Source organism: Cryptotermes secundus, unplaced genomic scaffold, assembly GCF_002891405.2.
Source record: "Cryptotermes secundus unplaced genomic scaffold, Csec_1.0 scaffold1379, whole genome shotgun sequence".
NCBI classification, from domain to species: domain Eukaryota; kingdom Metazoa; phylum Arthropoda; class Insecta; order Blattodea; family Kalotermitidae; genus Cryptotermes; species Cryptotermes secundus.
Genome location: NW_019718634.1, coordinates 1 through 144,179, shown reverse-complemented (window position 1 = coordinate 144,179; position 144,179 = coordinate 1). Strand labels below are relative to the sequence as shown.

At 45.2% G+C, this 144,179-nt stretch overlaps 1 protein-coding gene and 1 non-coding gene across 4 annotated transcripts; both read right to left on the bottom strand.

The window, feature by feature from the left end:
• Positions 1 to 78,290: 78,290 nt before the first annotated feature.
• LOC111863588 (zinc transporter ZIP11) lies at positions 78,291 to 143,337 on the bottom strand (the record flags this gene model as incomplete). Of its 3 annotated transcripts, XM_023850048.2 has the most annotated exon segments (7): positions 78,291 to 79,391; positions 88,059 to 88,217; positions 100,291 to 100,389; positions 137,996 to 138,065; positions 139,773 to 139,958; positions 142,394 to 142,495; positions 143,103 to 143,337. In XM_023850048.2, coding segments are annotated over 7 exon segments (930 nt in total), but the record flags the coding sequence as incomplete, so codon positions are not given.
• Positions 129,578 to 129,650, bottom strand: Trnaa-agc. Its single transcript has one exon. It is a non-coding gene; the product is annotated as a tRNA-Ala (tRNA).
• Positions 143,338 to 144,179: the final 842 nt, after the last annotated feature.

The following is a 144,179-nucleotide window of genomic DNA, read 5'->3' as shown; positions in this document are numbered from 1 at the left end:
AGTACAACGCACGCAGTAACAGGAGCAAGAGCAGTACAACGCACGCAGTAACAGGAGCAAAACACAACACAGAACACGATACACAAATATATGTAGGAAGGATGCTCACATAAAAGAGGATGGCGTAATTCGCGTGTTTGAGTGCGACGTAGGATGAATCCTGAAAAGTTTTATTATTTAGAATTCATCGTCCTATATGACGAGTACAGATTTTAGTCATTTTAGAATGAAGACATCATGGCATGCAGTACAATAGTTTAACGTGCATAAAGACACCTGAGGATGGCACATTAGTGCCGAAACATGTAGTGTGGAAGTGCAGAATAAGGTGAATAAGTGTATACACTGTAAGACGGTCAGCATAAACCATGGACATGATAAAGGATGTTGACAGATGTGGTCGTGGCTTATTAGAGGAACTATGACGGAACTCGACTAAAGGGACAAAGTAAAAGCGCAGGCCGTGTTCTGGCCGAGATTCGAAACAGGAGCCTCCATCATGACAGAACACTTATGACTGTGAGGCGGAACACGAACTGCGGGGTGGGTAAGCATTTTAATGTATTTAGAGCAAAATGGGAAGATGTAACAACAGATGTAAATACCTGCATAATGAGGAGCTTCAGAATTTGCACTTTTCGCCAGATATTATCAGTGTGAACAAACTGAGATGGGCTGGTATGTAGCAAGCATGGAAGCGAACAGAAATGCATTCAGCGCTCTGCGGCAATGAATGACAATATGGGAAGATAATATTAGAATGAATCTTAAAGAAATATGGTGTGTGTGTGGATTGGATTAATAGGGCTGTGAGTATCATTCAGTGGATGGCTGTTGTGAACAAGGTAATGAACGTTCGGCTTCTTGGCTAGCTCAGAGACTGCTTGAAGCGGAGTCTGGACAAGGGTGACCCGGAGTTCAAACCGAGACCTTTAAACAAGAGACCCAACACCTTGCCCATTCAAGGACGAGCACGCACCTTGATGCCATGTTCTCGGCTATTTCAAGCTGTATGATGATGTATCAGCTAATGAGGTTACGTACAGCAAACCCTCGTACAACGCGGGGGGTACGTCCATCGTCCGGTGAATCCCCGACAGACGAGCTCAATATGTACACTGCTGCACATGCAAAGTGAAACAAATCAAGCCATTTCATACAGACACAAATGCAGTAGCTAAAGTGTCCTTAGCTATGAAGCGTTTCAGGTAGTTATGATGAGTTCTGGGATATAACGACGTGTACTCCGTTCAAAGTCAACCGTCGTTTCGGTGGAACATGTCTCCTCCATCTTCAATGTCGAAGAATAAGCTGAGTAAGATACCAGAGTGAAAACATGCGATATTCTTGCCTGGCTTATTCTTCGATCCTGAAGTTGGAGGCGACATGTTCCTCCGAAACGTCGGTTGATTTTCAACAGAATACACAGTTAAATCGCAGAAGACAGAACTCTCTGTCCTTGCCTCTTCAGAGAGCAGTTGCATAAGATCGATATTAGAGAAATAGGATGGGATTCATCTGGCACAGGGACCAGTGGCGGGCTCAGGTGAACCTTCGGTTCCATAAAATATTCTGGGAAATTCTCGAGTTACTGAGCGACTGGCGGCTTCTCAAGAAAGACTCAAGATCCGTGGAGTTAAGTTATTTTTCTTATGCTAATACAGCGTGCATGGAAGACCGCGTATAATCGAATTTTCCGCGTTAGGCAAATTATTCGCATTTTTTTCTCAGGCGCATAATCGAACCGATGCTGAAGAAGGCTTCTCTGTATCTTACTTATTTACGGACTGGCAGTGGTGGGTCTGTCTGTACACACTCGAAATCCGGGAGGATCAATAAACCATGAAATGAAAGGGGAGTGGAAACCGGGCAGGTTGGTGTATCGGCAACCCTTCAGACACGTTCTCCAGAGGTACTCTGTTCGAATCCCTGCCTTGATATCCACTGACTCAAACATCTGATGAATCCTCTACGTCCTTCAAGCAAATTCTGGGAAAATAAGTTGGCCACGACCGCTTCCAAATCGTTTCCAGCTCATCAGCACGTTATCATTCGACGCAACAGTCTAAAAGCTGATAATAGAAGGTAAACAATACGCAATGGAGATGTATTGGGGAGTGGATGTATAGATCCATGTATTCTTCACCTCGGCATTAGTTGGTCAGCATCACGCTCCGGCCGCTTTACCTACGGGTAAAGGGCTCCCAGTACACATTGTATAGGTTGTCCCCAGAATCGGTCTGGTCGGGGTGGAGCAGAAAAATCTTACCCCGACCGGGACACGAACTCCGAGCGCTCGGCCTTCGATCACGTAGCCAGTCACTATACCGACTGAGCTATCGAGATCATGAAACACCGGGACAGAGGATGTAGACGGAAGCGGGCCGAGTGTGGCCCGCGTGTATGTTGCTGAACACCGCGTTTAAACCACAAGACAGCAGAAACGAAAGTAAATCCATTGCCTAAAGTCTGGACTTCACATTTAAGCAGCAAGGTCTCCTTTCAGGCGGCAGACACTCCGAGTTCTGACAGGTGAAAAATCTAAAGCCATTAAAATGAATTTATACATCGCAACGAACCATGATGTCACGATGGTTACGGAATCTGGTACGAGTTCCATCGGGTACGTCGGAGTTAAAGCGGCGGACGGGTACAACAAGTAAAGAAATTTAGCGTCTGCGCATAACGTAGCAGCTCTGGCGAATTCACTCCCTTTTATTCACGCCAAAAACCCCGAAGACTAAGGAGTGTCAGGGAGGTTGTGAGCGTCCTGCTTATTTGGAGAGCTATGTTACTGGCAGCGTACGCTCCTGGTAGGATCACACATGTTACATGGGTCTAATGGTTCGGGCCACACGAAAGACTGCCTCTGGTCCTAGAGGTTGGGGGTTGGGCTTTAGGATATTATCCTAAAACAGTTATGTTCTTTTTTTATTGCTAGTGGAGTGGACTAAGTCCCTTGTACTGCGGCCACTTCTGGCCTATTGTACCAGCCCCAGATGATAGGCGAGGGTGACTGTGGAGCAATTGGTGGAATGAAGATTGGCAGGGGAAACCGAAGTACTCGGAGAAAACGTGCCCCAGCGCCACTTTGTCCAACACAAATCCCACTTAACCAGACCCGGATCGAACCCGGGCCGCCGCGGTGGGAAGCCAGCGACTAACCGCTTGAGCTATGGCGCGACTTTAAACAGTTATGTTAGACCTGAAGATGGAAGGTGGATGGAAAATTTTGGGGCACTGGATAAGAAAAAGTTGTAAGATATTGTTGTTTTGCAAGTGGTCTCTTTAAGGCCCGGCCTGGGTCGATTAAAGGATGTGGAGAATGATTTAGGAGAACTGAAAGAGAATAGGTGGAGCCTATCTCTCTGTATCAAAAGTTTACCTGGGCACACTCAAGACAAGTGCAGAGATACGTGCAGATCTTCATGTAGTGTGTCCCGCTATTGTTGTCCGATTTTAATCAAACTTCTTACTTAAAACTCCGAAATATCAAATGTTTCTGAGTTATCAGCTGCTTACGATCCGACAAGGATGACGAAGCTAAACGCTTTTCTGCAAGTTTCCGCTGTAAAAGCGCTCTCGAACGCGCGCTGTAGGCATGTACGGAACATTCAGTTAGGCAGTGAACGTGTCGGTGCGGCCGTAATGCGCATGACTCGAATTCTGGAGGATCTTGGATCGAAGCTCGGCTGGAACGTTGTGTCTTCCGAATGGTAGCGTAGGAAGTTACCGCTAAATTAATCTGCCTGATGACCTGCTCACCAGGGGTGAGCAATTTGCTCACCCCTGGTCCAGTCTCCAAGTCCAACTGCGCAGTTGCAAGTTCGTTATAAATCAGAAGTGTGTGAGTGTGGAGTTACAATTAACAAGCACCAATCACCGGCTTCGTCGTTTGAAGTCAAATACAATGCAGAATATCTCACTTGAGCAAAGCCGAGTTACGTTCCCAATCCAGAACATGAAATCTGTGCATAATGCATCGTCAATTTTTATTTTCATTGTTTCAGAGCGTGGATCAACGAAATGTTCGTATTTGGCATTTTTCGTGAACTGCGTCATATAAAAATGCATAATAGTGAATTTATTTATTTATTTATTTACAGGGCGAGCACAAATTATCTTTGCAATTTCACAAATTTGTTACGAATCAATCAGTCAAGACTCAAGATCAGAACATTTAAACTACGAATGCCGAAGTCTACAGTTGTTCTACACATGAAATAACTGGTACCCATACACACCAAGTAGATCATAAAGGGCTCTTAAGTTGCTATATGGGCCTAAAACACTCGAAATTAGTGGGCTTCTGGACTTAGTCCATCAGTGATCCTTCCAACGGACCCAACAGAACAGTTGTCTTCCGCTTATTCACCTGAAGACGGAAATAGATCCAGTTTCCGAAACAAAGGGCTCTAGAGCCCTTTGTTGGGCATTGGCCGCTATTTCGGTTTCTTGATCTTTTACAAAATCGGTAGGACTCCTTGGGCGGGGGATCAGCCCTTCTCAAGGCCGCTACTTCCACACAGACATTCATACTTCAACTGGAATTCGAACCAACGATTCCAGTGTTTGAGCGGGCGAACACAGTTCTTGCCTTTGACCGCGCGGCCACTGTGTTCGGCGTGTTTATTAGAATATCAAAGTAAAAACACCCCCAGTAATTCTGAGTGCACACAACAAGCTTGTAGTCCAGTTCCATTCAGACATTTTTGCTTGAAAGGGAACTTTCCCTCTACACACACACACCCGCCTCACACAATGGGTGGTTTATAAGGCGGATCCAGTCCAAATTCCGTCAGATAGCGCTACTGTGCCCGGCTCACACATTTTAGTTTCATGAAACCACAGAAAACAAAGGCTTCGCTTTTCACAGAGGTGCCGCCATTTTACTGACTGCAGTGCCCCTGGCGGCAAATCACTGCAACAACTACATTTAAATCAAAACTTTCAGAACCGTAATGTCAATGTCTCAAAAAGTTCAGATGTACTGTACTGTATTGTCTGACTTGTTTCACAATAAATTTTGGGAAACTGTGAAGTTCGTTTGTGCTCATCCTGTAATGATTTACTTACGACTTACTTAATGGCGCTTACAGATAAGTGACGAGTTTAAGAAGGATTTGGCAGGGAGTGAAGGTCACCTAATTGAGGAAGGATCCCAGGGATAATCTGGAGGAAGTGAGGACAACCACGAAATACCTAACTCAGGATTTTCGGTGTCACAGCCGAGATTCAAACCGAGGACCTACGTCATACTGGTCTCGAGCGTTACAGCTCAGTAATATTATATTGTAGCATCCTGTTGCACTCTTCATTAGTGTCGGTTCGTTTTTTACAGTCTCATGTGCAACACTACGCACTATAAGATTAATTACAAATTATTCACTTTTAAAGGTTTAAAAGTCAATCACTGCATGTTCCGACCAATGTGGTCATCATCTTCCTTACTTACTTACTCTTGGAGCTGAGGCCTTCTGGAGGAGCCGCCAATTTTGCAGCTACTCAAGAATTTCCCAGCATTTTATGGAACCCGAAGGTTCATTACCGTGTTCACAAGAGCCTTCCACTGGTCCATATCCTGAGCCAGATCAATCCAATAAATACCATCCCATCATATCTCTCTAAGATTCATTTTATTATTGTCCACCCACCTACGCCTTGGTCTTTAGTGCTCTCCTTCCTTCTGGCTTTGCCACCAGTATCCTATACGCATTCCTAGTCTCCGTCATTCGTGCTACATGCCCTGCCCACCTCATCCTCCTTGACTTGATCATTCTAATTATAATTGGAGAAGAGTACAAGTTACGAAGAATGTGGTCATCATCAGGGGTTAGAATTATGAGGCGAGGAAACCGCTGTCTTCTGTTGTTGCGTAAGTCGTTAATACTCGTCCAAGTTGCTTCGATGCGCATGCGTAGGTTGTGCTGAGTCCTGTTCTCGAATGACGGACTTTTAAAGTGAATACATCTTACATAACACAGTGTTGAACGTGAGACCGCAAAAAGCTACCATCTACCGGACTACACGGCGGCAAGCATCACATTTAAAATCAATTCCAGGAAGGCTCATACTCTACACGAACGCACAGTGCGCGGTTCTGCTGGGACCAGACGGGGTTTCGAGAACCGTTCTAGCGAGTTACTCGGCTTCAAGATATTGCGAGGTCTCGTCCCTAAGAAAACGGAAGCGAGCACTACAGCAAGTGACACACACATGGCCCTGAAGTGCAGACCTCAGGTAGTAATGCTTTCAAGTCTGAAAGAAGAGAGAATATCAGGGGGACATGCCAGGCCGACGGCTCCGTACATCAGTTTCGAGCATGGAATATGTCCAGGACCTGAGCAATGCTCACTAGCCTGGGTGTAGCAGTAAGTTCTCTAATCACTGAATATTTCCTGATCAAATGTAAGTTACATAATCTGGGTACCTCAGGACCAACATGGGTTAACTCACACGAATTTAAATCGGGAGGGCTTCACGTTTGCAGACAGACGAAAGCCGAGAGAACGTTTCCCGATATGGCCGGTAGCAGGGCATTCCGGTTACGTATTGGCTCCCAGCTAGCAGTCAGGCAGACAGAGGATACAGAGGTATTTTAAGGCTTCCCTAACAAGCGTGTTGTTGTTTACTGGTGTCCAAAGCATACTCTTACACATGTTCGAGAGTAACTCCAAGGAGGGACGGAAACAGCAAGTGATTTTGTGCCCTGTTCACATGAAAACGGAAGCAGAAACAATTTCTGAAAAGTATAGACTTTAATGAATTCGGAAGATACGACTAAATTCGAAAAAAATGCCTTGAAACAACTTTACTCCGGGGAATAAGTAGAACACAGTGGGAGTGAAACAGTCACTATTTGTTGTGAGAACCATACGGATCACACAGATACACTGTATGGGCAGAATATATAGCAATTCAGTCCGTACCTCACAGGAAACACTCCCGTCTCCGCTACAAACCCCAGCCGGTTAATGCTGTTTAGGGAAACAGTCGCTGTTTATTGTGAGAACCATATGAAACACACAAATACACTATGTGGGTAGAAGGTACAGCATCTTAATACAAGATCATACGGTAAAGGTATCTCTGTAACAGGGCGTGGAGGCCCATATGGTTGTCAGAAGTCAAGCCTCCCACATTTTCTAGACAATCGGCTCACAGATAGTGGTGAACTCGTTAGCCTTGTGCACCGGACGGCCGTTTTTACCCCCAGAAGAATGCTGGTACTAATTTCTGTTAGAGGCTGCGTCGACCCCAGGGCCACAGTGCGGCTGGAAGGATTAGGTCAACTGAAAAACCCCATGACCTCACCGGGAGTCGAAACCGCGACCTTGCGGCTTATAGCATAATGCTTCAACCAACTACACTACAGCGTGCCCCATCCTTTGACAAGGGACAGGCCGTTGGCATAACAACAATACCTATGCGTAGAAGGAAGATAATGCCCACAATAAAACCCATTTCAGTGTACATACAGAGGCGCACAGTTTGGAGACTGTCCACAAGCAAGGATTTTAGTTCGTGTTTATTTCGTAACGAAGATAGTAACGTACGTTTCTACATTGGTTAGTACGTCAAGTCCTTCCGTAATTCAAGAGGGTTATTTGAGGGCGACAGCCTCTGTGGTCTAGCGGTCAGCCTTCCTGGCTACAGATCCAGAGGTCCGGGTTCGATTCCCGGAGCTACCAGATTTTTTTCTGAGTAGTAGTGGGTGATGATAATTGAGGAGCTGTTTCAAGGAAATAGTGGCTCCGGTCTAGAAAATCTAAATTAACGACCATGGGGTTTCGTTGCGCTGATCACACGACACCCCTCTATCCGCAAAAGTTGGCACTAAACTTCGCCGACAAGCGGCAGTCGCTCAGTCGGTATAGTTCGCTTGCGGACTACTGGCCACGGAGTTTGTGTTATTGTGACCGTAACGTAAAGATCAACGTCACTATTTGGTGATGACATACCCTCACGGAAGTTATGTACGGAGAGCACAACTTATCGGAACTTTTCCAACTTCTTGCAAAACGCGGCAACTGAAAAAGAAAAACCTCGCGGATTTCAAGGTCGTCTGTTAAATTTGGGGATATGTAAACGGCGGTCGCTATCAGTAATTAGAGATAATCGTAAGTTGTGAGTCTCCACCGTTACACACGAATTGTTGAAGCAATAGCAGAGGGCGGAATGACCCCCTTCGACATGGTGTTCTCTATTGAGTCCGAGTGCAATTTATAAGACTCCATCTTTAACAAGAGTAAACTTTTAAAATAAAGCAACCGCACAGACAGGGTCTACTGTTAGGGTTCGAGTACTTAAGGCCGGACTGCTGGCTAGAAGTCAGTTTGCATCCGGAAGGTCCTGAGACCGGCCAGCTCGACCAAGGTTTTCCGTGGTTTTCCTCGGTACTAGAGCAAATGCTGAGTTGGTACCCAAATTCCACGTTGCAGTGCATGCTTCACATGCAGCCCTCCCATTGGTAATATNGGTCGAATACCTCCACCGTGACCCTGCGAGTCGTAGGAGGCGACGAAAAGGGAAGTCTCAAATCTGAGACAGTAAAATATGGTCGCGAGTCCCAGGGGACTCAGACCCGGGAAAGACTGAACTGGCAAGGGCCAGCAGCATATGCAAAAGCCAGACCCGTCCTCTCGTCAGAGAGGGCGCCCCACAAAAACAAGACCGTAAATGTCAAACAGTAATAAATATCTGGTCATGAGCCCCAGATGGGCCTCGACACCAAGATTTACTGACTGACTGACTGTCAGTGGCAGTGTGACTTTGACTTGGAGACGAGTCAGTCGCAATGTGACTTGGACTTGGACGTGGAGACGAGTTTCAGTTTTGTGTTTGACCTTAGAAGAGCAGTCAGTCTTCAGTTTGGCTTCGACGACACCAGAAACAGTAACTGTGATACTGAAACTGTGCAGAGACGGGCCAGTAAACGTGTTCGCCAAATCCGAGAGCCGCGTGAATTTGTCGCGTTGCCTGGCAAACACCCGACAGTACTACCCGTGCTGCCGGCTACAGTAATCCGGATCGAAACATGAAAAATGCTGTTCGCAGTTGAGTACATACCTTAAAAAAATACGTGACATTTAGGAAGGCAGATGAGTCACTTGTCTGTTCAGACAAAACTTGAGACAGTCTCTTCAAACCTGCATTGTTACGTTCAGAAACAAGTGCAACTTCTGAGTCCTCTATCGATGAATACATGTATTGTCTTTATATAGATTTTAAATGAAGGCTCTACAGAGATATTTTGTTATTTATTTTCATCAGCACTGCTTACATAATTGGATTTTGTATTTACTTGTGTTCTAAATTTCTTGGTGTCTTTTTTCTTCATTAATCCGAATTACTTTTTACTCCGGATTAGCGAGGGTTTACTGTTACGACATACGTCAGAATGAGAGCTACGACTGTCTTTAAGTAATTTCGGTTCACTAGGTACCGACTGTCGGGCACGCATAATGAACCTAAGTTATGTACGAATGAGCAGAGCAATCTTTTGTTTAAATGTATCGTGTCTATCCTGTGAGAAGCGCTAATATGCGAAGTGTGGTGTAGTAAGGATATATAAAGGAGAATGTTTCTGTTTGTGTTTGTGGGTGATGGCGAAATCTGTCGGCCTCTGAGCATCACTCGATAACATTTAGGGCTGTAAAAGAATATGGGAAAGCTTAAGTAATAGTTGATGAGATTTCCCGTTGATTTTGTAACGGGTGTTATTCTAGCTTAGGAACAGATGATGCTCAGTGACAAATCAAATGCCCCAAAAGCATATTTATCGTGTTTCTTCCCAAGGGCTTAATAATTGAAAGCATAACGCTATAATGCTGAAACATAAGTACAAGCAGGTAAAAGAAAAAAGGTAAATTTCTCCCTGTGCCATGAATACGTATGGGGGAGTTGACGTATAGATCCACTTATTCTTCATCTCTGCACTAGCTGAATGTGAGCTGAAATGGATAGCTGTCTATTGGGATGTGACGCCGTGTAGCTTCCTAGATAAATACCAGCGTTTCGGAGCAACTAACGTAGAAAAGCAAAGCAAAAACTGCATTTGGAGGCCGAACAAGAGAGACGTAAGTTGGACCCGCAAACCTCCGCGTCTGTCTGTGCCGTTTTAATAGGAATTTACGATAAATGAGCTCCAGTCTCCGTGGACGCGCTACTGGCAGTGAGGTTTCCTGCTGAGGCCCTGAGCCTGGCTGCCTCAAGTGCATCGCGACGTCACGTGATGTACGGCCAGACTCAAAGAACCAAATACGTCATACAAAGTAAAGATACGGGTAAGGAGACCTCTTGAAGATGGGCCGCATCCCATAGGCTCCTCAAGTCTCAAGTTATATTTAATTTAATTTCGTAATGCGCACAGGGTAGAGGCACGCGGTAGCGTAGTTGGTTGAGGCACTATGCTACAAGCCGGAAGGTCGCAGGTTCAAGCTCCGATGAGGTCATTGGATTTTTTCAATTGACCTAATCCTTCCAGCCGCACTATGGCCGTGGGGTCGACTCAGCCTCTAACACAAATGAGTACCAGGAATTAATTAAATAATATTCTTGGGGAGTAAAGCGCGGCCGGCGCGTAAGGCTGACAACCTCACCGCCATCTGTGAGCCGACTGTCTAGAAAATGTGGGAGCCTCGACGTCTCACAGCCCTATGGGACTCCACGGCCTGGTACAGGAATAGCTTTACCTTACTTCACTTTTTATGCGCACAGGGTACAAAAACAGGGCAGACTATATTTCTTAAACACAGACCCTTAGAAAAACGTTATGTCTTTTGAGATATAACGCCGTGTGGTCCGATAAAAGAGGATGAGGTGGGCAAGGCATGTAGCACGAACTGGATGAAGACATATGCATATAGGATACTGGTGGGAAATCCAGAAGGAAAGAGACAACTGGGAAGGCAAACACGTTGGTGGGTGGATAAAATTAAAATGTATCTTAGATAAAATGGGATGGTATGGACTGGACTGAACTGGCTCAGGATAGGGATCAGTGAAGGCTAATGAATGGCAATGAACCTTCATGTTCCATAAAATGCTGGGAAGTTCTTGAGTAGCTGCACAACTGGCGGCTTCTCAAGAAGGAGCTGAGGCTCCATGAAGTCAGTCCGTTGAAAGTCAACCGACGTTTCAAAGGAACATGTCGCCCTGCTTGATATGTGCTTCATGCTGATTTCTTTTTTGGCTTAGTCTATGAACTTGAAGGATGCGGCATGTTCCTCCGAAACGTCGGTTGACTTTCAACGGACCATATGGCGTTATATCCCACAAGATATAAATCTTCATAACCACCGGCGTGAGAACCTCAAATCCTACAGAGGACCTAATATAGCGGAGAGAATTCTGTTAATCTCAAACAATACATCTCCGTGTTGACTTGCATAAAATAAATTAATTTTACAAAATTTGTGTTTCTCACATTGATTAGTACTGACAGTTGTGATCTAACTACTTGAATGTGACGCCGCCCAGTCCGGTACACGTCTACCGATTCCTTCGAAGGAACGTATTGCCTCCATTTTCAGGGTGGAAGAGCTGCTTGCTCGGGATGCCCTTAGGTCCCTCAAGATGTAGGCAACAGATGCGTTACTGCTATCCATCAGTACACATCTACCAGACTGCACGGCGCATCCCGGAAAGTAGCACGCCTAGTATTTATATATAAATTGCTTTAAGCGTTTATAATGGCTTGACACAGGTTCGTAGGAACGTCCCTGTACATTCTGCACCACGCTATGGGGATGTCGAGGCAATGTCACGCATTATTAACATCGGCATTAGATGGATGTCTGTGTTCAGCTTCACGCCCCGGATGCATTATCCAAGGGACAAAGGACCCCGGTACCCTCTGGATGGGACGCCGGGTATACGGTCTGGACGTTGCGGAGAACACAGATCTGTTACACACGCCGGAAAATCGAGACCTGATTATCTGGTCGAATTCGAAGCCTAACCGCTATACAGGCTGGGTGACCTCTCAGAAATGGTAGGAAAACGGGATTGAAATGTTGAATCCTTTATAGCAGAGTGGTAACTAAATGTACCATCTGCTTCACAATTCTGCCCCACAGTGTACAAGTATATGTGTGTTCCGTAGGGTTCTCACAGTAAACAGCGACTGTTTCCCTAAACAGCATTAACCGGTTGGGCTTTGTAGCGGAGACGTAATGTGTTTCCTGCGAGGTACGGACTGAATTGCTATACATTCTGCCCACACAGTGTATCTGTGTGTTCCGTATGGTTCTCACAATAAACAGCGACTGTTTCCCTAAACAGCATTAACCGGTTGGGCTTTGTAGCGGAGACGTAATGTGTTTCCTGCGAGGTACGGACTGAATTGCTATACATTCTGCCCACACAGTGTATCTGTGTGTTCCGTATGGTTCTCACAATAAACAGCGACTGTTTCCCTAAACAGCATTAACCGGTTGGGCTTTGTAGCGGAGACGTAATGTGTTTCCTGCGAGGTACGGACTGAATTGCTATACATTCTGCCCACACAGTGTATCTGTGTGTTCCGTATGGTTCTCACCATAAACAGCGACTGTTTCCCTAAACAGCATTAACCGGTTGGGCTTTGTAGTGGAGACGTGATGTGTTTCCTGTGAGGTATGAACCGACTTCTTATTTCAATGGATTCCGTGCTTCAAATGTTAATGGATGCTCTTTCACATGCAGACTTTCTCGCAGGTGGTAAGTTTACAGCCTGGTGTACATAGGCCAATTAACATGGTCCAGACTCCAGCCAGAATACCTTGAGCTAACGTAAATAATGTTTCAAAATTCCATGTTAGATGTGAGGTTCTCACAGCGGCGTGGGCATTATCTTGTGGGATATGACGCCGACGTTTCGAAGAATCATATTGTTTCCATCTTTAAGATCGCTCTGCTTGCACGGCTTACTTTTCGTGGTCGTAAATGGTGGCAATACGTTCCTCTAGAGCGTCCGTGAACTTCTGCCGGACTACACGGTGTCACATCCCAGAAGATATTACTCTGTTAACGAATCGGTTTCATTCCTCCTGAAAGAAACTCGGACTACACGTTACAAGTCAACGGCTTACCGTCCGTATTCCGCAACCCCTCAACCAACTAAACTAACTTCATGTGCTGAGCCCTTCTTGAGAAGCTGCCAGTTGGGCAGCTACTCAGTAATTTCCCAGCAGTTTATGGAACCCGAAGGTTCATTACCGTGTTCACAAGAGCCCTCCACCCGTCCCTATCCTGCGCCAAATCAAATCAGTCCATACCATCCAATCCTACGTCTCTAAGATCCATTTTAACATTATCCACCCACCTACGACTAAGCTTTCCTAGTGGTATCTTTCTTTCTGGCTTTCCCATCAATATCCTGTACGCATTCCTCTTCGCCCCATTCGTGTTACATGCCCTGCCCACCTCATCCTCCTTGACTTGATCATTCTAATTACACTTGGAGAAGAGTACAAGTTATGAAGGTCTTCAATATACCCAAGAACCAAACGGAGCCATGAAAACAGCCTATATTGTGAGTACATCCTGACCATCGGTTCAGTGGTCCCTGCCGTTGCCTAGTTATCACGACCGTATCAAGAATTAGGGTTAACACAAGAAGGCTTCTTATATAGAAAAGATTTATGAAGAACTTAAAGGGAAGATAAACTCACACAATGCCCGCTTTCAGTCCACTACGAACCTGAATTATCGCTCGAATTTTATGTTCTTGGTGTGCACTGTCAAGGCTGTTTCTCGTCACCAACTCGACATATCGGTCAACTTCTGTTGCCATTTGGTCGCAGTTTGCGAATCACTGCCACCTGAATGACTTGTAATACATGCTGTGGACCACCCTTATTGGTGTCTATCCCTTACATATCGCTTTGTGTCGGACCAGCACTACGTAAAGGACAAACGCCAATTGGAGATGCAACAGAGATCGTAAAAATGGCGGTGGTCACACAGGGGCACTCAAGATGGCCGACATCTCAAACTCCGTCTCCTAGCGCAGATTGCGAATAACACTAAGTAACCTGTAGGAAGGAGTTTACTTGTATCCATGCATTTCCATCTGAAATGAAGCGTACTGCCTTGTCGTACTTCTCTAGCACTATATGTTTCGGCCATATTCTAGTAAATACGTTAATGTAAGAGGATACTTAAATATAATATCAAGAAAATAAAAATATATACAGTGCTGTGGTTCTGTATGGGTGTGAAACTTGGTCTCTTGCACAAATGGAACTATATCGAGTGACTGTTTGGGAACAGGGTGCTGGGAAGAATATTTGGAAGCACGAGAGAGAGAAAGTAACAGGATGAGATTGTGTGCGCGTGTAGTACGCATGAGGAACAAGAGAAATATGTAGACTGTAGCCCTGAAACCTGAAGTTTGGAGGGGGGGACAAGGCCAGACACTAAAATGTATGGGTGGCGTGAAGAGTAGACTGATATGGCCACAAGAGGACCGGTGGCGGATTCCTGTGAATAGAGGAGCGTTATTTTGGATCTGCAAAATTTCTAGAGTAGCTGAGCAACTATCAGCTTCTCAAGACCAACTCTGATCCACGGAGCCCATTGTCGAGCTCTTCTGAATACGGTTACGTTCATATGGGTCAAATTAAAAGAGGGGGAATTTTTACAGCGGCTAAGCAACTGTGAGCTTATCAAGAATGAATCTATTCCGTGCAGTTAAGTCAGAAAAGAACTTAGTTTAAAAGCAACATATCACTGGACATGATCTCAGTGTCTTTATTTAAGCTGCGCTATAAAAATATGAACCAATCTCTGCTTTCACGAAATTTTTTAGCCTCAAATCTTACATATTTAAGTAGGTTCTGAACCTGCTGGTAAAGAACGTGCTTACCACACGAGGACCACACACGGCTGAGACCTTTAACACCGACTCCGGTAAGCAAACCCATGGTCACCCTTTCATGAGCGGTAAAACAACAGCATATAAACTAAACTAAATTACTTATGTAAAATTTGAGGTTTTCACGGCGGTGACTATGAAGACTGCCGTCTTATGGGATGTGACACCGTGTAGATATGTTATCCGACGTTTCGGAGGAGCGTACGCCTCCATCTTCAGGGTATAATAAATCCGCGAGCGATGAACTAGCGTGAGCAGGTGTCTGTACACTTATTATACCCTGAAGATGGAGGTAATACGTTCCTCCGAAACACCGGTTAACATAACTACACGGCGCCACATCCCATAAGACGGCGTTCTAAACTAAACTGAACACTTTAATACGCAACTGATGCTGAATATGGGCGCAAATGGACGACGTGAAAGGGCGTTGCACGTAATAATGAGTGCGTCTTACCTTAACTCTTCGCGATGGTTCCTGGAGGCAGGGGAGGCTGACACGGGGGTTGTTGGCGACAGAGAGGGAAAACAAGGGGCGATAAGAACACGGGTGAACGGTGGAGAATCTTGAAAATTTTTTGTAAAAATTGCAAATGTTGAGTCGCAGGTTAAGACCGACTGGCGTCGTGGAACGAACTGCATGGCAACTACAGTACGTCATTGGCAGACAGAGAGCGAGGCTTGGGCGGGGGGGCCGAAGGGGGGGCAGGCAGCGACCTTCACACACACGAAATAATAGTGAAAAATATATTTAGGAGCAATTATCATAACTCAAAATATCAAATAAACATAATTAATAGCATTTGAAATAATAACACATCATAAATATTTACTATTTTGACTTATAAATTAATGAAAAAATTAATTGAAAGTGAATAAGTCGGCGGGGGGTGGGGTGAGGCGGGCGGTATGGATGCTGCATGATCAACATGGCTGGCCTTGCAAAGTACCAGCGCTCCTGGTGGGCTCCGCCCGAAACACATTCAGCAAACGATGACGCGAAGATTAAAGTATAGGCGGAGGTGGTGAGGGGGGGAGTAGAAGGCCTGAGATACAAAATGGCCGACTACCGACTTCATGGCCAAGCGGCCCCGAATTCCGCGGATTTGGATAATTTTTACGCGGTTACACTAACAATATTTCGCATGTTAATGAATTAATTCCGCGTAACATGACAAAGCGAAACTACTGATGATGGGAACGGTCATGGCCGAACTCATTTTGGTACCGACGCCCTTCAGATGGGGATTTTGGGCACGACTCTGCACAATTATTACGAAAATATGAACATTCTTGTATCTGTTATACCTAAAAGAACCTAAAAATAACGAATATTATAAAATATACAACAATTTGTACAGAAAAGCGCCCCCAAAACCATTTTTTGCTTACCAAATTCTCAGCCCATATTTCTCAGCTCAGCTGAATCTCTCTCAGACATAGAAAACAGCTCAGCACGATCAAAACACCACCAGAGACACCGGCACGCCTTTACAAATCAGGCCTCCCATCCAGAACAGGCCTTCCTGATAAGCTAAAAGTAGCTTAGTTCAAGAAATTACTCGCATTTTATGGAACGAGAATGTTCATTACAGTCTTCAAAAGATCACACAAATAGTCCCAATCCTTAGCCATAACTGAAATTCATATCCTCAGGCCAAATTTCGGAGAGATATTTTGTTTCCATCTATGCCTAGGTCTTCAAAGTGGTTCCCCCCTTCAGGTTTCCTATCCATAATTTTTTAGCTGTTAATATGTTCTTCTGTCTCACCCAACTGTACTACACGCTCCGTCCATCTCATCATCCTTGATGTTATCGCTTATAAGGTGAATAATACAAATTATGAAGTATTTTCTCCAGCCTCTTGTCGCTTCCTCCCTCTCTTTTCCTCAGGACCCTATTCCAAAACAGCCTAAAGAGATCTGGCTTGTACGGATAGGGGAAATTGGATTAGATGTAGTTACTACAGGCCCAGAACATAATTTCAGGCCTACACAAAACTGCAGAACTAAATAACTATCCACAAAACAACCTGGATAAGGTGACCCCCCCTGTAAAAAAGTAAAAAAAGCTATCCCTGTACCAGGCCGTGAAGGCACATAGGTTTGTGAGACGTCGAGGGTCCCACACTATCTAGACAATCGGCTCACAGATGGCGGTGAGGTTGTCAGCCTTACGCGCCGGCCGCGCTTTACTCCCCAGGAAAATTGCTTAATTAATTCCTGGTACTCATTTCTGTTAAGAGGCTGAGTAAACCCCAGGGCCTAGTGCGGCTCGAAGGGTTAGGTAACAGAACCTAAATCTCGTTCACGCTTGCTTACTCACTCACTCACGGTCCTTTAAAAAGGTCGTCACCCCTTTAGGACAGATCCCCCTTCTCTGTTACGTTGCCTTTGGCCTCAAACTCTCGCAGCCGTACATTGCCTTAGTAGTTCCTCTATGCTTTCCATCCGACATACACAGTGACGCTCCTTCGGAGGGTAAGCTCACGCCCAGCCCTCAAACTGTGGCTACCTGGCATTGATGGCCATATCTAGACTGATTATCAGCTTTAATGATTGTTCAACACAGATATATAACTGTAGTAGCCGATACGACACTTAACAGTGTACAATCCTATCATTTAAAAACAGCAGCATTTCAAGTACCGTACAAGTAATGCACAAAAGGAATAAACGAAATTATATTAAACATAATCAGGTGTTGCTCTGTATTTATAACTTTAAAGCACGGCGGTAAGTATATGTACCACCTGATTTAACATATTAACACTCCGCATTCTGCCCACAGTGTATCTGTGTGTTCCGTATGGTTCTCACAATAAACAGGAACTGTTTCCCCAAACATCATTAACCGGGTGGTCGTTGTTATGGAGATGGGGTGTGTTTCCTGTGAGGTACGGACTTAAATTTTAACTGTATTACTGACATGAATAGCAGACTTCAGTAGAGTCAAAACGTCCGTTAACAGAAGGATCAGTAACGCTCTACTCCAAAAATTTACCCCCCCCCCGTGCCCGACTAATGCTGGGACAGAGATTAAGCCCCCAACTTAAACAGAGGGTGTGATACTGTGCTGCGTGGTCATGGCCATTACACACCTCAGGAGGCAGTGACAGATGAGTATGGGAGCGATGGTCGAATGATAATTTGCAAGGAAAAACCAAGGAAACTCAGAGAAAAGACTGGTCCAGTGCCACTTCGTCCTCCACGAATATCACCCGGGTCTGAACCCGAGACTGAGCGGTGATAAGCCTGCGCTTAACGGCGTAAGCCGCTACTGGGGGTAGCAATACGGAAAAGTACTGGAGGGCCACGCACGTCCCTATCAGGCTGTGGCGGTAAGGAATACTGTGACAAAATAGCCGATAAGCACACAAGCACGTTCAAGTAGGCCCTAACATAATCACGCGTCCAGTGGTACGGGCTTTTCATCCGCTACAGTCCTGTTCGCGAGACTCCAAGTGCACACTGTTCTACGTTTAACATAGGGTAAAGCGGCCGGGGCGTGAAGCTGGCCACTCACACGATCTACTACCGAGGTCAAGAATGGTTGAGCTATACCCTCACTCCGCCATATGTCTTAAAGGTGTAGTGTTTAATTACATAATTAAGTACAAAAATGACCTTACCTTATTTCAACATTTGAAAACTGACCTAATCCTTCCAGCCGCACTATGGCCCTTGGGTTGATTCACCCTCTAACAGAAATGAGTACCAGGAATATTCTTGGGGTAAAGGGTGGCCGATGCGTAAGGCTGACAAACTCACCGCTATCTCTGAGTCGATTGCCTAGAAAATATGGGAACCTCGACGTCTCACAACCCTATGGGCCTCCACGGCCTGTTGCAGGGATAGCTTTATCTTTTTAACTCTTTCGATGTTACGAACGACATATATAGATCTGCAGCCGGGCACCATGTGTTTGTGACACTTCCTGTCATCTGCTGACAACTGCAACTTCCGGTAAATTGGATTCATAATTAATATAAAAGTGCGAAATCATAATGACGTAAACGCTTTAAGAACAAACTCAGCGCATAAAGGGACCGATCAGCACTTCACAAGTCAACGGATTCATGAGCCAAGAATACGCATATAAGCACTGCATGCATTCAGTGCATGAACGCTTGCAGATGGCATGCACGCATTCAAACGCTCTGTCCGTCTTGTAGAAACTGCTAGGAGAATGTTAAGTTCTGTGGGGAAAACCAGAAGGAAAGAGATCAGTAGGAAAGCCAAGACGTAGGTGGGTGAACAATATTAAAATGGATCTCAGATCGGATGGTATGGATTGGATTGATCTGGCTCACGAGTGAGCCACGAGTGAGTAACCGAACATGCATACACTTATACCGATTTAAACACGACACGATGTACAGCAAATACAGTCTGAGGAGAACAGCTCTTTGTGAGAATCTGGTAACCACTTGGTTAATCAACTGCTCCCAGCATGCTACATAACTCCATGGAGCGTCACAGGGATCACAATATCTCAACACGTGACCCTTTCCTGGGGCAGATGATTTCAATCCGCAAACTCCTATTTTATTTATACAAGATTCACTTTAATATTATTCTCCAACATGCGCCACCCATCACAAATTCCCTGATCCATTTACCCTAATTACATTTGGTGAAAGTATACGTAAATTATGAAGTTCCTCATTAAGTAATTTTCGTCATACTCTTGTTTCTGTTCCCCCCCACCCCACCCCAGGCCCAAATATTCTCTTCGGCGGCCTCCAAAGAAAACGCGTGAAGTGCAAATCCCCCCCCCCCAATGTTCGTTTCCAGAACAGGTTCAGTTCTGATAATGAAGGCTCAATGCAAGGAAATGGTAAAGCTGTGTCGGGTTCACCATGCCATGAAGACTATGTGCGAGTGGAGGCATGGCTCCACCATTCTTGACCTCGACAGTAGATGGAAGTGGTCAGCTTCACGCCCCGTACTCACTGCACAGCCCGCCGGATGGGATCCAGCATCGGTCTTGAATTCATGGAGAGGAAAAAAATCTCTTTCCGCTGCCGGAAATCGAATCTCGACCCCCCTTGTCGTCCATCCCGTAGCCTACCTGCCATACCGATTGAGCGTTTTCGGCTTAAGCCGACTAAATTATCCGAAATAATCTCCACTGCACTAACTTCGCCGACAAGCGGCGGTTGGTATAGTTCACTTGCGGACTACAGGCCAAGGAGTTGTTTGAATCTCCAGCTCGGTTGAAACGTGTGTTAGGGGATCGCTGAAGGCCTACTCAGACCGGAGCCAGGCCAAAGACTACAACCTCAAGAGGAAGACTTAACCACAGTTGTGTAAAGTAAAAGTAAAGCTATCCCTGTAACAGGCTGTGGAGGCCCATAGGGTTGTGAGACGTCGAGGCTCCCACATTTTCTCTAGACAATCGGCTTACAGATGGCGGCAAGGTTGTCACCCCTACGCGCCGGCCGCCCTTTACTCCCAAGAATATTCCTGGTGCTCATTTCTGTTAGAGGCTGAGTCGACCCCAGGGCCATAGTGCGGCTGGAAGGGTTAAGTCAATTGAAACATATCCAATGACCTCACCGCGAATAGGAACCCGCGACCTTCTTGCTTGTAGCACAGTGCCTCAACCAACTATGCTACCGCGTGCCCCACCACAGCTGTGTAAGGAAAATAAATACCGTTAAATCTTCACAACGGTGAGGAGTCCCTGTGAGATAGGGTCCACTCGTTATCAGAATAACGACTTCGGCTGGCTCGGACTCGCGCGTTCTGGTTCCCATGATCAGAAGGAAAACTTGGGAAGTTCAGCCTCACACCCAAAACAGTTCATTCCCATTTGAATCGTGACAACACATTAAGTTACGTCAAAGTAGTCATTAAGCACCACACAACGGGGTACGGCGCAGTGAAGGTAAAGCTCCACGTATTCTTAACCTCGGCACAAAATGGAAGTGGTCAGCTTCATTCCTCGGTCGCCTTATACTCCGTGTCACTCACTCAAGTACAGGTAACTTGAGATTTGAGGTGGACAAAGTGGCATTGGAGTCGGTTTTCTTCGAGCACAGCCGTTTCCCCTGCCAATTATCATTCCACCAACTGCTCCACATTCATTAATCTTCCTCGAATCGACGCTAAGTAGTCTCAATATTGATAACGTGCTTGAACAACGAACAAACAACCGGTCTGGGTACTGTGAAGAAGATCGAACCCCGATCTCCTGATAGTGTATCCCCTAACCAAGACACTATACCGACCATTTTCCACTTTCACGCCCCAGCTGCTTTACCCCCGGCCAACGGCCCCCTGAACCGATTGGACAGGAAGCCGGGTGGGCCCCAGTGCGGGTCTAGGCCGCTTGGAGAAGCGGGAACATTTCTTGCCGGAAATCAAATGACATTTCCTCTCTTATCCATCCTGTGCCATCACTATAGTGGCTGAGCTACCCCGGTTTAAGAGTCCTAAACTGCATCACAGCCTTCCTAAGGGCCAACTAATTAACTCAATGCAGCAGGACCCTTCTTACGAAGCTGACAGTCGCTCATCTGCTGTAAAAATTCCAGGCCTTTTATGGTACCCAAAAAATACGAAAACTATAACACAAAATCCTAATTTCCGTTTTTGTTTCCTAAATTTTCTGAATTATCGTCGATTGTGAAATTTTAAAAAAATAATTAATAATTTTAGAGGCTCTGACAGCGATGGGGTCTTAGTTCTAGCCGATTTTAAATGCGAGAGAGCTACGTAAGAAGCTCACAGCAACAGGCTGCAACTTGGTAAGCATCTCAGCATTCGCTAAAATCGAGGTAACTGTTTCATACGCGATCTGAACCCTCAGACTGCAACGCCTAAACCCCACTCCACACTTCACTTCGAACTCGTATGTGGAGCGTACTGAACCTACATCAAGGACTACAATGTAGTGGGAGGGCTTTAAATTATGCCACTATATAATAAAGGCAAACACACGTTTATAGCTCACAAGGTGCACGTCCTGACACGTCAAAACATACTCTGGAAGGTTATCTGAGTTTATAAACGTGCACATCCTAACACCAAGTTAGTCACAGCAAGCTCAAATTACACCGAATTAATTTTTTGGGCGTTTACAACGTAAAATAAGGACGCCTTGTGTTCCTGAAAGAAACGAATAGACCTATCTACATTCAATTATCATGTTTCTGGACATTATCAATCGTCATATTTTTATTTAAAACACATAGTTTCGGAGATTGGATTCTGTCTCCGTCTTCAGAGGCAAAATACTTAGCTGGACCCAGTCGATAGAGCTAGTCCGTCTCCGGACCGCACGGAGACAGTGTCCTGTCTCCGAAACGTTGTGTGCTTTAAATTAAAACAGAACGATGGGTAATGTCCGGGAACACAGTAACTGTATTAATATATGATCGTCACAAACATTTCGATCTTGTCCATCTACATTACAGTAACATCTATCAATTTCAGATTAACCTCCTGGAGCACGAATTTCTTTTGAATACTTAAAAAATCCAGTCCCTACCTCACAGGAAACGCACTGCCTCTCCACTTTAAAGACCAACTTCATCCATGATATGTATAGAGTTGCCGTCTTGTAGTGCACTCAATTTCACCTGTTACTTCAGACATGTCTCGGCAACATAGTGCCATCATCAGGTGCCCTAATTACGCTAATCTATTTCATTGCTTGTCTTTATAAAATTATTTTAAAATTGTGTATTTGTCAACTATAATAAATTTACACACACTAAAACTTGTTAAGATTATTCATCTTATGTGTGTTACAACACTCGCAGCTAAGAAGGGAATACACATCACAAAACACGGTTTACACAGAATATAAGAAAAACGACCCCCATAGTGGAAGAACCACACGCAAGTCTTAATTATGACAAATAAGACGAATTATCTTAACAAGTTTTAATGTNCCGGTTAATGCTGTTTAGGGAAACAGTCGCTGTTTACTGTGAGAACCATACGGAACACACAAATACACTCTGTGGGCAGAATATATAGCAATTCAGTCCGTACCTCACAGAAAACACATTACGTCTCCGCTACAAAGTCCAACCGGTTAATATAGTTTAGGGAAACAGTCATTGTTTATTGAACCATACGGATCACACAGATACAGTAAAACTACCACGAGGCAGCAGTACTGGTTCCCACATGAATATCTTTGTCGGGTCTCTTCTGTATACAAAAGATGCGCTGTGTGGGCAAATATATAGCAATCCAGTCCGTACCTCACAGCAAACACATTACGTCTCCGCTACAAAGTCCAACCGGTTAATATAGTTTAGGGAAACAGTCATTGTTTATTGAACCATACGGATCACACAGATACAGTAAAACTACCACGAGGCAGCAGTACTGGTTCCCACATGAATATCTTTGTCGGGTCTCTTCTGTATACAAAAGATGCGCTGTGTGGGCAAATATATAGCAATCCAGTCCGTACCTCACAGCAAACACATTACGTCTCCGCTACGAAGCCCAACCGGTTGATGATGTTCAGGGAAACAGTCGCTGTTTACTGTGAGAACCATACGGAACACACAAATACAATTAACTCACTGTGAGAGAGAGAGAGAGAGAGAGAAGAAGTGGTGGTCGTAGTGAGAGACACTACATTGGGGGGGGGGGGGGAAGAGACTATATTTCAGATTTTGAAGGTTCCCAGGCAGTGCCCGCTTGTCCTTCTGGTAAAGATAGAGCATATAATCTGATTTTTGTTTGTTTGTTTTTGCTAACGTTGGGAGGGCTATATTGAGGCGAAATTTTGATGTTAACAATGGGAGGGCTGCATGTGAGGCATGCAGTGCAACGTGGAATTGGGTACCAACTCAGCATTTGCTCTAGTACCGAGGAAAACCACGGAAAACCTTGGTCGAGCTGGCCGGTGCACAAATACACTGTGTGGGCAGAATATATAGCAATTCAGTCCGTACCTCACAGGAAACACATTACGTCTCCGCTACAAAGCCCAACCGGTTAATGCTGTTTAGGAGAACAGTCGCTGTTTATTGTGAGAACCATACGGAACACACAGGTACAAGGAAACAAACAAGCAGAGAGGGGCAAGAAAACTCCTAATCTGCTTCTCGATTTCTGCTTGTTTGGCTAACTGATCGACCCTGAAGATGGAAGCAGTGTGCTCCTTCACAAGGTCGGTAAATTTCTACCACAATGCACGGCACCACATTCAAGGAGATGACACTTTCATAGTCAGTGTTGCGAGAAACTCGACGTCTAACAAAAATATTTGTGGACAATTTTTAATGTTGAAGTATTAGGTGCGTATAGTAATCATTTTGCTTTAAGTAAAGTTAGGCTATCCCTGTACCAGGCCGTGAAGGCCCATAGGGTTGTGAGACGTTGAGGGTCCCACATTATCTAGACAATCGGCTCAAAGATGGCGGTAAGCTTGTCAGCCTTACGCACCGGCCGCGCTTTACTCCCCAGGAAAATGATTTAATTAATTCCTGGTACTCATTTCTGTTAGAGGCTGAGTAAACCCCAGGGCCATAGTGCGGCTGGAAGGGGGTAAAATTCAGCACATACTGGAAGCTGAAGGATAAAGAGTGATGTATTTAGTGCTACAAAACGCCCTTTCTGTATATTTCGCGTTGAATGTAAAGCTTGCATGACGTCACATATGATATCGGAGAATACTAATTCCGGGACATGTTGCTGTGCAGTCCGGTTGAATAGTGTTGTTTCGGAGGGACGTCTTGCCTCTATCTTCTGGGTCGAGGAGGAAGCACAGTATTTTTGGTAAAGAGACTTAATACCTGACTGAAATAATAAACTTATTATTTTGAAGAAAAAAGGAAAAATAAAATCACTTGCTGAGCCCCAATCTCATTAACTCTGGAAGTTCCCAAGTCTAAATGTAGCGTAAGGTGAAGCATACTGTTTAAATTGGAAGAGGAATAGCTGTGCTGCTACACGAACATTGATTTTAACAAAACACATTTAAATATGAAAATACAGTAAACCCTCGCTAATCCGGAGTAACCACGGGGAAGGGAATATATCCGGATTAAGCGTTAATCCGGGTTAGTGGCGCAAAATATAGAAAGAAAGATTTGAGGCTTTATAGAAAGAAACTTAGAACACAAATAAATGGAAAATTTAATGATTTAAGCAGTGCTGATGAAAATAAATAACAAAATATCACTGTAGAGCCTTCATTTAAAAACTACAAAAAGACAGTACATTTATTCATCAATAGAAGACTCAGAAGTTGCACTTGTTTCTGAACGTAACAATGCAGGTTTGAAGAAACCGTCTCAAGTTTTGTCTCGACAGACAAGTGACTCATCTGCCTTCCTAAATGCCGCCCTGTGTATTTTTCTAAAGTATGTATTCAACTGTGAATAGCATTTTTCATATTTCGATCCGGATTATCCGACACCCGGATTAACTGTAACCGGATTAGCAAGGCTTTATTCTAGTTCCAAAATATGCACATGTAAAAACACTAATACTTAACACAGCAACCATAAAGACAACACCCACATTGCATACTTGATAGACAACTGGCATGCCAAAAAAGATAACACGCGTGGCATAGAAAGAGGAACTCCAATGACTTAATTTAGAAAAATTATATATATAAAAACACCGATCGCGGTAGCTCGGAGGGCAATGAAGTTCCCCCAAATTTCAACGCATCTGATGATGGCCGAGGTTAGCGTCGAATTTGATTAAAAGAATTTAATTTTTAAATATTAACATTATTGCACGGTCGACGGCAAACAAAATCAAATATAAATTTTAATACCAACTGCACAATAAGATGCTAAAACACAACATCATATATAACCAAATTTGTTATCTTTAGACTGGCGACCATTTAAATGCCTTTTTTCATGCCCGGAGTGACCATGTACACACTCCACGTGAGCAGAAAGACTCTGGAATTGTTGAACACATGTCCTACAACAATGGAAATTACTGTAATCATTTCCATGGACTTATGTATCACTGTTAGGAACTACAGTTCTGACCTTTATTGTTTGCATCCTATTGTCGTGTCATGATCTGTGACACTCAGACCGTCTACCCAGAAATATTTCAAAATAAGCCAATCTAATTGTTTACATTGGTTTTATTTAATAACTGTTACATGTTTCGGTCCGTATTTTTGGGCCATCCTCAGGCAGTTTCCATATTAGGATATTTCAGTAAGATGAGACATATTTAATGAAACTGCCTGAGGATGGTCCAAACATACGGACCGAAACATGTAGCAGTTATTAAATAAAACCAATGTACAACAACTATTGGTTTATTTTGAAATGTTTGTTGTTTTGAAGGCCAGAGCATGAGTTACGGTGTCCTAGGGCACTGGAAATAGCTTCCTTAAAATGAGAACTGCGTTACCCCCATGTCCAGCCCTCACTTACGTTAATTAACTTATCTAAACTACTAAGGACTTACTTATCACGAATACGTGATCCGGTCTTCTGGGAGTTAATTGGCTAGAACATAAGCACTAGTCCCAGCAGGTATTCCAAGCGCTCTAATTAGTAACTCCGTCCAAGTATGAAGACTACGAGATACTTAAAACCTTTGAAGCACTGTGGTAACTATATATACCACCTCCTGTAAGATTCAAACAATCTTCATTTTGCGCACTTAATTCTCAAAACAACGAATTTCTATCTAAATAACGTTAACCGAATGGTTGCATGTTTCCTGTGAGGTACGAACTGAACTTATATAAATATCATGTAACAGGTCCACTTCATACTTTAAATGGCTAAACGGAGGATAAAGCTGTGTTTAATGCCCACACGTCGCCCTGACTCGCGCAAGTGTTGCTTCACTACTGTACGCTGAAGCATCTTTACCACTCGCGCTCGCTAACGGGGGGCCACAGAATGGGGGAGCTCGGGGCCATAGCGCGGGGGTTTTCAAAAATGACAATTCAATTACCTATATTGATATACCTAGCAACTCTTCAATTTTTTTTATCGAGTATCTGTCTCCAACTCCTGGTCATATTACTCAACGCTTATCTTCCTTCAGTCCAGGAATCAGGCACTATACTGTTTCGGGCTTCATTTCTGACTCTATCTCTCCGTCATCCTATGTCTTCGAGCAGTTCTTCTGCCATACACTTTAGAAATCCAAGCTTGTTCAGGAACGGGACCCACTTATTCTTGCAAATGCTCCATTTCTTTGGGAGTTTCAGCTTGTTTAGGAGAGGGTCCAACTTGCTCTTTGCAAATGTTCCATTTCTTTGGAAGTTTCAGCTTGTTCAGGAAAGGGTCTCATTTATTCTTTGGAAATGTTCCTTCAATTTCTATCTCTTTTACTTTATTGGTTCAATGAGAAAATTCTCTACTCTGCCCTTACTTTTTCTCGCATCCTATTTCACTGCAGCCCTTCGCAGATCTCAACAATTCCACCTCGTCCAAGAGACAGCCCATTTCACTTCTATTCCTGAATGCGTCACTATTTAACTGCATTTATTCAGCTACATCAACAGGTAATGTTTCTGCCATGTATACATGGGAGGTGCCCGGTTCGGATATCGACCGGGACATCGATTATTCTAAGGTGGTTCATGGCTTTCCTCAGACGCTCTAGGGAAATGAAATAAATTTTAAATTTAGACCATGACCGCTTCCTCCAGTTGGTTGAGGCGATATGCTACAAGCCTCTCGATGTCATTGGATTTCCAATTGACCTAATCCTTCCAGCCGCACTATGGCCCTGGATTTGACTCAGCCTCAAACAGAAATGAGTACGAGGAATTTTCCTGGGAGTAAAGGGAGGCCGGAGCATAAGGCTGACATCACCGCCATCTGTGAGGCGACTGTCTAGAAAATGTGAGAGCCTCGACGTCTCACAACCCTATGGGCCTCCACGGCCTGGTACAGGGATAGCTTGGCGCGTAAGGCTGACACCAGCGCCATCTGTGAGCTGACTGTCTAGAAAATGTGGGAGCCTCAACGTCTCACAACCCTGTGGGTCTCCACGGCCTGTTAAAGGGACAGCTCTAACTTTTACCTATTTCTTCCAAGCCCTTCAGAATTCACTCTCCACGAATCGCCTTAACAGTACCAGCGACTGACACTCACTAAATAAACCGTTGACAGTTTATGGACTGAGACCGCTTAGGAAAACCGACGAGAGCCCAGGCAATGGGGCCCGAGATTTATAGCCAGACCCAGCGCGACGCGTCCAACACGAACAGGAAGATATGGAGCTATGATTAGGCAACAAAACTTTCACCGTGACTTGTGATAAGGCTTTTTTTTATAGAAAGTTTGCGTGGAAGTGACAAGCACCCGTTACAGCCATACCCACACTACTGACATCGCACGTGGCAAGGCTCTGGACTCGCCAGTCGGCAGACACTCAGTTCGAGTCCCACCCGCAACATTCCCTATCCTAATCGCTTCCTCCAGGTCTATACAGAGATGACACCTCGAATAGGCCACGACCACTTCTTGTCAAATACTTTCATCAATCATCTTATCCCTGCTACACAATGCAGACACCGAGAGCGCCGTAAAAGCAAAAGTCAAGAAAGACACTGTACTCAGTACTCCATAAGTCCTGGTACGTTCCCCGTGGTTAATTCATGATAACGGAAACGCTCACATAATCATTAAGTTCATCACCAGATGAATATCCATTCACTCTCATGTTCACCTGCTCGAACACTGGGGTCGTAGGTTCGAAACCGACTGGAGACTTGGATGTCTGTCCACGCTTATTCTGTGTTTGTGTCCTGTGTAGGTAGCGGCCCTGCGACAGGGCTGATCGAGTTCTATCAACTGTCTATTAGATCAATAGATCGAGGTTAACTGTGACGGGAAACCGTACAGAGGGCGTCATACGAAACATAGAATGAACACAGAGCTGTCAATTTGAACAATCTGAATTTTGGGTGAGAAAATGTGTTTCAATTTAAGCACCTGAAATGCGCTCTTTTTTATGACAGAAAAAAAAATCTGGGGTATATACCCCGTAAAGCAAATGGATTGCAAATGAACAGCCGCGTGATTTTCAAGTACAAGACCACAACAGACATGTAGACAAGTGCAGCAACCAGAAGTGAAAAGTGCGATTTGGGGTCTTAACAGTGGGGAATATGAATTTTGTTTTTAAATTATTGGGTTTTGGGGCTTCATCCATCGTCCGGCAGTCTAAAAAAAGCTAAGAACGCAACGTTTCGGAAAATTGATCTGTTTCTGTCTTCAGGTTAAGGAGAGGGAAACATCTACTCTGTCGAATCCATTAGAAAGAACGAACCTCGAGTAAAGAAGTCTCCGAAACGTCGCCTTATATATAATGTTTTAGAATACCGGACAATGTACGGAGTCCAAAAGCCCATATACCATCCGTGAGAACCCTTTAGAATCTACACGAAAGTTTATGTGGGGTGTGACGCAGTGTACAGAGGCGGCAGCATTCCAGAAGAATCTACCGCCTCCTTCCTTAGAGTAGTGGGTTCTTCTAGCCTGAAAATAAGCAGAGTAGGTACTTATCTACAGAACTACACAGAGCAAGTACTGATCCCAAGCTCGAGCATGTCGCCATTTTGTCGAAGAGCCGCCCTACAGGCGAAGTTAAAGACAGAGGCGCCTGATCTTCGCCTGCGATTTGATTGCATTCAGCGTACTCTCGAAGCAGGGGATGCAAGTGCGCATTTCACGATGTCTTCTGAGCAGTAGTTGGGTTGGGCTGGGGGAGGGGGAGCAGGGATTTTCGAAAGAAGGTCCGTAAAGGTATGACTCCCAAGAAGCGTCTCTTGCGGCTGGGCGATGCGGCGGTCTGCACATGCGCAAGAGACGCTTCTTGCGAATCACACCTTAACAAACATTAAATTTATAACCTCAAAAAAAAAAGGTAGTTAAATTATTTCAATTTTATTTTTATTAATTCAAACAGGATATATTCTTTATTGCTAGTGGGGTGGGATTAAGTCCCTTGTACTGCGGCCACTTCTGGCCTATTGTACCAGCCCCAGATGATAGGTGAGGGTGATTGTGGAGCAATTGGTGGAGTTAATATTGGCAGGGGAAACCGAAGTACTCGGAGAAAACCTGCTCCAGCGCCACTTTGTCCACCACAAATCCCATTTCACCGGACCCGGGATCGAACCCGGGTCGTCGGGGTGGGAAGCCAGCGAATTACCGCTTGAGCTACGGAGCGGCCTGACTGGATATACACTAAACCAAGTAAAGTGCGTGGGAGTGTGATAGCAGCTGCGCGCGCAGCTTACAGGGAACACACACATCACAATATGTAGCGGCGAAATAAGAAATAACAATCAACATAAAAAATATGCAATTTTAGGTTACTATAGCAACGAACTGCCCAGTGTTAACGCGCTGCATGAAGCTAACAACTTTTGTCGAGGTACGGGCGCCGCCATTTTGTTGAGCGGAGCACTTGCAGCTACAGGCGACACTGCGGTCGCTGGCCCATTTAATGACGCGCTGCAGGCAACGGAAATATACCTAAGTATTGTCGCCATAAATTAAATAATGCGTCTGATTCTCTGAGGCCGCCATTTTGAGGGTGGCGTGTATAAGAGCTCGTACCAATGGCAGAAAATTACGACAATACGACGGGACCCAACATAACATCCGAGAACAAGCCTACGTCACGAGTATTACAACGTTCCTCTCTGTAAGCAACGATGATCGAGATCAGTTACGCATTTTGTTTAACGGTGTACTGTTGCTTGAAAATGGCCTGTTACAAAAAGGTAGAGCTATCCCTGTAACAGGCCGTGGAGGCCCATAGGCTTGTGAGAGTTTGAGACTCTCACATTTTCTAGCCAATCGGCTCACAGATGGCGGTGAGGTTGTCAGCCTTACGTGCCGGCCGCTCTTTACCCCCAGGAAGATTCCTGGTATTCATTTCTGTTAGAGGCTGAGTCGACCACGGGGTCATAGTGTGGCTCGAAGGATTACGTCAATTGAAAAATCCAACGACCTTATCTGGAATCGAACCCGCGACCTTCCGACTTCTAGCATAATGCCATAACCGACTACGCTACAGCGTGCCAGAAAATAGAACAACACACTGTATCAGAAGTTTGTGAAACAGGAACGAGGTTCTGCAGAAGATAACATGTAGACCTGTGTTCGGGAGGTGTTAGGTTCGAATGTCGACCAGGAAACAAGCTATCCTGGGGTTCTTCGCGGCTCTCGTCAGTGCTTCCAGGCGAATTCCGGAATACCAGCTCCCTCAGGATACGGCATATTAGTGCGGTAGCATTATATGCGGGGATGCATTCCTGAAGAACTCACGGGAATAAATAGAAAGTAAGGGCGATTTTTGTAATTTTTGATTCCTATTATTTCAAACTTTGCGCATAAAGCGAGGCTTCATTATTTTTTTTATACCGCACTCTTTCGCATTCGTTATTCACTAGACATCCTACAAACACACGATATGTACACCCGATACTGAACAGCATCGTTAAATATCCACCAATGAAACAAAGGACAGAAGATTCACCTTTGTAAAACAACGGTCACACATTTACTTCGGCCGCCATCTTGTAAAACGACATAGTACTGGGAATACATTTATCGCAATTCCTAACAACGTTTAAAACTTCACTTCCTTTAACTACCGATACTTTGAACAAATTGCCGCTAATAAATTAATATTTATTAACTTTATCAAACCTGAAGTTCGCACAGATAGAAACAAAAGTTAATTTTAAAAATATACAAAATATTAATTCCTACCTCAGAAGAAACACAATGCGACTCTATTATAAAGAAAACCCAACCCTTATATATATATATATACACCCAGTTCTTACCTCACAGGAAACACATTACGTCTCCGCTACAAAGCCCAACCGGTTAATGCTGTTTAGGGAAAACAGTCGCTGTTTACTGTGAGAACCGTACGGAGCACATAAATACACTGTGTGGACAGAATATATGGCAAATCAGTCCGTACCTCACAGGAAACACACTGCGTCTCCGCTACAAAGCCCAACCGGTTAATGCTGTTTAGGGAAACAGTCACTGTTTATTGTGAGAACCATACGGAACACACAAACACACTGTGTGGGCAGAATACAGAGATTTTTAACGTCAAAGAGTTGGTGCATTTTTAACCATTCTGCTTTAGGAGGTTAACAGTCTGTTAAAACAGTCTACTTGTCTGATAAGTTACAAACGTTAAAAGTGTAGACTAGTACGATTTTGAAATCTTCAAGACGGATCAATGACCGACAAGTCAGGAAATGTATGCATTTCTAAACAGTTCGGAGTGTTCCCTCTGTTACTATTACTAATGTCGAAACCGTGAATGATAACCTTCCATGTTCTCTTACAAGCAGGGTAAAACAGGCAAACGATTCAAATATCTTATCAAATTTAATCAAAATTAGTCCAACACAGGATAAGAATTCGGGTGGAAAGGGTGGTACTTTTCGGAAAAAATGTAACTTGGAACCGACATATATTTTATGCAGACTTAAGCGCGTCTCTACGAATTCTCATCGTTCCGAAAACGTACATCGCAGCTTCGGCCGACTTGTGCTTCAAACTCAAAAACCAAACACATGTGAATTAAGCAGAACGCCATGAAGACTTGCGCGGGGACTGGATACACAGCTCTGCCGTTCTTAACCTCGGTACTAGATACAGGTGGGCAGTTAGGTTCATGCCCCGGCCGCTTAACACAGTATCCATGGTGTTGGTCGGACTGGACGCTGTAAAGGGATGAAAAATCACTTTCCTCTGCTGGAAATCGAAATCCGATTCCTCCCCCGTCTAGTTTGAGGTCTAGTCCCTATATCGCCTGAGCTATCCCGGCTGTTGGTCTTCATGTAGTGTCGGCCTTTGTTGCTAAATTTTCGCCAAAATTTGGAGATGTGAATAGAGTTGAGCGAAAGGTTTAGCACTATATTTTAAGGGTGATGGGAGAACCGAAAATGTTTCTGTTCTGAAGGCGCCCAGGCATTGCCCGTTCGTCCTGGTACGTTACAGAAACGATAAAAGCCCTGGGAAGTGAAGAAGACAAAGCGTTAGGGAGTGGACCCTGAGTGAGAAGTTGAGCACCATCTTTACTAATTACGACAGGAATTTCATATTCGGGAGGGCTGCATTTGAAGCATACAGTGCCGCGTGGGGTTTCGGAACCAACTAAGGAGCATTTGCTCTACGACTGAGGAAAACTATGGCCTGAAATTATCTGTCATTATTATTGTCATCCAATCACTCTATGTGCCGGTCACAGTAGCCGCGCGGTCTAAGGCATGAACTGTCTTCGCTTGCTCAAACACTGGGATCGTGGGTTCGAATCCCACTGAAGACATAGATGTCTGTATTGCGTACGTTTATTATGTGTTTGTGTTGTTGTGTGTGAACGCAGAGGCCTTGCGACGGGCTGATCCCCCGTCCAAGGAGACTTACCGACTGTGTATAGGATTAAGAAACTGAAAAAGGGGCCAAGGTCCAACAAAGGGTTGTACAGCCATAATAATCACTCTACGCTATATTACTGACGACGTAGTTAAATAAATAACAAATACTCAATAAACAATAGGTCTATGAGGTAAGGACGTGGTAAGTGGGGACTTAAGGTAGGAAGTAACCTTACAAATTTGCGTCCCGTAAGGAGCGCTATGACTGAATTCCTTCACGACTGCATTTCTGTGGGGACATATTTTTTATTGTGTGAAGCTGGGTACGCGGTGGGACGTAAGACAGGAAACATAATTCAGGAACAATACGGGGAGTTGTCAAACAAATCACGCGAGTTCACGCTGTAGGCCGAAGTAACGACCCCAGTAACACAGAAACGCTGATGCGGAGTTACAATCCTTCTACAGAACGAAACCAGAAACGTCAAGTTCTGGGAACCAATTACAACGCCTACACTTAAACATTTCTTCTAATGTAGGCTACATGACGAACAGCCCTTCACAGTGGGCAGCCGCGCGGTCTAGGGCACGAACAGTCTTCGCTGGCTCGAAAGCTAGAATCGTGGTTTCGAATCCCACTCAAGGCATGCATGTCTCTGTACATTCATTGTGTGTGTAGGTAGCGGCCTTTCAGCGGGCTGATCCCCCGTCCAAGGAGTCCTACCGACTGTGTATAGATTAAGAAACTGAAAAATGCGGCGAAGGTCCACAAGGGCTGTAGAGCCATAGGCAGAGAGACACATGAATAACAGGGAATTTCCAGAATTAGCGATTCCGATATAAAGCTCAGTTAGCTCCTGCTGAGCAGGTTCCTGACGGTGTCGAGTTCGAATGTCGGCCGAGACCCCAACTATCACCGACGATTTTTCGTGGTTCTTCTTCAGTTACTCTAGCGAAATGCTTGGATAGTAACAGCTACACACGACACAATAAAAACTAACCGTCACCAGAGGTCACATGGGCATACAGGCGAGGGCATAACCCCCCCCCCAAATTGAACTTACGGACAGAAACATATCGGAATGATCAGCAGATGTTAGCGATAGCTGAAGATGGTCAATGTTGGTCAAAACGCGTGCATACACCAGTGACGTAAAACAGATCTTAAAGAGTTTTAAAACTTCTGGCAAAAGAATGTTTTAAAAGCGAGTTGCATGAATAAATAGGTGACGTGAAACAGTCCGCTACGATACAGTAACTTAAAATTAGCCACGACCACTTCCTTACATATCGCTTTCAATTCATCGTTCACAAATCATTCGACGTCATGTAGTCTGAATTACTGACAGCATCGTTAAATAAACAAATCAGTATAGTGTTTAAGCTACGGGCTGGACCAAAGAAGAATCAGGGTTCGATTCCCGGCAGCGATAACACGTTTTTCATTTCCTCCATAGCGTCCAGATTGGCTCTGGGTCCCAGGACGTACACCGGAGGCAAAGCGGCTGGGGCGTGAAACTGACCGCTCTCCTGCCTCTAGTATCGAAGTCCAAAATGCTTGAAGCTATAACCCCCTCCCCCAATATGTCTTATTGTCGCGGTGCTTAATTAAGCAGGAATACAAGTTTGCCTCTCATATAACTTCGCCACGAAACTCATTCGTACGTGCTATTTCCAGGGAGATCTACTTAAATTCTGAAACATTCTCAAATCCATGGAGTCCTCATTTTGTTGATTCCGTAAACTGAAATCCTTTCTTTCCAAATTCAACATTGACTTTCACACTGCAATTCCATCTCTTAACTGATAAAGCATCGCGTAATTTTTGAAGTCTCAATTTCAAGTCGAACTCAGATTACGGCCGACAATCAGTCGGCCAGTCTATCTTGGTGTCAAGCTCCATCTGGGGCTTACGACCAGATATTTTTTACTGTCCGACATCTGCAGTTTCGTTGGTGTGAGGCCGCCCTCTCTGACGAGAGGACGGGTCTGTTATTTGTCGAGGTCACAGTCAGTAGCACTCGTACATCTCATCTACATCTACGAGTTAAATCCAAACTTACTTTACGACTAAGCACAATAGATCATTGAAGGTCGCAGTGCTAGGCCCAGTTTCGTGGCTCACCCCCTCATACTCATACTCATACTCATACTTTACGACTGGAGGTTCACCGCCAATCAGTTCGTCTTGGCGCCAAGCTCCTTGAGACTCACGGCCAGAGATTTTTTCAACTGAACCATTGCGGCCATAATCCTTATGTAACATTCTCTCTGACGAGAAGATGGGCTTACGTCTTATGAATACTCTTGGCCTTTCGTCAAGTGTATGTATCACACATACAGCATGTTATTGAGAATTATTCCTTGTGCAGTATATACAAGTCTTCTGTCGGCACGAGCTTTGCAAAGCAGATCATGTGTATCTTACGTATCTTATGCTACAACGGCAGCTTAGTCACTTGAATATATATTATACTATTTATAATCAGTTCAGTAACACCTATATAAAGATTCAGTTCGTACCTCACAGGAAACACACTGCGTCTCCGCTACAAAGCCCAACCGGTTAATGCAGTTTAGGGAAACAGTCGCCGTTTATTGTGAGAACCATACGGAACACACAGATATACTGTGGGCAGAATATATAGCAATTCAGTTCGTATCTCACAGGAAACACATTACGTCTCCACTACAAAGCCCAACCGGTTAATGCTGTTTAGGGAAACAGTCGAAAGATACACTGCGTGGGCAGAACGTAGCGATTTAGTTTATTGAAGCACGTGGTACATCTAGTTGCCACAGTGCTTTAAAGGGACAAACGGTTGAGAAACTGTGGTGTGTGATTTTCTAGAAGATACGAGGACGGTTACGTTATAACAAAGCAGTATTACGTTCATGTTCACTGACGTCAGAGATACGCTGTCTTGCAGGATAATTTACTTTAGTTTATGGATTAGATTGCCTTAACTCCACAGCATAGAATTTTCCTTTGTCAAGATATTCATCTGTCCCTCTACACGTCAGTATGTTGAGTAGATCTACATACCTTATTCAGCAGTACGTCAGTCCACATTCGTCAAGGAATTAGATCATGTATTCCTCACTTTGGTTCTTGCAAAATAACGGTTGCCCACGTAATTATTTCTAAAAATAGACCCATAGCCTACCCTGACCTTCCCTTCAGCAATAAATCCATAAGGCCGAGGTGTTAGTTTTGTTTCAGAAACAAATACTGTGACACATTTGCTCAAGGCAAGAACTGTGAAGACAGCAGAGAGTTGTTGCTTGGGAACGGCTTTTCAAAAATACCCGTTGCTAAGCACAGGATTCGCAACATGCAACAATGGAGTAACTGGGAAGCGGTGTTTTTAAGCGGTCCGTGAGATAGCTACGTGACGCAACATTACAACTGTTAGTAGGTGTTTACTATGCAGTCCGTGCCGAGGAGCGTCTTCGATTACGAGTGAGTCTTGAGATGACAGCGAGAAGAATAGGAGGTTGCTGTGAGGTTGTCGTCAGCCTGGGAGTTAGCTGGAGCAATGAGTGAGTTGTGAGGTAGTCGCTGGCCAGCAAGGACGCGAACACGAACCTGAAGTATCTACGGCGCTGGAAGTCGTTACCAGACGACAACCGGAGAAGACACAGCAGACTGAGAAGGTTTTGTACATGCTGCAGGGAACTTCAGACTGTGAATTAGCGATAGCGTTATAGTTACTTGTAGTTACGGTCTGTTAAGTCAACTGCCAATCCAAATCACGTCTACAGTTCGCTCATACAAGTGATAATATCTGGAAACCTTCTAGGGTTAGGTTTTGTCTTTTATTTGTTGAAATCACCTTGTAAGGTTGGCAGCGCTAACGTGACGGACAACATGGCGGTAAGACTGAAAGTTACGTGTCTCTCCCCCACCTATTAATACGCAAGTACTCACAACTTTAACTGTTACGCATTCTGACCAAAGATGAAGCCAAATTAATAAGTTCTTGCAATAAAATAAAGAAGTTCAGTAAACAAAACACTACCACAATCATGTGAGGAGCGCATTAACCATTAAACCCTAGTTGTAACTACATGTACCACCTGCTTTAACGTACTAAACTGCATTCTTTCCACAAGTTCCGTGTGGTTCTCACAGTAAACAGCGACTGTTTCCCTAAACAGCATTAACCGGTTGGGCTTTGTAGCGGAGACGTAATATGTTTCTTTTGAGGTACGGGCTGAATTGCTATATATTCTGCCCACAGAGTGTATCTGTGTGTTCCGTATGGTTCTCACAGTAAACAGTGACTGTTTCCCTAAACAGCATTAACCGGTTGGGCTTTGTAGCGGAGACGTAATATGTTTCTTTTGAGGTACGGGCTGAATTGCTATATATTCTGCCCACAGAGTGTATCTGTGTGTTCCGTATGGTTCTCACAGTAAACAGTGACTGTTTCCCTAAACAGCATTAACCGGTTGGGCTTTGTAGCGGAGACGTAATATGTTTCTTTTGAGGTACGGGCTGAATTGCTATATATTCTGCCCACAGAGTGTATCTGTGTGTTCCGTATGGTTCTCACAATAAACAGCGACTGGTTCCCTAAACATCATTAACCGGTTGGGCTTTGTAGCGGAAACGTAATGTGTTTCCTGTGAGGTACGAACTAATTTTTATATATAATAGAGATTCTGTAACCCGTGTACCGCGGTTAGTCTCAATCTCACGCGCAGAGACCCCCCCACCCAACAGGACGATCTGAGTGTATCACAGACCATATAAAGACAACGCGACATACGCGCAGTGTTTCAATATGAATCACATCGCTTCATGGAGATGTGCGGGAAACCGCTGATGTCACCTCACAGTGGGGCAGCAGTCACGCGATCCTGAGCTGGCTCTTTAAACATCACACGGCTCTTAGCATGAGGAAGCCTTCGGTCCTGGGTTCAGTCCATAACTCAGTAATTATACTTCGAGATATTTCATTTTCCCGATATACTGTCTGTATTAGCACGAGATGCAAATTACAACCCAAGTACATCTAGTTTATTTCCTTGTACTAATTACATGTTGCTAAAACCCCGACATGTTTAGGGGATACAAGACCATCTTCAGGTGGTGTACCATACTGAGGGGAAAAATGATAAGATATATGACTAGTATACTGTAACCCGGTACAGTGTGGCTACAGATGGGTTTTGGATTAATGACTCGATTTACTACACACTTTGATACAGTTCGTGACTGCACCTCACGCTTCACTATTTTACACATCTGAATGGGCTGGACACATAATACGTGCCAGCGAGAATAGAACCATCAAGAGAATGCTTAATGCTAAACCAGAAGGAAATAGGAGAGTGGGAAGACCAAGGTTAAGATGGGAAGAATGTGTGTGGCAGGACATAAGAATTTTGGGTGTAAAGAACTGGAGGAATGCAGCATTGAATAGAGAAGAATGGCGAGCAATCCTGAGGAAAGCCAGGGCTCACAAACGGCTGTCGTGCCAGTGATGATGATGATGATGATTTTACACATACTAGTGTCCAGTAATTGCTTCACTGCCGTTGCTTGGTAGCTGCTTCCAACAGCGGACGTTCCCCTTTCTCTGGATTCCTGAACTGTCCCCGGGCTGAGCTACCAGCTCCTCACAGCAACAGCTCACAACGGCTGAACCGCAGCGGTTCTCCGAGTGACTCCTAACTGGTCCTGCTTATAACATCTCGGCACTGACCGCGTAGAAAACGTCTCTTCTACTGTTGCTGTGTTCTATCGTCGCGGAAACATGCTTGTTTGCGGAACCGTTACTTAGTAATGGCTGTTGTATAGCTGCTTGTTTCGCGGTTGTTGCCTAACAACAAGTCTACATGCCACAGTTGTATATTAATTGTAAGGTTTCTCTTTAATGTGGTACACCCCATGGTGTGACGGAAGCAAGTCGCGGTTCTAACAGCACGTAATGAGCACGAGGAAATAAACCAGATATACTTACCTGTTAATTTGCATCTTGTTCTAACAGTAACCGTAATTTGCAGGGTATTACGAAACCATTGTTTTTCCACTTCATGATCACCTGTTTGGTTTCTCGCTCTCAGAGATGGAACCATGTTTAACCACCTGCCGCTGTCTGAAAGCGAAGGAGATATCTGCACTCCCCGTAATGAGCCTGTAATTGACGTCGCAGGTCTAACTAACATTCACCTCTTATGAACAAGAGTCGATATTTCACGCTACTACACACGTCATTAATAATAATAATAATAATAATAATAATAATAATAATAATAATAAAGGTAAAGCTGACCCTGTGCCTAACCAATTAAGCACTACGCCATAATGGAGTATGGGAGAGTGGATGTATAGATCCACATTTTCTTAACCTCAGCACTACCTGGAGGTGAGTGGTAAGCTTCACGCCCCGGCCGCTTTATCCCCGGGAAGGAGCCCCAGGTACCCATTGGATAGGAGCTTGGGTGGGCCCCGAGCCAGTCTGGATGATTTGGAGAAGAGAAAATTCTTGACACCACCGGGACTCGAACACCGAACCCTTGGTCGTCCAGCCCGTAGCCAGTCGCTATACCTACTACGCTAACCCGGCTCCGATGATGATGATGATGATGATGATGATGATAATCGGGATACGTCATTCGGTATAATGACGGGTCACGAGCTCGATTCCAGGCAGGGTGAAGAAAATGTTCTCTACTCCACACTGTCCAGACCGGCTCTGGGGCCCACCCAGCCTCCTATCCGATGGGTACCGGGGGTAAAGCGGTCGGGGTGTGAAGCTGACCACTCACCAACTAGTGCCGAGGTCAAGAAAATGTGGATCTATACATCCACTTACCTATACATCTTCATGGCGTAGTGCATAATTAGTTAAGCACAGGGACAAATTAAACTTTCTTTATTTTCCTATAAACTTTGATGTTTAAGGAATTTTAAGTTTTTTACCATTTTTTCTTCCGTTTTACGTTCCGAAAGGGGCACCCACATGAAACACATCGCTCTTCTATCATCAGCTCTCGCAAGTGTCTTACAGACTTGGCATTCAGTAGGGGTAAGAAGGTAAAGCTATCCCTGTAACAAGCAGAGGAGGCCCATACGGGTGTGAGACGTCGAGGCTCCCACATTTTCTAGACAATCGGCTCATAGATGGCGGTAAGGTTGTCAGCCTTAAGCGCCGGCCGCCCTTCACCCCCTGGAATATTCCTGGTACTCTTTTCTGTTAGAGGCCGAGTCAACCTCTGGGCCATAGTGCGGCTGGAAGTATTAGGTCAACTGAAAAATCCAATCACCTCATCGGGACTCGAACACGCGACCTTTCGGTCTTGTAGCATAGCGCATCAACGAACTACGCTGACTTGTATTTCGGTATACCAGGGAACAAGTAACGCTGTGAAGATCTCATCTACAGTTCGTAGCATTCTGACAAAATTTACAGTTTCTCCTTCAGAGAATATAACCCATGACCTCAAATCCGATACAGCAGTAAAATTAATTCACGTTCCTAATGGTCAATTACAAGAACCCTACATCAGACGCGGCAGTTCAGTGATTACAGTGACTGGATACGAGAGAGACAAGGATTCGATTCTGGGCAAGGGAGTATTCTGCTAGGGCCCATCCGGCATCATACCCCATGATTTTCTGGGGCTTATAACCACAACAGCAAGCAGTCCAAGCGTGCAGCTGACCACTGACCTCCATTTTGCACCGAGGTTAATAATATATGGAGGTTACTCGTAGATTCTCATGACGTTGCTTTCTAAAAGGGTAAAGCTGAGCGGTTACTATATGTACCGCTTAATATAACACACTGTATTCTGTGCTCAGGAGTGTATCTGTGTGTTCCGTATGGTTCTCACAATAAACAGCGACTGTTTCCCTAAACAGCATTAACCGGTTGGGCTTTGTAGCGGAGACGTAATGTGTTTCCTGTGAGGTGCGGACTGAATTGCTATATATTCTGCCCACAGAGTGTATCTGTGTGTTCCGTATGGTTCTCTCAGTAAACAGCGACTGTGTCCCTAAACGGCATCATGTAACGTGTTTCCTGTGAGGTACGGACTGAAATATTAAACAAGTATATTATTTCGAATAATGCTTCAAGTGGTTAGGTGTATTTTATCACCGAACAGCCCAGGTTTGGTGAATTTTCCTTCCGGCTGGCATCGAGACAAGAGAGAACTAACAAGGTATTATCGCGCCATCTGTCTGTCTGGTAAGTTAATTATATCAAAAATAATTAGACGAATGACATGCAACGCAGACCGAGAAACGTTAGGATGGCGACAAGCTAGAAACAAGGGAAGGACGTCATTCGGTGTGTTCTCGGGCCCCAGCACACAACATCGGGCGTTCAGATCTATAAAAGAAGCCCTACTTATAATACAGCAATGCTCTTCATTAATTATTAAAAAGAATATAATGTTGCTACAGAAATGGAATTCGAAATTTTCTTCAGGTGTCGCCTTCCTGCTCTGTTTAGTTCACCCGCTATTGTTCCTTGCTTCTTTCTCTTACATTCTCTTCTTGTAAGATTTGAGGCTTTCACGGCGGTGACTATGAAGAAAGCAGTCTTCTGGGATATACACGGTGCCAAATCCCAGAAGACTGCTTTCTTCATTACTCTTCTTGTTTTCGTGCTCTGCTGCTTTCTCGTCTGGTATTTGTTGCCCGTCCCAACCTTCGTCTGTCTTTCGTTCTCCTGTTACCACTCGCTTTCCTCCAATTGTCGTTTCCCTTGATCTAATATATCTATTTCTATTCTTTCATCTCATCTTCCTTACACGTTTACGGCCTCACAAAATGGCCGCCAGCTTGCTCTGCAGATTGCCTACGCAAAGGATGACCTTTCCAGGTTCGTAGAGTGGGTAGACTCTATTAGCTCTCTGAAGGGAAAAAAAATAGATAAAGGGACGGGAAATAGAGCGATAGTAGTTATGCAAACTACATTTTGAAACAGAAAAATTACAGGCTTTGAAGGTTCCCAGGCAGTGACAACTCGTCCTTCTGATAAAGTTAAGTTGACAGAAGGTAAATCGTTGGCAAGTGAATAAGGTAAAGTGTTGGGATGTGGATTTGATTGCAAAGAATGGCAGTAAGTTGAACAGGAACTTTATTGTATCGATCGTAATTTAGATATTAACGTTGAGAAGGCTACATCAGAATGAAATATTAATGTCAACACAAAGATGGCTGCAGACGAAGCAAGAAATGCAACGTGCAAGGAAGAAATACATATTGAATATCAAAAAATCCAGTCCCTACCTCACAGGAAACACATATTCCAACCAATACCCCATATGCATTCCTCTTCACCCTCATTTGTACTACATTCCCTGTCCATCTCATCCTCCTTGACTTGGTCATTCTAATTATGCTTGGCGAAAAGTACAAGTTATGAAGAAGCTAATACTGTGCTTTTAAAGCGTTAAAGGCAGAAAGGTTTAAGCAGCAAAGAGCCCTTCACGCGAGAGTGCTTATTTCCCGACTTCTCTTTGCTGTAAGAAACAAGAGACATCGTATCAAGTCCCCTCAGCTACTGACCAATGGAAACCCAGAATTTTATCGCTACTCAGCTGAAGATCACATTCACTCAAGAGAACATTATTTTCTATGATAAAGCAGAATTTGTGAGGGCTATTTCTCTTCCCCTACACTAACATACAGTAGTCCTAAAGCCAGTATAACCCCATGACGCAAGGCTTCGCTTTCTTTGCGTGTAACAAGTTGAACAAGGCACTGGCAAAAAAAAAAAGTCAATGATAATGTTGGTGGTGGACATTTTCCCAGGAAGAAGGGTGGGGTGGGTTGGGGAGCTTGGTGATCAGCAGACGACGACTGGTTTTTGTTTTGTGTGAGTGCGCGAGCAGGTAGATAATTATAATGAGATAATTATTATTATCATTATCATTCCCTTAATGGTTCACGCTCCTCGTGTTTCCATTGTTTCAACTCCCTTTAACCCTTTAAAGCCCAGTGGTTACTATATACACCGCCTGTTTAACATATCGAAACTTTGTATTCTGCCCACAGAGTGTATCAGTTTATTTCCGTATGGTTCTTACAGTAAACAGCGGCTGTTTCCCTAAACAGCATTAACCGGCTGGGCTTTGTTATGGAGACGGAGTGTGTTTCCTGTGACGTAAGGACTGAATTGCTATATATTCTGCCCTCACAGTGTATCTGTGTGTTCCGTATGGTTCTCACAACAAACAGCGACTGTTTCCCTAAACAGCATTAACAGGTTGGGCTTTGTACCGGAGACGTAATGTTTCCTGTGAGGTACGGACTGAACTGCTATATATTCTCCCCACAGTGTATCTGTGCGTTCCGTATGGTTCTCACAATAAACAGCGGCTGTTTCCTTAAACATCATTAACCGGTTGGATCTAAAAATTTGTGATGATGGTACATTAGTACAAATACGTTTTTCGACATTATCCATCGTCCTGTTTTTATCGAAAAACACCGCCCTGTTTATGTTTCAAAAGACAACGTTTCAGAGACTGGATTCTAGTCTCCGTAACGTTTTGAAAAATAAATAAAATAAAATAAAAACAGGACGATGGATAACGTCCAAAAACATAATATTTGTATTAAACAGTTGGTCTTTGTAATGGAGACACAATGTGTTACCTGTGAGGTACGGACTGAATTGCATCTCCCGAATACCAGTTAAGAGCGTTACCGCTACGTTAACCCGCCCGGCGAATGCTGTGGCTCCCAGTGGTTTACAAGATGCGCGGCTCGTAAACAAGGAGCCTTTACGGTGCAGTCTTGGATAACTTCAGCACTGGGTTCGTGGGTCGAATCCCGAATAGGGAATGCATTTTCGTGGTCTTTTTACGTTTATTTTATTTTATGTAGGTTCAGATGGGCCTATTTCCCTCCCCCCCTGTCCAAGTAATCGTACCAACTGTCTGGAAGATACGCAGTTTCAGGAAACAATTCTGAAACTGGAAGGGCGAAGGGTGTACGAAAGTACGCGAATGTGATCCAATTTTCACTGAACTTGGTATTAACATCATGCCACTAGAGATCACCCCATCTCTCTGAGGTGGGTGTAATACTAGCGTCACTGTAATCCAATTCTATAGATTCTGTTTCCATCTTACTATGAGAACCAAAATCAGACGCCGTTGGGCTTCTGTTCGGTGCGTAGCAACGGAGCGACAAAGCATACTTGTTTGTTTAGTCTACTAAATTACGAATTCAGTTTTGCAGCTGCGGCAGCTTTCCTGAACCCGCTATGTGATCTGTTTCCCAGGTATCCATCTGGTTCAGCCTGTCAGGTAGAAGCAGCCAAACACGTTTTCTTCAGAAAAGGGGACTCGAACTGGGGTTGAAAGCTGTTACAGAACCGTGTGAGAGTTCCATGCACAAAGGCCATAACATGAAAACTGGCGGGGCTCAGTCAACGCGCAGACTTCAACAGGTGTTCGATAACCGACAGGGCGCGAAACATTCTTCGCAACGTCCACAGAGGCTATCCAACGGGTACCTGGGGCTCTATCTCAGGAGGTAAGACGGCCAGGGCGTGAAGCTGACCATTCACCTCTGTCTAGTGCCGAAGTTAAGCCCTGGATACATGTAAATGGCACAGTACTGTAGGCAACACGCGTAACAATTTGCAGATCCCCCATACAAAGACTTCGATGAATTGCCTATAAGACTCGTTAACTATAAACTCGTACAAAATGGGCATAAGATGCAAAAGCTTAAAATTGGCTGTAAACAGGAGTAGGTAACAAATGAGCTTCTTCGAGCTCAGTTCTTGAGAAGCTAACAGTCGCTCAGCTATTCAAGATTTTATAGTATTCTACGGAAGATTCATTACTGTGTCCACTACAGCCCGTCACTGCTTCCTCCTGAGCCAGATAAATCCAGTCCACAACTTCATATTCTGTGTCTTTAAAATTCATTTTAATATTCTCCTCCCATCTATGCCTGGGGTTTCCTACTTGTCTATTTACTTCAAGTTTTTTTTCTGTCAAAATCATATATACATTTTTCTTCTCTGCCATGCGTGCTACATGCAATGCCGTATCATCCTCATAAAAGTATTCTAATAATATTTGGGGAGGAGAGCTATGAAGCTCCTGATTACGCGTTTTCCCTCAGCCTCTTCGTACCGACACCAATCAGATGTGTGTTTCACACTGGAATGGGGCTATACCGACGTTTCAAGGGCACACGATTACAAAGTCGCCGAGGGGGTTAGCGCAGCGGTAACACCTATTTGGAGAAGCTCCTAGATTCGAGTATTTTCCGCAACCCTGAGGTTTATCGTGGTTCTCCTCAGCCCTCTACGAGACCTCCTTTCGTATCCCTCCAGTTCACCCTTTCTGTATCATCTGATCACTCGAAGCTTGTATATCCCACAGTAAGGAAAAGAAGAGAACACATCCACGCAGGCGCACACCTGCCACCTGGCATCAGCTACGAAAGTTGACCCAACAATTGTTTTGCACGCAGTTACGCGTGTTAGCTGCCGGCCTAAGTGCAACTGCACGAGCACTCAGGCTTTACCTGAGCCACGGGCAGCGGCAATGTCTGCGTGCAGCAACGAAATAAGGCACAGCAAGATGTAAACATGTTTGTTGTTGGTGACGTAACGCACTGTTCAGGAAAGGACTGTGAATAACTGGTTACTCGTGTCATTTTGCGGAAGGGGGGGATGGAGGGAGGGTTATTTAACGATGCTATCATTAGCTAGACTATGTTACACCGAATGGCGGGATGGTACATGGATTTGGAAGGAAACGGTTATGGCGTAAAAAAGGCAAAGCTATCCCTGTAACAGGCAGTGGAGACCCATAGGGTTGTGAGACGTCGAGGCTCCCACATTTTCTAGACAATCGGTTCACATATGCCGGTGAGGTTGTCAGCCGTACACGCCGGTCGCCCTTTACCCCAGGAAGATTCATGGTACTCATTTCTGTTAAGGCTGAGTCGACCCCATGGCCATAGTGCGGCTGGAAGGAATAAGTAAATTTAAAAATCCAGTGACTTCATCGGGAATCGAACCAGTGACCTTCCGGCTTGTAGCGTTGTACCTCAGCCAACTACGCTACCGCGTGCCGTGGCGTAATAAGAGGTATTTTCCCGGAATGTCCCCAGAGGGACTGACAAAAACCACGAACACCATCACAGTCAGTGTCCTGGACGAGATTCGAACGGAAAACCTCCCCAGTACGAATCAAGAGCGTTACCGCTATGCTAATCAGCTGTGTGGCTGTGTGGAAACAGCTCCATCTAAACCCACAGCTCACTAAGAAGTACCACAAACGCCAGGGAAGCCGGATCTTGGACAATTCCAACACTGGGATCGTGGGTTCGAATCCTGTTAAGGGGACGTGAATATTTTTCGTTTTCTGTTTTGCTTTGTTTTGTGTAGGAAGAGACGGGCCGATCCCCATCCAGTAAGCCCTACCAGATGTAAGGTAGCCTTACATGAACATGTTTTCTGTGTTTCATTGCTCCCCTCACTAACTTCTGAATACACTGCCGGATTTTTACTGAACTTGGCATGAACGTCACGGAAACGAGCGAGAAAGAAGGAAACAAAAAAAGAGTATGGAAGAAAGGGTGTGGAAAACAGAAGAGAGAATCTAAGAATACAGAACCAAGAGAGGAAGGTGGAGCCTAGGGACCATCTATAAAAGGGGCTCAACGAATTAAGCACTACCGCAGTTGGATGAGGGGCTATGCTACAAGCGGGAAGGTCGCGGGTTCAAGTCCCGATGAGGTCATTGGATATTTTTCAATTGACCTAATCCTTCCAGCCGCACTATGGCCCTGGGTTCGACTCAGCCTCTAACAGAAATGAGTACCAGGAATTAATTAAATAATTTTCCTGGGGAGTAAAGCGCGGCCGGCGCGTAAGGCTTACCGCCATCTTTGAGCTGACTGTCTAGAAAATGTGGGACCCCATGGGCCTTCACGGCCAGGTACAGGGATAGCTTTACTTTTTTACTTTACGCCATTAAGGCGTATGGGGAAATGGATGTATAGATCCATATTTTCTTCACCTCGGCACTAGCTGGAGGTGAGTGGTCAGGTTCATGCCCCGGCCGCTTTACCCCAGGGAAAGAGCCTCCGGTATCCATTGGATAGGAGGTTGTGTGGACACCAGAGCCGGTCTGGACGGTTTGAAAAAGAGAACCTTCTTTACCCTACTGCGACTCGAACTCCGACCCCTCGGTAGTCCAGCCCGTAGCCAGTCACTATACCGACTGAGCTACCCCACTCGCAAAGAGAGAGAAAAAAGACGTGGGATTTGAGGTTTTCACAGCGGTAGTTTATGAACCATAACGCCGTTCGGTGAGTCAAACGTTTCGCAAGAAGATGTGGCCTCCATCTTCATGGTTGAAGCGTACGCCAAGCGAGGAACCAACATGAAGCAGCAAGCAGCAGCTTATATATCAGAAGGCTGAATTCTTCATAGGCACCACAGTCCAACGAGGAATACGGGTTCGATTCCAGACTGGAGCAAGCGTTTTTCACCGGCGTCCAGACCGGATATGGGTCCGCCCAGTTTCGTATCCAAATGGTACCGGGAGCTCTTTCCCTCTGAATATGCAGGGCGTGAAGCTGATCACTCACCCCCACATAATAATGAGGCTAAGAGTGCGTGGAGCTACACCTCCACTCCCCCGTACGTCTCCATGACGTTGTGCTTAATTAACCATATCTTTATTTTGCCTCTTACTTCTGGCAAGATTACAATCGTCCGAATTGGGAACTAGCATTGTTGCGTCATTACTGCCTCGTTTCCACTCGTCTTGCGAGCCCCCCACCCCCACACAAGGAACACGGGGCCGCGTGCCCCCCACAGACCGCCTAACATTATTCAGCAGTGGCTACTTCCGGTGGGGTGCCCTGTACACTCATGTTCATATACAAATTGAGACCAACCGAAATTTACATAACATTTAGCCCGCCACTCTGTAAAACGGTGACAGTCGCTCAGTTCGTCACAGCACCCCACCCCCACCCCCGCCCCCCAAACTTTTATGGAAGCGGAAGGTGCAGCACCGCGTTCACAAAAGCTCGCTACTGGTCCCTGTTCTGAGCCAAACGAAAACAGAACATTGCTCTTCCGGCATTACACTGACCAGTACACACTGGGCCACAAACGAGTCGCGGTTCGACTCCCAGCAGGAGCAAAAATTTACCTCTCCAAGATATCCCGATTATATCCTAACCAGTGGGTACAGGAAATTCTTTCCACAGGTTAAAACGGCAGAAGCGTGAATGTAACCACTCACCTCCATCCACTGCCGATGTTAAGAATATGTGGGGCTCTACATCCATTCCTCCATGCGTCTTGATCACGCGGCTGTTAATTAAGCACTGGGACAAGTTCAGCTCTTATTTTCATGAATGCGATGAAACCGGTTTGCTGCATTCAGTTCAGCTTATCAAAATTTTGGTTGCCCTCCTTACTTCTCTCGCGGTAAAATGTCCCTGTTCTTAATTAAACATCATACCATGATGATATAGGGGGAAGTGAAGGTATACTTCCAGGTATTCTTAACCTAGAGGCAAGATGGAGGAGGGTGGTCAGCTTCACGCCACGGGGAAAGAGCCCCCGCTACCCACTGGATGGGTCGCAGACCAGGTATGGACGCTGTGGAGACGTGCAACATGCAGTCTGGTCACTACACCGACTGAGCTAACTAACCAACTCCATGGAGTTGCGTCTTTCCTGAGTAACCAGTAGTTACTCATGTAGCCATTCAGCATTTTATGGCACGGTATGATCATTACCGCATTCACAAAAGCCCGCCACTGGTTCCAACACTGAGCCTGATTAATACAGCATACCCCCTATTCTATTCCATATAATGTATTTTAATATTATCCTCACACTAACGCCTAAGTCTCCCTCGTCGTTACAGACCATCAGGTTTTCCTACAAAAAGTCTCTATTGCTTCTCCCCCATTCGTGCTACATGCCCTGCCCATCTCTTCCTCCTTGACTTGATCATTCCAATTATACTTGGAGAAGGGTACAAGTTATGAAGCTCCTCATTATGCAGTTTTCTCCAACCTCCTGTCACTTCATCTCTCTTCGGTCAAAATATTCTCCTCAACACCCTGTTCTCATTACGACAGACCAAGTTTCACACCCACACAGAACAGGCGACATACTTTGATTTTTGTCCCTCTGCTTAACTAATTAAATGATGTATGGGGGAGTGGATGTATAGATCCATTTGTTCTTGACCTCTAAGTGTTCAGCTTCACGCCCCGGTCGCTTTACCCTCGGGGAAAGAGCCCCGTTACTCTTTGGATATGAGGCTGGGTGGGCCCCAGAACCGGGATCGACGACGTGGAGAGCGGAAAATTCTTGACCCTACCGGGATTCGAAGTCCGATCACTCGGCCTTCCAGCCCGTAGCCTGTCGCTATACCGACTGAGCTATGCATAAAACATTCTGAAGGGAACCCGGAGTTTCAATTTGCTAAGTCGAACTGGCCCTCATGAAAATTAAAATTCGAATATCGTAGCAAAGAACCCCTGGTGTATCGGCAAGCCCTGACCACACGGGCCCTTTAAACCGCAGCGTCACAACGACCTCAACTTCCGCAGCCTCTTTCCATTTAAACTTGTTAGTTCCATCACTCAATAGCTTACACGTGTCTTGAGAATAATGTTTTCAGATGTGGTAGTACATCAGAAAGAACTCACGATCTATAGAACAAAAAGGGTATATGTGCCTCTCCAAAACTAAACCCGTGGAAGTCCACATTCTTGTTTAGTGGAGTACACGTGAATTAGATGTGCGGTTCACACGTTGCAGCGCTCTTCTGCAGACAGGCTAATTTGAACCAAACTTCGCCTTCGACAATGTAGCGCCTACGCTTCGAATCAATGATTTTACTCAGTCTCTCCAGGCAAATACCTGCGAAGTACCTCAAATTAAGCCACAACCATATAGATTGGGGTGTCGGTGTAGCGCCTGGCTACGGGCTGGAGAACCGAAGCGCTGGAGTTCGAGCCCCGGTAGTGTCAAGAATTTTCTCTTCAAGTCGTCCAGACCGGTCCTGGGGTCCACCCAATCTCCTATCCAAAGGAACCGGGGACTCTATTCCCGGGGGTAAAGCGGCCGGGAAGTGAAGCTGACCACTCACCTCAAACTAGTGCTGGCGTCAAGAAAATGTGGATCAATACATCCACTCCCCCACACACCTTCATGGCGTAGTGCTTAGTTAGTTAAACACAGGGACAACCTTTTTTTATTATGGCTCTACAGCCCTTTGTTGGGCCTCGGCTGCTTTTTCAGTTCGTTAATCCAATACACAGTCGGTAGGACGCCTTAGACGGGGTATCGGTCTTTCGCAAGGCCGCTACCTACACACAGAGACATCCATGTCTCGAGTGGGATTCGAACCCACGATCATAGCGTTGGAACGAGTGAAGACGGTTCATGCCTTAGACCGCAAGGCCACTTTGAACGGCACATGGAAATCTCAGAAATGTAATTACGAGTCTGTCGAAAGATCTGAGACAGAACTTGCAACACTTATCAGAGCAGTCGAAACAGTGAGAATGCATTTCACTCGATTTTCTTACGCGTTCGGTAGCCAAATTTAAATCTCCTTCAGGCACACGCGAAGAAGAACCGGAAACCTACAGAATATTCAACAATGTTGCCAACCCAACAAGTATTCATAATCTTATCACTCGTTAAGTTATCTGCACACCGTGTACCCTACTGCAAGAGTTGGTAACACTGCAGTTTTAAAGCAATGCAGGTGACCGAAGAGGGATGAAGTGACAGGAGGTTGGAGAAAACTGCATAATGAGGAGCTTCATAACTTGTACTCTTCTCCAAGTGCAATTAGAATGATCAAGTTATGGGGTGGGCAGGGCATGTAGCACGAATGGAGGCAGAAGATGAATGCATAAAGGATATTGGTGGGAAAGCTAGAATGAAAGAGACCACTAGGAAGACCAAGGCGTAGGTGGTGGACAATAGTAAAGTGGAGCTTAGAGAGATAGGATGGGATATGGATTACATTGATCTGGCTCAGGACAGGGACCAGTTGAGGGTTCTTGTGAACACGGTAATGAACCTTCGAGTTCCATAAAATGCTGGGAAATGCTGGGACTGGTTTTGGGTCGGAATTATGCAGCCAGATGTACTGCATGGAACGCAACGACTTGTTGCATTTGTACCTCAGCTGAAACAGACTTCACGCTATGAAGACGTATGGAGGGTGGACGCTCCCTTAACCCTGCAATTACATGCAAGTGGTCAGCTGCAGGCCTCGGCCACTTTACCCCCTCAATAAAAGATTCCGCGGTATTCACTGGAGAGGAGGCTGGTTGGGACTCAAATCCGCGATCTTCCTCACCCGTTCGGATCGTAGACTGCGCTACCCGTAAGTCATCTGCCCTGGTTATTACTGCAAAATGTATGATTATTAACAGTATAAAGTGAGGGCTAACAAATGACGTCACGTTTTGCACAAATAACAAACATTTGTAGGCGGTAAAAGCGAAATGCACCATTATGACGTATGGGAAAGTAAAGGTATAACTCCACTCATTCTTAGGGGGCCCATACACGTATCAGTCTCGCTCGCGAGTCCGACTCGGCTCGGGTTCCAATGAGCCAAACTCATCCGTGTGTGGGTCGCAAAGTTGGGAGTCAGCTCATGCGTTTGTGGTGAAATTAATCCGAGCCCGGCACCCGAGTCAAGCTCGCCGAGCCGGACTCGTACGTGTATGGGCCGCCTTAATCTCCATACTAAATGGGAGTGTACGTTTCGCTGCGCAACTGCTTTCCCCCGGGGAAACAGCTAACCTAACGGAAACCACCCTCGTACTGACGTGATTGGATTTATCTGGCTCAGAATATGGACTACAAGGTGAGGTTCTTTCATATATTGTAATGAATTCCATAAAATGCTGGGAATTCCTTGGCATGCTTAGCAACTGTTAGCTTCTGATGCAAGGCTCTGTCCCAAAAACGTGTTGTTACAACCGCTGTCGTCAAGCGGGTTGGCTTAGCGGTACGTTCAAATCCCGGGCCGAAACTCCAGCCATGTACTACTGACGCCTTCCGTGCCCCTTACAACTCATCCTTTCATTCGACGCAAGCGTCGTTAAACAGCTCAGGAAACAAAGATATCACGTCTACAAATAAACACGTGTAGCCCTTCCAAAGTTAATATAAAAAAATCCGATCATGCGCAATAAAGCCCCCTCCCCATCAACCTCTGCTCGTAACAAAGCCCACATCCTAAAACCTTACCCTGTTCACTTCCTAAACTTTACCCTGTCTCAAATGTACCTCTACCAGGACAGGATGACACTGCCTGGGAACCTTCAGAAATGTTTTGAGGCTCCCACAGCGGCGTTTATGTAGAGTTACATCCCAAACTGTGATTTTAGTCCGCAAGCGAACTATACCGACCGAGCGATCGCCGCTTGTCGGCGAAGGTAGTGCCAACTTTATGCGATAGAGGGTGTCGCGTGGTCAGCGCAACGGATCCCCACGGCCGTTAATCTCGGTTTTCTAGACCGGAGCCGCTATTTCCTTGAAACAGCTCCTCAATTATCCTCACGAGGCTCACTGGACCCCGTTCTAAACCCACTACTTCTCAGAAAAAATCTGGTAGCGCCGGGAATCGAACCCGGACCTCTGGATCTGGATCTGTAGCCAGGAACTCTGACCACTAGAGGACAGAGGCGGTTACACCCAGGAGATAAAACTCTTCAATGTTTTGTCTTGCCCGCGCTCTAAATGCAGTGTTACAAACTGTGCCACTCTCCCATATTTCTCTCTGTCTCTTTAGTCCTTAAAGGGCTAACTAAGTAAAAGGCCGATTTGACAGCTAGAGCGCGCTGCGGTTGTCTTGTCCCCCGACAGTGTGCGCGCAGCCACGCGGCCTGTCGCTACGGCAAGTCGAAAGGGGCCTGCCTACACAAGCGAGACCCTAAACTTACAACCAGGAATAACTCTCTACTTTTAGAACACACCCTCTGATATTTCCCCTCGTCTGGCACCTCAACTGGTCTTACACGATCACCAACAAGGCTTCCCCTCTTCCGCACCACCACCACCACCAATAATAATAATAATAATAATAATAATAATAACAATATTAATAATTATAATAATAACTATCAACATAATTCAAACCTATCACTGAGAAATGAGAAAATTGAAATATAAACAATTTCAATTTGATTGGAATAGACATGGCAGCAATAAAATATAAAACAATTCAAGTTTTAATGGATCAATGTATAAATATATTAATTGATTCCAACTTTTTGTTCATTTACATGCGAAATATGATTGACAGAAACTGTTCCGATTGCAAATATGTCGAGATCTTTACCCACCGCGTTGGCAGCATAGGCGCACCGAGCAGAAGGACAGTGTTTATTAGAGGGACAAACACCAAACAATGAGAAGTCCCTAAGATTGCTGGGAGGAACACGAAGGCTAACATTTTCCAAAAGAGAAGCGCAGGATTTAAGACCACGAAAGACCTGAACAAGAAAAAGTGCATCAAGGTGATGTCTCCGTTTATGTAAAGATTGTAGACTTAATTTCTCTAAAGCATAAGTAAATAATAATAATAATAATAATAATAATAATAATAATAATAACAATAACAACAACAACAACAACAACAACAACAACAACAACAACAACAACAACAATGAGCGTGTTCGATAGGCGGTCGGTTCAAACCTTCGCGCGTTGCCGACTACATGACCGGCGCCCTTCTGACATATGTCGGGATGGTGTGCCAAACCAGGCCACAGCCTCTTCCTTCCAAATCCTTTTCAATTCACTATTCATCATTCATCCAACCATGCGATGTACGCCCATAGAACAGATTCTCAGTATAGGCTCCGGTATCTCAGTCGGTGTGGTCGCTGAGGGACAGGAGTTTGATTCCGGCACGGGGTCCTGCCCAGCTCTGGGGCCCACTCAGCGTCTTATCCAATGTGTACCGGGATATGGCGGAAGGAACGTGAAGCTAACAACTCACATCCATCTAGCACCAGGAACTTTACAGTGTCAGCAGATCGGTGTGTATAGTGTCGAATGTTAGAAAAAATGTAGAAGGAAGTGGTTCTGCCCTATTTTTTGGGGTACCATCCCTTCGTTTGCCTGAAGGGTATTTTGTCCCGGCCGAGTCTTGAACTGGGTACCTCTTAAAATAAACGTCAGAACTATTACCGATACAGACGTATTGTTTCGTAAATATCTTGAGTTCTTTTTTTCCAATTATTAAAATATTAATGGAAATTATCAGAATGTGGTGCCATTAAAATTCTTATTTTATGTTACAAATTTATATATATATATATATATATATTATCAGCATTCATGTTTCTATTAAATTAAAACTTTAAAACATCCAACAAATCGTAATAAGAAATTGTTACCCTCTTCAAAACCACAGCAAACTTTCAACAACAATTACTTTCCTGAACACTGACGTCTATTCAAACACTAGTACAGATAACTATTTATGCATTCTACGGGGTTCAAAATTTTTGAGTGATGACAATAAAAAAATATAAATAAACCTAATTTTAGCAAAGAAAGACAGTGTATGTAAACAGAACTATAAATAACTTAGAGCAACAGAATTAGCTGCTAACACTTCTTTTTGTGTTCGCATATTTTTAAACCAGACTAATAAAATTACCAAGGAGCATATGGCCCTTACCGAAAAGATAATTTAGAAACATCATCTAAAGGATCCTCTTTACACAACTTGATTAATTACAGCAAATCCATACTTGTTCAGCAACAATACATATGACGCAATAATTCACATTACGTGACATCACATGCAGCATTGTTATAAATAACTGCATTTCATTTACATACCAAATATAAAATTAGTCGGTACTTACGTATTTATTTCATAATATCCACAAATTACGCGCTGGTTTTTCAGCTGCAGTCAAACATCGGAAACTTGTGAAACTGGTACAAATTTATTTAATGTCAGGTGCATTTCTCTTTGAAAACTAGTTTACCAAAACGAAGATGATGCCATAAAGATTAACACAGTAACAAACGTTTTCAAAACTATTTTCCAGCACTTTCCTAATAATAAAAAAGCGCCAAGAATTTCCCTCCATGGCTGTCTGTACCGCAAGACACAATTTTCATTAATACGATTCGTGATAAAACTGTTCTGATAATAGTTTAAGAAATTCACATGAAACACATTCTTGTCTAAAGAACATACCAATACATCACTTTAAATAATTCTTGTCTAAAGAACATAACAATAGATCACTTTAAACAATTCTTGATTAAGCCTTTTAACACGTCTTGTTTCATTATTAACAACACATGTCGTTACAGTAACACCGCTGTCTTGTACGTATACATATTCTGACATATGCAAAGACAAAAATTCCCTATAAATTTGTGCGTTACTCTTGTGTTTCTGGGTACATTTCCCGACCGCGCGCAGTGTAACAGTGGAGCATTTAACTGCCTGCCACACAACTGAGCCGAGCAACAACTGGCGAGCCTTGCATGCTCATTGATGAAAAGGACGGGGGGCCGCGAGCAGGCGGGGAGGGTAACGAAGACTCGTGGAGGCAGTGGTGGGGGGAGACAACGCTATCTCTTTCCTTTCTCCGCTTTCAAACACGTCTGGGTTTCTGAAGATCAAAAAAAATACGTACCCGGAGTATGACCCCCCCCTCCCCCTTCATGAACACTGGTATTAAAATCTCTTTCTACCCCCCCCACCCCCTCTCTTCGCTCGTGTGTCATTCATGAAACGAGACGAGACGAAACTAATTATTGCTGTTTCAGACAGAATACTGACAGGGACGCAAAGAATATTAAACACAGAATTAACAGGAAATTATTTCGAGGTCATGAGAGGTTTCTCGGGTACCTGCCTTCTTTAATGCTGTACAGTCGGTACGGTGCAAAGGCGACGTAATTAAAACAACAGTCCTAACAGACAAATCAATGAAGTTCATAAAAACGATTAAAAAAACGTAACAGTTTTACTTATAATTCCTTTGACTCCCGGTAGGGTCAAGAATTTTCACTTCTCTGTCTCGTCCAGACCGACTCTGGGGCCCAACCAGGCTCCTACTCAATGTGTACAGGGGGCTCTTTCCCCGGGGGGTAAAGCGGCCAGAACGTGAAGCTGACCACTCGCCTCCCAAATAGATCCGAGGTAAAGAAAGTGTGGGTCCATACATCCACTCCTCCGTACGCCTCATGGCTTAGTGCTTAATTAGTTAAGCACAGGGACAAATTTCCCTTTTTTTTTAACTTATAATTCAGCTGTAAGCAGGTGTATGTGGGAGCGGAGGCAAATGTCTATGCATCCTCAGCCTTAACAACAGATGGACATCAGTTACTGGCTTCACAGCCCGGCCGTTTTAACCCAAAGGTAGGTTCTCTTGGGCTCCCAATTAATAGGAAGTTGGGCGGGCCTCGGCAGGTCTGGACTCTGTGGAGAACAGAAAAATCCCTTGACTCCTGCTGGGAATCGAGCAGCGGTCTCAGTACCCATTGACCCTGTGCTGACTGACCCAGAACAGTAGCAGCAGTAGTAGAAACAGTAGCAGCAGTAGTAGTAATATTATGAAAAGTTGACTCTGTGTTTAATCGATTAAGCAAAACACTATGACGACGTATGGAGGAGTGGAGTTATGGCTCCACGCATTCTTAATATCTCCACAGGACGGTGGTGAGGAGTTATCTTCACGCGTCGGCCACAGTTCCTGGCTGGACGCTGTGGAGTACAGAAAAATCTCTTGCCCCTGCCGGGAATCGAGACCCGATTCCTCGGACATCCAACCTGTAGCCAGCTGCTATACCGACTGAGCTATCCCGGCACAATAGCATAATATGACTACATGACATTATGATTGGTTCCCTTCGCCACATACTATTACGGCACACAAACCATACGTGCTGAGCATGTAGCACGCATGGGGAATGTCAGAAATGCGTACAAAACTGTATTCACAAAGCGTGAAGGGGAGAGAGACCACTTGGAAGACCAAGGCGTAGATAGAATGATAATATTAAAATAGAAATGGGGTTTGAACTCGTTTCACAACGTTCAGGACACAGTCCACTGGCAGCCTGCCGTCAGTTCCATGAAGGGCGTATTAATTTCTTTACTAGCTGGCCTACTATCAGCTTCTCAAGAATAACTTAGCTCCATGGAGTCAGAACCGGAAATGAACCGAACTGAAAGCCACTAAGTCATGTCTCTCTCGTGAAATGCCACGGTCCAGCGTTCGACTCGCGACTCCCTCAGCTGAATGTGACGTGCAGTGAAACACTCCAGACAATGGGACGCACACGGATGGGTGAAGCAGCTTCCGGTTTCCAAGAAACACTTCCGCTATCCCCAAACACGGCTACAACACTCGCAGCTTGCCGGTGGTCCTACCCCTGCACAACAGCCCGGGGGCCCACCCAACCTCCTACCCTCCTACCCTCAGCCCTGAGAACAAATGGGCCAGAGCATGAACTCATGCAAGCGCTGGTGGATCAGTAGATCGGTATGCAAGTGATCATGCTCTGACCTTGAGGGATGAGCCTCAATTTGCGGGGAACGCGGTAGCGTAGTTGGTTGAGGCACTGTGCTACAAGCCGGAAGGTCGTGGGTTCGATTCCCGTTGACGTCATTGGATCTATCAACTGACCTAATCCTTCCAGCCGCACTATGGCCCTGGGGTCGACTCAGCCTCTAACAGAAATGAGTACCAGGAATCTTCCTGGGGGTAAAGGGAGGCCACCCGGCGCGTAAGGCTGACAATCTCACCATCTGTGAGTCGATTGTCTAGAAAATGTGGGAGCCTCGGCGTTTCACAACCCTATGGGCCTCCACCGCCTGTTACAGGGATAGCTTTACCTTATTTTTGCATAGCGATAAATTCATCATATTCAGGGTCAAAACTTTGTACTTGTGTGTTTAATTATGAAGAACTATTTCATCATACAAATACATTTTGTATATATGCTGTGGCTCGTAATACATTCCAGTTCTGTTCCAAGGCAATGAGTCATGTAAAAGGTAAAGTTGTCCCTGTGCTTAACTAATTAAGCACTGCGCCATGAAGGCGTATGGGGAGTGGATGTATAGATCCACTTATTCTTGACCTCGGTCCTAGTTGGAGGTGAGTGGTCAGCTTCACGCCCCTGCCGCTTTACCCCCGGGGAAATGGCCCCCGGTACCCATTGGATAGGAGGTTGTGTGGGCCCCAGAGGCAGTCTGGACGACATGGAGGAGGTAAAAATCTGGGACTCGAACACCGACCCCTCAGTTTTCCAGCCCGTAAGCAGTCGCTATACCGACTAAGCATATTCATCGTGAATATGCTTACCATAATCTGAAGACATATTAATTTGCTGCGACTACAACAGTGAACAGACAGTGCTACCAACAGACCGGTGTGGTTACTAATGGAAAGAGAATAAACGGGCAGAAATGTCTGGTGTACATGTTGTCTCCACGCCGTTTTACAGAGGTTCACTCTGCCGGATCTCCGGGGAAACATAACCTCAAATATTTATGATGTTGAATCCATTAGGGAGCACTGGTTTCTGAGGTGGCAGATGCTTCCTGGGTCTAACGGCATATGTCTACAGGAATTTTGTTTGAACTATTTGCTACGTTTGTTTAGAATTCCAACGAAAATTCTAGGTGGTTTCAAACACGTTCCTGAATCTAGCCGACCAACAACCAGACGTACAAGACAGTAAGACAAGGGTGTGAACCGAGACTAGCGAGGGCCACCAATATAGAATTACGTCGAAGGTGCTTACATTGATATGGAGCCATTTTATCGCTATGGGCCATTCCAAATTGCTCACATACCTGAAGAGTACTATCTTCTGGGATAGCCCGTAGAAATTCAACCGACGTTTCGTCAGGAACATGTCGCATCCATCTTCAGGGTCGAAAAATAGGCAGAAACCAGCGTGAAAAAAAGGTGGCAAGCAGAGCTCTTATTCTTGGACCCTGAAGATGGATGCGATATGTTCCTGACGAAACGTCGGTTGAATTTCTACGGGCTATCTCAGAAGATAGTACTCGTCATAACCATCGGTGTCAGAACCTCAAAATCCTATATTCTCAAACACGTACAGCCTTAAACACTGGTTATTCACACAGTTCCGCCGTCCTGATGCCTTGATAGCAGCCGGGATAGCTCAGTTGGTACAGTGACTATGCTACGGACTGAACATCGAGCAACTGGGCCCTAGGGTCCACGCGGGCTCCTACCCAATGGGTACCGCAGTAACCTGAGCTATGGCTCCGAGAGTAAGGGGCCAGTGCGTGAAACTGACCACATCTGTCTAGTACCGAGGTTACGAATGTGTGGAGCTATACCTCCAGTTCAGAATATTCTATATTGTGTGGGTCTTTATTAAATATAGGGACAATAGTCACTTTGTTTCACCAATTAACCAACCGAAAAATTACCCGCCTCCAGGAAAAAAACTGCAAAAGTACGGCGTTCCAGCTTTACTTATTGATTTTTAATAAATAAGGGCCCACTTAATGCCACCAAGATATGCTGAGAACACAATATTGCTATCGATACTTTACTCCGATCTCTTATTGTATCGATATATCGATATCAACTGACATCCCTAAATACATTGCGATCCATATTTGAACCGTTTACTAAAGAACGAACGGACAACCTAACGTGAACGCGTGGAGAGAGAGAGTGCTTGGCGTTCGGAGACGGAATATCCAGGATGGGGCGGTTCTGTGGTTCTCCGCAGGCAAATTCCGGGATATCATCTCAAACTACACCACGAGCGTTTCCTTCCACATCCTTCCCGATTCACTGTTCACTCTCATCCTCCCTTCCGTGCTACATACCCTCAGCTGTTGACTGAGTCATTAAATAAGCCACGACTAAAATAATAATGAACTGATTAATCACAACGCCATGATGAAGTAGAAGGGAGTGGGGGCATAGCTCCATGCATGCTTAGCTTCGGCACTACTTGGAGACCACTTCACTCCCACAGAAAGTTCCCCCGGTAACCACTGGACAGGGATCTGTGTGCCATGGTCTGGATGCTGTGGTGAACAGACGCATCTCTCTTAGTCTCCCTTAAATCCAAATCCATGTCCTCGGCCTTGCAGTGCGTAGTTAGTCTCTATATTGACTGATCGTTCGAGGCTTAACTAGTAGTAGCAGCAGCAGCAGAAACAGTAATAATAATAATTACTTACTTAGTTACTCGTGGAGCTGAGCCCTTCTGGAGGAGTCGCCAATTCTGCAGCTACTCAAGAATTTCCGAGCATTTTATGGAATCCGAAGGTTCATTACCGTGTTCACAAGAGCCATCCACCGGTCCTATCCCGAAACAGATCGATCCAGTCCACACCATCCCACCATATCTCTCTATAAGATCCATTTTAATATTATCATAATAATGTTTCGGTGCAAAATGCGACTCGAAACTTCGTGAGAGGAGTGATGCGAGTCTCGTGCTTAAGGTTGGCATAGCAACAGACTTTTCGCATGACGCAGCTCACACAGCGTCATGAATGACTCTCCCCGGTTCGAACAGTCATCGGTTCATAACGCGGAAGAGATTGAAGCACATTCCGTCCGCCACATTTCATTCAGTAGCGCGCCGACTTGACGTAGGCGGGGTGCATTCATATGTAATTGCATCACCTGCCCGCACTCTGTGCAAGTATCCGCTTCGATTATTGGCAGAAGTCTTGCATTGGATATCTCGTTCAGCATTCTGAAGCACTGCGCTAACTATCTACACCGCCTACATTAACGCTAAAGACCGTTACAAACACGGTAGCGAAGCTGGTTGAGGCACTGTGCTACAAACCGAAGGTCGCGGGTTCGATTCCCATGTCATTAGATTTTTCAATTTACATAATCCTTCCAGCCGTGCTATGGCCCTGGGGTCGACTAGCCTCGAACAAAAATGAGTACCAGGAATTTTCCCGGGGGCAAAGAGTGGCCGGCGCGTAGGGCTGCCAACCTCATTGCCATTGTCTAAAACTGTAATAACGATTGACGATAGTTTCTGTGGCTTTTCAAAAACATATCTTACATCAGCAGGTTTGAAAAGTGCGGTTTTCTTGGATGTAACGTCCTGTAGTTCAGTGAAGAAGGGGACATTTCGGAGGAATATGTCGCCTCCATCCTCAGTAACTAAAACAAGAAACCAGCTGGAGCAGTCAACAGGTTGTCCGAACTACATGGCGTCAGAGCCGAACAAAAAACATGTACTCGTCATTGTACATACATACATAGTACGTAACATTCGCAGGAGCATCAAATCCAACACAGAAAATTTCCCCCTGTAAACAGAAAGGAACCCCAAAAGCCTTACCCAGATGCTTCAAGTTACAGTTAACTTGCCAGAAGGAATTTTCCGTGACTTCACGTGTTTTTAACAGACTCAAACATGGAAGTCGAGAATAGTTTACATGTGACAGAACTTAATAGTTCGATCAGAATTTCTGTGAGCACCAGAAAGAACAGGTCACGTCAGACTAGCGACAATTCAATTATTAATTCCTCGGACCAGAAGAAAAAAATATTACAGGAAAATTCGTTCCTTCATGAATGACGTGAAGTACACTTTTTTGGAAGGTTACTATAGAGCATTTCGCTGCCTCAGAGCGACCAGACTTTTGTAGGAAATTTCTGTCCTCCACGCCCCGACAAATTCCACCTTGAAAAGCTATATTCAGTACACAAATGTTGCCTCGGGATGACAAATTGATTTATAGGAAATTTTGGATCCTTCAAGTCATTAAAAAAATACCACTTTAAAAGGTACGTTTAGTGTACATATGTTGCCTGCACTTATGTATCTACTTTCATAAGGAATAGGAAAGCCTTGAAGACTGTGGGCACTCAGAAATAAATGGCGAAATTTGAGCCGCGAGAGGAAAACCAAGGATTCATAACAACCAGCAGCAAGCAGATCCGGCTTGAGTCTGACCTCTCTCTGCCTTCTTCATATGTGAGGCGGCGTGTGGGAAGGGGGCGGGGGTAAAGGAAGTTCGCTTCCCCGCCACCACAAATTCGTGCTTGTCTTATAATGCAACAAAAATGGCTCCAAGAATGCGGAATTAGAAATATTTATTCCGTACGGGGATATCAGAAGGTCGTGAGTTCGTTTACAGAGAAACAATTGATATTTCAATAAGGAATTCAAAAGTTCAAGGTTCGGTTTATCTGGGTACAGTAGCGGAACTATGGTCGGGTAAACAGGCCACCCCTGGGGGCCATATTTTGTAAATATAATTAACTCCATGAGGCAGAATCCTTGTTGAGAAGCTAATAGTCGCTTAGATGCATTGCAAATATAAGTGTTTTAGAAACTGAAGGTTAATTGCCGTGTTCTTATAACCCTCAACCCAAGTTCCTGTGTGACCGGACTGTATCATAATATGGTGGCTTTTAACGGTCAGCTATTAACCTTTTGCCCATCACCTGATTATTGACTACCACCCATTTTCGGATGTCCGCTTACTGAGAGCTACCCTCCATCCGTAACCTGTGAGCGCAACGTGGCAAGGTGATAAGCGGGACAGGCCACAGAAAGTTCGGAACGTCATTCAATTTACCCTACTTAATAACTTGTCTGATTCACTCCAACATTCACATTGCGGTCTCTCTCTGGTGACAGCCGAGAAAGAAGAAACTTGTTCCAAATAACATATAGAAGGTCAGTCCGTACCTCACAGAAAACACATTACGTCTCCGCTACAAAGCCCAACCGGTTAATGCTGTTTAGGGAAACAGTCGCTGTTTATTGTCAGAACCATACGGAACACACAGATACACTGTGTGGGCAGAATATATAGCAATTCAGTCCGTACCTCGCAGGAAACACATTAGGTCACCGCTACAAAGCCCAACCGGTTAATGCTGTTTAGGGAAACAGTCACTGTTTAATGTGAGAACCATACGGAACACACAGATACACTGTGTGAGCAGAATATATAGCAATTCAGTCCGTGCCTCACAGGAAACACATTACGTCTCCGCTGCAAAGCCCAACCGGGTAATGCTGTTTAGGGAAACAGTCGCTGTTTATTGTGAGAACCATACGAAACACACAAAAACACTGCGCGGGCAGAATGCGTAGATTTAGTGTGTTCAAGCACGTGATATGTATAGTTACCGTTGTGCTTTGAAGGGTTGAGTAAGCTGCAGGTGGGAGTGAAGTGTGTTCGACCTTGCAGTCAGCTCCGCCGCATTTGTGAAGTGTAATTGCGTGAGGGAACAATTCACAAGGTGATACATGCAGCTTCCGCCTTAGAAGGCGCAGAGTTCGATTCTCAAGGCCGCCATTACTGAGTCATCTCACCATTGAACAAGAAAAAATTCAAATTGAAATATGTTCTGAAGTTTCCACGGCTGTGATGCTTGAGATTTGGTGTATTTTTCTCCCTTTGTTACACCGCGTAATCCTGTAGATGGACACCAGTGTTTCGGGGGAACAAGATATCTCAGTCTTCACAGTTAGAAAACTTACGAGGAGTCGATATAGGAGAGGGCAAGGATTGGATCTGGGAGCATACCTGAACTACTGGCTTCCATTTTGTTCCATATTGAGCTTGCACCGTGACCTGTCTTTCCTATAAGCCTACAACTAACTATTTTTTCGCCTATTTTACTTTTTACCCTGACGATGGAGGCAGCAGGTTGTTCAAAAACGCTGAAGAATATGTACCAAGCTACATACCGTCATATACCAGAAAACACTAATCTGTAGAGTCATTGCATTAAGAACTTGATATTTCACATGCTTTTATTTTGTGAATTTCATGCTTCAGAGATTTAACCCTTTAAAGCCCAGTAGTAAATGTATGTACTACCTGATTTAACACTCTGAAACTCTACGTTCTGCCCACACAGTGTATCTGTGTGTTCCGTATGATTCTCACAGTAAACAGCGACTGTTTCCGTAAACAGCATTAACCGGTTGGGCTTTGTAGCGGTGACCTAATGTGTTTCCTGCGAGGTACGGACTGAATTGCTATATATTCTGCCCACACAGTGTATCTGTGTGTTCTGTATGGTTCTCACAATAAACAGCGACTGTTTCCCTAAACAGCATTAACCGGTTGGGCTTTGTAGCGGTGACCTAATGTGTTTCTTGTGATGTACGGACTGAATTGCTATATATTTTTATATATTATGTAGAAGAATTGCCGGACTGCTTCAAGAGGCAGGTTTCACCGCTTGCAAAAGCAGTATGGCTTTAAGAAAATCCTTATGTGAAGGATTACACAAGAAGATCTTGAAGGAAACAGACAGAAGTCACCCAGACTCATCTAAATCGAAATGTACCTGCAGTTGGACAAGAAGTTATTCATGAGCAGTTCACGAGGCTTAAACTAGGCGGTGGTCAGGCTTATGACCGGTAAAGTGACTAACTGCCGTTTCGGTGTAGCAAGATAAGGCATAATCTGCTGCGCAAGCCTGCATTGACAGACATCCTGTGTGTTATCTTGTTTAAGTATTATTCATTCTAGTAATGAGGCAAAGCGTGTATAATGTCCATAAAGTCCAAATGCCCTTACATGGACTCAGCGTGAGCGCGGGTACACTCGTACTGAATTACGGTGCAACAAATTTGGAGCCTACTCGGAAAGACACGCCCCTCGTCTCGTCGCAAAGGGGCCCCATTCCCAAACATATAAACGGTCTTGGAGGGAACAAAAATTTGGTCGTGGGTCCTGACCGTGCCCGAAACAAAGAACAACTCTGCTGACGAGGACCAGTAGCAATTTACTGGACCTGGACCTCGCAGGACTGTTGCTAATCCACACTATCCAATCTTTATTTCTTTACGAACAGTTTTAATGTTACCCTCCATCTACGCCTCGGTCTTCCAATCAGAACTTTCCTTCTAGTTTTTGTACCAAAAATTTGAATACATTTCTATTTTCTCCCATCCATACTACAGAGCCTAGCCGAAATAGTGACGGGCTACTGGCTGGAAGGTAGGAGTTCGATTCCTGGTAGGGAGCGATATTTTTTAGTGCATCGTAGCGTCGAGACCGGCTCTGGGACCCACCCACAGGGACCTATAGATGAGGGGGTAAAGCGACCGAGACGTGAAGCTGAGCACTGACCTTACCCAGGTCCAAGGTCAAGAATGGTGTAGCTACACCTCCACTCCACCATACATCTTCTTTCTGTGTTGTTCAATCAATTAAACACAGGGATATCTTTACTGTTTTTACCTTTGTCCGTTCGTGCTACATGCCCAACCCATTTTGGCTTTCTTAGAGAGAATTGTTTATTTCTCTTGTATCTATGTACCCAGATGCCTGGTCCTCGTTGGGCATGAGTGAGGTCGAACTCTGGTACTGCTATAGCTCTGTCGTAACGGAGCTGCAGATGGACAGGGCATATAACACGCACGTGACAGACAATACACGTATAGCCAATTCTGTTCGGAAATCCTGACTTCCGCTATATAGACACATGCATTAATTGGAAGGATAATATTAAGATGGATCTGCAAAATTTATCTAGCTCAGCCGATGGAACAGTGGCGAATTTGTGAACAAGCAAAGATAAAGGAAGATTATCTTTTTGGCCTACCCTGATGATTCAGGTAGCATGGTCCGCCGAAACGTTGGTAACGATCTGTCATCAGATCCCATAAGATGCTATGACCACCATAGTCACCGCCATGGGAGCTTCAAATCTCCCGCAGTAAGTGAACCTTAATATTCAATAACATTCAGGGGAATTTATAGGCAACCTGAGCAACTGTTAGCTTCTCGAGAAGGACGCGTGACTGTGGCTGAGTGCCCAGGCAGAAGCGCGGGCCGGCTCTCCCATAAGGAACCTCCGCTGGGCGGTGCGTGGGGTACGCTACTGGGCGACAAGGTCACTCTGTGCCCCCCCCCTCAATCGACCGGGTTGGGTGACATCGGCGTGTATTGCAATATGGGTCACTGTTCCGGGACAGGGAGCCTGGGTCACACAGGACCGGTCTTTCTTTCCATCAGTTCCTTGTTTTTCTTTGTTCCCTTCTTTTCTAACCCTCGCTCCCCTAATTTCTTTTGCCTTTTTCTGCTTCCCTCTCTCCGCTATTTCCTTCTTTCTTGCCTCCCTCGATCCATCATCTCATTTCTCTCTTTCTGCCTCTACATAACCGGTTATCCCTCCACCCTTTGTTTCTCTGTTTCTTCCATTTTTCTGCCTCCACTTCCTAATTTGTATGCTTATCTCCTTTGTTTCATTCCTTCACGAATCGAATCTGTTACTCTGGCCGTCCAACACGTGGCCTAGTCACTATCTGACGTCATTTAACAAACACACAATAAACCCGACTCTGAGCTGGGCCCCTCATGTCCAACGCGCGCGTCACACTGACGAGGCTGACTCAATTCGCCCACTCGCGGGGCCACGCCACTCTTGGTCCATTCAAAAAATCGAACCCAAGGGCGTCGTCTACTCGTCACAAAAATGGAAAGCCGCAAATTGAGGAAGTCTCGTCCCTCAAGGTCAGAGCATGATCACTTGCATAACGATCTACTGATTCATCAGCGCTTGCATGAGTTCATGAAGAAAACGGCTTTCCCAGAAATCAGATTCATAATTTTGTGGAAAGCGTTGAGATCAGCGCAGACGGACTGAATCACAAGCAGACATAGTGGAGGGGGGAGGGCATGGCAGGACAAAAACAAAGAATAAAAGAAATAAGCAAATAACGAAGGAAACAGAGAAAGCGAGAGACAGAAAAGAGGAGTTAAATATACGCTTTGTTCTCGCTTATTCTTCTTCTGTTCCTCTTTCGGCTTCTTTATCTTCTCGTCCATCTACTTCCTCTTGTTCTGGTCCCATTTCGCGCTGCTGGTAGTAGCCAACCCAATTAACACCTGCGCAAGTCACAGCGGTCACTTGGCACCACCTTCAAAAGAACCGACTGTAAACAGCGGCCCATGATGAAGGGGCAGTACAAGCAGTATTAAGCGGCTGGTTGTTGGTATGCAGACGGAGTGTTTCCTGTGAGTTACGAACTGAAAAATATGTGGTCGTGAGCCTCGAGAGGCTTGGCGCCAAGACGAACTGATTGACTGTGATAAAAAGCCAATGTCCGTGTGGAGGCGGGTTCGAATACCTCCACCGTAGCTATGTGAGTCGTAGGAGACGACGAAAATGGAATCCAGGCCACCCTGTTCCTGGAGGATATAATTACGGGGATCTGACCCTCCAGGTTGGGGAAGTCTCGATTCTGAGACAGTAAAATACGTTCATGAGTCTCGCGGGACTCGGTCCCGAGAATGACTGAGCTGGCGAGGCCCAACAGCAATTGTGAACGACAGACCTGCCCTCTCGTCAGAGAGGAAGGCCACCGAAATATGCAATTGACTATCGATTCAGAATATCAGAATCTCGCATTCCCTCTCTCAAGCCACTGCTTCTAACCACACTGCCCTTATGAAGAGGACAAGCGGGCGAAGCCTGGGAACCTTCCAACGAAATGATGCACTCCCCCCAAAAGGATTACACTGTCTTTCACTGTATAAGAGAGGGTGGGCTCCGTGAGCCGGCCTGGACGTGATGGAGATATCTCTGCCGGGAACTGAACCCCGAGTTCTCGGCCCTCCACACCGACTGAGCTATTACGGCTCTAAGAGTGGACATATCACGTGACAACTGGAAATACGATAAGTACAAAATAAAATAAGCGAACACAGATAAAACTGTCTAAGCCAAAGAGACGTTGAAATCGAGGAAGGCACTGGAACGGATAGAATGAGTACGAGAGGTCGGAAAAGGCTTGACTGCCTATACCATGAAGCGAAGAGGACGTCCTTCAACTTGTAGAGTACCACTACTTCTGGGATGTGATGTCGTGTAGTCTGGTAATTATGGGATATTTCAGAAGAATGTAACTGCTTCCTTCTTCAGGGTTGGAGATTGAGACTATCAAGTCGCAAATAGGGCTCTACTTCCTGCTGTTCTCTTACTCACTTGTCCTGGGGTCTAGCACCGCCCGGGTGAATCCAGTGAAGTGACTGCCCCTGACTACTCCGCTGCCCGCACGCCTCAGGCGCAAGGTTGCACATTCCGGACTGACGTCGCCGGCGTACAAGAAGCGCCGAAATGCATCAAGTTTTTGCTCCGCTCTCAATTACACGGTGCATCACAATGTACACTGTCAAAAGCACTTGTCCTATTATAATCAACAGTTTTCCCCCTTGGCACTACAGCCCCAGTGGGCCTAGGCCTACCTCCATGAACTTCTCCGTTTAGTTCGGTTTTTCAAGATCTTAGACATACGGTAGGTCTCCTTGGGCGAGTGATCAGCTCGTCGCAAGGCCTCTACTTATTCACAAACACAGAAAAACGCACATAAACATCCATACCCTGAGCGGGATTCGAACCCATGATCCTGGCTTCCGAGCGAGCGAAGACAGTGCACGCCTTAGACCGCTCGGCTACCGTGGCCGGCATAATCAACAGTTACACCGTCAAAAATATTTCAAATTAGTCGAATTTCGATTCAAACGTCGGTTACGAAACCGGTATGTAAACTTGACTCACCTAACTGAACAGAAATGCGGCGAAGTCAGAACTGTCTCTGTGCTTAGTTAAGCATCACAGCATGAGGACGTATGTAGAAGTGGAGGAACAGCTCCAGGTATTCTTAACTTACGAGATGGGTTGTAAAATTCACGCTCAGGCCGCTTTACTCCCGGTACCCATTGGATATGAGAATGGTTGGGCCTCAGAGGCGGTCTGGACGTTATGGAGAAAAAATTCTTGATCCTGTTGAGAAACGAACCCCGATTCTCCAGTCGTCCAACCATAGTCTGGTCACTGACTGAGCTATACATGAGAGTAATAAACAACGTTAAATATTTTGCCAGTTTTGTGAAGCAACAGGTTTCTACACCATAAAATATATTTTTACAACTACAATCACGAGACTTGTAGTTACACTGTCAAAAGTATCACATGAATCACAGTGAGTCATGTTTCTATATGATAAAAGATATTTATAAAGAACAACATATCTAACATGACATGCCGTTTCTTATTTCAGTGGCTGAATGTTACTCACCAGGTCACTAAATTATCAGCTGAGTCCCCTAATGTTCATTACCACGAATGGTATGAATGAATGGATGGACTAACTCCTACTGGAGGTCATTTTTGAAGCGCCGACCTCTATATACAGATTAAATCATACCACTACATACTGCCTATGTACCGCCGGCTCTGCCCACACAGTGTATCTGTGTGTTCCGTATGGTTCTCACAATAAACAGCGACTGTTTCCCTAAACAGCATTAACCGGTTGGGCTTTGTAGCGGAGACGTAAAGTGTTTCCTGTGAGGTACGGACTGGATTGCTATATATTCTGCCCACAGAGTGTATCTGTGTACTATGTGAGAGAGAAGAGAAGAAGAAGAAGTGGTGGTCGTAGTGAAAGACACTACATTGGGGGGAAGAAACTATATCTCAGATTTTGAAGGTTCCCAGGCAGTGCCCGCTTGTCCTTCTGGTAAAGATAGAGCATATAATCGGATTTTTGTTTGTTTGTTTTTGCTAACGTTGGGAGGGCTATATGAAGGCGAAATTTTGATGTTAGCAATGGGAGGGCTGCATGTGAGGCATGCGTTAGGGTTCGCGTATTTAAGCCGGACTGCTGGCTAGAAGTCAGTTTGTATCCGGAAGGTCCTGAGACCGGCCAGCTCGACCAAGGTTTTCCGTGGTTTTCCTCGGCACTAGAGCAAATGCTGAGTTGGTACCCAATTCCACGTTGCACTGCATGCCTCACATGCAGCCCTCCCATTGCTAACATCAAAATTTCGCCTTCATATAGCCCTCCCAACGTTAGCAAAAACAAACAAACAAAAATCCGATTATATGCTCTATCTTTACCAGAAGGACAAGCGGGCACTGCCTGGGAACCTTCAAAATCTGAGATATAGTTTCTTCCCCCCAATGTAGTGTCTTTCACTACGACCACCACTTCTTCTTCTTCTCTTCTCTCTCACTGTATCTGTGTGTTCCGTATGGTTCTCACAATAAACAGCGACTGTTTCCCTAAACAGCATTAACCGGTTGGGCTTTGTAGCGGAGACGTAACGTGTTTCCTGTGAGGTACGAAATGAATTGCTGTACAATTAATTAACAAATGTTTCTGATGTTCCGTCTTACATGCAACACTTTTTAAACATTTTGTTTAAAGCTACTACATATATATAATGCGACTTTCAAACTTATTTAAAAACCACATTGTCCACTACATGTTTCGACCATCACTGGTCATCATCAAGTGTTTTAAAAACTGTCTTGTGGAGATCGCTGTGCTTGCGTTTTTTCTTCTAATGGAGGACGCGTAGCCCCATCACACATTCGTGCTTTTCGTGGTGCTGTGTGTTTAGACCACGAGTGTGCAGAGGTAAAGTTGCCATGAAACGTATGGTAGAGCGGATGTACGAGTTATATCCACGTTTCTTAACCTCGATACTTGTTGGAGGTGATTGGTCAGCTACGCGCCCCGGCCGCTTTAACCCGGTGGAAAGAGCCCCAGTACCCACTGGATAGGAGGCTGGGTGGGCCCCAGAGCCGGTCTGGACGACGTGGAGAGTCTAGACCCTACCAGGACTCCAACTCCGACCCCTCGGCCGTCCAGCCCCTAGCCAGTTGATATAACCGACTGCGTTATCCTGGTTCCTGTAACATTTAGGTTCAATTTAGTATTGTCCTCCCATCTACGCTTAGGTCTTCCAATTCGTCCCTTTCCCGATGGTTGTCAGATGAAAAATTTATATGTATTTATATCTCGCGCATTCATAATGCGAATGAATAAAGCATTTACCAGGACAAGTTGAACGGCGTGACGCGAGTGTGAACTGTGCCGTAGTGACGTAACCTGTTGCGAAGTGAATGTGCCATAAATGTCTTATCGCACCCAGAACACAATGGTTATGAAACACAAACACAGCTTGGGACGTACCGGCTGACGCGACACCGGGTGTCGGCAGAGCTTTCACACAACTAGACCAAGTATGTACAGTAACTTCTACAGCGTCATCTTCCTGGCATTATTACTGGTAGTTCGCAACGAAAAGTTACGAAAAATACGCCTACTTAATTGGTCATGTCTTTCTGTACGTAGCAACCCCAGAACTGTGCAACGGATTTCCATGAAATCTGATACTGGAGTATTGCTAACATTTGATATTCGAAGTTTATTTTAAATTCGCGGCCAAAAGAACTGGAATTTTGGTATACGTTTTAGCCCTCACCTTTAGAAGAGCATTATTTTTTTTTTATTTTTACCGAAATGTTGATAAACTCTTATACCAGAATATACGGTGTCATAATTCAGAAGGCCACAATATAATCCTTCCCCTCAGATCATAACATACCATTTCCCATATTGCGTTTTTTCAACAAAATTAGGCACACAAATTATAATTGTTGTAAAAATATTATTTTATATATGGCCAACTACTTTTTATCTATTGCCTCGGTCAAGAATGGTGGAGCTACTCCTCCACTCCCCCATGCCTTCATGGCATACTGCATAATTGAGCACAGGCACAACTTTACATTCTTACCTATTTTTATGTGGTTCAGAAAGCAGGACAGAGGAGAACATGCCTTCAACTTGATAGCAACTGTTTCCCGAATCGACTGTCTCAGTTTCAACAAGCAGGTTATCTCCTTTACACGCTGAAATTGAAGTTCCCACATTGGTGACTGTTAAGTGTATGGGATATGACGCCGTGTTGTCTGGTAACGTTCGTTGACGTTTCAGTGGGACATACTCGTACCGTTTCCAGCTTGGTTTACTCTTCTACCTTGATGATGGAGGCAGTATGTCCCTCCGTAACGTCGGTAAACTTCTATCAGACTATACCGCGTCACATCCGAGAATACAGAATTCTTTATCCTGTTTCCATTTGTAACTTCTACGTTTTGAAACATTTAAAAAAAAACTATATTAGGTTATCATCATTGAGTTTTTTAACGTTTCGGCCATGTTGTTTCCCGTGCCACAAAGTTTCTCCGTGGATGTGCACATGTCTTAGTGCGTGTATTATGCGCACGATCTACGCATGCATACCCTCACGCATGGAGCTGTTGTTTGTACTGGACATGCGTGTGTGTTTGTGTGCGCGTGAATGCCTCTACGGAGATTCCAGGAATGTGACACCAATACAGAGACATCTAGTGACTGTAACCTCATATACAGAAGCAGCTGTTTAATGACGCACAGAAGTTTCAATATGGATGGGCAAGACTTTCAAATGGCTGCAATGATTATCAAATAAAAATATTCTGTGCTGAAAAGATTGGAAAAGGGAAGATGGAACGCTGACAAACAAACGGATTATGAATTGTGACAGAAATTTTGGGGGAGGAGATGGGGAACGGATAAATAAACAGAAGGAAAATTGAGAAGGGCGTGTGTGGCAGATGTAATTATAATTAACACGCCTATATCCATGTTAACGTATTTATTGCTACAAGCTAAAATATTTTAAGTACTTATTAATATAAGCTAAGAAATTCTTTATTCTATAACGAAAAGTTACGATTTAGCCGAGCGGTCTAAGGCATGTACTTTCTTCGCTCGCTTGAAAACCGGGATCGTGGGTTCGAATCCCGCTCAGGGTATGGATGTTTGTGTCCGTTTTTCTGTGTTTGTGTATAAGTAGAGGCCTTGCGACGAGCTGATCACCCGCGCAAGGAGTCCTACCGAATGTGTAAGATCTAGAAAAACCGAAGTGAACGGAGGTCATGGGGGTAGGCCTAGGCCCACCGGGGCTGTAGCGCCAAAAAAAAAAAAAAGTTACGATTTAATAAGATATACATGTAGGCCTATAAATTCAGGAGAAAGGAGACTTCATTTAATTATCATCGAAAAGAAAAAGACTTCGATAATCTCCGAGTGTGTTCGGAAGACGGATACTGACTGCTGAATGCACAAGTTAAGAAATATAGGCGTAGAAAAAACAATGCTTGTTTAATTACCTTGAAAATGGTCGATATAAGAAGCATAAAACATCTGCTACATTTTTCACTGCAATATTTATAAGGAATGATTTCTTTCGCTCAGACAAATGTTTAGCGAGTTACGCTCGGGGTCCACGTAATAATACGTGCTGGTTTTCGAGTGCCTATTACTTTTATCCGATTTTGACTAAAACTGGAACGTATCCAGAACTTGTCGGGCTCTCTACGAACTACATGGCGCCAAAATCCAGATGATAACAGGTAAATGCACTCTGTGGGCAGAAGTCAGGGTTTTTCCGTGTTAATGCAAATGTTATATATAATAAACACTAGCATCTAAAGGGTTAAAGACAGGGAATCCCCGTTTAGTTTTCTTCGGTGTTTCTGGGTAGCGTGGTGGCGTTGTCTGCTATCAGACAAGCTTACGAATGGGGAAAACGGATGCAATACCCAAGAGGAAGGCTTGCAGCACGTGATCGGCATGTTGTGTGGGTGATAGGCCACTCTGTGGGCCAGCGTTGTAATTTGGCATAACTTTGCATCGTGTTCGGCCGACCCTATCGTCAAGGGTCTTTCAAGAACATTACGTAATGTTCATCTGCTTTCTTTCTTTATATATTAGGCAGTTTAGTGCCTGTACCGGTCTCAAAATCCTGTTTTAATGCTCATTTTCCATAAGCCTTTATGACGCGTCCTGGCAAGGAGCTGTTTCCATAGCCACATGACTCATGAATGAATTGGGAAAATGTGGCATAAACGTCAGAGGAAAGAGAGCTATANTATCCCCCCCCCCCCGGTCTATAGGCTTATAACGCAATGTTATATTCAACTACATTCGCCGAACCTCACCAGTTCCGTAATCGTCAAATTAAGAGAATTCTTAACGAGAACTGAACGTGCGTTACTCCGAACCGTCTGTAAACTTCTACCCGACTACACGGCATCACAACCTAACAGACAGTACAGACTCTGATTTCGTTTATTTGTATCGTTATTCATTTCCTATATCCATTGTTTTTGTTTTTCCTTCTCTCTTTCACATATTCTTTTCTTCAATTCTTTGTCCAATAAAGAAATTAATTCCTACTTTTTCTCTTCCGTTTTTGGTGTAAAATAATTTCCTATTATTGGAGGTAATTTCTTTACTTTAGCTTTCACCCCATGAATCAATGAAAAATTCCGATGAATAAAAAGACTCCCTTTAACAGTCCAAAGAACAATAAATGCCACATACTCAACATTACAATAAACTTCTCATTCTGCACGCACAATGTATTTATGTGTTCCTTATGGTTCTCAAAATAAACAGTGACTGTTTCCCTAAACAATATTAACCGGCTGGGCTTTGTAGCGGTGACGTAATGTGTTTCCTGTGAGGTACGGACTGGATTGCTATATATTCTGCCCACAGATTGTATCTGTGTTCTCACAATAAACAGCGACTGTTTCCCTAAACAGCATTAACCGGTTGGGCTTTGTAGTGGAGACGTGATGTGTTTCCTGTGAGGTACGAATTGGATTCGTATATATTTAGACAGCTTTTACGGCGAGGCTACTTCCTCATTCCCGTTGCACCCGCAGCGGTGCATCAGAGCGCTAGAGAATGTAGAGACAAGAACATTACGAGCAGACAAGAGAGAATCAACACGCGTCTCAAATCGTAATGGTCCTGGTATAAATATAGCTTGCTTGTGGATGGAAATAGCTCCCGGGTCGCGTCAGACACGCAGACAGACAGGAAGACAGCGCAAACAAACGGGAAGATATACGTAATTAAGAACATGGGTTAACAGACAGACAACAGAAAGTAGCCAGATTGCAATGACCATTACAGTAATATATTCATCATATATAACGAATTATAACTTCATTATGAGCAAGACAGTCGGTAAAGTGACAGACTATGTTCTGGACGACGGGGGGTGTTCGATCCCCTGCAGGGATAAGGATTTTCCTGAAGATTATGCTTTTCTTGGAGGTAATGCGTGTAGTTCGGTTGAGGTTTGCTGACGTTTCAGAGGATATTCTTCGACCCTGACAACTGAAGCGTGTACGTTTCTGCGAAACGTCGGTAGACTTCTACCAGACTACATGTTATTACAATCCAGACTGTACTCTTTATAGCGACCGCTGAGAACAGAGACTCGCTTCTCCGCAGCGTCCAGACCGGCTCTGGGGCCCAACCACCCTCCTATCCAGTGAGTACCGGAAGTTCCTTCCATGGGAGTAAAGCGGCCGGGGCGTGACCACTCACCTCCAACTTGTGCAGAGGTCAAGAATGGTGGGGCTATACCTCCACCCCTCAACACGTCTTCACGTCATAGTCCTTAATTATCTAAGCACAGGGACAACTTTACTTTACCTGTTTTCCTTATTCCTACGTTCATTCCACCCTCCTCACACATTTCTTCCTTCTTACTTCTTGGCCTCTCCGTCTCCCCGTCCCCTTCCGACATGAACCCACATCGGCAGAAAGTGAAGGTCGCTAGCACTGCCATCTTGCGGAAGTCTTGATGTCTTATTTACACCCGTGAGAATACAAATATGGCCATTTTGGGATTTTCCGATGGCCGAATTATAATCGATTGGTATCTGAGACACGGAACTTCACATTCCAACAGCCGTTACCGCCGCTGCAAGTACGGAGCAAGTAGAAGCAACAGCAGGAAGGCATTAGCACTGGGAAATTCCAGCCATGAAGGCCTCCCGTGCTCTGGAGTCTGCGCACCGACTGGGATGTGTCGTGTGGCGTACAGATTCAGGCATCCCCATCCTTGGTACCAGATGGAGATGAGTGATCAGTTTCACGCTCCGGCAGCTTTAGCCTCGATACCAGCCGGTTAGAACGCAAAGAGAACAGGCCCGGTCTGGACACCCTTAACATCGAACAGAGATTCCGACCAGCCCCGTAACCTAGTCATTATTTTGACTGAGCTATCCCTGCTCCACGTGTCCACAACTTGTGTTTTCGGTGCCCCTTGAAAAAGTCGCAGAACGTTAGAACAGAAGACGATTCGAAAATACAAAATTTTACATTGGATCCGGGACAGCTCAGTCGGTACAGCGACCGGCTATGGATAGGAAGGCCGAGGAATCGTGGTTCGATTCCGGGCAGGGGAAAGCCCTGCTTTGGGCCACACCCAACCTCCCATCCAATGGGTACCGGGGGCTCTTTTACTAGAGTACATCGACTGAGGCATGAAGCTGAACTCTCACCTCCATACAGTGCCGAGGTCAAGAATATGTGGGTCTATAGCCCCACTCCCACATACGTCTAAATGGCGTGGTGCTTAATTAATCACAGGGACAAATTTACCTTTTACAGTTTGATACAATGCTGTTACAATATGAAGAGAGGACTCTGCTGCCTGCTCATCTCAATCTTGGTACCGAAGATGGAGGCAGTACGTTTCTCCGAAACATCACTACGTTCGTACCAGACTGCACGCCGTCACATCCCACGTTACAGCACTCTTCACAGGCAGCGCCTTGAGAGCTTCAGGAAAAGTGGCTTCTCACCAAGGGAAAATAATCATAGAAGTTAGGTCTCTCAGATCTGAACAAAGTATATTTTATAAATAAACAGGAACATGACTGGAAACAGTTTAGGCAAACCAGAGGTTGTAATACTGGAATAATCACGGGAATGTTACGTCACGGCGTCTTCCCTCATTTCACTTCCAAACTTCTCGAAAACCGCTAAAACAAAAACCACTGAACATATACAAGTACTTCTGTTCGAGACATTTCTTGCTAAAGACGCACGCAGAAACGCGTGTGTAGCCTGACAGTCACTGCCCGATTTTAACTAAAATTGCAAAGGTTTCAACGCGGTTTAACCGAACTCCGTAATATAAATTTTCATGAGATTCTGTTCAACTGATCTCGAAGTGTTACTTGACGGACATGTCAAGGGTCTCTCGTCGCTAACACTCACTCATGGAGCTGGGCTCTTCTTGAGGAGCCGCCAATTCTGCAGCTTCTCAAGAATTTCCCAGCATTTTATGGAACCCGAAGGTTCATTACCGTGTTCACAAGAGCCCTCCACTGGTCCATATCCTGAGTCACATCAATCCAATCCATATCATCCCATCCTATCTCTCTAAGATCCATTTTAATATTGTCCACCACCTACACCTTGGTCTTCCCAGTGGTCTCTTTCCTTCTAGCTTTTCCACAAATATGCTATATGCATTCCTCTTCTCCACATTCGTGCTACATGCCCTGCCTACCGCATCCTCCTTTATTTGATGATTCTAAGTACACTTGGAGAAGAGCACATGTTATTCCCGTTGCTAATAAGGGTGGAAAAAGGTTGAATGCATATTTTGCAAACGTTTGCTTTCCTGTTTCGATACGTGCATATTGTTGCAAAGTCACACTACAGTGTCTGGGCGTAATAGTCCTCGCCATGTTTCCGCTGAACCTCACCTAAACCGGTGGTTCCCCGAGTGCGCACCAGCACACGTGTTCCGCCATTAAAATCGAGTAAAGACGGCCCTTATGCAAATTCCTTTACAAAATAAAGTCAATGTATACAAATCTCTCGATTTAACGTGTTCATCACAACTTTTCAGATCTATATAAATTATACAAATATATTCATTCATTCATCAGTAATCTGTCAAGACGACAGGTCCACAGTCTCTTCCAAAACAGTTCCTCCACTTGATGCGATCTAGAGCTTTCTCCTTCAAATAAAACTTCCTCTTCTGTTCCCAAAGTCATCGAGCATCTTCTTACGTCCTCTTCCTCGTCTTCTGGTCACTTCTATCCGCCCCTCCGGTTTGTTTTGTCTCCAGAGGAAACATCTCGCATGCATGGTATCTCTGTTTTTGGAAAGAGACTATCCAGGAAAAGTAATAATGTGGTAGTTTTCCATTTGCTTTCCATATATATATAAATTCTGTGTCTGATTGGATTTTGGTCGAAAAGCCAGAAGGAAAGAAACCACTAGGAAGGCCAACACATACGTGGGTGGATAATATTAAAATGGATATTAAGAGATAGGATGGGGTGGTATGGGCTGGAATAGGATAGGAACAAATGGAAGGCTCTTGTGAACACGGTAATGAACCTTCGGGCTCCATAAAATGCTGGGAAATTTTTGAGTAGCTCCACAACTGGCGGCTTCTCAAGAAGGGCTCAGCTCCATGAAGTTAGCTGATGTCTGATTGGTATGATTTAACAATGGTTACTTGTACTACTACTACTACTACTACTACTATCGCTCTTTGTTGAGAGTCGCAGATCAAGCTATCATATTCTCCGCTAGTATTGTTCCTTGTTCGAATGAAGATATGAAATCAAGCTTTCAAGTTGTTCCCCTCGAGGGTGTGGTCTGTAACCTGGAAAGGTTAGGGAGCCACTGTCTATAGAAACAAACGCCTAAAATTGCCTAACATCAGATCTAAAATATTTTTTTCAAGTCTGGAGTTACGGTGCAAACGTTATGAGAATTCTTCCTCTCAAATATAGTAATATGAAAGACGAAAACAGAACTAGTTTGCCTGTCCATGTAATTAAGCAGCTGGCCCTTCTATACTACATCCACTGTATGAACGAGGGCACGTCATCATCAGCTGGTGCCGTAGAACGTTACGTCATCATTAGAAAGTTACTAGATTCTGTTTTCAAAGTACGTCTCACAATCATAACTCGGTGGGAAATCGAAACATACATACATACACAGGACTTATCTTCCCACAAGGCTTCCTACACAAGCTATGACGCACCCTGGTTCGCAGAGTGGATTGAATCTTCTTATATACTACATTAAATTGCCTGCATAAGACTCGAAACATCTCTCTCTAAATATTAACAGAAGTTTGGTATAGATCTACGACATCTGTTGTCAATTAATTAAACTACTTCGACTTTCTTCCGATGACGTTTTACAGTCGATAAAGAAGCTAACGTAATCCCTACGATACGCCGTCTCACAGCCGTCAAAGTACGTGAATGGATTAATGGATCCTTCTTGTAATACCTTAATGGGCTGCAATGTGATATTACGCCACGTTAAGTCAGAATGGAAGCTAAAACCTTGCAGCGACACGACTAACAATGTTATGTTCCATTAAGAATCAGGCGTAACAAGAGATGAAGAGAAACGCTGCTAGCCGAGTCCGACATCCAGCATCATCATAATGACAAACCCCCAGATGACTCCCCACGTCGCGTACTTGCCGTTCCCACTGAAACAGAAAATAAAAAACAACACTCCATTAAAAATATTTTACTGCTGACAAATGTGATTCGGTACAGCGACTGGCAACGGGCTGGATGGCCGAGGGATTGGAGTTTGAGTCTCGCTAAAGATAAGATTTTCCTCCTCTCGATGTCGTCCAGTCCGATTATGGGACCCACCCAGCCTCCTATCCAATGGATACCTAGGGCTTTTCCCCCCGAGGTAAAGCGGCCGGACGTGAAGCTGACCACTCACCTCCAACCAGTGCCGAGGTCAATAATACATCCACTCCCCTATACGCCTTCATGGCGTAGTGTGCTTAATTAGTTAAGCACAGGGACAACTTTATCTCATACCGTCGACAGATTTAAAAACTCCAGTTCAAAGTTACGTTACGAGAAGTAATTTGTGAACCTTTCTACAGGGAATGTTTATTTATTTATGGATGGCCGTCAGATGCTGACTTCTCACCGTGCAGACCCGCGTTCAGTCCCGTATGACATCATGCGAAATTCGTTGCGGGACATTATACTGGAGCAAGGTGTTTCAAGAGTTTCTTGAGGCCCCGAACCAGGTCGCTGGCACAGTGAATATCAGACGTTTCGTCCGTGTTTCAGAGGAAGCAGCATGCCAGTGCGATAACCCAGTACACGCACAGGAATGCCCCTGACACACTCAAGCTGTAGGACAATGCCTCGAACAAAGTTCGTAACAGTATCAACAAACGCAGAGTACCGAAAGGGATGCAACTCCTTGACATTCGCTGACCCGACAGGGTCTGATAAACCAGACGCAGTTAAAATACTTGAACCCATATGGGTCAAATTTGATAGACCCCCCCCGTCTGCACGCAGCATTTGGAATTCGCTTTGGTGATTGAAATATATAAAATATTTTCATACCCTTAAGACGGAGGCCGAAATGTTTTACTGCTATAACATTACATGACGTCACATCTCAAACGAAAACCGAAATCTTGATACATGGCGCGTGATTAGATATTTTGAAGTCGGTGACTACAAATATTGGTATCTTCTTCAGGGATGTACCGATATATATAACTAATCTGAGTTTCAATTTGTGTTCTCACCCCCTTTCCACCCCATATTTTGTTTTCTATTTTATGAGATTATTTTATTTCTATTTACTTTATTTTGGATAGGTTTGTTGTCTTTCTACTTTTTGCTTTGCCCTGTTTACATTTTACCCTTTACTTCTCTATCAAAAGGAGTGGCCTCTGTTAGCCACAGATTCCAACTTGGGAAGACAATAAGCAAATGAAGAAAATAAAAAATGGATAAAAGGAAAAACGAATAAAGGGAAGGAACGCACAGAGAGGACTCCACATGCCACTAACAGCACGGATGTGCTCCAAGTCCAGTGCTTCACATCTTCCATCTTCTCCAAACATCGGACGTACGTAATCACTGCTCGGAGTCAATCTCAAAGTCGAATGTCATTCATAAAGTCCTTTTGCGTATGTAGAATTAGATAAGGCGCTAGTGACGTCATTCAATGACGTACGTCTTCCACTTCTGAAGAAGGGGTCCTATTTAAAAGCCTTGAGCTCTTACTCGGTACAATCACCCACTATTTGCGCAATATTGCCTTCTTTTGTTATCAGCTTGGCACGACTGAACCCACCACAGCAGTTTACAATATTATTTACTTACTGAACCCTTCCAAGCTCGCAATTCATCTAAATAATACATACAAATTCAGTTCGTACCTCACAGGAAATACACCTCTCCATAACAAAGCCCAACCGGTTAATGCTGTTTAGGGAAACAGTCGCTGTTTATTGTGAGAACCATACAGAACACATAAATACACTCTGTGGGCAGAATATATAGCAATTCAGTCCGTACCTCACAGGAAAAACATTACGTCTCCATAACAAAGCCCAACCGGTTAATGCTGTTTAGAACAGTCGCTGTTTACTGTGAGAACCATACGGAGCACATAAATACATAGTGTGGGCAGAATGTAGGTGGTATCATATAGTAATTGGGAGCCCGGATAGCTCAGTCAGTGTAGTGAACAGGCTAAAGGCAGGACGACGAAAGAATAGGGAGTCGATTCCCGGCAAAGGCAAGAGATCATCTCCACAGCGCCCAGACTGGTTCTGAATTTCTCCTATACAGCAGCCTCCGAGGTCTACATCCCAGGGCCAAAGCGGTCGGGGCGTCGAGGTGACCATTCGTCTCCATCTAGTGCCGAGGCTTAGAATACGTGGAGCTATACATCTATTCACCACGCGCCTTCATGTCTTGGTGCTTAATTCAGTATAGGGACAATCTTAATTTTTCTGTACGCTTTCCACGATGAACGTATTCTCAGCGTGCCACACCACACGATGGGATGACCAGGAAAGGATATGTAAGGAGCCGATGGTTGAATCGTCTGAAGTAATCCCGACAGTTGAAGGCAGAGCTCCTTAAACTGTGAGGAGAGAAATCAGAGCCCCGTACCAAACATTTAATTACGAACAAAATGTTTTAAACACAAATTCTGCCCGGCTCTCTTCATCTGGCGACGAATGCGAGTAATGCCGACAGATGGCAACACCTCACGGTCCTAATTCTTTTAATTTGGATTAACAATTCTGACGGGTCTTTAACTGAAGAAAGCAGGTACACATTTTGGGGACTTCGTTTGAATTTGGGATTAATGAGCGCTTTTTCTCTCATTGCGTCACACCCAAACCTGCGACTGCACCACTACTTCCCACCCCCAATATTTCAACCAGTGGGCAAACCCTTACTTCCTGGGCTGTGGACGTGGACTCCTGGCCAGTCACGTTGGCTCAGCCGCTAGTGCTTCTGATTTGTATTCGTCAGGGTAGCGGCTGTCCTGTCCGAGGTACTTCGTAATGCCTATCTTGAAGTACAATCCAAACATCTGGTTGAAGGGACTGAGGAAAGGAACGACTGACCTTACACATGAGATCTGAACCACGGACCGATAGGGATAGTGCAGCAGTAATGGTGGTCGTTTCGAATCTCGGCTGGAGTCACCTGACAACCTGTGGTGTTTCGTGGTTTTACTGAGTTCATCCAGCTAAATACTGGCAGAGTACTTCAAACTTTGGTCACGAGCGCTTCCTTCCAGATCCTTGCCAATTCATTATTCTCTAATCGCTGTCATCAGAAGACACACAGCCGAGAATGGGGGGGGGATATGAACACAAAATGGAGTTCCCATTTCTGTCCCATTACGGAGCAGATGTAGGCCATTTCTTGCGTCAGTGCAGCGACCCTTGGCGAACTGCACTTCAATGGCAGAGGAGGAAACAAATGATGGAATTTGTAAACAAAACAGAGCACGATTAATGCAGCGCCCACAGATGCTGGGTCCAGGCAGCTCGCACCCGGGACCCACAGACAATTTGGTACATATTTCAGAACATCTCACAAGCGGATCTTGTCTTCCGGGGCGCAACACTTCTGTGTCTGAATCATATATCGACCAATGGTACGGTGACGTAGGTAAAGCTATCCCTGTAACAGGCCGTGGAGGGCCATTGGGTTTCTGAGACGTCGAGGCTCCCAGATTTTCTAGACAATAGGCTCACAGATGGCGGTGAGGTTGTCAGCCTTACGCGCCAGCCACCCTTTACCCCCAAGGATATTCCTGGTACTCATTTCTGTTAGAGGCTGAGTCGACCCCAGGGCCAAAGTGCGGCTGGAAGGATTAGGTCAATTGAAAAATCCAATGACCTCATCGGGAATCGAACCGACGACCTCCAGGCTTGTAGCATAGTGCCTCAACCAACTACGCTACGCGTGCCCCCTGACTGATGTATAATGAACTGGAAAGTATTTGCAAGGAAGTGGTTATTGTCTAATCGAGGTATCCCGCAATTTGTCTTCAGGGACTGAGGAAGAACAAGAAAATCCTGAGCCAAAGTAACCTATGTCCCGGCACAGATTCGAACCAAGCAACTCTCGAATACGAGGGCAAGGCGTTACCACTACGCTGACCTGCACGGTGTGAAGCCGTGTAATCTTGTTAAGTATAACGACGTTTCGGAGGAACGTACTGCTTTCTTCCACGTGGTTGAAGAATAGGCCGAGTGAGCAGCAAACAGCAGGTTCTTCCGGAACGTCGATGGACTTCAACCAGACAAAACGGCGTTACATCCCGGAACACAGTATTATTCACTTCATAAGCAGTTTCGAAATTTACACATTTCTTTGGGCGACTGAATAAAGAAGAACGTAATTTCTTTCCTCTCCCGTGCGTGCTACATGCCATGATTTTCCCAGCCTCCTCAATTTTATCGCCCTAATAATATTTTTGCACGAAGTACAAGTTATGAAGTTCCTCATCATGCAATTTTCTCTAACCTCCCGTCACTTCAACCCCCTGAGCACCCTCAGTCTACTGGATTCTAAAGGTTTGATAATGGTGTGCAACACTCAGAATTACTTGGGTTTTTGCACTTTGTCCATCTTCCGGCATCCTAGAAACTATAGAACACGACGTTTCGAAGACTGGATCTGTTTCCGTCCTCAGGTGATGGGGGAAAAGGCACTTACTCTGTTGAGTCCCTTAGAGAGAGCTAACCTCAGTCACTGGACAGCCCCTACAAGATTCACACAGCTATTTAATTACCTGAGTCCAAGCTAATTCAGCGGGAGTTTACAAGAAGAAATGCAACAAAAATTGTGATAAAGCTCGCACATGCGTGGAACTAGGATAGAGAAGGAGGTAGAAATTTGTGCTACAAACCTAGGCAACAGAACCAAGTGCATGAGCACCAACCGTTCGTCACGAATCCATGGCATGACGTAACAGAACAGACACCTGTGTCCCCAGTTCTCACGCTGTGACAGTTCTTCTGGGAAATATTATCGTATGGGGAAACTAAACTGAATTTTTGACTTCCATTTGTTCTGCTGCTGACGATCACACACCAGTGGTGCACTGCTATGTGCTGCAGCCCGATTATTTGCTCGTGGCAACTGTACTGCGCAATACGGAAAAGCGAGACACAGGAGAGTGGACACGATGTTCTCGGATGTGACGCCGTGAGGTGTGGTTGAAATTCTATAACGTTTCGGAGGAACGTACTGCCTACATTTTCACGGCCAAGGATGTTTTTCATAGTCACAATTGTGAGAACGTCAAATGGGGTACTAATGATTTGTTACTTTATTTGTAGAATGAGCAGAGAAGAGCGAGTAAGGAACCTTAAGAATACGTAAGGAAGAAGCAGTTGTGATAATATGTGTTTATTCTGTGTTTGTGTTGTCTTGTGTTTAGGGAGAGGCCTTGTGACGAGCTGATAAGTCGTCCAAGGAGCCCCACCGTCTGTAAAATGAACATGAAATTGAAAATCAGGGGTCAGGTCCTAAGGGGGTTGTAGAGCCAGTGAAAAAAAGACAAATACTAGAGTACTGAACTACCTCGTACATAGGTAACTGGCCCACACCCCACCACTCCCTAAGAGACTAACTTCTGCGCATTCAAGAGGCAGTTGTATCCACAAAATAGCAGCACTTTACATGAAACAAAATTCTAGATTCAATCACATATATTTTCTCAAGCGAACATTGTTTTGTAAAGCAGCAGCGAACACAGAAAGCACTGGAGCTCTTCAAATATTTGATTCAATATTAATGTTAGTCAAGAGAACATGGCCATTTTGCATATCAATGGTTGTGAATGCAGAAGGTTCTGGACAGAGATTCCTAATAACACACACACACACACACACAACACGAGTACTAAAATGAGTAACTGTTGGCGTGGTGAATTACAGGGTTCTGCAGGATCCGAGCTGTAAATCTTAATATCATTTACACTGTAATAATGTTTCTAAGACATCATTGTACAATTTTCAGACGTCAAAGAGCAGTGATTCATTTCGCGCTACCGTCCAAATTGTTATGTTTCTTCTCTTCCTATCTTAAGAAATTCTGTATCGCAACGCCTGTTCCGGCCTCAAAATATTATTTCCGTCGTCCCCTTGGCCTTACACTTTGTCTCCTCGATTTACAGTCGAATCCTCCTTATCCTTTGATACATATCGTCATTTTTCTACATGGTCTGTCCATCTTTTTCTATACGTGATAATTTCAAAAGTATAACTGATTTTCTTTAAAAGACCGCAAGAAACAGACCATTCGGGAAAACTTGGACAGTATTAAGAAAGATTTTCATATGAAAAATTCTGTTCACAGTTGAGTACGTACTCTAAAAGACACGTGGGATTTAGGAGCAAGGGGATTCTCAGACTGTGTTGAGGGCAGCTGGAGAGGCTGAAACCGCTCAAGAAAATATCACAAGATTGGCTTGAGCTGGATTTCAGCTTCTGAGAGAGGAAGAAACTGCTGCAGTAATATTTTTCTTAACTTCATTTTCATTACAATTATCTGCATTACTAAATCTTACAATCTATTTCTTTACTAAGTTCTTTTTGTCTTTTAGGGCTATCTTATGTTTCACCAATCCGCAGGACCTCTCCCCAGTTAATCCGGATTAGCGAGGGTTTACTGGATTAGAAACGCGAAACTGATGTTAGCCCGGGCGGGGTCTTACTGTATCTGGAATAACGTTCTCTTCCTTATTAGGACAGAACTAGACGTTTTACATACTTCTTTTTATTGGATTCACTGTTTTGGTAGATAAGGTACATAATTACCCATTTAAAGCACAGAGGTAATTATATGTACCACTCGTTTTAACATTAAGAAAATGTACACTATGCCCACAAAGAGTATTTATGTGTTTCGTCCGACACAAAGAGGAGTGGTTACTTTTATGAACAGCATTAACCGATCGGTGTTTCCTGTGAGGTACGAACTTGGTTTCTATATATAATTAACACGAGTTTCCCGTCATACACAATACTTTTCTGCTCATAACAAAGTCTGCTTCTTAAGATTTGACCTATTTCACTTCCCAAAGCTTTACCCTCCTAACCTTAGAAACCGTAAAATGTTTCTGGCCCCCTTCCCAAAATTTAGTTTCTCTCATTGTCGCGCCATTTTCTCTTCTATCCGTCTGTGCCTTCACAGAGTTCCAGCCGAATTCTGCTGCAGACGCAATGCCAAAACAAATACTGTTTGTGTGTTACGAACAAAGACTCACGTCAATCCAAATGTTATTGACGTTTCTTTTGTACCGTCTGTCCAGCGAGCAGAGGTAAAACATTATGAGATCACACGTCCGTTTGTGTGTGTCCTAGTTCAACACATTCATACTAACTGGTCGAACATTTATACTGCTCGTAGCGCGGCCGGCCACTGGAATGCGGGGGGGGGGGATGAAAACATGCCTCACCCCCTCGGAGTTCGTAAAAAGAATAAAATTGAAGAAAAAACTGTGAAATATTATCGTAATCGTAATACAAAAAATGGAGTCATTTTTACGTCCTGAATTCTTAATTTTCTTAAAAAGCTTAAAGGTGAGCTTGTGAGCAAAGTTTGCTGCTGTGCCCCTTACCCCAGGAAACAAACCTGGTGGAGCCCACTCGGTGGGACGGGTGTTCAAGTCCCGTAATGAGAACAAAGGGTACAATTAAAGCAAGGCAATTAATGACTATGAGAATTGACGCCGTGTAGTCTGGTAGAAGTTTACCGACGTTCCAGAGGAACGTACCTGCCTCCATCTTCAGGATCCTGCCAGCTGCTTGCTTAGGTTACGACAGCGGAGATGGCGGCAGGTATGATCCCTCATACTTCGGTAAACTTGTACCAAACCACACGGCGTCACATCTCAGACGACATTACGCGCATGTACTTTGCTTATCACTCTGTCCGGAAGACATTTTTCTTCCCGCTTAGGATCACAGGATTACGAAAATGTCCGTAGGTTTCTGAAACAGGCATCACAAAATTTGTTCACCCCTGTGAAACACGAATCACAGGTGTTCGATCACCTGCTCCTCGTGATGCGTGCTGCAGCTGTGTGCAATAAACGGAGCGGTGCCTTCAGAGGGGGTGGGGGGAGGGGGACACGTGCTACACGGCCGTGTTTTTCTGGTTCAGCATTTCAAAGGCAAATTCAAAGTAACAGAGAAGCAGACTCTGTCATATTTTACATCCTAGGGTTCAGAAGGATCAGACAATCTGATAGAACTAGGCGTAGATGGAATGTGAAGACAGAGGGGAAAGTTCTGGGACCAGGCAAATCCTGACACAGATTTCACTTGGTTTTCCTCTGTCTTCAGGCAAATACCGAGATGGTTCCCAAGTTCCAAAAGTTCCTACTTCTTGCTTCTGTTGCAGTTCTCCCGACTTAAATACATAAGAATTACGCCCTTAACCTTCTAATTTCGCCAAATTATTCTTTCCCCCCAAAGAATGCAACTGACCATTCTCTCACTCAAGGAGCTGAGCCCTTCTTGAGGAGCCGCCAATTCTGCAGCTACTCAAGAACTTCCCAGCAATTTATGGAACCCAAAGGTTCATTACCGTGCCCACAAGAGCCCTCCACTGGTCCCTATCCCAAGCCAGATCAATCCCATCCATACTATCCCATTCTATGTCTCTAGGATCCATTTCCATTAAATTCGTAAAATCTCTCGCGCCTTGTCTCTGGCCATCTCGACGTCTTCACGTCCGCACTGTCCTTACCAGAAGGACTAGTGAGCGAAGCCTGGGAACTTTCTTTCTCTCGCTTTTCGAGATTCGAACGATTAAACAGACTGTGGCATTTCTCTTACCAGGTGTTGGCTTCTGGTATGACGTCATTCGCAACAACGTATATCATGGCCCCCGCCGCGAAGGACAAAGCATATGGAAGGACCGGTTCTGCGAGGGTGACCGCCGCCGCCCCCAATACGCCGAACACGGGCTCCACCATACCGCTCAGCTGCCCGTAGCTGCAACATTACCAACATATCTGTGAGCCAGGATTCTGTTCCCGGTAAAGGTAAGACATTTTTCTCTACTCCACAGCGTCCATACTGGCCCACCCAGCCTCCTATCCAATGGGCACCGGGGGTAAACCGACCGGGGCGTGAAGCTGACCACTCACTTCCATCCAGTGCAGAAGACAAGAACGGTGGAGCTATACCTCCACTCCCCGACACATCTTCGTGGCAGAGTGCTTAATTAATTAAGCACAGGGACAATTTTACCTGTACCTTCAGGAAATATACCAGACGCACATGCACCGGGCTCCGTGCTGGATGTCCTTGAGGAGTGGCAGGGCGACAGAACAGCACGAAACGCAGAGGACTGCTCTATCTGGCCCAAGTTTCTTCCGTTTGAATGCTGGTATCTCCACACCACATCCTTCCTGCCGCTCCACGTGCGGCCACGGCAACAGTGGCTCAAGTAACAACTGTCGTGACGCAAAGAAGCCGAACAGTGGGTGAAAACGTACAGAAAGAGTACCATTTGGTTAGAAGGTACCCAGGTTGCGCCTGCTCGTCCTTCTGGTAGGGGCAGTGTGGACCTGAAGACGTTAGCATGGTTAGAAGCAGTGGCTTGAGCCAGGGGCCGAGGGATTTTGATTTCCTGAATTACTCTCGAAATTTCCTGAATTAACGTCAAGATGCATAATTTGGAGAGATAACTTTGTAGCTTTTACAGCAGATAAAGGGGGAAGAAAGGTAAAGCTATCCCTGTAACAGGCCGTGGAGGCCCATAGGATTGTGAGGCGTCGAAGCGCCTAAATTTTCTAGACAATCGGCTCATAGATGGCGGTGAGGTTATCAGCCTTACGCGCCGGCCGCCCTTTACCCCCAGGAAGATTCCTAGTACTCATTTCTGATAGAGGCTGAGTCGACCCCAGGGTCACAGTGAGGCTGGAAGGATCAGGTCAATTGAAAAAATCCAATGACCACATCAGGAATTGAACCCGCGACCTTCCGGCTTGTAGCACATTGCCTCAACTAACTGTGCTACCGCGTGGCCCCATTTTCAGAGGAAGGGATTCCAATTCTGACGTATTTAAATCGTGGGTGTGGGCTCTGCACGAGAAGCTGACAGTAGCAGTTCGGAACTTGGGAACTATCTCGGCACTCGCTTGAAGACTGAGGAAAACCAAGGAAACCTGCGTCAAGATGGCCTGTCCCAGGGCAGTTCCCTAGCCAGTGTAGAGTAGTACACAGTACAGACGGGCACCACGCCATGTCCTCACACGAGCTGCAAAGTGCACTGATGCTGACGGTGGAATTTTCGCAAATGTATTGTACTCGGTAAACTGCACCAACTTTGTCACTCGAGCAATAAATACCGGCATTAGAAACAGCACGTAATATGTCTTTCTTATCAACAGTTTTGCAACTGTACAGTGAAATAGCTGTATCTCGGAAACTGTGAATAGGACACATGTACACATACACCTTTTTTTTCGCTTAGAATGACCGATACTATGACCTCCCAGATTACTGACCTTTCCTCCTGAGGCACCCTTTATAGCGTTGAATACTATGATGAATTATGAACCGGAAGGAAGTGGTCGTGGCCTAATCGAGGTATAATTTAGTTATTTACTTGAAGGGACTGAAGGCGGTGTTCCTGTGGAGATTCGAGCTCAGCATTTCCAGGTTACCGCAAAGTCAACCCGCTCGATGCAGTGTTAATTGGTTGTAACACATCGACGCAATTGCCGTTAAGATATCAGTGATTTGTCCTTTATGCCACTGTTACGTTTAATTAGCAAATCTGACGTTGTTGCTACATTCATAAGTGCAGGAGCTGTCCATTCAGACTGCAGCCCCTTCACTCCCCACGATACTCACGGCCCCGGCTTCTTCCTTAACCTTTTAAAACGTAACGACAACTATATCATACCTAAAAGTAACTAAAGTTGTCCTCAGATTTAACTAATTACGCACTACGTCATGAAGACGTTAATGCTATTTGGGGAAATAGTCGCTGTTTATTGTGAGAACCATACGGAACACACAGATACTCTGTGTGGGCAGAATATATAGCAATTCAGTTCGTACTTCACAGGAAACACATTACGTCTCCGCTACAAAGCCCAACCGGTTAATGCTGTTTAGGGAAACAGTCGCTGTTTATTGTGAGAACCATACGGAACACACAGATACTCTGTGTGGGCAGAATATATAGCAATTCAGTTCGTACCTCACAGGAAACACATTACATCTCCGCCACAAAGCCCAACCGGTTAATGCTGTTTAGGGAAACAGTCGCTGTTTATTGTGAGAACCATATGGAACACACAAATACACTGCGTGGGCAATATCGCAGCAAGTTTCCGAATGTTAAAGGACGTGGTACATATAGTTACCACTGTGGTTTTAAACGCTTGACAAGTGCATTTACGTAACCCCTCGTTGCGAGTGTGCCAAAAAGAATCCTTGTCTCTGCTGGGATTCGAGTTGCGGTCACCTACACCATAGCTACGTTTAGGGAGTTCACTAACAAAGAGTTCTGGGTGTCTTGCAGCGAACATATCGGGTCGCTATCTGCTTCCCTTTGTATTGTCTGACGACGACCTGACCTCGCGAGACGGCGGCAGTCCGAGACACAATTCCCGCCGCGTACTGCGTACCTTTGTCTGTCAGGGTCGCGGTTCACAAGAATTATCAAAAGCCGAACTTTCTGACGCCTTGCGTCTCAGCGACATATCGACGCCATAAACAGGAAACCCTGTCTGCACCAGAGGTCCCAGGTTCACACCCTTAGCTAACGTCTTGGTGTAGTTCCACATTCAGGACGGCAGAGCGGGCTGGAGTAGCGGTAATCTCAAACCCCTAGTCGGGAGGTGTTCAGTTCGAATCTGGATAGGAGCACCGGTTATCCTGGTCAGCGGCTCGAGGCGAATGCCAGGACAGTACCGCGTTTAGGCCAGATCCCCTTCTTTCCAGGCCCTCTACAACTCTTCATTCGGTTCGACGCCAAACAGTCTGACTGTTCTTGGTGTCGGCTTGAACCGGTTCTCCATTCAAAACATTTTGCCTCTTGTTGCAGATATACCTAGGAATGCCAGGTTCCTCGTGGGTGGTCGGCCACTTCAGTTGGTATTGCAACGGATTACAGGATCGACTGTCTAGGAATCGGGTTTCGATCCCCGGCAGGGGAAAGAGATTTACCTCTTTTACACAGCGTCGAGACCGGCTCTGAGATCCACCCCGCCTACTATCCAGTGAGAAAAGGGGCTCCTTCCCCGGGGGTAAAACAGCCGGGGCGTAGAGTTAACTATTCCCCTCTAGTGTCGAGGTTAAAATGCCTGGAGCTACAGCTCCACTTCCCCATACGGCTGCAAGGCACGAGACTTAATTAAGCAAAGGTATAAATATAAGTAGAAAGGCACCCGCAACCTCCGAAGTGTTCGTACCTATCTACCAAACTATACGGTGTCACATCCTGAGAGTATTCATAAGGAAGTTTCTGGAGGTGTGAGGTGGTAAGGTATTTGATGCTGTACTTAATTAACCATGATGAGATTGGCATGGCATGTAGCACAAACGGGGGAGAAGAGGAATGCATATAGGACATTGGTGGAAAATCCAGAAGGAAAGAGATCACTAGGAAGACCAAGATGTAGGTGGGTGGGTATTATTAAAATCGATCTTAGAGAGGATGAGATGTTAGGTACTGGATTGATCTGGCTCCGAATAGGGAGCAGTAGATGGCTCTTGTGAACGGCACTGAACCTTGGGGTTCCACAAAATTTTGGTAAGTTATTGAGTAGCTGAGCGACTGGCAGTTTCTCGGCAAGGGCTCAGCTCCATGAACTTAGTTAATTAACGATGATAGCGTAAGATGCAGTAGTGGGACAGCTCCATGCTCACTTAACTGCGGGCACTACAGGTGAGTGCTAAGCTTCACGCTTCGGCCGCTTCACCAACAGTGAAGAATCTCCTTGAATTCTCGCGATAGGCGGGTTTGGGCTACTGAACCGCTTTCAAAGTTGTGCGGAAGCGAAAATCTCTGGTCCTGACCGTGAATGGCACCTCGGTGGATGCCTCCCGTGATTTTCAACTGAATGAACGCCAGTGGAACCTGTGCGGGCTGCTGTGGTTCTGTGGCCAGTCTGTGTGAAGCGGTTCGGGTCGGCGTCACAAACACGTACATAAACACCTCGCCCACGACGCATCACGCAGACAACAAAAGCTGCAAGAAATAGGCCCCGACTTCTTCCTATTGCAGCCAAGTGACTGCTGTTGCAGGCATTTACACCCCACTTCCGGTCCCCCCTCCCCCAACTTCCGGCTCCATCTCTGTCACTCCCAGCATCACGGGTTGGAAGGTCACACACAGTATCACGGCTCAGCTGTGGTTTGCCACGGCTAAGCGCGATTCACTCGGTCCAGACGGGCTGTACCGCCGGGGTTCGATTCCCGGAAGGGGCAAGAGATTCTCCTCTTCTGTATGGCGTTCAGACCGGCTCTGAAGCCCACCCAGACTCCTATATATCGGGTACCGGTGGGCTGTTTCCCTCGGGGTAAAGCGGCCGGGGCGTGAAGCTGACCACTCACCTCCGTCTACGACCCAGGTCAAGAATGGTGGAGCTATACCTCAACTTCCCAAATGCATCTTCATGACGTCGTCGTTGATTAATTAAGCACAGGGACAACTTTACATTTGTCACACATAGGGACTGGAAGAGGGACACGCGGTAGAGTAGTTGGTTGAGGCACTGTGCTACAAGCCGGAAGGTCGCGGGTTCGATTTCCGATGAGGTTATTGGATTTTTCAATTGACCTAATCTTTCCAGCCGCACTATAGCCCTGCGGTCGACTCAGCCTCTAATAGAAATGAGTACCAGGGATCTTACTGGGGGTAAAGAACGGCCAGCCTCGACGTCTCACAAGCCTATGGGCCTCCACGGCCTGTTACAGGGATACCTTTACCGTTCTCTTTCAGGGATTTGAGGAGAACTGAAATGTTTCGTGCAAAACAGGTGTATCTGCCAGCAGTGAGACGGCAGTTCATTGCAGCTCATACCAGGAGCTGATACATAGCTCAGCACATACAGTGACCAGGCTACGGGGTTGGAGGACCGAAAAATCTAAGTTCGATTACCGGTAGGGTCAAGAACAGATTGTCCTGCAATGACTCAGGGGCCCACTCAGCCTCCTATCCAGTGGGTGCGGGTGGGCTCTTTCCCCTGGGATAAAGCAGCCGGGGATTGAAACTGGCCATTCGACTCCATCAAGTACAGAGATTACGAATGCGTGGAGTATACCTCCACTCCCCCATGTCTTCACGGAGTGGTACTTAATTAAGAACAGGAAGAGAGCTTTACTGTCTTATTACAACTTAACCATTTTAATTCAAATGCGGTCATCTGTATTGTGGCACACCGTTTCGGAGGAACATGCTACCTCCATCGTCAGGGTCGAGGCGATTAGGTCTCATACATGTAAGATGAATAGGGTTGCAGAACTGGTCCAGACGCTGGAGAAATTAGAAGAATCTTTTGCCCCTCCTGGGGAATCGAACCCGGACTGTCCTGTAGTCGAGCCCATAGCCTAGTCGCTGTCACCAACACAATCGGCAGAACATCCTCTTTCGAGGCACAGCATCCGTTACAAGATTCTGCTAGAGTCGTCATTGGACCACCCGCTTGTCATTTCTCTGCATTTCGCAAGGACTTCTTTCCCACCTCATGACTCAAGGTACGCGGGTTCAAACCCGGAGGAGGTCGTGGTATTTTTAAGGACGGAAGAATTCAGGGAACAAGTCCTCCGGGAAGGACTTTAAGCCGTGGGTCCCGTGTCGTAGATTTACGACACGTAAAAGATCCTCATTTCTCTTGGAGACCTCTGAGCAAAATTAGGCAACAAGTAGTTTCCAATGTCTCTGGTAGATGGGGGAAATATCAGGTACCAAGGGCCGACCTCGTTGGCTGAACGGGGCTGATAGTACGCACCAGTACCGGTAGGGTATGGCGACAGTAGAAATTAAAGGGGGACGCACAATGGACCAATAACTGGTCTAAGTGCATGGGGAAACCCACCCCCTCTAATAATAATAATAATAATAAACCCTGCATCCAACCCCCAACATGGAGGACCTGTTGTCGCTATACTCGCTGATGGTCTAATTACAGACGGTTGTAGACATATTAACGCAGTGAACGTCATGTGAAGGTTAGGATAGGCCCGTTTCTGCGCGTTGTCTTGGTGCACGTATTGTCCATTACGTGACTGAGCGAGGAGAGGAAGTCACAGCAGGGCTACCAACTTTACGCCATGGCGAGTTCGACGAACTGCAGTCTTCATGTGTTCCCTGCCGCCGATACGGAGCTTGTATCGTTTTTCGTTGTGCACGCCAGGTGAATCAGTAACAAAGGGAGCATGAACAGAGGTCAGGGAGTTTTCCAGCTCCATTGACAAGTGAAACCAATGGGCGAATACCTGAACCGGGGGCTGAACTAAGTACAGTGAATAACCATGAGTGTAGGTTCTCACAGCGGTCGTCACGAAGAGCTCTGTAATGGCGTGCAGTCCAGGTACATGTCTCCTCCACCTTCAAAGCCAAGCAAGAAACCGCCATGAAGAAGGCAGCTGCCCGCTGCTAGCGTGGTTTATTATTAGATCCTGAAGACGCAGGTACCATATTCCTCCGAGACGTCCGTTGAATTTCAAAGGACTACACTCTTCTGAGTGGCCATGAGTTCGATAGCTCTGGTATACTGTCTGTCCGTCCACATGCAACAAACCCTTTTAAAAGGGGGATTACTTCACGCCTATAGATGACTGTCGGTAACTGAGACAGCTCAGTCAGTGTAGTGACTAGGCTACGGGTTGTACGGCCGACGATCTTCTCTTTACAGCGTACAGACCGGCAGTTTCTTTCACCTGGGGTAAATCGGCCGGGGTGTCGAGCTGATTACTCACCTCCGTTTAGCGCAGGGGTTACGCATGCGCGGATGTACACTTCGGCACAATTTCGGGCACATACGCCTGACTTTCCCATCAGCGGATGAATATTGAAGTAACGTTGAAAACAGAGTCTAGTCTTTGGATTGTATTGGTTTCTTACTTGGCTTACACATGTAACCTGAAGATGGAGGCGAGATATTCCTCCGAAACGCTGAGCTGTCTCCGAATTGCACAGCGATACAACCCGAAGACCGTACTCTTCACAGTCACTGCAGTGAGAACTTAAAATCCAACAGAATCTAGTAACTTCATGATGACGTCATGGGCTACGTCACTACCTGACGATGACGTAACCTCGTTCCTATGGCACAGAGTCTAGTCCGAGTTACCAATGATAAAGAGCAGATGAAGGTAAGCAGACAGCTTTACGCTCCGTCCGGCTTAACCACGACAAAAAGAGGACATATTCGGGCAGGAGAGAGGGTGGACCTCAGAACCAATCTGGACGTACAGAAAGTTGAGGTCTGAGGCTCATACTGAGCTGGGTTACAACACCGTGTAGTCTGGTAGATGGGCACCAACGTTTCGGAGGAATATACTGTCCTTATCATCAGGGTAGAAGACTGAGGCGACAGGTTCCTCTCAAATGTTAATAACTGTCTACCAGACTAGACGGTGCCATATAGCAGAAGACTACATTCCAGATCGGAGGTGTTGCTGAACAGAAGTATCACGTCACTGCCAGTGGCAAGCAGTTGGCACGGCGTGGTTAAACAGAGTCAGCATAAGAAACGTGATACGTACCACCGGAAGGTCACACGACCTCGCAACCCCACCTGTCGGGGGGGGGGTCGGTTCCAAGATTACAAAGTACTTATGTATTATGTGTAACTGTCAGCTTATCTCTTGTAGGGGGGGCAGGTGACCAAACGGACATTGCCCCTTAACTCGACTTATCATCCGTGATAATGTTACAACACAACCGACAGTGGCGATTTTGGGGACACGTCAGTGGCGTATGGCTGTCAGGTACTGCACAGACTAGAAGCAAGTGGTGTAACACACGAGATCTATGCATAAATTTGAGGATAATAATAAAAATGAGTTTATATAATATATATTGCATCGGATTTGATCAACGCGTTGCCAAGCAGCAGCTCTGTAAACACGGCCTAACACGCAACAATAGAATATTTATAGCTCGCTGCTAAGCAACAGTCAGCGCGCCAGTGGACTGGCGAGGTAATTATCACGTGACTCGTTTTCTCTGTGGTGTTCTTATGCAACAATAGAACTGTGATTTCTGTGTGGTCCGTGCTGCGGCTATATAACGAGAGCTGTGAGCCATTGTTATGTATGCGAAATGCACACTTGACAAAAAGCTGAGGACACTCATAAGAGACAAACCCATCTTCTCCTCATAGGGGAGTTACATAAGGACTACGACAGGAAGGGTTCATCTGGTCGTGAATCTCGAGGGGCTTGACGCCAAGACGAACTGATTGGCGGAAAGTAACTTTGACTATTAAGTTCAGAGCGAATTATAGCCAGAAGTGAAGTGACAGTGACTGGAGGCCGCGCCATAGCTCAAGCGGTTAGTCGCTGGCTTCCCACCGCGGCGGCCCGGGTTCGATCCCGGGTCTGGTCAAGTGGGATTTGTGGTGGACAAAGTGGCACTGGAGCAAGTTTACTCCGAGTACTTTCGTTTCCCCTGCCAATCTTCATTCCACAAATTGCTCCACAATCACCCTCACCTATCATCTGGGGCTGGTACAATAGGCCAGAAGTGGCCGCAGTACAAGGGACTTAGTCCCACCCCACTAGCAATAAAAAAGTGACAGTGACAGTCCTGAGTTCCGACTGGTCGGTAGGAGCCAGCAGTGGAAAGTTCGTCGACCTGTGAAGATTTTATTCATGTGTAATATTTAGTTATCTGAAGCGCCAGTTCCCGTGGTTTAGTCGTGGTACCAGGAGAGGTCCAGTGTGTAGGCAAATCAGCGCTAGCGTTGTAATTAAATGTGATTAAGAGAGACTGTAACCGATGTGCCAATAAATCCAATCATCCGAACCAGACCCCGTCAATCTCATCACGCGTACCACCCTACACGTGACACTATTGTGACCAAATTTTATCGCGTACAGACTCGTATTCGGGAAGTCCGCAGTTCGAATCTCGGTCGGGACACTGGCTATCCTGAGATACTTCGTGATTTTCCCGAGTCTCTCTCTATGAAACTCTCTTGTGAGTACCTCGGTCAAGCCACACTCGCTGTCTTCTTCCAAATCTCGTTCAATTAATCATTTATCAATCAATCATCGTACCTACCATTCGACACTAACCGTAAACCCTCGCTAATCCGGTTACAATTAATTCGGATGTCGGATAATTAGGACAGAAATGTGAAAAATGCCGTTCACAGTTGAGTACGTACTTTAAAAAGTCACATGACATTCAGGAAGGCAGATAAGTCACGTGTCTGTTCAGACAGAACTTGAGACAGTCTCTTCAAACCTGCATCATTACGTTCAAAAACAAGTATAGCTTCTGAGTCTTCTATCCCTGGAGTTGGAGCTCGGAGCTGAGTGCTGCCACCTGGCGGGAGAAGTGCGTTGCTGTTTCCACGGAAACGTGATTACCAAGCCGTTACTTAGCAGCGGATAGTTCCTAGACCGCGATTGATGACTAGCGTGTCAGAGGTACGTTCTCGTTAACGGAGCGCGAATCAAGGGGCGTTCGAACTGCCGTGGAGCGCACTGATTGGCCAGAGCTTGATTCAATGCGGGTGGCTCTCGCAACGTATTGTCTTTGTATAGTTTTTAAATAAAGGATCTACAGTGATCAGGCGCGGTAGCGTAGTTCGTTGAGGCACTACGCTACAAGCCGGAAGGTCGTCGATTCGTTTTCCGATGAGGTCACTGAATTTCTCAACTGACCTAATCCTTCCAGCCGCACTATGGACCTGGGGTCGACTCAGCCTCTAACAGAAATGAATACCAGGAATCTTCCTGGGGGTAAGGGGCGACCGGCGCGTGAGGCTGACAACCTCACCGTCTGTGAGCCAGTGGGAACCTCGACGTCTCACAACCCTATGGCCTTTACGGCCTGTTACACAAACAGTTTTACCTTTACCTGCTTACATCATTAAATTTCCCATTTATTTGTGTTCCAAGATTTTTTTTTTGTCGTTTAGGGTTATCCGATGCTTCACTAATCCGGATGATGCTCCCCACATTACTCCGGATTAGCGAGAGTTTAGTGAACAGGAGACAAGAGCCGCGACGCCACTGTCAGCGCACGTGCTGGAGTGCACACGTGCAGGATCTGAAGACGGTGACCCTGCTCATTAGAGACGCAATCTCCCCTTGTTCTGGGGGTCAGCATTAAGCAGCAGATCTGGGCTCAATGAACGGCAATACAAATTGTCCCTTTCCTTCCTTCAGAAAGAGGGAAAGGAGGTAATGAAGCGAAACATATAAGAAAGCAAGTTAAAAAGGTAAATTTGTTTGCAATGAAGACGCATGGAGGAGTGAAGTTATAGCATTTTTAACCTCGACACTAGATGGAGGAGGGTGTGCACACGGTAGTATGGTTGAAGTACAACGCTATAAGCCGGAAGGTCGTGGGTTTGTTTCCCGATGAGGTCACTGGATTTTTTCAATTGACCTAATCCTTCCAGCCGCACTATGGTCCTGGGGTCAACTCAGCCTCTAACAGAAATGAGTACCAAGAATATTTCTGTGGTTAAAGGGTGGCCGGTGCGTAAGGCTGACAATCTCACCGCCATCTGTGAACCGACTGTGTAGAAAATGTGGGAGCCTCGACGTCTCACAAACCTATGGGTCTCCACGGCCTGTTATAAGGATACCTTTACCCTTTTGCTTGATGGTGGTGAATGGTGAACACCCTCACAGATTTACCTCTGGGGAAAGATCCCCCGGTACTAATTACCCAGGTAAGTGGGTCCCAGGGACGCGCCATAGCTCAAGCGGTTAGTCGCTGGCTTCCCACCGCGGCGGCCCAGGTTCGATCCCGGGTCTGGTCAAGTGGGATTTGTGGTGGACAAAGTGCCGCTGGGGGAGGTTTTCTCCGAGTATTTCGGTTTCCTCTGCCAATCTTCATTTCACCAATTGCTCCACAGTCACCCTCACCTATCATCTGGGGCTGGTACAATAGGCCAGAAGTGGCCGCAGTACAAGGGACTTAGTCCCACCACACTAGCAATAATAATAATAATAATAATAAAGTGGGCCCCAAGGGCAGTCAGTATGCTGTGGAAAAGAGAACCTTTTGTCCCTGCCTGGAATCGAATCCCGATATTTCCTTTGTCCACAGTAAATAGCGATTATTTCCCAAAACAGCATTAACCGATTGGTCGTTGTTATGGAGACGGGGTGTTTCCTGTGAGGTACGGACTGAATTGCTATATACATATCACATATCATTCCCAGACTCGTGATACAGTGTAATATGGTTATGAGTCCCAGAACCAAGAATGACTGTGCTGGCGAATGCCAGGAGCAATTTACCCAAGCGACCGAGCTTAAGGAAGATGCGCTGAAAGATGCGTTTTCAAAATAGAAATGTTTCGAGGAAGCTGTTTTTTTCTCTTAGTGTATGAATGTAATCGTATAAGGGGTTGGCCTTCTCGGCCCTTGCACCGCGATCTATTGTGCTTTTCTCTTACTGTAACTGGTGCACCAATGCACTGTGTTTCCGACAGAATTATGGGAACAGTACACGGTAGGCAAATCTCAGGGGACGTCCACACTGCGGCCTAGAAGTCAGTGCGTAATAGGAACGTCCTGGGACCGGCCATCTCTACACAGGTTTTCGTGGTTTTCCTCTGTCTTCAGCCAAATGCTGAGATTGTTCCCAAGCGGCTACTGCGTGCTTCTGTTGCCGCCCTCTCGACGCGTCTGCTTTTACCGGTTCTCACGGTCTCTTCGCTTGCGGATTTCTTATATTTTTCCTTCTACCCTGAAGATGGAGGCGATACGTTCCTCCGAAACGTCGGTTAACACCACATATACACGGTGCCAAATCCCAGAAGACTGCTTTCTTCAGATTTATTCATGATCACCCAGGCTCATCTTTCCCTTAAGGAAGGCTCCAAATGGACTTAAGCACTGTTTTACTTACAAGAAGCTGCGAAAGGTGGAGAACCCCGCCGCCTGGAGAGGTAGGCTGACTGCAAGGCCTTCAGGGAAGTTCTGAATGCCTATTCCAATTGCCAGGTTCCTGCGGACAAGAAGGGCACATGAGTCAGCAAGGAAAGCATGGCACAGGCCCGGAGCTCCAAAGTTTGGCACACACAAATTGGCGTCACGGCCGGAGTTTGCAGGTACAAAGCCGCCCAAAGTAAACTAATGATAGAAGGGGGGCCAGTCAGCTGCAGTCTTCCCTGCATTCCTTCAATATGTCACGATATAAAGAGGAGGAACACTACGCAGGGGTTGAGGTCCTCACACCGGTGGTTTATGAACACTTCTATCTTCAGGGATATAACACCGTGCAGTCCGTTCGTAGTCAACCGACGTTTGCTCTGCTTGCCGCCTGCTTTCACGCTCGTTTCTTTCTCGGTTTATTCTTAGATCCTGAACATGGAGGCGATATGTTCCTCCGAAACGTCGGTTCACCTATAACGGACTTCAATGCGTTATATCCCAGAAGATAATAATCTTGTAGAGTAATACTAGACTCTGGGGCGTGACGCCATGTTGACTGACATAAACCGACGTTTCGGATGAGCTTACTGCCTCCATCTTCAGGGTCGAAAACACCTTAAGCAAGAAACAGAACAGCAAGTTGAGCAGTCAGCGCTCAGTGCCGCACCCGCTGTGGTGGACTCAAAATCCAACAAAATTATTTCCTGAACCCAAGAAGGGTCCTTGGGGGCAGTTCCGTAAGGCTGCGCATGCGCTGCAAGGAAGCAGCAGAAACAAGTAGAACTTGGTTTCTAAATAAGTCGGTCGGCCAGACGAGCAAGACGGACGAGCCTGTTGGACTTCATTCCGCGCAGCGCTACAGCCTCAACTGAAAACATCGACCCGCCGCTCCGAATTAAGTACTGCTTTTTCCTGGTATTTTACACCGAGTAGCGCGGGTTATCTTGCAAATGCCTTCTCTCGGAACTGGAAGCTTCGCTTACTCAACATAGGAACAATCAATAGTAGAGGTACCACACTTACTTAACCGGTCAATCGGTCAGGTAAACTGCTGCTGGTCCTCGCCAGCACAGTAATTCTTTGTTTTTGGTCCCCTCGGGAATAATGACCAAATTTTTGTTCGTTCCAAGTCCCTTTATGTGTTTGGAAACGGAGGTCTCCACTTCGAAGAGACGAGGAGTTTGTCTTCCAGAGTATGCGCCACGTTTGTTGCACCGTAATTCAGTACGAGTGTACCCACACTCACGCAGAGTCCGTGTAAGGGCATTTGTACTTTATGGGCACCAATGCCGCTATACTCCCGGGGAAAACAACCCCAGCACCCACTGTAAAGGAGGCTGCGTGAGTCCTAGGCTGGTCTGGACCTCACGGAGAAAAGGATAAATTTATTTCCCTTATCGAGAATCGAACCCTGACTCTTCGGTTGCCCAGCTCGTAGCCCAGTCGCTATATGCGCTCACAGTAAAAGGAAATCATCAAAATCATCACTGGCTAAACAGCCCCTTTCGAACCACAGCATTCCTTACAAGATTCTGCCAGACTGCGTCCGGGTTTCACTTCTTCGGAATTCGCAACAATAATTTTTATTTTACAGAGTAAGGTCGTCAAGCCCTGCGTCCAACCCCCAAACTGAAGAGCTATGTTTCTGTATCCATGTCTCCCAGGGACAGGGTTCCGGTTCCCTTTTCGTCGCCTCCTACGGCTCACAGGGCTACGGTGGAGGTTTTCGAACCGGCCTCCACTCGGGACAGTGAAAGGAAATAGGCAATACACACAAAGAAAGAGAATTATTTCCATTATGACAATAATGAGCCCATTAATACAGAAAATAATTATCATTAACGGATGGAAGATATTCATATTTATATTCAATACAAGTAATAAACGTAATAATAATAATAATAATAATAATGGCGAGCGTGACGGGGAAGGCCGCCGTTCGGTGGGAACCCTGTCACGTGTCTGCCGTCTTCTTTCTCTCTCGCCGTTAAATCCCATTTGCCTCGGCTGTCTCTGCTTTCTCCCGGAACTTCGGGGTTTCCCCTGGTCTGGCAGTGAGTCTACAGGACGATCAACAAAACTATGCACCGTTTCGCCGTACGTCATCAAAATGGCCCGGAATCGGACAACAGCCAGCTGTTTCCACTCTCTTAGCAACATTTTTCCTGAACCGTCACTTAAAGATCTCCCGTTCTTCACGCCTCTATGTGCATTTCAATTTGTAAACTATGTCGGAATAGCTCAGTCGGTTTAGTAACAGGCTGCAGAATTGACAGCCAAGGAATATAGGTCCGTTTTCCGGTAGGCGCAACGAATTTCTCTTACCTTTACATCGTCCAGACAGGCTCGTATTCAAAGGGTAACGGGGACTCTTACCAGACGGTAAAGGTAGTTCAGTGCCGACGCTAACAATGCCTCCACTCCCCCCATTCGCTCTCACCATAAGGAAGACGAACAACTTGTGTTATGTAGGATTTGAGGTTTTGACGGCAGTGACTATGAAGAATGCCGTCTTCTGGGATGTGGTACCGTGCAGATACTGTGCAAACCGACGTTTCGGAGGAACGCATCGCCTCCATCTTCAGGGCAGAAAACCCCGCGTGCGAGGAACCTACATGAGCAGGTGGCTAGCAGACTGAGCCACCAGTCGAAAACACCCAGTTGTGGCATTATTATGTTTAGAGGGTTAAATCTCGCTCCTCTACCATACTGCTAATCCAGCTTCTGGGATGTGACGCCGTGTAGTCTAGCACACTACACGGCGTCCATCCCGGAAGGGATTCTTCTCCGTGGGAACATCAAATCTCCAGTGTCCTTGATATCACAGAGTGCAAGAGTGGGCTACAGTACACGCACATTCGCGCGCAATCGGAACAGGGTCAGAACACACGGAGAGACGCCTGAATAACTTTCAAGCCAATACATCAGCAGCAAATGAACTCCCCCCACCCTTCCTGTCTTCATAACATGGTTTAGCAGACTGCGGGGCTCCAAAGGGAGACCGGAGAGAGAGATGGACCCCCTCAGGGGGTCATGTGTGGTGAGGGGGGCGGGGGAACGGCCACTAAACCCGTATTCAACAAGGACACCCACAAGACTATGTTTTCTTTTTCTGTAATATTAAAAAAAGTTCAGCGCGTAATTTTGTCTGTTGTTTTGTATGAGTGTGAAATGTGGTTTCTAGCCCTGAGACACGAACACAGATTAAGGGCGTTTCAGAGAAGCGCAAAAGAAGGTAAATTTGTCCATGTGCTTAATTAATTACACAAATGTGACATGAAGGCGTGTGGGGGAGTGGAGGTATAGCTTGACCGTTATTGACCTCGACAGTAGATAAGAGATGAGTGGTTAGAATCACGCCCCGGCAGCTTTAACACTCACAGCGACTGGATAGGACGCTTGGTGGACCTCAGAGCCGGTCTGAATGCTGTGGTGAAAAGAAAAATCTTAACCCTGCGGTAATCGAACCGGGCCGACCAGCCNCGGGGGGGGGGGTGGCTAACACCTCACCTCCATCTACTGCCGAGGTCAAGAATGGTGGAGCTGTGCCTCCACTCCCCCGTCTTGCTCGATTAATTAAACCTGTACTTTACTTTACCTGTAAAAAGAAAGGACAGAGAAAACTACAAAATGAGCTTCATGTAATGCAGGTATACCAACTTCTTAACATTTGTTTCCTGAAGACAGAGGCAGCAGGTTATGCTGAAACGCTGGCACATTCTAGAACAGATGATGCCTTCCGCCCTGAGCGTGTAAAACAGGTTTACGTTGCGTCAGCATTATATTGTGACGTGTCATTACGTCATCACTAAAACCCTACTTGTTGCCTGCTTCATGCTGGTTTTTTTGCTTGGCTTATTCTTCGGTCCTGAAGATGGAGGCAACATGTTCCTCTGAAACGTCAGCTGACATTCACTACACGGTTTTACGTCCCTTAAGACATAACTTTTTATAACCACCGGTGTAAGAACCTAAAATCCTACACTGTCAGCAGGAATGTACGCGTCGCGTTTATCCACACGCAGAGGACCTGAAGAAAGCCTCGCAGACAGGATGGAATGTCGTACATGATTGGCACCCTATATGGGAAGAGGCAGTTGTCAGGATCGCTCGCGGACCATACATGGCGCTACATTCCGACAGCAATGTTGCCAACTTCAGACGCCACTGCGCATGCTCGATGGGAACAAGAGGCCCAATATATTGCACCTTCTGTTGGTTTCTGACGACATATCAACTACACAGGTTGGTTTATAGCGTCAAATATAAGTCAGGGTTCGAGAGAAGAGCACTCGTGCTTCGAAAACAGGAAGTCTGAGGTTCAAAACTCTTTTCTGGATTACTTTACTCATTCGGTAAGCCGACAGCCTACGGGATGGACGTCCCAGGTTTGATTTCCGGTAGGGTAAGATTTTTTCTTCTCCACAGCGTCCAGACAGGCTCTGGGGCCAACACAGCCTCCTACCCAGTGGGTACCGGGGGCTTCCTCTTCGGGGTTTAAGCGGCCGGGGCGTTCATCATTCACTTCTATCTAATGCCGAGGTCAAGAATAGTGGAACTATAGCTCCACACCCCCATATGTCTTCAAGGCATAGTGCTTAATTAATTAAGCTCAGGGAGATATACTTTTTTTACCAGAAGCTAGATCATACAGCGTGGAGTGTAGAATGATTGGTAAATTGGAAAGGGTGTAGAAGGAAGTGGTCGTGGTTTATTTCACGAACAATGCCAGCATATGCTTGCGGCGACAGGAAAACTACAAGAAGCCTCAGTAATGATAGCCGGTGTTGTGACCGAGACTTGAACCAAGCACCTCCCGAATGCCACTCAACAGCCTTACAGTTACGCCAACCTGCTCGGTAAAAGCGCTCCCTGTAACAGGCCGCGGAGGCCCATAGGGTTATGAGACGTCGAGGCTCCCACATTTTGTAGACAATCGGCTCAGAGATGGAGGTGAGGCTGTGGTGTGGTTAGGCACCCATTTCGACTTAAATTAATCGAAATTAATCCCCTTTGCATTTTTTTTTAAAATTACTTAAGTCACCATTAATTCAAAAACCAAAACTCGGTGGCCCTGTCTCAAGCAACCGCTTCTAACCATTCTAACGTCTTCACTGTCACGCTGCTTTTATCAGAAGGAAAAGCGGGCGGAGCCTAGGAACCTTCTAACAAAATGATGCTCTGCCTCCCCAAACAACAAAGTCTCTCTCACGACTTCTCGCTTTCAACTACCACTCTGCTATACTTTCTTTCCACCCGTCTGCAGTGTTTATTCGCTAGGTGGGGGTGGAGTCCAGCTGGGTCCACTCGGCACGGCGGCCACTGATTGCTCTATTGGAATGAAGACTGGCATGGGAAACGGAAGTATCAAAAGCACGGGGGACACGAGAACGAAGTGGGAGGGAGAGAAACGGAAATACTTTCTGCATTTAAGCCTACTGAACACAGTGTTACAATAGATCACTGTGGTCGCGGTGCAAGGGCCAATTTTACAATAGCCAGACAGCATTACTCCCGTCTTGCGAGCGGCAGGTGTACTGACAACTGCGGCTAGTCTGCAGACAATTCCCGCTGTGTGTAATAACGTGTTGATGTATCGACGGGTCAGACGTGGCCCGCGGACCGTTTGTTTGTCTGCCCTTGTTCCTCCAGTTCCTGGAACTGGCTGGAATCTCGTGTCAGTGGCCAGGCCGCAGAGGTGCGGGCCACACGTCGCTCCAGCGAGTCTGTATGACGTGACGTCAGAGGACCCAAGCGAGATAAGAACAGGGATAACCGGGTAGGACTTGAGGTTTTGACACCGGTGGTTATGTAGAGCCCTGCTTGCCACTTGCTTTCAGGCTGGTTTCTTCTTCGACACTTGAAGATGGAGGCGATATGTTCCTCCGAAACGTCAGTTGACTTTCAACGGACTACATGGCGTTATATCCTGCCGCAACTCAGGCGGTTACTGGCCAGTTTCCCACCGCGGCGGCCCGGGTTCAATCTCAGGTCAGATCATGTTGGATTTGTGGTGGACAAAGAGGCAGTACGGCGGGTTTTCTCCGAGTACTTCGGTTTCCCCTACCAATTCTCATTCCCCCAACTGCTACACGCTCCCCTATCATCCGGGGCTGGTACAATAGGCCCAACATCGGGTGGGGTACCGACATGACTCCCTCTCACCCGCCCCGCAAGAATTAGACAAATTCACTAACTACAACCAGTGGACTTACTACCTACAAGCAGCCCACTAGCTGACCGATTATAACTAACTCCATAACTCATTAGATAACAGTAGCTCAGTCAGTACAGTGTGATTAATGGCCGGAGAGTCAAGGTTCGACTCCCAGCGGGGGCAGAGACTTCTATATTGCGTCCAAATGGCGTTTGGGACGCACCCACCCTCCTATCCAACGGGTACCGGAGGCTCTTTCTCAGAGGGCAAAGTGGCCAGAGCGTGAAGTTGACAATTCCCATCTAATTCCGATGTCAAGAAAACATGTAGCTACACTTCCACTCCTCCCCATATTTTTAAACCGTGTTGCTTTGCTAAGCATCCCCGGGGGGGGGGACAAATTTAGCTATGCAACTAAATGGAACAAAATCATTCTTGAAAAGCTGACAGTCGCTCACTCATGAAACTATCCGCCTTCTTTGGTTCCGGAAGGTTTTTTGGTTTATTGCCGTGTTCACAAGAGACCGCCACTGGTCCCTACCCTTGGCGAAATTAATCCAGGTCTGTGTTGAGTCTCACGGCCGAACAACAATCCACGTCTCTGTGTTGAGCCCGACGGCCGAAAACCAATCCAGGTCTCTGTGTTGAGCCCCACGGCCGAAAAACCAGCCAGGTCTCTGTGTTGAGCCCCACAGCCGAAAAACAATCCAGTCTCTGTGTTGAGTATCACGGCAGAAAAACAACCCAGGTCTGTGGTGAGCCCCACGGCCGGAAATGAATCCAGGTACCTGTGTTGAGCCCCGGGACCGAGTAGGAACCCTAGTAGTCCCAATCACGAAAACCTCCGGAAAGCTGATGTCCTGGCCGAGACTGGAACGAAGCACCTCTCGAATACAAGTTCAGATCACCACCGCCAGAGCTAAAATTTCTCGGTACCCCTAACCAGATTTACAAACACTTTCCAAGAGTTTCTTGTTCACACGTCCCTGTCTCAAGATGCCCACTTGACCCGTCCAATCTCCGGCATTGGATCTTCACACGGTGCCTCACAGGTCACTTCCGATCAGAAATAAGCTCGAACCTTTCATTCCCAATAAAGCATTGACAGGGCATAGAAAAAAGTAACACTTTTTCGAAGCAGCTTGTAGAGCAGCAACCCACATAATTGTGTTCTGTGAACTTCTCTGAACTGCTTCTGGCACTAAAAGCAAATATTACCGCTCGCCCTGCAACATTCTGTGCACACCTAAAAGTTCTGGAACCACAGTTCAAAAGCCACTGTCATTCTCACGTCTTATTACTCTGCTAAATTAACTTGTGTAGTTGGTACAGCGCTCTTAAATGATCTAAAAGTCATCAGATCCAAACTACATACACACTCGCTCTGTAATGCAGTAACAGCGTGTCAGTTGGGAGAATGGTGATGAATGTTGCGGGGCACCCTGTAGCGACCTAATATTGTGTGGCGCATAGGAATGTGCAGCGGGTAGTCAAGGTGAGTGGCCTCTGGAATGCGGTCGGTCGCGGAGTCCCAGTCGTCGGGGTAGCAGTGGCTACCTCGCACTCCAGCAAACACTTGCAGCTCTTTCTCATGGACTTCTTACACCAGTTCCAGCAAGACATGGAAAACTACTGTGCCCCATTTCTGAAACATACTCCAGCAAGACCTGGAAAACTACTGTGTCCCATTTCTGAAACATACTCCAGCAAGACCCGGAAAACTACTGTGTCCCATTTCTGAAAGATACTCCAGCAAGACCTGGAAAACTACTGTGTCCCATTTCTGAAAATATATTCCAGCAAGACCTGGAAAACTACTGTTCCCATTTCTGAAACATACTCCAGCAAGACCTGGAAAACTACTGTGTCCCATTTCTGAAACACACTCCACCAAGACCTGGAAAACTACTGTCCCATTTCTGAAACATACTCAACCAAGACCGTTTCAGAAACACATTCCGGCAAGGCCTGGGGATGCAACACTCTTTCTTAACTTCGGACCTAGATGGGCTAAGTGGTCAGCTTCACGCCCGAGCCTCTTCATCACCCCACAGCAACTGAACAGAATGCTGAGTTGACCACAGAGCCGCTCTCGATACACCGATGAAGCCAGTAAGTACCGAAACGTCGGCAACTATCAGACTACAAAGCGTCACATCCGAGCAGGGCGTACCCCCCAAATCACCAACGTTAGAACCCAAAACAACCGATTTCTGCAGCTGACACAAAATGATACATACACTACAACAATTAAAAAAAGGGTAAATGAGTCCTAATGGTTCCGACTGTTTCAAGGGCTGCTCTCCCGTGCGTACTACATGTCCCGCCAAATCGCATCATGGTTATTTGATAATCGTACTAATATCTGCGGAAGCTTGCAAATTATGCAATTATTTATTGTCCTTCTGTCACGCCCGGTCCTCAAACAGAACCGAATATTGTGATACATATCAATATTCTCATCAACAGCGACGGGGCTATGGACTAGATGACTGAGGAACTGGAGTTCGATTACTGTCAGGGGCAACAGATTTTCCTCTTCTCTACAGCGTCCAGATCGATTCTGGGGCATATCCGGCCTCCCATCCAATGGGAACAATGGGCTCTTCTCCGAGGTAAAGCAGCCAGGACATAATGCTGAACATTTACCTCCATGCTAAGGCTAAGAATGCGTGGAGCCATATCTCCGCCCCACCATACGTCTTCATGTCGTGATGTTTAATTAAGCATAAACACAATTTTGTAAGTACAATGTCGACTATTTAAACACTGGTTAACTCGTAATAATGAAGTGTCAAAGGACGTACATGTACGTCTGACACGTGGTGTAACCTACGCTAACTTACCCGACACAACATCCTCACAAAATCTAAGCAATATAAGGACAGGAGCTGTCTGCAGTTTAGTTGCCATAAGGCACCAGTACACCACACCCAACATGTATGCGCATGGCTCCTCTCTATCTTTTCCAGCCAGAAGATGTGGACAGTGTAATTCGGCTATTCGTGTCATTTTGACATTTCATAGTAACACTGAAAGAGACATAAGAGGAAGAGGGGATTGGGGGAGTTACATAAGGGGGGCAGAAACATTTTTCGGCTTTTAAGGTTCCCAGGCAGTGCCCTCCTGTCCTGGTTGAGGTACGTTTGAGAGAGGGCAAAGCGTTACGAAGCGGACTTTGTTATGGACAGAGGACAGAAGTTAAAATTGGGCTTTTCTGCATGATAGGAGTTAATGAATGTTGATATTAGAGTCGGAAGCGCTGCATCGGGGAGAAACACTGATGTAATATCTTAAAGAGTCAGTTCGTACCTCACACAGAACACACCAAATCTCCATTATAAAAATAAAGTTGATGTACCGAGAAACAAACGAATCACGCAAATAATTATGTGGGGAAATGTGCTATTTAACGTTAAAGAAAGTGGTACATATAATTACTACGCCCCTATAAGGTAATTAAAGCACAAAGTCCATTGCGTCCATGTACATCCCTTCACAGCTAGCAGCAGCGCGCTACGAGATGGCGGACGTTACGTCATATCCTCCCATCGGGCAGTGATGAAACCGGAAATGCACAACAAGAATGCAGGACTTGCGTCACCAAGTTGCGTAACAACTGCAGTGTCATTGCTGAGACTGGAAAGGTGTACATCAGTCTGTCTGGTAACCGACATATGTTTCAGCGTGCAGCGGAAACATTAGGGCGTAACTGCTGCCTCAAAAGCAATTTTAATCTCGAAAATGAGATCCTTGGCCATTTAAAGCACAGAGGTATAGTCCAACCTTATTTATATAAAAAAACTCGTATTTGTGTTCCGTATGGTTCTCACAATAAACAGCGACTGTTTAACAGCATTAACCGGTTGGGCTTTGTTGTGGAGACGTAGTGTGTTCCCTGTGAGGTACGGACTGAATTGCTATATATTCTGCCCACACAGTGTATCTGTGTGTTCCGTATGGTTCTCATAAACAAACAGCGACTGTTTCCCTAAACAGACCGTGGACAGCTTTACTTCTTACTTTTATCTGGTTATGATAAAAAATTATCGAAACATGACGCGTTTTTAAGAAATGAAAGAATAATTACTTGGTATTTGCTGATATACAACCTAGAATTTGTTGTGTAGACAACTGAGCCATTAGAATTAATTTTCTCATAAATATATACTTTTTAACAGAGATGCAAGTCATAGCGACGATAGCGTCGTGACGACCATGCAGTTGCGATGTTGCCCAGCTAGCAGAAACCATCACAGTTTACTTGCCGCCCCGTAAATGCATGCAACTCAACACGCATCTCGCTCCTAAGCATTTAAAGCAACGAATGACACGGGTCCTCTGTTCACGCAACAGAACTAGTTCCAGCATCGGGATGGATTATGTACCGCGGGATAGTAGGATCACTGATGAACTGGAAAGGATCTGTAAGGAAACTGTCTAAGCCTAATTGTGGTACTAAACCGGCATTTACTTGAAGGATTGGGGGGGGGGGAAATCAAATACACCTCTGTCAGGGTATCCGAAGCCCTGGGCCAGATTCGAACCGAGTGCCTCCCGACAGTCCAGGAACACCGCTACGACAACCTGCCCTGTTCCCACCCTTATGTCTGTCGCTGAGTCCTGTGTCCGGAGGCTACACAAGGCTCACCTAGAACAATCTGCATCTTGGACAAACTCCTTGTAGCCTCAAGTCCTTACAAATAACATCTAAAACATGGTCACGAATCCCGTGATCACTGTGCTGGCGAGGACCAGCAGCAATTTAACAGTCAATAAATTTCAAATTTCAAACAGTTAAGCACAGGGACAACTGTTACCTGATGATAACGTGACTGAGAACAGATCTAGAATTTTTGAACCCGGAAGAAGCGCTCACTTCCCGTAAGCGGGGGGGGGGGCCGACATCTTCAGAACTGACATACAGTATCAGGTGAACGAACCGTGGAGTCATGCGAAATTCCATCTATACTACCGTCATGACACGAGTGAGATTTGGCAACAGCGAGAATGTCTGGCGGTTCGAGATCAACGGTCCAGAAAAGGAGGCTGCGTTCCAGTCTGTATACACGTCGCGATGTTAAATAGGCCACGCCGCGCTGCAGTATTTAAACCGCACAAGAAGAAGGCTGTGTCACAACCTACATGCAGCGCGTTCCGGTAACGCAGGGAGGGCGTAGCAAGTCTCCATTTCGCTTATCTGGAAAGCCGATAAGATTTAAGGAAAAGTAGACTGGACACAGAACGCGTATTCGTTTTATTTGAAAGTCCGGTCATTCCTTTAAATATTTAACGAGTTACGGTCGAGACATGCGCAGAAACGTGGCCCGATTTTAACCGAAACTGAAATGTTTTGGCAGATTTCAATACATGTAAAGCTATCCCTGTGCCAGGCCGTGGAGGCCCATAGGGTTGTGAGACGTCGAGGCTCCCATATTCTCTAGACAATCGGTTCACAGATGACAGTGATGTCAGCCTTACGTGCCAGACGCCCTTTACCCCAGGAAGATTCCTGGTACTCATTTCTGTCAGAGGCCGAGTCGACCCCAGGGCCATAGTGCGGCTGGATTGATTACGTCAATTGAAATATCCAAGGACCTCATCAGGAATCGAACCCGCAACCTTCCGTCTTCTAGCATAGTGCCCCACATGATAGTGGGTGATAACTAAAAATATAATTTGTACAAAATAAAAGAGACCAACAGACAAAAAAAGCAGTCTGGATGGAAAGACTGACGAAACTTTACGGAAACAGATTCTACGGTATAGCCCAAAAGGACAATAAGACTGAGGAAGACCTTGGAAGAGATGGAATAAGTATGAGAAGTCGGAACAGGCTGACTGCAGTGAAATGGGAAGGAAGCCGGCATATAACCAGTTTCTGTTGAACACATGAACTGACTTCACGGAGCTCTTGAGAAGCTGTCAGTCGCTCAGCTACTCAGAACTTCCCAACAGTTTATGCAATCGGAAGGTTCACTGCGGTCTTATAAAGAAGCCATTTCCAAGATAAGACGCCTAGAAAAGGCATTCCACAAACTTCAAATTATCTGAACAGATAAATTACCCATAAAACGAATATCGTGAGAATCCCTCATCGTGTGAATAAGAACACCAGCACACACCGGTCCCTATCCTCAGCTAATCAACTCAGTCCATAACACCCCAATTTATCTCTCTAAGATAACTATCTACCCACCTACGTCTTGGTCTTCCTAGTGGTCTCCTTCCTTCTGGCTTCCCCACCGATATCCTACACGAATTCCTTTTCTCCTCATTCGTGGTACATGCCATGCTCATCTCATCCTCAATGACTTGATCATTCTAATTGTACTTGGAGAAGAGTACAAGTTATGAAGCTCCTCATTATGCAGTTTTCTCCAACCTCCTGTCACTTCAGCCCTCTGCGGCCCAAATATTCTCCTCGGCACAGTTCTTTGCTGTTTGTCTAGTAAATAGTAAAAATGCGAGTATAGAAATAAGGGTAAGACGTACGGTAGAGTGTTTAACCAAATAAGTTACAGTAGTAACTATATACAGTATATACCACCTGCTTTAACATACCAAAACTCTGCATTCTGCCCACAGTGTATTTGTGTGTTCCGTCTGGTCCTCACAGTAAACGGCGACTGCTTCCCTAAACAGCATTAACTGGTCGGGCTTTGTAGCGAAAACGTAATGTTTCTCCTGTGAGGTACGAACTGGATTTCTAAATACAGCGCATATGAACGTCAGCTTGTAGGTTTTCCGCGGTTTCACTCAGCCCTACAGCAAATGCTGAGCTGGTACCCCAATTCCACATCGCACTGCTTGCTTCAAATGCATCAACATTTCGCTCTACTGTCGCCCTTCCAAAGCAATGTCAACATTTCAATCAGACGGAGTAGAGCCCCGGCTCAATCTCCTTCTTCAGCTCATAACGTAGTCAACTTCCTAACGCTTTACCTTTCATCAAACATACCTCTACCAGAAGGACAAACGTGCCCTACAGGATTATTTTTCTGTCCCCATTCCAGAATTAAGTGTATCTCCCTGTCCCCACTTTCACTGCACTTCCCTTTTCTGTTCTCTCTCTCTCTCTTCAGCTTTTACAATCTTAAATGCTGTTGAGACTACAAATTGTAGCCTGAAACTGCAAGCATATTTTTTTTATATATTGTACAGTGTACAGTAGTTGCCAAGCAACGACCAAGAGAGAGGCGAATAAATAACGGCCCTTTCTGGGCACAGCTTGGTAAACACGTTCCCGCAGCAACAGACATGAACGCAGTAGAATAGCCGTTTTATACGTGATCCGTGCCGAGAAGTTATAACCCGGATAGTTGAAGCAATGAGTTCAGTTGAGTTCTGCAAGGGAGGCTAAGAACAGCGAACCCGAGCGCGTGAAGCTGAAGAATCTCCACTCTTAAAGCCGCTGCCAGGAAACGGCGGGTGAAGACAAAGCAGGCTGGAAAAGGCTTAATGGGTGCTGTGGTGATTTGTGGAGATCGGCGGTCGCGCTGTAATTGCATTTAGTTACAAGTCGTGTGCATAAGTGGTCAATAAATCCATTCGCCAATCCATACCCCGTCTACATTCACACACATACATGTGACAATAGTTATAGCTTCAATTAAGGACAATGTTGTTCTGCCAGACTATACAGGACGTTTCTCGAAAGTCAGAATCGGACTACTGGGCCGAATAGGCTATACACGTACTTCTCGGGAGGTCACAGCTAAGGTTCCGCCTAACAAGTCCTAACGTGAGATTTTGTTTTTGAGGAAGACCCTGTATAGCGTCTAATGGTTTGATGAATTGTAATGAATATGGAAAGAAGTGTTGCTGGCCTTAGTTGAGGGATATCTCGGCATTTTCCTGCAGGAACAGAGGGAAGCTAGGAAGCATCTCAGGGAGGCCAGCCGGGACACAGGAACGCTTACCACTGGACTGTGACGTTCGGTCCTCGCATGAGATTATCAGGACACGATCGCTGTTAGGGTTTAATCACTGGTTTTGCGGGGCGCGAAGCAGACACAAAGGGGAGCTAACCTGTACAAAAAGCGGCAGTAAGTCATTGGAACACATCCCATTCTGCTGCAGAATGCGGGTGAGGGGGCCCCACGTGGGTGTGCAGAGCCTGTACCCCAGGAACACGCGGCCCGCATACCCACTGTGGCGTGATGGATCGCTGAAAGGTTAGTTTCTAAGCCCTAACTTCAGAGTCAGGTTTCAGGATCTCCCTGCCTTGACCAAGGCGGATGAAACGATAGGACTGAAGAAAACTACATAACTGAGAGCTTCATAACTTGTGCTCCTCGCCAAATTAGCATAAAGTCAAGGAGGATGAGACGTGAAGGGCATGTAGCACACATGGGAGAGGACGGCATGCAGATTTTTTATCGGAAAACTAGAAGAGACCACTACGAAGATCTAGATGTAAATGGGAGGGTATTATTAAAGTGGATCTTAGAGAAACAGTGTGGGAGGAGGTGGAGTGGATTAATCTGGCTCAGGAGAGGGACCAGTGGTGTGGTGTTGTGAACATGGTGATAAAATTTCGGGTCCCATTAAAGGTTATGAATCCGTTGGGCGGCTGAACAACTGCTAGCTTCTCAAGAAGGGCTCAATTCTCTGTGGAGTTACCTAGTTCACAGCCATGATAGTATTACATTGTGTGACGTCATGCAGTTCGGTGTACCTCACCGTAATTTCGGAAGAACGTACTGCCTCAATCTTTATGGTCAAACAGTAAGTCAAGCAAGCGACCAGTATGAAGCAGCGATCCCTGATGATCGAAGCAGTACGTTCCTCCGAAACGCCAGGGAATCTCTACCGCACTATACAGCGTCATATCCCAGAAGACCTTAATTTTATTAAATTTAGACGCAGTTCCTAGGCAACGACAAGCTTCAAGATGTAAGAGTTGAGGTTTTCACGGCGGTGACTATGAAGAATGCCGTCTTTTGGGATGTGGCGCCGTGTAGATATTGTGTAAACCGATGTTTCGGAGGAACGTATCGCCTCCATCTTCAGGATATAAAAATCCGCGAGAGATGAACTAGCGTGAGCAGGAGGCTGCAGCTCCACAAGTAAGGGATCTGGCCCATGAGTAGTTCAGGGGAACTGGGAATGGAACTGCTTGAGGAAGATGTATGGACCAGTAAGTGAGCAAGTGGTTCGGGGTGTCAGAACTAACCAAGAACTGCGGAACTATACAAAACCCCAGATCCAGTAGCGGATACCAGAAGGAAGGATAAGTTACGAAACGCGATAGAATGGATCAGACGAGGGTGACTAAGGGCATCTTCAAAGTATTTACGAAAGACACCCGGAGGGACATCCACAAACCCTGGATGCCGAATAAAAACGGCGCTATTACGACGCACAGCGTTCACCCGAGCTGCATATACGTGTGTTTCATACCAGAAGCAGACTCCTTGTACGGCTGTCCACACAGAGTTCTATAATAGGGCATGTGTCCTAGCAGACAGTGGCAGAGAGTTGGGTTCGAGGCGCGGGCATCACGACAATGCAGGGACGGACAGAAAAATGAAGTTAATGGCACCAGGGAATGATAGACATAAATAGTCCTCAGGGAGATTTTAACTAACGTTTCGGATGAAGCTTCTGTTATCATCTTCAGGGTAGAAGTCAACAGGTTCCACCGAAACGATTTTGCTCATCAGACTATATGCATCCAGAAGATAAGGTTCTGTCAATTAAGCACCACGCCATGAAGACGTGGAGGTATAGCTCCACGCATTACATGGTCAGTTTCATGCCCGGGGGTCCCAGAGGCGGTCTCGACGCTTTGGAGAAGGAAAAATGTCTGTGCTGTCTAGAATCGAACGCCGATTCATCGGTAATCTCTTGCATAATCCAGAGCGAGCCATCCCGGATCTCATAGAAGAGGAAAAGAGAAATAAACACACGAAAAGGGACGGAGAGACGAAAAGAAATACGATAACAGGGGAACGGGGCTCGTGTAGCAGTAACGCTACAGAAATCGTCTTCGGGAGATCATCAGTTCGAATCTCGGACAGGATATCTCTTATTCTGACTGAGGTTCTTCGTGGTTTTCCTCGATCCTCCGACGCAAAAGCCGATCCCGTAATACCGACCGAACCTCTGTCGCCCTCTGGTTCTGCATAATCGAGTGGTTTCCATAGAAACGACATAACAACACGCCAACAATCATTTCCTTGCATAACTAAGGAGCTTCACGCAGCAGTGGTGGCAAGGTGTGCTGGTGTGCTGGTGTGCTGGTATTCAGCACGGATGGGCCGCCATGCGCTGTAATTGGGCTGGTCTTGATTCTCACAAGAATGTGGGGCAGTCTGTCTGTGAATGCAGCTACAGCAAGCGCGGCTCCATCTCGCCAAGGGAAAGTCAGGTAGTGGGTGTTAGGGAACGCAAACTTGGAGACAACTTGCAGTAGCTCAGACTGTACGCGATGATTCGTGAATAAAACACTGAAAAAGGTGAGATCGTGGCCTGACTTCAAACATTATACTGGGATTTGTCTGAAGGGACTGAGGAAAACTAGGAAAAGCCTCAGTTGAGGCAGTTAGTATCCCGGTCGAGATTCGAACCGGAAACCTCCAGAATATAAGCCAGAAGTATTACAATTTCCGTAAATATCTACCCAAATAACTAACTAACCAACCAACAAACTAAACATCTGTCTATGGCTCTACAGCCCCTTCGTTGGCCCTTGGTCGCTTTTCAGTTTATTCATCTTTTACACCGACGGTATGACTCCCTGGACGGGGGATAAGCCCGTCTCAAGGCCGCTACCTGCACATACACGGCAACACAAACAGAATAAACACACAGTGGGATTCGAACACACGATCCCAGTGTTTGAGCGGGCGAAGACACTTCATGCCTTAGACCGCGCAGCCATTGTGATCGGCAACCAACTAATTAACTGGCTATAGAAGGTTTGAAGCTACTGCAGCTGTCTCCGAAACGCCGGTTTCTACTTCAAATTTGCCGCGGATCTTGTCGATCTGAGGTTCTCACAGCGGTGACTACGTACAGTACCGCAGTACTGAGATGTGACGCCGTGCAGTCCGGTAGAAGTTCACAGATGTTTCGAAGGAATGTCCTGTCTCCATCCTCACAGTCGAAGAACAGTCCAAGCAAATAACGGGTTCTGATCGCCGTCTGTTTCTTGCTGCTTACATACTCGGCTTATTTTCTTGTCCTGAAGACTACGTACCCGACTGCATGGTGTCACACCCCAGTAAACCGAACATGCTGGTTTAGAGGTAACGCCGGGGGGTTCCGTTGGAATCCCAGCAAAGACACCGGACATCCTGACGGTGGGGTTCTCGTGGTTTTACTCAGTCCCTCCAGGCAAATTCTGGGATAGTACCGCGATTAGGCCAAGGCAGCTTCCTTCCAAATCCCTTTCAATTCATCTATCCTACTACTTGAAGCCGTGTAGTCTGGATACAGGCGCAGTAAAATAACCCACGAGAGAAAGAAATCGCTCTTCACAGTTATTGCTGTGAGAACCTCAAACGTTTTAAAGTAGGTTAACAACCCTGAAGATGGCAAAACAGCGAAGCATGCACGATGGAGAATTCCTGTACTGATTGAACCTGATGTTGTGTTACATAGTTTCAACTGAGTTACAGCATTACAAAGAAGTTCTGGGAAGAACTAATCTCTTACTTTCCTTTGATACGAGATGGACCGTATAGAAAACGACGCCCCAACAATTCTTCTAATGTTGCGTGTATTCGTTGCCACGGGAACGTGTATACCGAACCGTTGCCTAGGAACGATCCGCAGGGATACATATGCAGACAGACTGATGTGAGGAATCTATGGGCTTAGGTGACACGATATACCGAGTAAAGTAAAGACTGGTTCAAACAAACAAACAAACAAACTCCGTGGCCCGTAGTCCGCAAGCGAACTTTACCGACCGAGCGACCGCCGCTTGTCAGCGAAGTTAGTGCGTACAGAGGGTGTCACGTGGTCGGCGCAACGAATCCCCACGGCCGTTAATCTCGGTTTTCTAGACCGGAGCCCCTATTTCCTTGAAATATCTCCCCAGTTATCCTCACGGGGCTGAATGGACACCGTTCCAGACCCACTACTTCTCAGAAAGTCTGGTAGCGCCGGGAATCGAACCCGGACCTCTAGATCTGTAGCCAGGAACTGACCTCTAGACCACAGAAGTTAAGGAGGGAGGGATTCACAGACACAAAGACAGCATGGAGAACGCATAAGCCAAAGTAGGCTGAAAATGACATCCTTAACCACAAAAAATATGCCATCTTTAATTTGCAGTGTCAGGTCAGAGTACCGCAAAGCTCACGGGTACATTATACTTCCCATGTCCACATAAAAATCTCATTCAGAACTTCGAAAATTGCCTCCAGATGTTTCTCGGCGATCAAGTTAAAATAAAATGCCAACAGATGTCATACACATCAATTTTGGTAAAGGTCTATAATTTCGACGTTTGGCACTTCTCAGGTTAAAGTTACCCCTTATCGTATAGCGACAAGAACGGAACATGTGTCTGCACGTTCTGTGCACACGACACGTTACAATGGCTCTCCATGCTTGCGGAGCAGCAAAAGAATGTAACAGGACTTTACAGGACTGTTCTCACGGGCGAGCCTCTGCAGGGCTGGGGAAGCTACACCCCTCCCTCAGAATTCCTGGAAACAACATGAAGGCTTCGCTATGGAGACCTACCGGTCGCATTCTTCTCAGTAGCTGCTACTTGCTGCCCATCACACAGCTAAATGAACCAAAAGGGAAGAGGTAAAGCTGTCTGTGCTTAGCCCTTCCAGTGCTACCAACGAGGCATCTTGCATTTGCATTCTAAACAAAGGATTTTATAGCAAAGCTGACACCGAAACCCCGTGGCTTCTGTTTTTTTTTTTTTGGACAATTCATATCAACAATTACGACAACGATACACATAAAGAGGGGCACGCGGTAGCGTAGTTGGTTGATGCACTACGCTACAAACCGGATGATCACTGGATTTTATCAACTGACCTAATCCTTCCAGCCGCACTATGCCCCTGGGGTCGACTCAGCCTCTAACAGAAATGAGTAAAAAGGAATTTTCCTGGGGGTAAGGGGCGGCCGGCGCGTAAGGCTGACAGCCTCACCGCCATCTGTGAGCCTGCTGTCTAGAAAATGTGGGAGCCTCGACGTCTCACAACCCTATGGGCCTCCACGGCCTGTTACAGGGATAGCTTTACCTTTTACATATATAGAAACAAAATGTAACAGTTGTTTATTATATGAAACTCAGCACTGAAAAGATTACGCTATACGCCAAAAAGATGTATGGGGAGAGTGGAGGTATAGCTACATATTATTAAACTGAAAAGTCACCTTCACGCCCCGGCCGCTTTATCACCGGAGAAAGAGCCCCCGTTCATACTGGGTAGGGCAGAGTGACACTCAATAAGAGGAGGATCTTTTGCCTCTCCTGACAATCTAACCCCGATTTCTAGGCCGTCCGGCCCGCTGACCAGTCACTACCGACTAAGCCATCGCGGTTCAAAGTACTAGACGTAGCAACTAGTAAGAATTATTTATATATTAGGGAGACAAGACAGCTCAGTCGGTACAGGGACTGGCTGCGGGTTGGAAGACCACGGAAAACGAGTTTCAGCCCCGACTGGGTACAGATATTTTGGTCTCCTCCACAGCGTCCAGAGGGCCTTCGAGCCTCCATCCAATGGATACCAGGGTAAAGCGGCCGGAGCGTAAGGCTGACCATTTAGATCCCTCCAGTGCCGAGGTTACGAAAGCTCAGAGCACATGGACAGGTTTTCTGCTACGACCGAGGAGGAGACCATAGATTTGATTGGATATAAAGTGTATTCATGTCTGAATGCTGAAAATATGAGCACTCCTGTGGAATTAAAAAGATCTGTAAACAAATTAAAAACAATAAAAAAGTCATGAAATTACGATAATTTTCCTCTGCATTTCATTCAAGTTCTTGCCACAATCCATTTGCATTTTATTTTATTTTTTTAAAATTAATTTTCTGTGAATTTATAGAAATAATTGTTTCGTGGTGAGTATGTGATCGTAAGATTGGCAACACTGCCGGCAGTCTCTGAGGCATAGTAAAGGCAGAGTCACTGACCGACTAGAATTCTGAATGTGTGTGCAAGAGAGAGAGAGAGAGAGGTGTACCCTCTACAGAGCGAGACGCGATATCCCCTTACAAACGGCTACGCAAATTGTTGGATAAAGAAGAAGAAGAAGAAAAAAAGAAGATAGGAATTTTCACAAAATAACAACTATTTCATTAAAACAGTTAACTACACTAATCAACTGACTCTCTGGCAGCAGAACCCGAAGGTTCAACACCGCTAATATCAAAGCCTAACGGTAAAAAGCTGTCCCTGTACTTAACTAATTAAGCACTACGCCATGAAGGCGTATTGGGGAGTGGATGCATACATCCTCATTTTCTTGACCTCGGCACTAGTTCGAGGTGAGTTTCAGGCCCCGGCCGCTTTACCTCCGGTATACATTGGATAGGAGGCTGGGTGGGTCCCAGAGCCGGTCCGGACGACGTGGAGAAAAGAAAATTCTTGACCCTACCGGGGGCACGCGGTGTTGGTTGAGACACTACGCTACAAGCCGGAAGGTCGCGGGTTCGAGTCCCGATTAGGTGGATATTTTTTCTTAAATTGACCTAATCCTTCCAGCCGCACTATGGCCCTGGGGTCGACTCGGCCTCTGACAGAAATGAGTACCAGGAATCTTCCTGGGGTGTAAAGGGCGGCCGGACGAAGCGTAAAACTCACAACCTCACCGCCATCTGTGAGCCGACTGACTAAAAAGTGTGGGAGCCTGGACCTCTCACAACCCTATGGGCCTCTACGGCCTGTTACAGGGACAGCTTCACCTTTACAATGAACCTGAGCATCTATCGGCCAGTGCTGTCGAAACATTTCCCAATTACTGGAAGTCTCTCGTTCAGTACCGTGATCATATATTTAATTTCATGCACATCTTCTGGAGGAAAGAAACCACTGTCATGACCTAGAAACAGATGTGAGGATACTATTAAAATATGTATCCTAGAAAAGTAGGGTAGTGAGTATGTGGACTGGATTCATCTGGCTCAGGATAGGGACCAGTAGCGGGCTCTTGTGAACACGGTAAAGAACACAAAATACTGGGGATATTCCCGAGCAGCTGAACGACTGGCGGCTTCTCAAGAAGGGAGTCAGTCACATGTGTGAGGCAGTCCGGTAAGCGCCGAGACAGGGAGGCAACGGTGTTTGTTGATGTCGGTTTAAAGTTCCCAAGCGATAAGCACCCAGTCGTCGGGACAGAGGAACTCACTCCATTCATCTGCGAGCACAATAGTATCCCGTTATGTCCACTTCCGGTCTATCCTCCCACCGACGTAACTCCAAGCGTACTTACTGGCTAACCGGAAATGACGTCACCTTAGCCTTGCCTTTTAATCTGGAGTGTTTTATGGCGCACATTTTCACATGAGAGGAGGGGGGAAACATAAGACTTACTGAAAAGTAGGATTCTATCTTCAGGGATTATAAGAACGTGTAATCCGTTGAAAGTCAACCGACGTTTCGAAGGAACATATCGCTCCCACCTTAAAAAATCCTCGAAGAATACGCCGAGGAAAAAACAGAGTTTGCCACGTGCTTCCACGGTTATTCTTCGACCCTGAATATGGGGGGACATGTTCCTCTGAAACGTCGGTTGACTTTTCAACGGATTACACGGCGTTATATCCCATAACAGTATGTCGCAGAAGGAATACCGAACATTTACATTCTGGAGGTGCTCGGTTCGAATCTGGGCAGAGAAACGGAATATTATGGGATGTTATGGTTTTCCTCAGTTTCTCCAGGCGAATTCCGGGACATTATCTCGATTAGACCACAACCACTTCCTTTTAAATTCTTTCAAATTTATGAGAGGCGACTGTCTAGAAAACGTGGGAGCCACGACGTCTCACAACCTATGGGCCTCCACGGCCTGTTACAGGGATGGCTCACATGTTCGCAACACGCATCAGAGTGACTCAGTCAGCAATCACAGGCAAGGGGTTAGATGGTCACGGATCGGTTCCCCAACATGCCATCACCACTGATGGTACCACCCGACGGTACACTCACTCATGGAGCTGAGCCCTTCTTGAGAAGCTGCCAGTTGTGCAGCTACTTGAGAACTTCCCAGCATTTTATGGAACTCGAAGGTTCATTACCGTGTTCACAAGAGCCCTCCACTGGTCCCTATCCTGAGCCACATAGATCCAATCCATATTATCCCATCCTATCTCTCTAAGATCCACTCTAATAGTGTCCACTTGGTCTTGCTAGTGGTCTCTTTCCTTCTGGCTTTCCCACCAATATCCTATATGCATTCCTACTCTCCCCCATTCGTGCTACATGCGCTGCCCATCTCATCCTCCTTGACTTGATGATTCTAATTGTACTTGGAGAAGAGTACAAGTTATGAAGCTCCTCGTTATGCAGTTTTCTCCAACCCCCGGTCACTTCATCCCTCTGCGGCCCAAATATTCTCCTCAACACCCTGTTCTCAAACACCCTCAGTCTATGTCCGTCACTTAATACAGGACGACAAAACTGACGATGTACAGATTAAGGTGATATTGGGGCTCACAGGAAGAGCGCTTAACAATTCTCCTACAATTCTGCCCTCCATCTTCACGGTCGAACAGTAAGTTTGCTTGCATGGTCTTCCCTTAGAGGCAAAGTTTTACCAGACTACACGGCGTCAGTACACCTACTCTTCACAGTCACTAGGCACTATTTATTGCCTATGAATGGTCAAGATTCATGAAATGTCTCTCTTCTGTGAGCACGGTTGTACAGTACGCGGTATGCCACAGCGCATACTTCTGAGGTGTGAAAACTAGCAACTGCAAGGGAAGGGGTCCTCTTCTCAAAACCCTGGCACAGTGATTGTCACAGCCACGAATACCTTCTAGGATGTGAAGCCGTGTAGTCTGGTACTTACGGCCCAGGAGCCGGTATGCTTCAGGTGAAATAGTGAGGGAGGGGCAGAACCGAATGCGTGCTACATGTTCCGATTGCTACCACCAAGAATGAACGTATGAAACAGTGGAGATCGTACTGGTACATTTATATACCATATTTGGGGATGATTTAGCTGTCTGTCTAGAAGCTGGACAATGTTTAATGAGAAAATCGTGAAGACGGGGGGAGGGGGACGGACTGCAAGTGACAGTAATGGTCAGGAGCCCGGACTGGTTGTCCCGCGGTTCATCTCATTCCAGGGGCTGTCTTGCCTACAGGTTGTGCGTGCGGGCCTACCCGGTAGGTCAAGGTGGCTGCGATGCGCATTCCAGCGCCTCTCACTCACCTTCAACGGGATAGCTCAGGCTCCTGTCTGGAGGACAGCGAGGCCGCTCTACCCACAGGTGAAATTCAACGACGCCAATAACTCACACGATATAGCGTCAGATAACAGGATGAATGGCTGCACGAGGAAGTGGTCGAGGCCAACGCAGAGGTACTACCACGGCATCTGCTTTGAAAGGGCCGAGTAAAACCATGAAATGTCAGGTTAATCGATGTGTCGGCCGAGAGTCGAGGGAAGAACCTCCAGAATACGAGTCTGCCGCTTAAGCCAGTCTGATGAACCCACGGATAAAGAGGGCAGAACGTGAAGCTGTGCACTTACTCGCTTACAATACAAATGGTGAGGTGTTTAAGGAAATTAGGCACGGGACAACTTTACCTTTTCATTCTCAAGGGCTGTGATGTAAAAGGGCGGGAAAACGGAAGGGCTACCTGGAGACGGGGAAAGTAAAAATCCCCGTTGAATTTTGAACGGATATTCCAATTATCTCTCTGTATAATAAAATTGTAATGGTGTTGCATGAGATTATGGTGAGACAACGCACCGACAGATCGCAGCACGCACTGGCTGCAGACAGTACTAATTTCGCCGACAGATGGATCTGCCAATAACAATCTCTCTGTCGTCAGCTGTCGTCATTTCAATTTTTTCTTCGCAGGTTGTTTAACAACGCTTTAGAGTACATATCATCGGATAACAAATGACTGATAAACTGGAGGAGATATGAAATGAAGTGATCATGGCCTAACTGGATACAACCCAGCATTCCAGCCGCGCTAGCTCAGTCGGTAGAGCTACTACCTCGACCGAGGGGTCGGAGTTCGAGCACCGGTAGGGGTCAAGAATGTTCTCTTCTCCACGTCGTCCAGACCGGTTCTGGGGTCCACCCAGCCTCCTATCCAATGGGTACCGGGGGTTCCTTCCCCGGCGGTAAAGCGTCCGAGGTGTGAAGCTGACTACTCACCTCCAACTAGTGCCGAGGTAAAGAAAACGTGGATGTATACATCCACTCCTCCATACGCCTTCATGCCGCAGTGCTTAATTAGTTGAGCACAGGGATAACTTTGTCTTTCCAACCCTCATTTGCCTGGGGGAACTGACGAAAACCGAGAATAACATCAGTCATGATGGTCTATGTCCGGGGCAAGATCCGGAGTACCTTCAGGATACAATCGTTACCTCTAGAGCAGTATGTACGGTGGCACTTTTATATTTAAAATAATGCCTGCCTGTTTGGAGGAGCTATTTGGATGATACAGGGTGATCTTGTATTTTTTTAAACTCGTCACAAGACCTGCATCTGAAAAGAAACAGAACGTGACGAAGAGGGATTGGATTAAGCCTTCAGTGATAACACTCTGATATGACGGGTCAGTACACGCTTTCGGACGCAGCCTTCTTCTTCTCCACAATTACTCCACGCCACAGACATTTCTCCAGCTTTTTATCACTTTCTACAAAACCACATCCTTTCTCTCGCTCCGCAGCCCCGATCCTAACAATATTCTTTTCGTTCTCTTCCTGAATTAAGGCTGCAGCAACCGGTAGATTTCACTAGCAAAAGGTAAACCCTTCCCTGTGCTTAACGAAGCATCGCCCTATGAACACGTACAGCTCCATACAGCCTTAATTTCGGCACTAGATTGAGGTGAACGGATTAGTTTCACGCCACGGCCACTTTACCCCCATTCCCTCGGAGAAGAGCCCAAGGTACCCGCTGTATAGAGGACTGAGTGGGCTCCAGAGACGGTTAGCGTGTCACGTAGAAGAGAAAAACATTTTGTGCTTGCCGGGAATTGAACTGTGAAAGTTCACAGAGTGGAGCAGAAATTGTCCACTACCGCCTTAAAAAAGAAAACAAGGAATGGGAAATGTGAGTCTGGCCGCGCGGCGAATCTCTGACAACAAAGCGAACCATTGCTGCGGCTTCAATTATAATCCTTCGCCTGCTCCTTCCAGTCGCCAGAGGCCTCCACCGTCGCTCCGTGACCTTCACTGTTATTCATAAAGCAGCAGAGGAATCTCACGGAGCCACATGAAATGCACTGTTGCCATATTAGGCGTTAAAACGAGAAATATTTCTTCCTTCGGCAAACAGAAGCGGATTTAAGGCTCTCTCACGGCGCTATCAATACTCTGGGACATATCGCCGTATAGTCTGGTTACTAACATTTCGAAAAAAACGTACCGCCTCCATCTTCAGGGTCGAAGAATATAGCTTGTTTCGGTTCTTACGTAACTTATCGGGTGACTTAAGCAACTTTTAAAAAACTTACCGCCATGTTGTCCGAAAAGTCGGTGCTGCCAACCGTAGACATTCGTAAAAAAAAAGACAGCTTAACGTTATGGTTCTCTCTTGTTGGCGGTGAGTTCTAGGGTTAGGTTTAGGGTCTTTTTTTTTTCACAAACACACATCTAAAGTTGGCAGTGCTGAAGTGACGGACAATATAAAGGTAAATTTTAAAGTTATTTGACTCACACGTTAACATGTGGATGCGTTTGCTTCCTGCTTTCTTGGCTTACTTCTAGACCTTGATAAAAGAGGCAGTACATTCCTCCGAAACGTCGGTATACTTGTAGCAGATTACAGGGCGTCACTTCCCATAAGAAGACAATCTTCAGAAATAGGTGGTTAACAGCACGTACATTTGTTGGCTCATCCAAATGCAGTTAATTTTTAACAAACAATTAAACTTGGCACTAACTTCGGACGGTATAGTTCACTTGCGGACTACAGGCTACGGAGTTTTTTTGTTATACACAGTTCGAATGTGATAGACAGTCAAGAGTCCCAAGTACTAGAGCATCTTCAATACCTGATTTTCAGGCCAATTTCCTTCTTCAGGGAAACAAGTTGGTTTATTTGATCACCATGTTGCCTGTACGTGTGTTTCCTGAACTTCAACTTATGAATTATTTGAGCGATTTCCATGAAACTTGGTACCAACATTATGCCACTGGGGTATATCCCAACGTCACATGTTTTAGTTTCCTCCACTCACTGACAACAATAATACGGAGATGCAAACTTGTGAGGTGGAAACGACGCCACCGCCATTAAATTTACGGTCGCGCAATGATATATGGTAACAGGTTTGTCTAAAACTAGGCGTATTTTATTAATCACAAAGTAACATGCCGGTCGAGCATAATGGTTTTCTGTTTCGGTTTGAAGGCGGGAACTAAAGAAACGTTAGAGTCGGTGGTGTGAAATGCACACCACAAACATAACTCGACAATTACAAACTGGTGTTAAACCCAGAGGATATGTCCGACAAATTCGATGTAGACAGAATCTATGCTTTCTAAAGAACTTCTTCACAAAAATAAAAATAACAGCAACAACAAGGGTGACAGATCTGCAGGACTAGAAATTTATGCAATAGGAACAGTAGGGTTTATGGCTTCTACTAAGAGTCAGGATAGCGACTGGCTACGGCTGACCGACCGAGGGGTCGGAGTTCGAGTCCCGGTGGGGCCAAGAATTTTCATTTCTCGATCTCGTCCAGACCGGCTCTGGGGCCCACCTAGCCTCAATGGGTACCNTGTTCCCGGTCTCGGCCAGACCGGCTCTGGGGCCCGCCTAACCTCAAGGGGTACCGGGGGGGGGGGTCTTTCGCCGGCGGGTAAAGTGGCTAGGGCGTGAAGCTGATCACTCACCTCCAACTAGTGCCGAAACCAAGAAAACGTGGGTCTATACGTCCACTCCCCCATAAGTCTTCATGGCGTAATGATTAATTTGTTAAACACGGGGACGTTACCTTTTTTAGCTTTTACTTAGAACCACTAGTCTGAGACGTGCAAGTAGGCTACTTACACAACTTCTATACGTATATAATATTGGGGTTAAGGCACTACGCTACAAGCCTGAAGGTCGCTTGTTCGATTCCCGATGAGGTAACTGACCTAATTCTTCCAGTTGCACTATGGCCCTGGGGTCGACTCGGCCTCTAACAGAAATGAGTACCAGGAATCTTCCTGGGGGATAAAGGGCAGCTGGTGTAAGGCTGACAATCTCACCACAATCTGTGAGCCGACCGTCTAGAAAATGTGGGAACCTCGACGTCTCACAACCCTATGGGCCTCCACGGCCTGCTACAGCGATAGCTTTACTTTTTACCTTAACTTGAATAATGTTGCTATCGTACGTTTGTATGTATGAAGATTAGGGCATGGAGATGAAAAATGAGGTTATGTATCCCCTAAAACACGCTACAAAGCAGAAGAGATTGGATAACACGAACAGGGAAGACAAACAGACAGACGGAGGTCGATGATTTATAAATTAAATGCACCAGTGCAAGCGGATGATAGTCATTATGGGAGGAATTTGCAACGCTGACTCCTCCCTATGTCACAACCACGCGCAAAACTGAAGCCATTTTAGTTTCGTAAGGGGGTGGGAGGGAAGAGAGGGAAACAATTGTGCCCGTACATTGTTGCCATATACAGAAATCAAGAAAAAATGATCAATAAAGATTCGCGGCTGCCTTTATTTAAAGAACCTTTCCGTTGCTGCCGCGGAAACGTTTAATTTCTATTGTTCAAGAATCCCCCACCCCAAAAAAGAAGTTCATCTCAGCTAACAACAGATGGCAGGCCATATCCCTTTCACCGATATTCTTAAGTACCAATCAGATGGACATCACATCCAGGGTGTAGACGAACCATCTCGTGCGTGACATGGAAAGGGTTAAAATGTAGCGTAAGCAGAGATTTTAAAATACGCCAGTCCTTTACTTCTCTAGACCTATTAACGCTAGTGGGGTGGGAGTAAGTCCCTTGTACTGCGGCCACTTCTGGCCTATTGTGCCAGCCCCAGGTGATGGGTGAGGGTGATTGTGGAGCAATTGGTGGAATGTCAATTGGTTTAAAAAAGTAAAGCTATCCCTTTAACAGGCCGTGGAGGCCCGTAGGGTTGTGAGGTGTTGAGGCTCCCACATTTTCTAGACAATCGGCTCACAGATGGCGGTGAGGTTGTCAGTCTTACGCGCCGGCCGCCCTTTACCCCCAGGAAGATTCCTGGTATTCATTTCTGTTAGAGGCTGAGTCGACCCCAGGGATCATAGTGCGGCTGGAAGGATTAGGTCAATTGAAAAAATAAAAAATCCACTTCATCGGGACTCTAACCCGCGACCTTCCGGCTTGCAGCATAGTGCCTCAATCATATACGCTAACACGTGGACAGTATTAAGATGTGGGATTTGAGGTTTTCACAGTTCGTCGGTATCAAAATGGGAAGATTTAACTGGATTCATCTGGCTCAGGATAGGGGAAAATTGTGGGTTCATGCGAACACGGTAATGAATGTTGGGGGTTCTATAAAATACTGGGGTATGTCCTGAGTGTCTGAGGGACTGTTGGCTCTTCAAGGGGGACTCAGCTCCATGCTACATTCAAGAGCTAAGTAAATCAAAGTAAATTTCGAAGAGCAACAAATATAAGAGTACACAGACAAGTAATGAGTCATCTAATATATCATCGTCTGTATTGGCCTAAATTCAAAATAAAATAGAATACTAATTCTCATGCACAATATATAAATCTGAAATGACAGTATAAAAACAAAGAGGAAGATAATAACATACTTAGAAAACGAAATGGCTACTGAAATCATAATGAAAATAAATAGTAATTTAAAACATAAAAAAAAGAAAGAAAAATAAACTTGGAGGCGCCGGGTATCGAAAATAAATAGTAATTTAAAACATAAAAAAAGAAAGAAAAATAAACTTGGAGGCGCCGGGTATCGATCCCGGTACCTCTCGCATGCTAAGCGAGCGCTCTACCATCTGAGCTACGCCCCCTGCCTTAAAAGCTGACCTGCACAGTCGCTACTCTATGTCATTGATACACATTCAGTATCCCACTTTCTTTCAATCCCAACAAGCACGCGCGCACGCACATATACAGGGTGTTTCACGACTTGAGGGCATAACTGCAGCAGGTGATTTCCTAGGTCTTTGCGATCAAAAAAGTTCATATAAACATGTGTCCGATTTTGGACGGTTACGGAGTTATGACCGTTTTTTCATTCCCGTACACGCCCTCGTGTGAACCGCGTCTTTCATCTGACGGGTCGCTATTTTTAGCCAGCTACAGACAGAGCGTTCTCGTTATCTCGACACTTGAGAGGTACCTAAGGCGGGGTGGGTTGGTATGTCCGGCGCGGTTCACAACCGAGCGGCAGCCTGTGTTGCGGCCGGCGGTGGCATTTTCGAAAATCAGCTTTAAACACCAATAAATTCAAATTAAAGGTAATTTCATGAAGTTAACTTTACATTCATACTTTAAATATATCATGTATTATGCTGGTTTATTATTTGTTCCGTCTATTGTCAGTAATCGTTACCTTCTGTTCTGAGTTTAAAACGGTCATAACTCCGTAACCGTCCAAAATCGGACATATGTTTATATGAACTCTTTTGACCACAAAGACCTAGGAAATCATCTCCTGCAGTTATGCCCTAAAGTCGTGAAACACCCTGTACACACACACACACATACATACAGATGATCTCAATGTGAAGGGCAGTACACGACAAAACCCCACTAATTCAGGCTAATTTGGAGCAAGCCCTTGCCAAAATTTGTGAAAAGTCCGAATTATAAAAGAGCTAGTGAAAATATGTTCAGGGGAGTTATAATAAAAGGGATTTCACGTATCTTTTTAGGCAATACTTTGAAACTTAGATTACATATCACAAAATAAATTTACTTGTCATGTAAGAATGTAAGTTTTGAAGTCAGTCTTAAAAACATTGGCCTTGATATTGGTCGCTCATGGAGGCGATGTGACCGCCAAGGTCGTAGTGTCCCCTTCCGCCTAGAAAACACTTGTCCCAATTAGTACGGTTTCACTGTACATAAAGTCCATGACCTTGTTACCTCGAATGCAATAAAAAAACCGCCAACAGTGACGACAATCCTGCAATTAATAAGTTGTATGAAGTTTTTATTCCGCGAAAATTGACCGCAAGAAGGTTGTAATTATCAGTGTGTATTGACATATTTAGCTGATCATGGTGGCCGTGCAATCTGAGGCATGGACTGTCTTGTCACTCGGACGCTGTTTGTGTTGTCCTATGTGTAGGTAGCGGCCTTGCGACCGGCTGATCCCCCGTCCAAGGAGTCCTACCGCCTGTGTAAAAAAAAATTACGAAAGTGAAGACGAGGTAAGGCCCAACAAAGGGCTGTAGATCCAGTGACGATAGAATAAATATTCACAACGCAATACGAGGTGCATAACTGGGAAAACTAAATTATTAAGTGTTGTTACAATTTTATGAAATTTTTTTATTAGGCAGTGTTGCGCGTTTAGATCCCAAATTAATGAGGAAGATGTAACGTTGTTTATTATAATAATGAAGTTTATCTGTCGTCGCTTGAAAACCGAACTGCAGAATTGTCAAATCCAATGACATCATGAACCGAACCCGCGACCTCCCGGCTTGTAGCACAGTACGAGCTGCAACATTTAAATGTGTGCCACGCTACAACCGGAAACTGTCCCGGACTCATCCGCTACAGCCAATTCTCTGCCATTTGCTCATTGAGAAACGTAGCAGCAACACAAAAGCCCCTCCTACACACACAGCTCCATTGAGCAAACAGAACGGCGAGGGCAGGAAACAGCTGATGTGATAAAAACAGTTGAATCTTCACTCATGTGTCTTTTTTTCGCTCCCTGATATCCACAACACGTGTTTAGCTTACTACATTCATTTTATGGGGACATGGGAATACCCGTTCTTCGCCCGGGAAATTGTATAGTCGCTACGAAATAACGCTCAGATGAAGAAACGGAAGTTGAGTCATGTAATTAAAAAAAAAAACGGTACGTGAATATTGCACATACTGACTTATATGTGTTATGTTTAGGATACTCTAACCTTAAAAATACCGTCGCGGTATATGGGTGACTATAAGACGGGGTTTGGATAGGTGAATGGATTTATTGACCACTTACATGCCGTAACTACAAATAACTATAACACTATCGCTGTTTCCACACTTTTCAGTTCAATGTTAAACACATTGGTGTCCTCAGTCTATTACGATCTTCACTAACCGTTTCCTGGCAACGGATTTTAACATAATAATTACACCAGCCTCACTGTAACTGCAACATACATAAAGTCTTCTCTTCACATCTGAACTGCCAACTGAACCCACTCTTTCGGTTCCTCAATTATCAATTCAGCTCAAGTCAAAGTCAAAGTCACACTGCGACTGACGGTCGGTCGGTCGGCCGGTCGGTCAGTCGGTCGGTCAGTCTTGGTGTCGAGCCCCATCTTGGACTCTTGACCAGATATTTATTACTGTTTGACAATCACGGCTTTCTTATTGTGGGGCGCCCTCTCTGACGAGAGGACGGTCTGTCTTTTGTCAGAGTCATTGTCTGCAGTAGTTAGTCATTTGTCATAATGTAAAAGATATTTACATTTTACACGTTAAACATGATAATACATAAATGTATTAAATATATACAGGGTCTCTGTCAGTTCAGGCTCAGTGTAGCATATTTTGCCCTATTTCTATGAGCTTCCGCCACAACGGAAATCTACTCGTATACTTCACCGCCGCCAAGTTTAAGCCTCTTTCTATGTCGCGCTTCGCCTTGTCCAGTATTGCGAACATTTTCGTTATCATGATTTTATATGAAGACAGTACTGAATGGGTCAAACGGTATTACAGTTGATAATGGATTGGAAACGCTGTGGACGTGCCCAATGAGACCTCCGACATAGCGATTTTGCTTTCCACCGTATGTTAGAAATAAAATATGACTTTCTAATGACATAACGACCTGGCATTAATGATAAGGCGCCCCAAAAGACGTTTCTGACAGACAGCATCCCGGTATTTTCCTAGAGCGACTGGAGAAAAACCACGAAGATCCTTTACCAGGATCAGTTCCTTAGCCAAGACTAAAACCTTCAGTTTCCTGAACAGGGCTAGGAGACAGACTGGACGGCGCAGTTCGGATGATGACGTATGCGGAAGGAAGGGAGGACGGACAGACATATGCCATCTCCGTATTACGTATTCAGGTACGAACTAATGCAAGCACTTCTCATGTAGGAACACCTGCTACTGCTGTTCTGAATACCGTAGGTGTTTAGCAAAGCGAGTGGAAAAAAACCAGGCTACTTTTATTTGTCAATTCAAATTATTTGTGGCGCTCCATCTGCTGGGGCTGTGTCGAAGTTACCGGGGATACCAGCAATGTTTTGTCCGGGGTCAGTCTCACAATACACGTACAATTCTATGACAAGATGCGAAAGGGGAGAACAGCTGAGCTACTGTATAAGTACTACTACCTGATGATGGCCAAAAAATGTCCTAATGTAGAAATTATTCTATACACAATATGGCACTAAAATAACAACATTAAGACTTTCTGCAAGTTGGATTTGGGGATCTCGTGTCGGTGAAAACAAAGATTATGGTCTTCTGCGTTTAAAGTCATGTAGTCCGAATAAATCTAGACGTTTCGGAGGCACATATCACCCCATTTTCTTCAGGGTTTATGAAGATGCAGGTGCAGCAGTTAGGGTGGCCAAATTTACTGAACATCACAGCCTTCGGCGGTTCGAGTGTCACAAGCAGACGTAGACCGGAAGGCGTAGTGTCCACGCATACGTTTTCCTTCTAGAACATTTACGTTTAATTCATTTGCAAATCAGGCAATAAGGTAATGCTTTTCCCCGCAGAAGAACCAACAGTTCGGCGAAGTCCACTGCCTGCATAGGATCGAAAGATGAGACTGATGAATAATGACTGGAAAAGGACGTGGAAGGAAGCGGCCGTGGCCTAATATAATGTATTGTACATTCATTTACCTGGTGGGACTGAGGAAAACCACAACAGCCGACGCTGACCTCCAACAAAATCAAGCGAAATATATTAAACTTCATGCAAATCCGGTATGAACTGCAGACACGCAGGATTTGAGGTTCGGCTTATTCGACCCTTAATATGGATGCGACATGTTTCTCCGAAACGTCAGTGGACTTTCAACGGAGTTACATCCCAGAAGATAGTTAACTCTTCCTGACCGCAGACATGCTCATGTTTTTGGTTGAGGTAGTAGTATGAGGTCAGATACGAAAGGAATGTCCGGCGCCTGGAGCCCCGAAACAACTGCTCACTGCCCTCTGGTCTGGTATAGAATTCCATTCCTCGTCCCTCGCCGACTGTACCACACGACGAGAAGCCCACCCGGCAAGCTTCATTCATGCAGACCTCCTACCATGCAAAAGGGCCACTGGGAAACAGTAGTCACTGCCATCTATCGGTTGATATCGTAACTACCTGAGAAATGCCGGCATCTACTTCTCTACCAGTGAGCGCACAGTGCAGACCACCTACGAGGCAACAAATGCCATTGTAAAACGGACTCCTCGCCATCTAGGTTCGCAAAATGTAACTACTACACACCGGTTCCATTCTATACGAATACATCACTGCACATCAACCTTAATCACATGTCTACAATATAAACTGGTAATGGATTTTTGGGGGATATTTTGCGGGGCTCAGAATTCTTTAAAAAATTTTGGCACATGGGTAAAAGTGGATGATCCAACTGCATCTTGACACGGCTGATCACCAGAAAGATCTCATTTTGCTCTTTGCTTAATGGCTTATGAAGTGCCTGTCTAAACTCTTTTCAGTGTTCGTCATGATCAGATAGTGGCATACTTGAAAGTAATTAGATCGTCTTGAACTGAAGCAATGGGTACAAAGCTACATCGGACATATCGTCCAATATATGGGCCCTTCACTGTTAAGACTGTCTTTTAAATGTCTGACATAACCTCTGTGGTGTGAGCTTTAATACTTCACTTGACAATAAATGTAAATACTAGGGCTGTTTTACCTCTTAAATGACACATAAATGTTACTGTACTGCAAGGAACAGTCCAATATTTTTACTTATTAAAACTGAAGCTCTAAAAACAAATTATGCTACACAAAACATTTCTTTCTATAATTCACAACTGAATGGTAATGAAGGCTTAGGAATATCAAAACAGATCACCAAATGCATTAAGCTCTATGTGTTACCATAATGATGAGACCACAGTGCATATAAATTACTATATCCATGAACCATATTATTATTGCATTATTGATGGTGTACTTGAATAATAAGATGGAAAGAAATTTTAATACATTTTATTTTAAACTAATATAACACCTGGTGAGAGGGCTGAGGTAGTGTAGGTGGTATATCGAATGGCTACGGGCTGGATGACCGAGGGGTTAGAGTTCAAGTCCCAGTTGGGTCAAGAATTTTCTCTGCTCCATGTTGACAAAACCGGCTCTGGGGCCCACCCAGCCTCATATTTCCCTGGGGGTAAAGCAGCTGGTGCGTGAAGCTGACCACTCACCTTCAGCTAGTGCTGAAGTGAAGAAAACTTGGGTCCATACATCTTCATGGCATAGTGCTTAATTAGTTAAGCACAAGAACAGCTTTACCTTTACCTTAACCTTAACACCTGCTGAGAATTAAATGAGAAATCTCATCATTCCTTATGCAAGCTTTCCTAGTCTTAAATTCCCCTGCTTTCTTCCATATTCCTTCCCAGCCCTACATGTTACTGAATGATATGTCGAGGTTGAAGTTTAATGCCATCACCTACTAATAACATACACAAGTAATAAATTATCTCCTCCTAGGGTGGCTGTATGGGGGTTGCTGGGGGAATAATTAAAAAGGGGAAGCACAATAGAGCTAAGGTCGCGGAACAAGGGCCGAGAAGGCCTACCCCTCATATATTCTATTCTATTCTATTCTATTCTATCTCCTCCTAACAGTATACTACACTTCACACACATGTACACCAAACTATTACAATATTAGTTAGTTATTGGAGAGGGTGGGTTTCCCCATGCACTTAGACCTGTATTGGTCCACTGTGCTTCCCTCTATGATTTCTACCAGTCTCTATATCCTACCGGTACTGGTGCTTACCATCAGTCCTGCCCAGTCAGCGAGACCGGCTCTACTAGCTGAGAGGTATATCTATAATGCTTCCCCCATCTACCAGAGGTATTAGAGACTGCTGTTGGGCGGGAAATGTCCGTAATTTGGCTCAGTGACCTCCTTTGGAGATATGAGGTTCTTTTACGTGCCGTAAAGCTACGACACGGGACCCACAGCGAAAAGTCCCTCCCAGAGGACTTGCTCCCTTAATTTTTCCGCCCTTAAAAATTCGACGACCTCCGCCGGGCATTTGAACCCGCGTACTATGAGTCATGAGGTGGGAACGTTACCTCTAGACTACGGAGGCCACTTACAATATTAGTAACAACAATGACACACCTCATGCTTACAAAACTTTTCTTTACATATGCAAAAGGATAATAATGGTTTAGCCAGTGGCATTAGAATTAAAATTTAAAGGATACAGAACTATGGGACAACCCACAACAAGATGTTTCAGTAAAGGACTGCAAGAGAGCAAGAGGAGAGGTAACAATTGGCAAGAAATAAAAAGCGGGAGGGTTGCAGGAAGAAAGATGAGATTGTAGACTCTGTGTCCTTTAACCCATACAAAACAGAAATAATGCCTGAAGGAGATGCTGAATATATGAGTACTATTCTAATACAAATAAACAAAGGCAGAGACTGTTCCCAACTTATGAATCCAAACGATTTCTTCTAAATCACAATATAAATTTCCCACAGACTTACTGAGAAAATTTCTAGGGCTGTGGAGGAAAAAAAAATATGGATCAAGCTTTATTACGCTATACATTAAGAGGAAATAAGTGTTATAAATTGTACAACAAACATTTTTAGCCTACTTTCCTTAGTTTTAAAAAATAAAAGTAGGCTTATGAGAACACCTTGCTGTCTGTGTGTCCCCTCCATCAACATCTGAATGCTTCTGCCAATCTATATGAAATCTGATACATATGTCATGACACCTGAGCCCACCTCAACAGCATAATTAATAAATATGTCCCATCAATAATACAAACATTACAGTCTCTCAAACTGCTGAGCACCGTTAAGGAGGAAGCAAAATGTCATGACACCTGGAAGCCAGAATAGTTGAGATAGAAGAGACAGCCGTTGTTGGGCAATGTCTCCATAAACATGTTCCTACAGAAATGGATACACATGCAACAATAAAAGAACTGCTGGATGCACTGTTTCTATTCATTCCTTGGTGACACCCTCCCTCAGTTTGTAGTGAAAGGAAAGCATGCAATCAGTTCTGGTCAGAACTTCTTGTCAAAGTTTAAATACAGTCAATAAATGAATGCCCACAATGCTGTATCTAGAGATTACTTATCCAAGTCTTTCACATGACCAACACCCTGTGAGGCTACATGCCAAGGACTTTGGAATTATGTCAATATGCACAATTGTATTTATTTAATAAATGATTTATATTTACCTGCAGTTAACCTAAAAATACAATAAAGGTGCGTACATAGCAGGTATTAAAGTTTTTAATCATCTTCCTCAAACAATAAAAAAGTTGGCTACTGATGAGAGAAGTTTTAAATCTGCATTGAAGAGGTTTTTATATCATCATTCTTTTTATTCTGTGAATGAATATTATCAACATAATTGGTCATGAGTGTGTAAATTTGTAATGCATTTAATTCAGTTAATTTAGGTAATCTAAATTAAACTGTATTAATTTTAAGTTTTACAGTAATGTTCTTTTTAAATTATGTTTATTAATTAAATTTTACTAAGTGTTTTTATTTTTTATTTTATTATTTATGTTAACTGACTAATGCATGTGATTTAATTATGTAACTCATGTAATTTATTATATGTATCTGGACACATCTATTCTCAAAGGGACTATTTCCACATCCTAGGTTTTTTACCTGTGTGGATATATGGAAAATAAAGGAAATGAATGAATGGCACATTAAATATCCAAATCACATGTACACATATTTCAAGCATCCAAGATGGTGACAACAGTGTGGATGAGAACGGACAAGTTGTATTGTATAAATTAACATCTGGTGCAAATCTTGAATAGCATGTGTGAGGTAAAAACATCAGATGTTGATTATGAGGTGTAAGTGTATAAACGTCACAAGTTTGGTTTACCGTAAGTTGGGAATGGCCTATAATAGAAACAATAATATGATAAGGAGAAAGTCCTACCTTGCATTTTCAAATGTTGCTGCTGGTGAGTTTCCAATAGCACCAAACCCAACCCCTACTGCAAGGCCCTCTGAAACCAAATGAGTACCAAAGGAAATCTTGGGATGTAAGAGATAGGACATATCATCTGATTGTTTCTGGAGGAACATACTGACTTTGACCCTGAAGATGGAGGCAGATATTCCTTGCAAATGCTGGTAAATATCTATCAGTCTACATGATGTCAATGAGTGGGTTTTTTCATGGCTAGTGGGGTGGGACTAAGTCCCTTTTACTGCGGCCACTTCTGGCCTATTGTACCAGCCCCAGATGATAGGTGAGGGTGATTGTGGAGCAATTGGTGGAATGAAGATTGGCAGGGGAAACTGAAGTACTCGGAGAAAACCTGCCCCAGAGCCACTTTGTCCACAACAAATCCCGCGAGACCAGACCCGGGATTGAACCCAGGCCGCCGTGTTGGGAAGCCAGCGACTAACCGTTTGAGCTATGGCATGGCCCAATGAGTAGGTTAGTACAGTGGTAGTGTTCTATTATTGTATTTGGGAGGTGTTTTGTTTATATATCTGGACTGAGGATTTTCATGGTTTTTTTTTAAGTACCTCCAGGCTGATTCTGGGACAGTACATTGATTAGGCCAGAACTGCACTGTTCCAAATCTTCATTCATTAATCATCTTATCATCAAGTGTTATAGAGTCCTCGTAAAAAAAACCTCCATGGCCTGTAGTCTGCAAGCGAACTATACCTACTGAGTGAAAGCCACTTGTCGGCAAAATTAGTGACAACTTTTGCATAGAGAGGGTGTTACGTGGTCAGCACAATGGATCCCCATGGCCGTTAATCTTCCTTTACTAGACTGCAGTTGCTATTTCCTTGAAATGGCTCCTCAGTTATCCTCACGAGGGTCAGTGGACCCTGTTGCAGACCCACTACTTCTCACAAAATGTGGTAGAGTCGGGAATCGATGACTAGACCACAGAGGCAGTCTCTGATATTCACAGTCTTGTTAAACAACCAACTAATTAAATGTCATCATATCCTAGAATTAGGCAATGAAATCTACTGGGACTAGCACAGATATGGAATACAAATCTGAACTTTCAAGAGCTGTGTCTACAGCCAAAATGTCAGATTATTAAATGCATAGTGTTTCCTGGAAAGGAAACAGATAAGCCGATGCAGGATTTTATGATCTCACACCGGTGGTTATGAACAGTTTTATCCTGTGGGATATAGCGCCGTGTAGTCCACTGAAAGTCAACTGACGTTTCGGATGAACTTATCACCTCCCCCTTCAAAGTTGAAAAATAACCTGAGCAAGAAACAAGCACAAAAGCAGGTTTCTTGCTCAGCTCACTCTTCAACCCTGAAGATGGAGGCAATATGTTCCTCCGAAACGTCGGTTGATTTCACTGGACCATATGGCGTTATATCCCAGACAATTACATGACGAACAATTCCCTCTTTTTATAGTGTCTAAAAGTTTATTCCCATTATCGGAAAACCTGAAGACTGGACACGTCCAATGCGCACAATGAAGACGTGCTCATTCAACATACTCACAGCCCATGGAACCCCCTGACAGTGTGGCTAAATCCTGAAAGCTAAAATTACACATTAGATATAGGCCACAGAAACTTCAGGACAAGAATCCCTACTGTAAGTCAATGCCAATCCAACAGGGGGCCATGACAGTGGACTGATCCACATGACCTGACTCATACAAATGAAGATAAGAAGGAAAATTCTCAGTTTCCAAGTCAAATCTTTACACTTACCTGGTATGTTATGTACAGTAATGGCAACAATTAGTAGAACTATCCTCTTCCACCGACTCTTGTTACGATGGTTAGTAGCTACTTCGTGACCGCCGTTCGCTGGATTGTAAAGTTCTTGATGTACTGAACTGTTTGCTGTTCTTCTTCTAGATACAGGATTTGAATTTGCTAGCACCTCACCAAATCCTTAAAAAAAATAAAAATCCAAATCTGAATATGATATATTCAACTTATGTTTATTTGAAAGAAATTAAGTTTTAATGGATGTGACACTGTATAGTCTAGCACAGGCATGTCCAACTTCAAACAGGTTGTGATCGACTTTTCAGTGTCAAAACTGCCAGTGATCTACCACCCCCTCCTATCGTCATACCTCGCTTTAAGCAAAAATGGTGGTAAAAATAACATGACACGTGTTTGTTGTAAAAGCAACTAGTAACTGGGCTGTGTCTCTGACGTCTGTAGATTCATCCAGTCGGAGGGAGAAAGCAACACAATTGGAAACATCTTTCAACAACTGTTCAGTTATGTTTCCACACATCATTTCTATTCGCTGCACAATGGTGTTTCTTGATAATTAAAAAGCTTGAATAGTAGCTATGATCTTCTTATTTTATATTGCAAGTGAATTTACATGCTTTTCACGTGTAATTTCCTTATAGGCCTTCGACCGGTCGATCGCAATCGACACGTTGGACATGCCTGGTCTAGTAGATTGTTATCAACCTGTTGCTTCCATCTTCAGGGCAGAAGGGTAAGCTCTATATGGCATATAGAGAGAGGGAGGATGGGACAGGGGCCTTGACAAAGACAAGAGGAGAAAGGTGAAGAGATTCAATGAGTACTGGCCTCTCTTGTCGTCACTACTTCATCTCCCACCCCACTCTCCCCTAGAAAGAAAGGGCCCTTCAAAGAATGACAGTTTCCTTACTGTTGTCATATGCAGAGTGTGGGTGACTACAGACGGGGTTTGGATTGGTGAATGGATTTATTTACCACTTGTACACATGACTCATAAGCACAAGTAATCACAATGCTATCATTGATCAACATACTTTACAGTAGCTGTTTCCTGGTAATGGATCTTAACAATGGAGATTCTCCAGCTTCTGTGCTCCTATCATTGCCCACTGGCTAATACTCCACATCTGAACTGAAGTCATTGCTTCAGCTGTCCTTGTTATAACATCTCGGCATGGACCGCAAAGAAAACACCATTCTTCTATTGTAGCGCAAGTATTTGTTGCCGCAACCAGAAAGGGCCATTGTTTATTTGCCTAGCAATGGCTCTACATGCTACACTCTGGTTCCCCCGATTTCCATCTACCTGCCATCAGTTCATTCAGAGCCATTACTTCATTAGTTCTGTTAATTTAAAATTACTGGGTGCCAGAGTTTGATTCCCTGGTCCTATGTTCCGCCATCCCGCTTACATTACTACTCCTATGGTAGAAAACTCACTTATTGTACTTTAACATTTTAATTAAGCATACTCTGTTCCAAATGTGATCATTCACTTATTCAATTGAGCTAGTCCTTCCAGCCGCACTATGGCCCTGGGGTCAACTCAGCCTCCAACAGAAATGAGTACCAGGGATCTTCCTGGGTGTAAAGGGTGGCCGGCACGCAAGGCAGACAACCTCGCCACCATCTGTGAGCTGATTGTCTAGAAAATCTGGGAGCCTCAACATCTCACAAACCTCTGGGCCTCCATGGCCTACTACAGGAATAGCTTTTACCTTTTTTTTTTATACCGTTGCCACCCCTATTTATTTCTGGTCATCTGAATTTACATCAACTTTACTTCTATTCTTCCTTACCATCCTCCCATTTCTGTTTATATTTAAGCATATATATCCTTATTTTGTTCCATTGCTCCTTATTCTTACACTGCACTATCCTCCTAATACTTAATTTCTGCATAAATACTCCTATGCCTTTCATTCAACACCTTGTCCCTCCAAATCTTTGTTCCTTCACACCTCAATAAGTGGCTCTCATGATGCTCTTTGCTACATGTGGGGCAAATCCCCTGTTCACTGTGACTACTCCTCTCTACTACCACTTCCCCTATATACAGTTCTGTTTATATACCGTGCCCGGAATGGCTGAGCCATAGCTCAAGCGGTTAGTCGCTGGCTTCCCACCGTGGCGGCCCAGGTTTGAACCCGTGTCTGGTCAAGTTGGATTTGTGGTGAACAAACTTGTGCTGGGGCAGGTTTTCTCCGAGTACTTCGGTTTCCCTTGCCAATCTTCATTCCACCAATTGCTCCACACTCACCCACACCTATCATCTGGGGCTGGTACAATAGGCCAGAAGTGGCCGCAGTACAAGGGACTTAGTCCCACACCACTAGCAATAAAAAAAACTGCTCTATCTAGGGACCAATATTCTTTACACAGTTCTCCTTATGCCTGTTGGTTAACGCAGGGACCCAGTTCTCACCCTCTGCTTACCTATATATGTACCATATTTTCTATACTCATTGCATTCTTCTACCCTGAAGACGGAGGCAGCAGGTTCCTCCAACTTTTTACTACACTATACATTGTAACATCTCAGAAGACACTAATCTTCAACATATATGTCACAATTAGTTATAAAATATTTTAAAACTTACCTTCAATTGTTGTTGTTTCTGTGGTTTGCATATGATGTGTGTCATAAAACAAAGGATTCCTGTCATCCTTTTCCTTACGAGACATGTCATCAGATGACAATGCTGTTAAAGAAAGTAAAGTAGATATTCAATTCATGTATGGGGTATAAGAGAACGCAGCAGTTTCTACTTCTAAGTCAACACACTGGGATAGCCAGTATAGCTCAGTCGGTATAGTGACTGGCTACAGGCTGGATGGCCGAGGGGTCAGGGTTTGAGTCCTGGTAGGGTGGAGAATATCCTCTTCTCCACATCTTCCAGACTGGCTCTGGGGTCTACTCAACTTCCTATCCAATGAGTATCAGGGCCTCTTTCCCTGGGGGTAAAGCGGCCAGGGCGTGAAGCTGACCACTCACCTCCAGCTTGTGCCAAGGTCAAGAAAATGTGGATCTATACATCCATTCCCCCATATAAATTCATGACATAGTGTTTAAATAGTTAAGGAAAGGGACAACTTTAACTTTGGCTTAAGGGGACACACCATGCAAACCAATCACACAAACCAACGGTTCTCAACCTTTGTGAGACCATGGCCTGGTAAATTCTTTTTTTTATAAGACGAGGGCCTGGTATAATTGATGCCAGGGCTTGGTGGTTGAGAAACACTGACAAAAACCCTATCTGTAAGGGAACAAATCACATAAACCATACTTATAAGTTAAACAATCACCTAAAATGAGGTTTGGTGAATGTACACCAAGTGATGAAATGAAGAAATCGGTCCCACAAACAAAAAGAGCCCCAATTAAAAATCCAAGAGCCACAGGAACAACAGCATATTGTCCATTTTGTCCATAAAGTTTTGAATCTTCAGCCATTTCTATTGCAGGAGCTAGAAGTGACCAATATGAAGCAGCCGCCATCACTCCTCCAGCAAATCCGAGACTTGTGTCAAGTAGTTTACGCTGAAATAAAAAACAGAGGCATGAGAGTCATATTGAGTTTTTCTATAGGTACAATACATACACCATATCATCTCACATAACCAATGCTCATACATAAATCTTTACAGGTGACATACAGTCTCTTGTCATTTACAGATGTTTTGAATCCCAGAAGGTGACCATCAGCCCATACATGCACTTGCTTTAGATAAACTAGGCTTACTGTATTATAATCATATTTACAGTATTAAAATGTTTTAAACCACAAGTACATAATTGTATAAAAAACTAAATCATATTGGTGTTTATCCATTTATTATTTTTAATTTACAAATCAATACATTTTAATTATTTGAACTTTGTAGCCACCATCACGTTCTTATGTAACTGTAATTTATTATCATAAACTTATGATATTATGCTGTAATGTTACAGTTGAATAAGTAAGCTTTGTAGATTGCAGCATAATCAGATTGTTGCCACAGTTGTTAACAGTGTTGATTACTAAAATAAGAACATATATTAAATCTTAATAAATATATTGCTAACATATTACAAATTATAGATAAAACAAATTAAGTTGACACTCTATGTGCTTCCTTTGCGTTTGATATTAAAACTAATGCAATTATATTGCAGTTAATGAACCACAGATCAACTTTTCAACAAACTTGCTATATTTATGAAATATTTCAATTACAATTGTACACAATGTTATAAAATCTATTGTAACATGGTAAACATGTTGCATATTTATCCATGTCCAAAACATTACACAAAATGAAAATGTCGATTAATGACTTGTATCCTCTCAATTGCTTCAGAGTTTAAGAACAAACCGTATCAAATGTATGCTGATACAT